Genomic DNA, 144,179 nt, shown 5'->3' on the forward strand with positions numbered 1-144,179 from the left:
TTAGCACCAGTCAATGGTATTTGTGACACATTTTTAAATGCTCAGTTGACTGATTTTTATGTTTAATGAATAAAAGGGAATAACAACAACAACAACAACAACAACAACAACCCTTTCTCTTCCTATTTTTGGTTAGTTGTTGGTGAAAATAGGCAGACAAAGCAGTATTGGGTATGTTTGCCACCTTGAGTGATTTGTAAAACTAATAAAGTTAGGATACATAAAAATAAATAAATTCTAAAATCAAACAAGTACAGGTAAAATTATTTTAAACACACAATTCAGTGTCCATATTTTTTCACATGATTGTGAAAGGCTATGCTTAACCTGGTAACATTCATATGGAAAAATTAAAGAACCAAAAGGAACCCAAAGGGCAGCTTTTTGAAATAAAGGTCTGTCCTTTATAATACAGCACAGGTATGCATTTTATTTCGTTAATTTGATAATCTGATATTGTTTATGGAGAACCGCAAGTCAATCCCTATGTAGCCCAGGTATGATCCAATCATACTTCTTGTGCCTGGCCCCATCAGAGAGGATGCTGACCCCTCCAGATGATGGAGTGATTTACAAACTCCTCTTTAAAAAAAATCAGTCTATATCTGTCAAGATAGTGACATGTGAGGTTCTGGATTTGCATAGTTTGCTTGTTCTTTTGAGAAAAGGTTGAAACCCTTTCTACATAGGTGGATAACCATTATCCTTTTGTTATCCCTGGATCCCTAGATGTGGCTCTTTCCTCCATCTGCTGCAGCTTCATCACTGGTAGCAGAGGTGGGTTCCTACCAGTTCACACTTATTCGGTAGAACCGGTTCGTCAAATCTACCGAACCGGTTAGAAGAGGTTCTACCAGTGGACCCAGAAAGCAGGCCACACCTACAGAAGAGGTTCCAAAAAAATTTGAAACCCACCACTGCTACACACACACACACAGAGAGAGAGAGAGAGAGAGACAGACAGACAGACTGACTGACACAGAGAGAGAGAGAGAAAGAGAAAGAAAGAAAGGAAGAAAGAAAGAAAGAAAAAAAGAAAGAAAGAAAAAGTGAGAGAGAGATGAAAGAAAAAAGGGACAGAGAGACAAAAGAAGGAAAGAGAGAGAGAAAGAAAGAAAGAAAGAGAAAGAAAGAAAGAAAGAAAGAAAGAAAACACATGGCCGGCAAGCCACTCCCACCAGGTCACATGGCCGGCAAGCCACTCCCAGAAAGGAGGCCACACCCACAGAGTAGGTTCCAAAAATTTTTGAAACCCACCACTGACTGGTAGGTGCCACAATTTTGAGAGGAGCTTCCGCGGGGGAGGGGGGAGCCAAGTGCGCCAGGAGAAGACTCTATGGCAAGGAGAGGATTTTCCAGTTGTCTCCACAATTGATAAGGCTTTCGGTTATGACAGATAAAGGAAAAAGTACACCACGCTAGAAGGAGACTCTAGGGTGGGGGAACTGAACTTCCGGTCAGCTCTAGAATTGAACAGGGGGCTTCCAGTTAGGACTTTTGTGGCTCCCGGTATTTTGTTTTCTGTGGGAAACGTGTCCAAATAGCTCTGTTTAAGTTTGCCGACCCCTGCGTTATCCTATAATAAAAACATAAAATGGCATCAAAAGAGTAAAAGAATTGAAATGTAAATAGACTGATCATATAACAAGAAGAATGGATAGCAGACAGACCAAGACAGTCATAGCACGGATCCCACATGATAAAAAGTGTCTATGAAAGAGACCTAAAACAAAACGGAGGAATGACATCAGCAAGCATTGTGGGCCCAACTGGCAAAGAAAAGCTCAAGAACATATTGGTTGGAAACTTGCAGAAGAGGCCTTCATCCTACAGTGGATAGACAATGGCTGGAATGATGGTGATGATGAACCATTGCCTGTAGCCATTAGCAACTTTTTGTAAGCATGTAAGCTCTCTCAGAGAAAGTCAATTTTGCTCTACAGCACCGTTGCTCAACCAGGGATATGGTGGCTCAGTGGCTAAGATGCAGAGCTTGTTAATCAGAAGGTTGGCAGTTCAGTGGTTTGAATCTCTAGTGCTGTCCCAGCTTCTGCCAACCTAGCAGTTTGAAAGCATGTAAAAATGCAAGTAGAAAAATTGAAACAACCTTTGGCGGGAAGGTAACAGTGCTCCATGTGCCTTCAGCATTTAGCTATGTTGGCCACAGGACCATGAAGACCTCTTTGGACAGCGCTGGCTCTGTGGCTTTAAAACGGAGATGAGCACCCCTAGAGTCGGGAACAACTAGCACATATGTGGGAGGGGAACCTTTACCGTTGCTCAACCTTGGCAGTTTGGAGATGCCTGGACTTCAACTCCCAGAATTCCCCACCCACACATCTACAAGCTACCAAGGTGGAGAACCGTCGCACTACAGACTTTCAGCATAGCCAGGAAACTTATTATCAAGTATGTATAGACTGGCGCACACACGTTGGCCCTCTTTGTAGATTCGGCGAGTGGTTGACCCGCTTTCCCCTACTTCATTGGAGCAGGACATGTTAAGGTTCTCAGATCCGGGCTGCAAACATCTGGAGCGCCACTAGTGGCCATCCGTATGTTTGCAGGCCAAGTCTGCAGACCTAAACCTCTGTTTGGTCGGCGTGCAGAGCACACAGCTGAGATCGGCGCCGCTTTTGACTTTTTGCTCCCTGGTGGATCCGGCTGCTTATCCCCTTCCTTTACGCCCCCCACTTTTAGACCCTCCCCTTGCTCTCACCCCGCCCCACCTCCTTTCCAGCGCGCTCGTCCAGGCCCCTGGCGCTCCCTGACCGCCCAGACATCATCATGTCCCGCTCGGAAGAGGTGAACCGGCTGACCGAAAACGTCTATCGGGTGAGCCGCACTCCTTATACTTTTGCTACAGGTTCTTCTCCAAAACTTATTTCTGTCTCCCTTTCCCTCCCGTCCCTTCTTCTTCTTCTTCTTCTTCTTCTTCTTCTTCTTCTTCTTCTTCTTCTTCTTCTTCTTCTTCTTCTTCTTCTTCTTCTTCTTCTTCTTCTTCTTCTTCTTCTTCTTCTTCTTCTTCTTCTTCTTCTTCTTCTTCTTCTTCTTCTTCTTCTTCTTCTTCTTTTCCGTTGCCTTGGATTTCTTTTCATGACTCCCTCCGTCTTCTCCTGTTTATTCCACCTCCGCAAATTGGCTGGTCCATCGATCGATCCCTTCTAGCCTCGCCCCCTCCCCTTTCTCTCTCTCTCTCTCCCCCCAACCAGGCATAGCATATACCCCCTTCCTGCTCCCCAGACTCAATTCGTTATCCAAGTTTGCCTTTCCATTTTTCCCTTCCGCCTTGGTTCTGCGCTGGATCAAACATTTTGGCTTTCTGGTCGGTCTTCGCAGCCTTTTGTTCGCTTCCTAAAAATCGGAGGGTGCGAGGGGGGTGTGTGTAGAAGCAACAGGAGGTGCGTGGAAAGAGGAATTGGGACATAATGTTTCAGAAGCCCCCTCCCATCTCTGCGCTCCCCCCTCCAATGTTTTGGATGTAGAAAAAATGCCAGACTCCAAGGCAAAATTAATACCAGGAGTTAGTAAGTTTTCTCTTTCTTTCTGTTAAAAATCCACTGCCTGGTTACTAAAACTAAACCTAGAAATTTGCAGAGGTGGGGGGGGGGGAAAGTTTGATGCGAATTATGACTATTAGCGGACACATTTAACGGTTTGTAGCGATTGGGACGCCCATTGCGTCGAATGCCGATTGAAAGCTTTTTGCCTTTGCTTCGGCTTCGTGGTTTGGAGCCCGAACCACCGTGAATTTGGGTGTGTGGCTGGAACAATTTGGGAAAACTTCGTCAAAGATTTTTTTTAAAAAAAACCTCGGTTCCTTCTTTGAAACTCACCGGCAGACTCTCTAGGAAAGTTTCCTGGAGATCGCACGTGGGAAAAAAACCGCAGAATATAAATTCAATAATAATAATAATAATAAAAACAAATCAATACAAGAAGGCAGGGAACTTGGCAGGTTAGGTTCTGGTGAAGATGGAAGAGTTTGGTGGTGGTATTCTCCAACCAATGGAAACGAGGGAAATTTCATGCCAAATCACACACCATCGCTGCCACCCCCCCCACCCCCCAGCTTGGCTGGGGATGAAAAACGAAACTTAACCCATTTGCTCCCCCTCCTTTGAAACATTTGGTTCCCCTTCCCTAATTATCTTGATGGCAACTGAACCTGGTTATTTCCTTATCTGTAAAGGAAACACACATCTGCCAGGGGTTCCTGTGCTCCCTGCTTGTTGCTGCCATAACTCAGGGAAGCCACGTCTGGCATGACATGGGACAAACCATCCTCATGGGGGGGGGGTGCAGAAAATCTCCTTGAAGGTCTGCAGAATGGGAATCATGAGGATAGTAATGCCTGTGGGAAGCTGGACTCTATTGTTGATGTTCACCAATATTACTTAAATGATGGGAATATTGTATGCCAGTCTCTGAGGGAAGGTCAAGTCTGGATATGGGACCTACAATAAGCTTATAATGGTGGCTACTCAACAGTATTTCTTAAAAAATGGGAATATTGTATGCCAGTCTCTGCAGTAAGGCCAAGGATATGGGACTCACAACAAGCTTATAGGGTAGAACAGAATGAGATGGAGACTTTATTAGACCCATTGGTTGAGTGACAAATGTCATCCTGATCTTTCTGGACCAAATCTGCATTCTAACCCTGTTTCACAATGAGTAGTGGATACATGCTCCTAAAAATAATAATTACTGTTGCAGGCTCCAATCTGGGGACCAGAGTTCTTACGAGCTTTCGGACTTGTGCACATTCTGGTGGAGAGAAATTCCCTGAGGATGGATTCAAGCATGAATCCAATAGCTTGGAAGACTAAATCTCTGGTCCCAGTGACTAACCCAGATTGCATCTTGCAACGTTATGCTAGGACACGTATATTTGCCTTCATTCATAATAATTACTGTTTATGGTTTGGTTGTTGGTTTGGTTGACTTTGACAAGAAGGAGATGCCTAGAAAGGAAGCCAACAGAGACTTGTATTTGACCTGATGCCTCTTTTTAGTGCCAGGCAGGAACATGCCCTCTAGGTCAGGGGTCTCCAATCTTGGCAACTTTAAGGCATATGGACTTCAACTCCCAGAGTTCCTCAGCCAGCTGGCTGAGGAACTCTGGGAGTTGAAACCCACATGCCTTGAAGTTGCCAAGGTTGGAGACTCCTGCTCTAGGTGATGACACATGGCTGGATTACACATGCAGCGACATGTGGAGGGAATGAACTGATTGACTTTTGTATTATTTCTGAGTTCAAGAGGGGATGCCATTTCTCTACATTAATTTTTTTTGAAAGCATCTCTGCAAGAACAGATTAGCATCTCTAGTCTAGAAGAACCTACAATGGCTCGCGGGGCTGGATTTTTTGTTTGTAGGAAATGTTCCCCATGAAGAACATTTCAATGGTATCCAGGCACATATGCCAGGGACTTGAACAGATGCACTCTTATCTCGTGAAGATTCCTGTGACTCATCTACCAATTGTTGATGCAATTTCAAGTTTATAGGTGGGCAGCCCTGTTCAAGAGGAGATAGAGTTGGGAAAAGTCAAAATGACAGCTGGGTCTTTGTGATGGACAGGTATAAAAAGAGGTGGGGCTGTGAGTTCATCACATGACACAGTCAACATCTGGAATTTTTTACCCACCCTATTTGGCCCCACCATAAAGGGTAGGTTTTTTGGTGGCACTACAACAAACCACTTAACCAAACTCAACCACTAATGTGGTTGTCCCAGTTTTCTGCCAGATCTGCAGACAATTCATAAAATAAATTCTCCCCTTTGCCATTTTTCAATCATGCTTCCTCTATCTATTCTTCTCACCATTGCCACCAGTACATTTTAGCCTGTTCTAGTGATCTGCGCCTCATCCATTCTTGTTCCTACCCAGTTGCTGTTGTCATTTATCCACATGTATTCCACTATAATGCTCCATTTTCTCTCTAGGCATTAGGGATGTCTGAAGGGAAGGGGTCAAACATGCATAAAAAAGGGCAAGGGTTTGATTGACAATTGTGGGCATCATCTTCATTTTTTGACCCCTGCTAAGCATCAATCCACCACTTGCATGATCTGAGGTAATGAGAGAGAGGTGATCTATGGCTATGTGTGGGTCCCTTTTTGCAACTGTTAAGCACTCTTTTTGCTTCTTAAAATGTCAGTGTCTTTCACCTTTTATGAGGCTTTAAGGGATGATGTTATGTTCCTGTAAGACCTAAGGCTCCTATTATAACTCTTGATTGCCCTCCTCCCCACAGGTCAAATATTTAAGCTTTGCTTTCAAGAAGGTGGTCCACTTCTGAAGTAGAATAAAAAGGAGTTGAGAGGATTTGCACCCTTCTCCTCGCCTTTATAATACAGCTAGACCTTGACTTACAACAGTTCATTTAGTGACCGTTCAAAGTAACAATGTCATTGAAAAATGTGACTTATGACGGTTTTTCACAGTTAGAACTTTTGCAGCATCCCCATGATCATGTGATCAAAATTCAGATTTTTGGGAGCCAGTTCATATTTACAACCATTACTGTATTCCCAACATCATGTGACCACCTTTTGTGACCTTCTGATAAGCAAAATGTCAGGGTTCCAAGTAACACCCCCAATGAAAGAAGACTCCGAGCCTTGAGTTTCCTCAATGGTTCATTTTTGGCCCATTTGAGAAAACCCGAATCTGAGAGTTTCCAGATTTTCCCCACCCAAAAGAAAGTCAAAGATCCATCCCCTGCACCCACAAGTCCATCACATGTCCCAATCATTTCATCGTCCCAACTGGAAAGAACCCCCAGTTGCTCCCATCCAGGCGCAGGCCAAATGCCCTTGACTCCCAGAGAAGAAAGGAATGTTGTTATGGCTAATTCTCCACCGACTCCTTCAATTCCCCCCTCCCATTTTCCCAGGCACTAATTGTGGCAGCCCTGAAGCTCCAAAGAAAAAGATGGCCTCCAAGGCTGACAGGGTATTCTGGAGAGCTTGGTTTCCAAGTTTTCCCCACCCAAGTGGAAGTTCAAGTCCCAGCCCAGCACCCACATGTACATCACAGGATCCAATCAGGCACTATCCAAGACTGGAGATGCCTCCCAGTTACCTCATTGCAGCTGCAAGGACAAAGCAACCTTGACTTTTTAAGAAATTTTTTTTATTTTGACTACACATCGCCCACACTCTGTATAACCTCACTCCCACTTTCCTTCAGTAGAAAACGTGGCAGGCCTGAAGTCCCAAAGATAAAAGATGGCTTCCGGGACTGACACAAAGTTCATGGGGAAGCCAGTTTCACTTAACTGGGTTATTAATTTACGAGCTGCAGGGATTAACTTAACTGCGGCAAGAAAGGTTTTAAAATGAGGCAAACCTCACTTAACAAATGTCTCACTTAACAACAGAAATGCTGGGCTCAGTTGTGGTTGTAAGTCAAGTACTAATATATTATTAGCTCTGTTATAGTACTGCTTAGGACCCAATTAGAAAGTTGAAACACAAGATGTGTCTGAATATGCCTGGAAACTTGCTGTAGTATGAACAGCAAATATGCCAACAAGAAACTGCTGTAGCCTCTTATTCAAATCTTTTGTCTATTTTTGAAGTTTGCTATGTGAAATGGGTTCACACACAATCATACAATCATGCATAGACACACAAAATCATATTCTCCTCACTTCTGCATCTTTTCCATATTTCTGATCAATGTATTTCTCTCCACATAACCCGTATTTTCTTTTCTTTCACATATATTTACAGTGACTAAAGAAGAGTTACGTCTTTACTAGATTTACTTGCCCAAAACTCACCTTCGTTATTTGGGTTATTTAACTTTTATCATACAAATAATAATCAAATCTTTCATATTCATGTGAAAAATAGGGAAATTAAACTGTATTTATAAAATAAATGCACATATAGTTTGATTTTAGATACTACGATATGTGCTTTTTGTAAAGTTTTGCTTGGTTTTGCTCTTAAATTTTCATTTGTAAAGCAAAGTTATAAACATAAACAATTACATTTTTGTCCTTACGAACCTTTTTAAGATATGTCACTTTTTTAGGTTCATCCTTTGTTGTTTCAAACAAAATACATATATTGGATCTTTTTTTCCAAAAAGCTACATCCACTTTCAAGCTCAGAGGTTGCTAAAGGTGATCTTGCCAAAGTTTATGTACTTTTAAATTCATGTTAGATTGTATTGGGAAAGTAAAAACCCACCTTAGATCTATAGAGATTCTCAGTCATCCAGGTCATGGTTGTCCCAAAGGTGCTTTTTCAAAAAGCAACTGGACTTTCTCTGTTTTTCCTTGAAGATGCTTTGCTTCTCATTCAAGAAGCTTCTTCAGTACTAACTGAATAGTGGAGAATGGAAGGATTTTTATCTGTATTCCTTGCAGGCAAGGAATGTAAGTTCTTCCATTCTCTACCATTCAGTCAGAACTGAAGAAGCTTTTTGGATGAGAAGTGAAATGTCTTCAAGGAAAAACAAAAGAAAGTCCAGTTGCCTTTTGAAAAAGCATCTTTGGGAGAATACATTTCAGGTTTTCTCTGGAGATTGTGGAGGTGCTTAGTTTTGTATCAGGCTAGAATATTTTATGTTTTATTTTCTTCCCTATTCTGACAAGGTGATCCTGGACCAGTTCAATCCAAGTTTAAGGAATTTTGTTACCATGGGGAAAAGTTATCAAAAAGCCCTGTCAGGTAAGGGAATACCCCATTCTAACTCACTGACGTTGAATCAGGTCAACATTGGTCCTATGAAGGAGAAACATCTGTATTCAGATCTCATTATTTGATGTCTGTTCTCTCCCACTGTCCATCTTTACAGGGGTTTCTGTTGCTGCCAAGGGCTACTTTGATGGCTTGGTGAAACTTGGTGAGTTGGCCAGTGACAGCCAAGGATCCAAAGAGCTGGGTAGGTTTCCCAATTGATCTTTTTTGTCTCTTCCAAAACCACAATCCACATTACCACTTGTGGCACACTTCCTGTAGATAATTCTTTATGGCTTTGCCATAATGTTCTAGCAAAAGACAAACAGGAGAATTTAGGTTTTCTGTGGTGATGTTATCTGTTCAGCCGAGTCGGGTGCTTGGAGATTCTGTGGGCCAGGTCTGAACACATCTTCCCATCTTGCACTATTTCTTTGCTCTGGCTGGTGTCAGCTTTGATAATGTCCAGCTGCTGTTTTTCTTTGTTGGCCTGGTTTCTTTTTACCCCTAAATTCTAAATTTATTTTTCTGTAGGAGCGTCACAAAGTACAACACAAATAACTTTCCCTAATCTGAAGTCCCTTATCTGGGACTTCAACTCCTAGAATTCTTAGCCGATATTGACACAGAAAATGTACTGGCAGTGTATTGGGGGAGGGGGGTTAAACAGCTTTGGACAGAATTGGTCAATCAGGCTACATATCTAGACTACAAAATTCCACGCAGGGAGTAAGTGGGAAGAAATAAAGATAGTCCTCAACTTACAAGCATTCGTTTAATGGCCATTTGAAGTTACAATTTCACTGAAAAGTGACATGACCATTTTTCATACTTACGATCAGGGTCAAATGATCAGAACTCAGGCTCTTGGCAACTGGCATGTATTTATAACAGTTGCATTGTCCCGGGGTCATCTCATCACCGTTTGTAACCTTCCCAGCCATCTTCCAAGAAGCAAAATCAATGGGGGAAGCCAGATTTGTTTAATTACTGCATGATTCACTTAACAACTACAGTGATTCACTTAACTGCGGCAAAAATGGTTGTAAAATGGGGCACGACTCATTTAACAACTGCCTTGGTTAACAATGAAACTTTGGGGCTCAATTGTAGTTGTAGGTTGATGATTACATACAGTGTTTTCTTCATGGCTGGGTGGCCATCTAATTGCTGTCTGAATTTTTGCAGCTCAGATATAGTGGCCTGAGTATTGTTGGCTGGGGAGTTCTGGGAATTGAAGTCCAAATGTCTTAAAGTTGCCAAAGTTGAGAAAAACTGACTTACATTAGGAAGATTGGCATTGTGATCTGTTCCCCCTTTCTGGTTTGCATATACTGTATATATTATGCGATCAGGTACCTTTATAATTTGGCAACCAAATTATACTGGAAGCCACCCCCAGAGAGAAGCAACTCCATGCATTTAAGGTAAACTGAAATGAAAAAAATTAGTTGTGTTTTCAGCAGAATCAGCTGGGAATTTTGCTTCTGCTGTACAGTTTTGTATTAAGGAAGAATTGTCAAACATACCATTTGCAACTGAGAGAAAATAGGGATTTTTCCTCCCATATTTAATTATTGTCAGAACCCACTGACACCCAAATATCAGTAAGTACGTCTATGGATAGTCTCAGTCATCCAGGTCAAGGTTGTCCCAAAGGTGTTTTTTCAAGAGGCAGCTGGACTTTCTTGTTTTTCTTTGAAGATGTTTTGTTTCTCATCCAATGTGCAGTACAATGCAGTGGGAGATATGCAGATCTGTTCATTGGGGAAACAAAACAACCATTTCATAAACACATGGCACAATATAGGAAAGCAAACCCATCCGGACAAGGTTAAGCAATCCATCTGCCTTTAAACGATAAAGGCCACTGTTTTGAAGATAGTGAAGTCCACATTTTGGACAGAGAGGACAGCTGGTTTGAAAGAGGGATCAAAGAGGCCATCTATGTCAAAATTAAACAGCCCTCTCTCCACAGAGGGGGAGGGATATGACATTATCTATCTCCAGTCTACAACACATTCCTTTCAGTAGTTCTAAGAAGGCTCCACATCCATGACCAGCTGTCTGCAAGGAATAATAAATCCTTCCATTCCCCACCATCCAGTCAGAGTTGAAGAAGCTTGTTGGATGAGAAGCGAAACATCTTCAAAGAAAAACAATACAATACAATACAATACAATAGCAGAGTTGGAAGGGACCTTGGAGGTCTTCTAGTCCAACCCTCTGCCTAGGCAGGAAACCCCATACTGTTTCAGATAAATGGCTATCCAACATCTTCTTAAAGACTTCCAGTGTTGGGGCATGGACAAGAAAGTCCAGTGGCCTCTTGAAAAAGCACCTTTGGCACATCAATAAGTATGGTGCAGCCCAAGAACAGGCTTATTGCTGATACAGTTAATTATATAACTATCCGTAAGCTACGTTAAGTTGTTTTGGGGGATTTTTAGCATTTTATTTTCTATGAATGCCTCCAGAGTTTTCTTGAGGACCACAGGAGTTGTTGGAATGCAGATTACGTTTGTAGCAAACATTTTGTTACAAAGCAGAGGACATTATCATTCATTAATTAAAACATATTTTGTAAATGAAATTAAGTGTAGGCAAGGACAACATTAGACCCGATGCTCTTCTGGCTGTGGATGATGGGACTTATAAATATCCAGCACGGTTGAAGGGGACTTATTGCGAAAGGCTGTTCTATATCAATAGATTTCTACATGTCTCTTAAGTTAGAGCCAAGGTGGCGCAGTGGTTAAATGCAGCACTGCAGGCTACTGCTAGATCAGCAGGTCAGCGGTTCAAATCTCACCGGCTCAGGGTTGACTCAGCCTTCCATCCTTCCGAGGTGGGTAAAATGAGGACCCAGATTGTTGGGGGCAATATGCTGACTCTCTGTAAACCGCTTAGAGAGGCCTGAAAGGCCTATGAAGCGGTATATAAGTCTACTGCTATTGCTATTATTACTCTTAACTACTTGTATTTTTTTAATGTGGGAGATATGCCTGTCTACATTCATGATATACAGATGGTCCTTGATTTACAACAGTTCACTTAGTGACCATTTGAAGTTACAATGGCACTTAAAAATGAGTTATGACCATTTTTCATACTTATGATCGTAGTAACATTCATAATCATGTGATCAAAATTTAAACATTTGGCAACTGTTTCATATTATGATGGTTACAGTATCCTAGGGTCACATAATCTCCTTTTGTGACCTTCTGACAAGCAAAGTCATTGAGGAAGCCAGATTTACTTAACAACTTCCATAATTCACTTAACAATTGTGGCAAAAATGGTCATAAAATGGGGCAAAACTCACTTAACGAATGTCTCACTTAGCAACAGAAATGTTGGGCTCTAATCTAGTGTAAATTGAAGACTACCTGTACAGTTAATCCTCAATGTACAACCACAATTGGGACTGGGAAATGATGTGATGTTAAATGATATGGTTGTTAAGTGAAGTATCACATAACTGCACCTGATTTTAAGACCTTTTTGCCACAGTTGTTAAGCAAGGCAACACATGACAATGATTTGCAACCTTCTCTGCCATTTTCCCCATGGACTTTGCTTGTCGGCAGGAAAGGTTGCAATTAGCAAAATAGCAACCTCGTGGCTCAGGGATTCCTCAAATATAAATGCGACATGGTTGCCAAGTACCCAGATTGCAATCAAGTGACCAGAAGAAAGCTGCGATGATCATAAGTGTGAAGGCTGTTCATATGTCATGTTTTTCAGCACCGTCACAACTTTGAACAAATGGTCGTAAATTGAGAATTACCTGTCAATCTTTCCAGTTTGACAGCCCAGCCTGGTGCAGTGGGGGGGGAGGAGTGGCAGGCACATGCTTGCACATCTGCATTTCTGCATGCATTGTGCGTGCGCGCCCTCCTCTCCCACAAATGGAGCTCTATGTGTGAGCGGAGGGTGCTTGCATTCTTGTGCAAAGCTCCACTTCCATGAACAGCAGGCACTTGTGCTCACATGCGAAGCTCCAGTCGCACGAGCAAAGGGCACTTGTGCTCACACGCAAAGCTTCATTTGTGTGAGCGGAGAGCGCTCACACGAATGGAGCCCCCGCTCATTAGTTCAAGCGCCCTCCGCTCGCACAACTGGAGCTTCACATGCACACGCTTGCCCAGTGTGCTGAGGCCCGGGGGTTGGGGACCCTTGTATTACATAAATGCAATCTCTTTAAATTTAAAATGTACCGTAACTAAAGTATATAGTTGCTGACTCAAGGCAGAACGTACACAGCTGTCTCCAAAGCTCTTTAGAGCAGGGTTTCTCAACCTTGGCAACTTTAAGCTGTGTGGACTTCAACTCCCAGAATTCCCCAGCCAGCATTAAAGTTGTTGAAGTTGAGAAACCCTCCTCTAGAGCATGAAAGGCCTTGCTTTGCTGGTTCCCGTTGAAAGCTGTTTCTTTGGATAACATCAGGGAATGGAATTAATTCCAAAGGAGATTATCCTGGGACAGAGAAAGCAAGCAGGGTACACAAAGATATTTAAATGTGGAGGGACTGCCTTGGGTGAATTAACCCTTCAGTTGTCTTGGTCTGCAGGTGACACCTTGTTCCAGATGGCTGAAGTCCACAGGCAGATGCAAGTACAGTTGGAGGAGACAGTGAGTATCTGTATGTGGTATTAACCCAGTACCAGATCTGCCCCTATTAAATTAATAGTCTGCTTATTTTGGCACCATGTTCTTTTGTCCTAGATTGGACATGTAGGCCCATTTTTTCTAATACCATGTCATTGTGACTCCCAGCCATTTCTGCGACTCAAAAGAGAGGGGAGGGAGGGAGAAGGACTCCCTTTGCCCAATTGTCATCTGTCCTTCTCTGCTTTTTCTTCCCTTGTTCTTAGCTGAAGTTTTTCCACTCTGAGATGCTATCCCAGCTGGAGCACAAACTGGAACTGGATATGAAATATCTGATGGTAAGTGAAAAGATTCATCTACATCTCTCTGGTCCATGATTTCAGATTTATCTCTCTGTGGCTGACCTCTTCCTCTTCCTCATTATTAAATATTTATCCAGTCCATAATGGCGGCATTCACATAGCATGCTGTCATAAACCGTGTTGACATAATGTGGTAAGCCGAAACTAAATATGGCTTAAATAGAGCCCAGCTTTAAGTTTGGGGTTTCTTACTTAGTGTAGCAGAAGAGCAGATAGAGCTGGAGGGTGGAATTAAGCATGTCATCAGTTTAGAATCGTTGCATTCCCATAACCACTCCGCAAGTCCAATCTCTCTTGAATTCCATTGACTCTTATCTGGCACCAATTTTCTGTTGAACTTTAGTTGACCACATTTTTGTATATAGGCTTCAATAAATCTATTCTGCAACCTTACAAAGGGTCCTGATTCTTTGCGCCTGACAGTTAGGTCAGCCAGCATTCCTCAGGGAACCCAGTTTTCCAAATCTAACACATATATTGGATTTCAATTCCCAGAATCTTCCTGTCAATTAAAAGTCTGATCCAGCTGGAGGACACCAAGTTGTGAAATCTAGTATCTCGATTTGGCATAGATTTTGATTCCCCATCATGTTAGATATAACTTTCCTTCTTGTCAACATTCAGATAGTCTTCACTTAGTGACTACAATTCAGACTGGCAAAACATCACTTAGGATTTTACTTTCTCGTTCTCTATGAATTCCCCTTGCCACAAATGAAAATCCCCCACCACCACTGTAACTTTGAACAGTCAGTAAACAAAGCAGACAGTAGGTGAGGACTATCTGCATGGCCACCTGTTTTTGGCTGAAAAGGATTCAGAACTTGACAGCAATTTAGGAAATATCTGTGCTTTGATATGAAAACCATGGAGTATCCTACACCTTCAAAGCTGATCTGGTCATAATGCTTTGTTTACTCCTGTTTCCCAACATATAGGCAACTCTGAAAAAGTATCAAGCAGAACATCGTACCAAAGCTGAATCAATTGAAAAGTGTCAGACTGAGCTGAAGAAACTGCGAAAGAAATGCCAGAGTAGCAAAAACCCACTGAAGTATGGAGATCGTGAAGTGCAGGTAGGTTTGATGGGGAAGGGAAGGGAGAATGACATTGCAAGGGGAAATATTAAGAAAACAATGAGAACATTGAGAACTTCCGGAGGAGATCAAGGTCATATCCTGTCAGATGTGTGGGATTCAGGTCATTGGTAAATCAGCCAGACTTCATCAGTTCAATGAACGTGTTTATATATAAGCTGTACATAAAAGATTACAGGCCAGACTCCCTTCTGCTGAGTTCAACAAATGATCTACCCAACCAGGCAGATTTATCAACTTTGCACAGAATTGACTCCTCAAACTAATGTTATGGTTTTTTTTTTTACAAAAGCTTCTATATTAATTTTTCTTTAATCAGGTTTGTTACTGGATTTGTTTTGTTGTGTTTCTGGCATGGTTCCAAACAACTCAAGTCCTGGTAGTGGGCTGCAGCCCGAAGGCTGGATAACTAGCTGGGGAGTTCTGGGAATTGAAGTCCACATGTCTTAAAAAGTGGCTGAGGTTGAGAAATACCGATTTACAGTGACAAATGGCTGCATTCATAGAATACACTGGACCAAATCCAACCCAAACACATTTGTTGTGCAGTGGGATTTGTGTGAATCAGGCCAACTGAAAGCACTGTTTTTGATGCATAATTGTTAGTGCGGCAGACTCCAGCCTGGTTTTATTTATTCCATACCATTTTCCTTTGTATAGGTAAGCTCACTTCCCTTATGCATCATGCATGTAACATATATTTCCCTGCACAACACAAGAGCAACCACTAATATGGATCAGCAGTGAGGTAATGCATGACATAGTTGCATAAAGCTACACCTATTTCAACCTGTCAATCAACAGACGTGTTGCTTTCAATCCTCATAACCATCATCCAACAAGGCCATGCTGCTTAACAACTACAAGATATGTCCAACACACCTGGAGAACACCAAATTGCAATACGCTAAGCAATTCTACAAATGGCATGTATAGAGGATGGTGGTTTACAGTGGCCATTGTAGTTCTACTTATAGGAATAGCTTAGGTGTGCGTGATTACACTAACAACTTACAAGAGGAAGTGGGTTGACTCTGAAAATAAATTGGCAGAGTGAGTTGAATAACCACAGATGCTAAATAAATTTAGTCATCAGATGCTAAAATTCAGGCAGCGCATAAGCACATTTCCTCCAAAAATATACTTTTAATAATTTGGCTATTACAAAGAATATCAGGTTTTTTGTATCTTTTATCTAGTTAAGACATCTTACAAAGATGTGCTGCATTTTTAAAATCTGACAAAGTTTGAGGCCTGTGTTGTTTTGTGGAACTAAGAATGCAAATTGATGCAATCTGGATGCAAAAAATGGTATGGGGGGGGAAATGCTTGGAAGATTGGGTTTCTGCAGTCCTTCAGAGCGGCCTCTTACTCTCAATTGTGCATTAAGAGTTTCTGTCTTCTAGAGTACAAAAATGAAACCTGGCAGCTGTTGCCCCCTCCCCTTCCCATGTGTGTCTGGGTCACTGCCTTCTCCTTGGGTTGCTGTCTGGTGTTGAGATTGGGGTCACTAAGAAGGTGAGGTCTTGAAAAGGTTTAATATTCTGTAGCCATTTGGAGCTTAAAGAGATAAGCTCTGTGGAGGGGCTACCTGTGAAAAAGGGGGGAAAATCACCCTGATGCACAGATTGTTTTACACACCTGCCCACAAAACGTACACACAGTATGATGTCCATGAACAGGCCCTGTTCTTGTGCAAAACACCTACAGGCCTTGTTCTTGTGCAAAACACAGACACTGTTCTTGTGCAAAACATTTGCAGGCCCTGTTCCCATGCAGAACACTTATAGGACCTGTTCCCATGCAGAACATTTACAGAACCCTATTTCTACATGTATTTGCCTTGCTGGAGCCCTGTCTATAGTGTTCCTTTTGCATCACTTTTTCTCATGCACAATAACACCTCAGACTGCTCCCCTTTGAGCCTTAAAGGGGATGGATGCAGTCCTAAAGGGGAAAAAAAAATCAAAAAGCAAGCCAGAAATCCACTTTACTGTGCAGTATTGCACCAGAAAGTAGGCCACTCACCAGTGTGGTCTTGTATTTGCCGGGTGTGCCCAAGCTGGCAAGCTGACACAACTCATCCTGCATTCACACTGCTTCCTCCTGGCTCCCTGACTCACTCTGGGCTAGTGCCTTGCATCCCCTATTTATCTTCCTTCCTCCCCTCCCCGTCCTGGGAATCCCCACAGCAAGCTTTGGGCTCCTTTTGTCAACCTTGTTGCCACAGTAACCATTACTTCAGGATCAAGGCCTGCTGCAGCTGGGGAGGGGGGCAGTAAGGAAGGGGCACAGGATAACCCTTTCTTGCCCGTATCTTCTGAGATTGCCCACTGCCTGCCAGCCTAAGGTGCCAATAATGGAAAATCTAGCACATAGTGACAATGGAGTATCCAGCACTTAACACATTTTCTTCCTTTTTTGTGCGATTGCGATGATACAAGCTGGATAAAAGGATTGACGTTCCATGAAAACTTTTAGGGTGTCTCTTCCAAGAATGCCTTTTAAAATGTTTAAGGATGGTACCAATAAAGGAGGTAATATCTATCTAAATATGTGCTCTTGATGCTCCAGAGTGCATTGATGATGTTACCTAGTTTGGGTAATAAACATCTGCAAGAAAACAAGCTCAGAGAGCACAGAGTACTCCTCATTTAAGGAGGGGAGTCTTGCGGTTCCACCACAAATGCGCGTACGACAAAAGCGCGTGTGACTAAAGCGCGGTGACAAAACCGCACCGTCAAAACCGCGGAGACGAATGAGCGCTGAAGCGCGCCGACAACAGCGCGCCGACAGAAACGCGCTGTAACATAACCCTAAACCTAACCCTAAACCTAACCCTAACCCTAAACCTTACCTTACCTTAAATCGCGCTTCTGTCGGCGCGCTGTTGTCGGCGCGCTGTTGTCGGTGCGCTTTTGACATTGCGGTTTTAGCGCCACGGTTTTGTCGGTGCGCTTTTGACGTTCGCGGTTATGGCGTGCCACGGAGTCTTGCAACCTTCTGGGTTTTGGACCACAGCCATCACACATCATTTGTGCACAAAGCACAAATGTGGGAAAATCTAATGTACCTGGAAAATGACAGACTGCTGTCATTTGGTTCCTTTATGGTTCCTTTATGGTTCCTTTAACCATATGCTAGCGATAATAATATACTGTACTTGAGTCATGCAATATGCTTAGGATCTAGTGGGGGCTTGAGCAGAAAAATAGGGAGAAATTATGTTTGGTAAATGTTAAAACCTGAATACAAAATAGAATGTTTTGGTTTTGTTCTTTAGTACAAATTGAAGGAGTTGAAATAACTAATCAACAAAATATAGCAGATAAGGGGTTTGGGGTGTGGGAAAGACTGTAATAGATCATCAAAAGTGGGTATGAAATAATAATAACATGTTAACAGCAACATTAATAAGTACATTTTACTGTATTTATACTGGGCACATTTTAACCTGCTGCGTTTTTCAAGAGCCTTGACAAATGATACAGTAATAGCAAAAATTCTTAAGATTGCTGATTAAAATACACAAATTATTTAAATATGCCAACGTAAAGATGCCTTTGAGTTAGGATCAGCTCATGGTGGCTTCTTAAAAATATGCAAAATTTTTTGAGAAGAGTTTGGAAATCAATCAATCCTGGGGATTCTCGGAACTGAAGTCTCCACACTGATGGAAGACTCCTGATTGGATGATATTTTTGGTTCCTGGATTCTGTATAATGGGGGGGGGGGAGGGTGTCTTCAAAATATGGTCAAGGAAGTCAGGATATTGGATTAAAATGATTCATTTAAGGTCCAACCCAATTAAAAAATAGCTTGAGTTTTGATTGCACCATTGTGGGTAGCAATCTTGGTGGTTTGCAGAAAAATTATTTGCATTTTTTAATATTGCGCTAAATACTATTTATATATTTTAAACATCCATATTAGTGGTCTGCGGGGCTTTAAATTATGAATGTAGTGGTCCCTGAAGTCTGAAAGGTTGGTGACCCATGATCTAGACCAGTGTTGCCCAATGGAAGGCATTTTAAGATGTCCGGATTTCAATTTTCATTGCTGGCTGGTGCATTCTGGGAATTGAAGTCCGGACATCTTAAAATGGCTACCACTGGGAGACACTGATCAAGACTTGCATGACCACACCTTGAGGACACTATTCGCCATGAAGCTTTGCTCTTGATTAAACCAGATGGCCATTGTCCAGTCTCTGGATCAATTGGGAGGTGTCTACTCTCTCTCTCTCTCTCTCTCTCTCTCTCTCTCTCTCTCTCTCTCTCTCTCTCTCTCTCTCTCTCTCTCTCTCCCTCCCTCCCTCCCTCCCTCCCTCCCTCCCCCTCCCTCCCTCCCTCCCTCCCTCCCTCTCTCTCTCTCTCTCTCTCTCTCTCTCATCATCTTAGTATGTGGAAGTCCTGAGCGCCAAGCAGAGCGATCTGGATCAGTTTGTGGCCGAAGGCTACAAAGCAGCCCTGACGGAGGAACGGCGCCGGTACTCATTCCTGGTGGATCGCCAGTGTGCTGTTTCCAAGCACTTCAGCAATTATCACAGCAAGGTGAGCTGCTTCTCTTTTGCCTCCTTCACTCCCCCCTCCCAGCATATGCTTTGGGTTCAAATTCACCCTAGACATCCTCCAGCAAAACCTGGAGACTAGGGCTCCTGTGTGCATTGTGGTTCTATATTTGCAAGAGAGTTGTTAGAAAAAAATTCAGTTGTGATCACTATCCTGCCTTTTTTGACACTGTCCCTGTGGTTACTTCTTCTTGTAATGTGGAAATATAACATTCCCCGTGTTTAATGGTCCTTGACTTACAACCATTCTGTTCAAAGTTACAGCGGCATTGAAAAAAAGACTTATAACCGGTCCTCGCACTTGCGACCATTGCAGCTTTCTCATGGTCACTGTGATGAAATTTGAGCTTGGCAACCTGCATATATTTAAAATGGTTGCAGCATCCCACATGATCACCATTTGCGACCTTTCCAGACAGGTTCTGGCAAGCAAAGACAGTGGGGGAAGCTGGCTTTACTTAATGACTGCTGATTCACATAACAACTGCAGTGAATCACTTAACAACCATAAAATAGGTTGTTAAAATAGGTTCTAAAATGGGGCATCTCACTTTATACCTGCCTTTCTTAACAACAGAAATTTTGGTTGCAATTGTGGTCATAAGTCAAGGACTACTTGTAGAATGAAATAATGGGGAAGGCAACATGAGATTCCCAATATGTCTTGATTCCCAGAGGGAAACCCCAAAAACACATATTCCTGCTTGAACGTCTAGGAGAAACAATGGGAAATAAATAAAGACTTTCTCTAAAGTAAAGAAGAAGAAATTAGAAGTGGTGTTAAGGACATCTGTTTATTCAAAGTGGACAGCACAGAGACTTTCTGCCAGAGGAAGCGATAGTTATTGAGGCTGCATCAGATTTAATCTTTGCAACTAAGCTTCCTGTCAACGCTTGAAATCAAAGGCAGGCAGAGTCCAAGACATTTTCCTTCTTCAAACTAGGAAGCAATTCTTTGTTAATACAGTTCAATGGATTTTCTACTGTTGGCAAGTTTTAGAGAGAAAGGGTATAGATAAAGGAGAATGTTTGTAGCTAAGAGTTGAAATGAGGGGTCCTTGGTGCTCTCTGAGCTTGGTTGTTTTCTTGCAGGCATTTCATCATCCAAACAGGTAACATCATCAATGCTAGTAGGAAGTGGGGTTTGCTCTCTTTTATATTCCAGTGGCTTGCTCTGTTGGTGAAAGTGATCTTGGTGGGTTTTTGGTTGGGTTGTTCAACAGTTGGCTTGTTTGGCAGTTCTTTGATTGGGATATTGTGCACTTCTTGTTTGTTGTCTGATTATTATCTGCAAGAAAACAACCAATAGCAATAGTACTTAGACCAGGGGTGGGTTCCTGCCAGTTCTACAGTGCCGTTTAGAACCGGTTCCACCTCCCTCCCCCCGCCCGTCCGCACATCACAAGATGAAGAGTGAGAGGAGGAATTCTGGGAGTTGAAGTCCACAAGTCTTAAAGCTGTCAAGTTTGAACACCCCTGGGGTATTTTTTCTAAAGGGTTATGGGTGCAAGGGTCTTGTAACTTGGCAGCTTTAAGACTTGCACACTTCAATGCTAGAGTTCCTGAGCAAACATATTGGTTGCTAAGCAAGAGTGTTGTTAAGTGGGTTTCATCACATTTTACAGGTTGGCCACACCCACCCATTCACATGGCTGGCAAGCCACTTCCACCCGGTCACCCAGCAAGCCACTCCCACAAAGCAGACCACACCTACAGAAGAGGTTCTAAAAGTTTTTGTAATCCACCACTGACTTAGACCTATATACTGCTTCAACAATCTGGGTCTTCATTTTACCAACCTCAGAAGAATGGAAGGCTGAGTCAGCCTTGATTGAGCCTGATGAAATTCAAACTTCTAAACTGCTGGCAGCCAGCAATCAGAAGAAGCAGCCTGCAGTACTGCACTCTAACCACTGTGCCACCACGGCTGTAACCAAGCTTAGAGAGCATCAGAAACTCTTCAGAAAGGGTATATAACTTGGCTAGCTAAAAGGATTATCAAACCACCATAATCTCATTTGCAATAGGTGCGGGAGCTGTTGTCAGGCAGACTGCCCATTTGGCAAACATCGTGCACCCAACCTACTCGTTTACCTGAGCGGGCATTGGCTCTGGTCAAGCTCACCGCCAACAACACCACAGCTGGCATTTCTGCCCCAGGCGTGGATCCACTCCTTGTCTCTAAGACCCTGGAAGAGCCTTTAGAATTGGGACAAAGTCACGTGAGTGTTTGTGGGTCAGGGCCGATAAACAGGATGTTAGCTTTTCCCTTTGCCTTCACTGTTTTGGTTTGAATTTCCCAAAACCATGGAGGTCTCCAAATGGCAGCTTCCGATATGGCCTGGAGCAGGAATGGGGAGGGTTTTTCCTGGCCTTTAGATCATGGAAGAAGATGCATTTCTTCTATAGGGGGTGGTGGGAAGGATAAGGGGATGCTTCTTAAAACCTGTATGAGATCTCATCAGCGCTCTGCATTTATTCATTCCTAACTTATCTCCCACAGCGGACTTCAATCCAGGAAGGAACACTGCTGCTCAATGGGGATTTGCACCGTGGGCGGGGATCCCGTGACTCCAGTCACCTGTCAATCAGCGCGCCTCTCACCAACACCACCCCAGGTCTGATCCCCACCAAGCCCACTCAGAGCTCTTCACAAATCAAGGTTGCTGACAGCTATTCTTGCACTCTGCCAATTCCACGCAAAATGTCCATGGAAACTCGCCTGGCAACTGTAGGTGAGTGTTATGCATTCATTCTATTCGTTCTATCGTTTTGCACCCCATTCTGAGTCCATCTTGTTTCAGCCAATATATCCTTCGGCAATATAGGTAGTCCTCGACTAACGACTACAAATGAGCCCCAAAATTATGTTGCTAAGTGAGACATTTGTTAAGTAAGTTTTGCCCCATTTTATGGCCTTTCTTGCCACGGTTGTTGAATTAGTAGCAAGGTTGTTATATAAATCTGGCTTCCCCATTGATTTTGCATGTCCAAAGTTTGAAAAGGGGGAACCACATGACCCCAGGACATGTATGTACTGTATTTTTTTTTATCAAGTGCTGTGCCAGCAGAAACAAAGTATTAGGTGCTGCAGATTGTCAGCAATTTCCTTCTCCAGCACATGGATAAATACACCAGGAAACATCGATCTACCTACCTACTCTCTCTCTCTCTTCCTACTTACCTACTGTATTTCTCTCTCTCCCGACCACTTTATCCACCTACATACCTACCTTCTCTCTCTCTCCCTACCTATCTACTGTATTTCTCTCCCTCTCTATTTCTCCCTCTCTAATCCTCTACCTACCAACCTACCTACTCTCTCTCTCCCTACCTATCTACTGTATCTCTCTCTCTCTCTCTCTCAACCTACCTACTCTCTCTCTCTCTACCTACCTACCTATCTACTGTATCTCTCTCTCTCTCAACCTACCTACTCTCTCTCTCTCTCTCTACCTACCTACCTATCTACTGTATTTCTTTCCCTCTCTATTTCTCCCTCTCTAATCCTCTACCTACCAACCTACCTACACTCTCTCTACCTACCTATCTACTGCATTTCTCCCTCTTTCTAGTTCTTTCTCTCTCTACCCCTTTATCTACCTACCTACTTACCTAGCTACTCTCTCTCCTTACCTACCTACTGTATTTCTCTCTCTCTCTCCCAACCTCCCTACTTTCTCTCTTTCTCTCTACCTACCTCCCTACTCTCTCTCTTTCTCTCTACCTACCTACCTACCTATCTACTGTACTTCTGTCCCTCTCTATTTCTCTCTCTCTAATCCTCTTCCTACCAACCTACCTACTCTCTCTCTCCCTACTTATCTATTGTATTTGTCTCTCTCTCTCTCTCTCTCTCAACCTACCTACCTACCTATCTACTGTATTTCTCTCCCTCTCTATTTCTCTCTCTCTAATCCTCTCCCTACCAACCTACCTACTCTCTCTCTCCCTACCTATCTACTGTATTTCTCCCTCTTTCTATTTCTTTCTCTCTCTCTACCCCTTTACCTACCTACCTATTTACCTAACTACTCTCTCTCCTTGCCTACCTACGGTATTTCTCTCTTTCTCTCCCTCTACCTACCTACCTACTTTTTTTAAAATTTGCCTCTTCAAAACTTTGGTGTGTCTTGGCTTCCTGGGAGGAGCTTGCTGGTGGAGGCAGCAAAAAATCAGCTGCCTCCGAATTCCTGGCTACGTACCTGTTTAGAGGATCTTCCATCTGACGTCTTATCAGGTTTTCTTATCCTTCAGGCAAGAAGGAAAGAAGAAACTGTTTTGCTGGCAAATGCTCTTTGATTTTTGCAGCTTTTGTGCTTGCAAGGAAAGGGGGGCTAGCCCAAGGCAGAACGGCTGTCCGTGCTGGGAACTTCAAACTGCCTTGTGCAGGACAAAGTAGGTCTCTCCCACTCTGCTCAAAGTTTTGTTTGATTTATTCTTATCACGAGCTGGATCCGTTTACTGTGGACAATAATTGCTTATCAACATTTTAGCTTCTTTTCTTTTTCTCCTCCGAAAAATTATTTACTCAGAGGCTTCTAAAATGGCGCCGAGCAGGCTGGTTTCTCCGGTAATAACGAACACTTTTTGCTAATCCTCACAAGAATTCAAAACAAAAGAGATTGCTTATCATTTGTTTTGGTTTCACAATAGAAGAATTTTACTCCTTCATTAACCTTGCTTATTTGGAAGTTAAATGGTGATGAATCTCAGCTGCCTTTTTTTTTTTGGCAGCCCCAGACAGGCTAGCCCCCCCCAGGACAAAACAAAGTTTTTTCAAGCTAGAATTGATACGGGCGGGTCCCACCCCTGTGAGATTTATGCTTTTATTACTATCTTAAATACCAGCACCATTTGTCTTAGAGACTTCTTTGTCTAAATGGACTTCAAAATGGCGATTTCTCTCCGTGGATGATTGATAGTGGATGTACTTAGCCGGTTTTACCTTCCTGCAGACCGCTCCTTAACAAAATAAACTCTTCTTCTTTGGAAATAGAGGGGAGCAAAGCGCTGCTTACTTGTTTATTTATTATGGCACCCAGGTCAAAGAAGCGTCTTGCTACAAATGTGTCTAAAGAATTTAAAGAATTTTTACTGGAACCACAGCCTTTGTCTCCTATGCCCTCTACTGGAGAATTTCTAACACAGGAATATTTCTTTAAAATTTTTAATGCCTTTAAACAAGAAATTAAGGAATTTGTATTGGAACTATATGATGATTTAAAGTCTAAAGTTAATCAAATGAAGGCGAATACGTTTGCAGCCGTGTCTGCCCTGTCAGATTACTCTGCTGAAATAGAGAACAAATTGGAAAGTTTGGAGAAGGCTAATTTTAATTTGACTACCAATATTCAAATTTTACAACAAAAAATTAGAGACAATGAAGAACAGCTCATGATGATAAATTTTAATAGGAAGGCATTTGCAATAAGAGTCAGAGGATTCCGTGAAAAGGAGCAAGAGAATTTGAAACAGACCTTTGCTGAAGCCCTCAGCTATGCGGTGGGAAGCCCGGGACTTAACTTTGATTGGCAGATTCGGAAAATCTATCGCCAGAACTCATTGATAGCGGAACAGCGACAGCTCCCGAGGGACATAATTATACATTTCTCTACAAAAGAATCTAGAAATGCGATTGTGCAAAAGTTTTATAATAACAGTCTCCGAGTTGATGGCCAGAACTTGATTGTCTTCAAAGAAATACCTTTCCAGATGTTAAAGGCAAGAAGGGACTACACCTTTTTAACTAAGGAGCTTAGGAGTCAACAGATTCGATACAGATGGGAGGCCCCTGCCGGCATCACGGTTACATTTGAGAATCAAAGATTTCGTCTTAACTCTGTTTCGGAGGCTCAAGATTTCTATTGCAGGATTCTGAAGGCGGGACTTCCTGACTCGCTTGGAAGAGAGGAGAGACAAGCGGAAGGAGAAGGCAAACGGCAGGCCATGTGGTTGCAAGATGGAGGGGGTAGCCCTTCCTCCCTCGGAGAAGCAGAAAAACGGAGATCGAGAATTTAGACATTTTAAAATACTCGCCAAAGTTGAGGACTGAATGGGGGTTTGAGACCTCTCTCCGGTAGAAAAAGCGGACTAATTCTTATTAGAAGGGAAAGCTGGGTGAAACTACTTTGAGCTAGATTTTAAATTAACGTTAGCATAAATTTGATAGTGGTAAACATTAGACAAGCAAGGGATGAGGGTAAAATATATGTGGAATGATTTACGTTGTTTAAAGCTTATTAGAACTTACAGATTACTCTTCTGTAAAGTCATATTTGAATATGTGGCATGAACCACGTTGCTTAAATCTTATCGGAAGGGATCATGAGGTTTAGGAAGAGGAACGGGAGAGTCTACAGAAGGTTGGGGTAAATAGCAAAGAAGTAAGAGACGAGAATAAAATATAGATAGAATGATTTATACTATTTAAGCATAGATAAAGATGGGGGGCTGAGATCAACACAAAGAGTGGTTTCTTTTTCTTTTTTTCTTCTTTTTTCTTTTCTCTTTTTTTTCTCTCTTCTTTTTTTTTCTGTTTTTCTTTCTTTTGACATATTACTTTTATTTTTTAATCCATATGTATACAAGATATTTTAGACAGAAGGTAGTGCCAGGTGTGGGCCCTGGGAAGTCGGGAGGATTGGGGATGGGGATTTGTGGGGGGGGGTGGGGGGGTGTTAAAATAGTCTTAATAAGAATAAGAATGTATTTATATACGGTGGTTTTTTCTTTCTTTCTTTTTTTTTTTTTTTCCCTTGGTTCATTTTACTTTTATCAGATCAAACAACACTCGAATAAAGGCATACACCAAGGAGGGAGGTAGAGGGAAAGAAGAGGGAGGAGTAAGGAAGGAGTAAGGGGAATGTAAGGAGGGTGTCTGGGGAGTAAGGGGAGAAAGGTTTGAGGGGAAAGGGAAGTAGGAGGGGAGTGTTAGAGGGAGAAAGGAAAGTTGGAGGGGGTAGATGGGGTGTATGGAGGATGGAAGGGTTAGGTGGGGTTGTGAATGATGAGTTGTGTTTCCTTTTTATTTGTTCGTTTTATTCCCTTTTTCTTTTTTTCTTTTCTTATAGTAAATACCCTGTATATAAGTGATTGCAAATGGAATGTGAAAAATGAATAAAATATATTTTAAAAAAAAAACAAACAAACAAACTTTGGTGTGTCTTATACTCCCCAAAATACAGTATGTATGTCAAATATAAATATGAACCAGTTGCCAAGCACCCAAACATTGATCTCATGACCATGCAACGTTGTGAAAAGTGTAAGAAATGGTCCCAAGTCTCTTTTTTACAGTGCCATTGTAACTTTGAACGGTCACTAAACGAACTGTTGTAAGTCGAGGACTATCTGTAGTTCCAAGATTTTGGCATTTGATCCTTCTCCCTAAATACTGATCTGGAGTGTTGGAAGAATGTGAATGCTAATCTTTGCAAGAAGATGAATAAAATCTGTTTTTCATTTTTTTGGAACTGAGGACACTGGTTGAAAGATGCAAAAATGTCAAGAGAAGTCCAGCATTTTCCATGAGGGGTTACTCTTACATGGAATTGCAACCTGGTGTCCCATCCCTAACATAGAGGCCTCCAAACGTGGCAACTTAAGACTTGTGGACTTCTAACTCCTAGAATTCCTACACCAGCCATGCTACTAGTTAGGGAATTCTGGGAGTTGAAGTCCACCCATCTTCTAGTTGTGAGGGCTAACAAACATTGCTTGAGGGCTGCCTAAGGAGAAAAAAGGCAGGGGAAAAACATAACTTACCTCACAGGAATGCCATTAACTTCCACCTATCCTCCCCACCCTTTCTTGCAGTAGAGAACAAGACCCTGCCCCGCATTAATCTTCTTTCAATCCTGCCTCCACGTTCCGAGCGTCCAAGAGTCCAGGCAATCTTCTCCCACTCGGCAGGAGAGAACAGCACCCTTCTCAACTTCCAAGAGGGAGATATCATCCTGTTATTGGTGGCTGAGGCGAAGGATGGCTGGCATTATGGGGAAAACGAGACAACCAGAATGTAAGTGAAAACTCCTCTATTCCTTTTGCCCTAGAAAAACTAGATTACTGCAGGTAGTTCTCCATTTACGACTGGCCTCTTAGCAACCGACTGATTTTGTGACAGAAAAAAAAGCTGACAGCAAATTAACATTGCTCTAAGCCAGAATATGCTTTGGTTTTGCCTGAGCCATTTGTGGCTGAGCCAGCCTGTTGTAGTTTCTAAATCGTGGTTTGTGACTTGACATTAACCTATCCATAAATCCAATCATCCCAAACCCATTTATTTTTGACAACCTCCTCTGAGATAGTTCAAGTTGAAAAACAGCAATTGGTCCCAAAGTGCTTTGTGAAGTCTGTGGTGGAGCAGGAATTTGAATCTAGCCCTCTTTGTTCCTAGTCTAAGATTCAAACCACTATAATATTTGATTTCTCCTCCATAATAATTCAGGCAGGGTGGGGGTAAGAGTTTACAAAGACCACCTGAATTCTAGCTTTCCTCTTTTCATTACTTTATTCCGTCATTTTTTTAAAAACTATGTTTGTCACCTCCCCTCCTTCAGTTGGGGATAGAAAACAAAAAAGAGGTTTTGTGTTCTTCTTTCTGTCTTAAATATCTATGCCTCACACTTTCAGGAAAGGTTGGTTTCCGTTTTCCTACACACGACCCTTTCCTTCAGCTGAAGGAGCTAACAAAGGACTCAGCAGGTAAGTCCTGGCACCTCAGTCTTGCAATTTAGAAACAAAACTAATTGTTGTCCTTGACTTACTTAGCAACCTATCAAAGTTCCAACAGACATACCTGGGGTTACTTACCTTTTGACCACTCTGGGTGATCAGCAACTGGACCATGTTTGCTGCCTTTTGCAGATGTCCCACAGTCACATCCTGCTTTTTGCTTCCTGTTCTTAACAAAACCTCACCCACTGTGAACCATGGGCTTGCTTAATGACCACGGATTTGCAACCACAGTAATTCGCTTAGCGACTGCCACAGAAAAGGTCACAAAATCAGGTCAGTCACATGACCGACCTGTTTTATGACCATCGTGAGTTAACAACTGTGATGGCGAGGCTGCATAATGGTTTTAACTCCAAGACTTAACGTGTAGTTTCAGAGTCAATATATCACAAGGATACTGTCAACCCTGAAGCTATCTTGGAGCTTCAGTGTTGCCACACTGGAGCTGAGGGTAAGGAAGGGGGGGATTAGAGATAGCTGGGGTTGTGTAGTCAAAACAAAATACTTTCTCTTGGGAACCAAGGACATTCTCACTCCTTGCCGGAGGAAAAAAGGAGTGATATCACCCAGCCACCAGATAGCACCTTGTGCTATAGGACCATGTGACTGATTGTTTGGGGTTGAGGGAAATACTTTTATTTTTGATTAGGTGAAAACTGTGGGAACCTTGAGAGTTGTTTTTCACCATTTGTGCCAATATGATATATTCAATAAAGCTATTCTCTGAGGAATTCATTTGCCTTGGAGTTTTGCTTGCTATGAGTCTATTACTTGGAACCCTGACTGATACAGGATACTTCTATCCCATGGCTTCCGCAGTCCACATGGCTCTCCCATTAGTTATAGGATCAACCAGTACCTGCTGTATGGGTTGATCCAGAAGATGCAAAATCTCCTTTTCCTTTCCACATTACGAGAATAAGAGTTGGAAGAGACCTTGGAGGTCTTCTCATCCAACTCCCTGCTCAGGCAGGAAACCCTATACCATTTGAGACAAATGGTTTTCCAATCTCTTGTTAAAAACGTCCAGTATTGAAACATTCATAACTTTTGGAGGCAAGTTATTCCACTGATTAATTGTTCAGCCAGGAAATTTCTCCTTATTTCTAGGTTGCTTCTCTCCATTAGTTTTTATTCATTGCTTGTCCTGCCTTCAGATGATTTGAAGAATAGGTTGCCCCCCACTTCTTTGTGGCAGCCCCCTCCCCCTTAAGTTAAAAGTAGTACATGCCTTGTCATTCAGGTTTCCCTGACAAAAAGAGTTGGATTAATGGAATATATCTGGAAGGCTTGGGACTACTCTTTAGACTCCTTCAGGAAGCAGTGTGTTGTCTCAAGCAGGCAGGCATTAGATAGAAATCCTCACCATAAAACTTCACCTGACCTTTTCACTAGTGGCTTCCCTCTTAGCAAGATGAACAGTAGCAGCGCAGGAAATTTGGATCGAGCTGCATCTCCTCCTGCTGGACCTGATGGGGAAGATGATTTAAAGTTTGGCCCTTCAGCCCGTATCTGTGCATCTCGACAACGACCTTTCAGCATGTTAAATCCTGACCGGTCACAGGTGAGTTTCATGGGGGCATGGTGGGAGGGAGGGAGGAAGGAGGGAAGGAAGTAGGGAGGGAGGGAGGGAGAGAGGGGGGGGGAGGGAAGATGAGAATGGAAGGAAGGAAAGGGAAAATGGAAGGAAGGGAGAAATATGAGAAAAGGAAGAGAGGGAGGGAAGAGAGGGAGGGAAGAAAGGAAGGACCTGTATTTGCCCATTGCCATCTGTAGGTGGTGTCCATTGTGCAAAGTCCTAGATTTGGGGCATGAACAGAGAGGATCCCTTAACTTCTGAATGCATTTTTCTTTTCTTTTACTTTCCAGTTGACAAATGAGTTTGGAAGTCCATCTGCCTCTCCTTCAAGGTAAGACGCCTCCTGTCATCTCTTGTTTACATTCTGTGGAATCTCTTGTGTACCCTGTTCATCTTATATGGTTGGGTATTAGCTCTTAATTCTGTTTTTATTGGTTGACATGTATTTCATAGACAAAAAAAAAAGAATGTGAAACTTCTAAATAATAAACCAGCACTACAGCTCTAAGGCCAGTTTAAAATCTTTTGTTCTGAATATGCTGATTTTATATCGCAGCTGCAGATTGTTTTTTAGCAGTTTTTATTATAATCGGTTAACTAATAAAGCATTGAGAGGTTTTATAGTGAGAGAAAATTATGCTAGAACACGTAATCCATTTTTTGTAATATAGGCAGCCCTTGTCATACGATCACAAGTGGGAAATGAATTTCCTTTGTTAAGCAAGGCAGTTGTTAAGTGAGCCACTCCCAGTTTTACAACCTTTTTTTTGCCATGGTTGTTAAGCAGATTGTTACCCTGATTACATGAATCAGGTGTGTCATTCATGTAATGGTCATTAAGCGAATTTGGCTTCCCCCACTGATTTTGCTTGTTGGAAGATGGCCAGGAAGGTCACAGATGGCAGTCACATCATTCTAGGAGGCTTCAACCATTGTAAATACATACTGGTTGCCCAGTATCAAAATTTAGATCATGTGACTGTAGAGATGCTGAAGTGGTCATACGTGCAAGTACTGGTGGTAAATCGCTTTTTAAAAATCCTGTTGTAACTTTGAACGTTAAACAAATGACTGTAAGTAAAGGACTTCCAGTATCAGCTCCACTTTAGTAATCACTTCAAAGTGTTCATTTTAGCCTATATAAAGCAGAGGTGGGGAACGATGGCCCTTTTATGACTTGTGAACTTCAACTCCCAGAATTCAACTTCAACTCCCAGAATTCATTCATTCATGGTATGGTTGTCATGTGTTTTTAAATTGTGGTATTGTTTTGTTCGTCTTTTTTATTCCTTATTTGTACACCCCCCCCTTGATTTGGGTTGTGAGCTGCCCTGAGTCCCCTTCGGGGAAAAGGGCGGCATAGAAATATAATAAATTCAATTCAATTCATAAAGGAGCCATCATAACCCCCACTGCTATAAAAGCAAAGGATTTTTCAGGAAAGAGAGCCCAGCCAGGGTAATGCTGATGGACAGAGGTTCTCCTGGCAATCATCAGACCAGCGGTCCCCAATCTTTCTGGCTTGTAGGCCTGGCCACGCTGGCAGGGGGAAGAGGGGATGGTTCTGTGTGAATGGTAGGCACGCGCATGTGAGTGTGTGCACAGCTACTTCTATGGAGTGGAGTTACACACGTATGCGTGCTTGCACAGCCCGGTTCCGAAAGGGACCACAGACTGGTGGTGGGCCACATCCCAGGTTTAGACATTAAACAGAGGCTTTATGATTCCTCTAAGCCAGTAGTTCTCATTTTTTTCCTCATTACGGAGCCCTTTAAATACCTTCTGTGGCCACGGACCCCCAAGGCTTAACTCAAAATTTAAATCATAAATGTTTCTTCAAGCCTTTGTGGACCCCCGGTGACAACATCATGGCCCCTCCCTCAGGGGTCTGCAGACCACAGGTTGAGAACCCCGGCTGTAGGCCATTTTAAACCGGTTTTACTTGTCTTTTCACCACCAAACTGTGTAATGTTTTATATTTAAGGCATTCATTCTTTAAAGTCTATGCTATGCAACAGCTCTACTGCTGGTGAATTGAAGAGAGACGATGTAAAGCCAAATAAATGAACAAATAAAATGTGCGAAGCTTTACAGAAATCCAGCGTATTGTCTGATAATGACACTGGCTATTCTGCCCCATCAGCTTTGTTGCTTTAATCTCCGTCTGCAGCAGCCTTTCCAAGATGCATTGTCAGTTCCCAACACCTGCTGGTTAGGAATAGTGTGTGTTTGTGTGTGTGTGTGTGTATGTGTGTGTGTGTGTAGAATTTAATTAGTCTGGTAGTTTGGGGAAGGTTGACCTTAAGCATAAGAGTTTTCTTTTTGCAGCTTCAAAAAACTGCCTGAAATCTGGGCCTACACTTCTCACACTGCCTCTCTCTTTTTCACCTTGCAGGATCAATCCCTTTGCTCATGTTAAGCTGAAACGTACGGTGACCAATGACCGCTCGGCCCCACTCATCCAGTGAAGTGTGCAATGTTAAGTGGAGATAGACCGCTGCCCTGCTTTCCCCCCTTTCCCTCACCACGTGGCCTTTCCCACCTAACATGCTACTTCTGGCTCATAGTAGGTTTCGCAGGCCAGGCTGGTCCAGGCGTTCCACCCTCCCATAATGGCACAGGAAAAGTTCACAAACTCGACACACAACAAAAAGGCTTTCATTGGTGGTAGCAATTCCAGGATGCTGAGAAGGCAAGCTAACGGCAGGAGGACAGTAACAGCCGGAGAGGAGCTAGAGTTTGGGTGCAAGTAATGGAGGCAGAGGTGTAACAGTTGGATAAACAGGCAGGAGAAGGGTGAAGGATGTGGGGACAGGTGGAAAGAGGTCAGATGGAAGGAAAAGGGAGATGAAAGAGAGCTATGGATGGCATGTTACAGAATATTCAAATGAAGATAAATTCAGCGAATGTGGGTCTCTGAATGTGATGCATGTTTCTTACAAACTCAAAGCTTCCACCGATCAGAATCTTTTTGCGTTTTCTTACCCACTTTGACTAAAATTCCACATGCATGTTCTCAGAAAGAAGGTACTGGTAGTCCTCGACTTACGATCACAATTGAGCCCAAAATTTTTGTTGCTAAGTGAGATATTTGTCAATTGAGTTTGGCCCCATTTTCCGACTTTTTGTGCCGTAGTGATTAAGTTAACCACTATAGTTCCTAAGATAGTAACATGATTTTTAAATGAATTTGGCTTCCCCATTGACTTTGCTTGTAAAAAGGTCACAAAACGTGACCCTGGAACACTGCAACTGTCATAAATATGAGTTAGTGGCCAAAATCCAAATCATATGACCATGGGGATGCTACAATGTGTGAAAAAAAAAGGTCCCAAGTCATTTTTTTCAGCGCCATTGTAATTTTGAATGATCACTAAACGGACTGTAAATCGAGGACTACCCATATTTTGAAACCGAATGAAGGTGTGTTTACATCAACAACCTAAGGTTTTGTTCTTTTTTCTTTTTCTTTTAATTCAGCAAGTCTTAAATGTGCCTCTCTTTAGAGTTCAGTTCTGCTAAGCCGGTTGAGTAATTGAATGATTGCACGTATCATACAACACCTGGGTCATATGCACTTTCCATTCCTCAATAAACTTCTACACTTATCATTACATAAGTCATAAATAAACATATTGCCTGTGGACTTCCAGTAGAAAGTCCACACTAATCTTTTCAATTGTGTAGCAGTGAGAGATATTGTTTTTAGAACAGAAGGGACAGGGAAAACTGGTTTAGGAGAGTAAGAGAGAAGTGATGGGAGGGATGGTTAAATCAAGGAAAATCACATTCAAAGCCGATTCATACTTATAAGATACATTGGTATTTCGTCACTGAGTTATTCAGCTACAGGCCCAGCTTACTTAGAAATCACTTGGGAGTGATTATGAATTGATTGTATTGAAAAGCATCAGATTTCAATAAGTATGAAAGATCTTATTGTGGTGTTGCTTTTGTACTGGCCTTTTAAGGCCTGGAAATCACCCATTTGAATAGTGCTGTTATCATGTGATAAGCATACAAATGTGAAATAGCTCGGGGAAGGTGAGTGTGTGAACAGTTCCATTGAAGAAGTAAAGCAGTGTTTCTCTTAGCAACTCTTAAGACATGTGGGCTTCAATTTCCAGAATTCTCTGGCCAGGAAGGCTGGCTGGGGATTCTGGGAGTTGAAGTCCACATTTCTTAAGAGTTGCTAAGGTGAGAAACAGTGAGGAAGAAGGTTGTAAGTTTTGCAAAAAATGCTATTGATAATTGATGTGCTGTCTCTACATTCATTGCACGATTGTAGGCCTATCTTAAGTGTCTTAACAAGACATGGGTTGTGGATTGAAAAGGAGCCAGGATTTATGATTACTGGATTCTCTGAATCGGGTCTGCAGTCCATGAAGTGATCCATTCTGCTAGTAGGTTTTGATTCCTCTTCAAACAATTGTTGAGATATTTTCAGGGGGGTGGGAGCATATCTGTATTATGAAAAGATTACCATTAAAATAGACCACTTATTTTGTAATTTAATTGTTTTTGGCAAATTTAACTAGAGATTTATCTTATTATGATATGCAATGGTCAAAAAATATATAGAGATTTTCCCCTGCTCTCAAGGAAACTTGAGATAGGAAGGATAGTCAGGGCTTCTGTGTGTGGAAGGAGGAAATAGATTAAAGCAAGGCAGTTGCTGATTTATTATTATTTTTTAAAGTGTTTATTTAATTTCAGTTGCCAGAATGTATAATAAACACAGTTATTCAGTAGTATTCAGGTCCTGGCAGACTAAACTGCAGGCATTTTGGTCAAAGCCAAAATAGAGTAATTCAACTATATTGTCAGAAGAAAGAAATATTTTTCCCAGTGAGGAAAGGAAATGCCATCTCGCTTTTCTTTTGCCCCTCACATTCTTCTCCGACTGACAAAGAACCCAGTCATTTAAAATCCAAGTATGCCCTCTTGCAGGCTTAGCTATGCTATTACAGAATCCTGGACAGATTCAAGTAACATGTTTATTGATCCTGATTTAATCTTGAATGCGGTTGAATAAATAAGCAACAACACAGCCCTTTTGGGATAAGCTAAATAAACGCACAAGATGTCCACCTTTGATGAAACTAACAAACCGTATAGTGAAACTGTGGCTTTGGAACTATCAGGGCTGAAAAATATCAGAATGCCTTTGTTATTGGAAAGAAAAAAAGATTGATATTTTACCAATGAAAGAATACTCAAAGATGCTTTTTCAAAAGACAACTGGATTGTTTTTTTGTTTGTTTGTTTGTTTTTTGAGGAAAAAGAAGATGTTTTCTTCAGGAAGAAATAAAAATATTTTCTTCTTTTTCCTCAAAGAAAAAACAGTCAAGTTTTTAAAAAAAACCACCTTACAGACAACTATGACTTGGATGACTCAGAATCTCCACAGACACAATAAAATAATAATTTCAGGTTTTGGAGGTACAAGGTTTATAGAGTTTTATATAGCTACCTCCCACTTGTAGTTCACCCGAGTTTCATTATTTTTTCTAATTTGTAAAAAAAAATAAAAGGAAGACAGAAAGACAGATTAGCTAGATGACACATTTTGAATTGCTAATGCTAGGAGCAATCCCTATATGAGTTCAGAATCAAACTATTTGTTTTTCTTCTACGCTCCTGTTTATGAACATTTGCTTTACTTTGCAGTACAGGAAGTCCTCGACTTACAATTGAACCTCTGTTGTTAAGTGAGACATTTCTTAAGCGAGTTTTGCCCCATTCTATGATTTTTCTTGCCACAGTTGTTAAGCAAATCACTACAGTAGATAAGTCAGCAACCCGGTTGTTAAGTGAATCTGGGTTTCCCATTGACTTTGCTTGTCAAAAGGTGATCACATGACCTTGGGACACAGCAATGGCCATAAGTATGAACCAGTTTCCAAGCATCTGAATTTTGATCACATAATCATGGGGATGCTACAAAGATTGTAACTGGGAAAATGATCATAAATCACTTTTTTTTCATGCCATTATAGCTTTGAACAGTCAGTAAATGAACTGTTGTAAGTCGAGAACTATCTGTATTTAGGCCTCTTTCACATCAGAACTGTTGTTCCCCCTTTTCCAGCTAGCAATAGTTGACAGTATTCAAACTTAGTGATATTAGAATTGAGAGGCATATTAAAAGAACAAGATCAGCGCAACGGTTGGTGACTTGAATCTCTACTCTGTATTTCCAAAATCCGACATTTATTATAAGTTGCAAAAGATGTGAACATTGCATATATTTGTTCACATTTCAATATAAGGTAGCAACAAAGAAAAGGGTTTTTTAGTTATAGCCTCCATTTATATTTACAGTATAATATCTATAACTGCAAATCACTTATTTCCTCTGCTCAAAATGTATGTGTTCAAGAGGCAAAAACAGGCACGTAGTTATGGACAGAATATATACCAGTGATGGCAAACCTTTTTTGGCTTTCATGCCAAAAGCGGGGGAAGCACAGGGGGGGTCGTGCGCCAGCGTGCCACACCCATAATGCTATGCGCACAACACTCCCCCCCCTTTTGATGCAGTTTTTTAGCCCTCCCCAGGCTCCAGAGGCTTTCTAGGAGCCTGGGGAGGGCGAAAACAGCCCCCCCCCAGACGCGCTCTGGATCCTTCAGGAAGTTTCCCTGAAGGCTCCGGAGGTCGAAATTTGGCCGGAAGTCACTATTCCCGAACTTCCGGGTTCCCTGTAGATACGGTTTTTTATGCCCTGACAAATTGCTCCACGTGCCACAGGTTCACCATCACGGGTATATACACTGGTTCCCATTTGGCATGCTGTTTCAAAAGCATGAAATACAGATCTATTTTGTCTGTTTTTATTACCCATCAAATCAAACTATTTTCTAAAACAGTTTTATTTTTGAATTCTGGAGAGCCAAATATGACATGTCAAGAGAAGGAAATGTTGAAAATGAAAGATCAGCTTAGAAATAGATTTGCAGATTAAGCACAGTAGCACAGAATTCTCTGCATAACAATATGGTTGCCAAATGTGTATGTGTGTGTGTGTGCGTGTGTGTGTTTCTGTCTATTCAGATACACACAAACACATATCCTGGATCTCTGAAGCTGGGAACCTTATGTCTGATTAACAGCTCATTTTATCTTACATAGGGCTAAAATGTATACATTTATCTTTGCATTTCCTGCTTTTTCTTAGAAATAACTCTAGTCATCTCATTATTGTTACTCTGTGTGTGTGTGTGTGTGTGTGTGTGTGTGTGTATCAGTTCCAGCTGAAATACATCTGGAAATTTTTGATTCTCTTTCACTCAAAAGCATGAAGAATGAAATTCAAGTTACAGATTGTTCATATCTAAGACCAGAGTTTACAGATCCTGCAGTTGATATGTGAAAATTGGAATGAAAAATGTTGACACTGAGGCACTCTGCTTTGAGAGTACAGAGGAGATGAGGAACATATCAAAACAAAATCAAAATGACTTCCACATAAAAAGACACAGCTTGTATGGGATTCATTCAAAAAACAAAAAAGTGAATGCAGGATAGCATTTATCATATGTGAAGTTGCCATTCTATGTTTTTGACAGCATTGTATGTTGATTGTAAAGAAATTTTATCATCCTGTACCATATTAAAAAGCTGGAAAATAACAGAATAACTATATTTTTATCTTCAGTTGGGCCATATGAGATAACTGGTTTATCAAGTGATTGCATGTATGCCATGGTTTTTTACCCATTGATAAATATTTTTTATGTTTTACTAAAAAAAAAAAAAAAGCCTGTGCAACTCTACGCTTTAGATGTTTGGTGTAGCTTGGACATAATATATAAAGAACAATGAGTTTCCATTTGTTATCGGTCTCTGTGTGCGCATAAATGAAAGAGAGGGGATGGGGAATGTATTGTTGCATTGGGACAAACATTACCAGCTGTGCAGATGTTGAGGTCTCATTAGCTATGTCCTAATTTTAAAATTAATAAAGTTTAATATAAATGTTTGCCTTTCTATGTTTTCTTTGTATCTTGAACCAAAATTATACCAGAACTTTAGTTTTGGAATGGAGAAAACAGACTTTACCAGTTTTCCTACCTTCATAAAGTTTTTCCTACAAATTACAGCTTTACCAACTCTGTCTGATGTTTTCAAATTGGTTCAAAAGCTCCCTGCACCACTCATCAATTAACTTGTATCCCCATCTGCATTCCCATTTATACAATCTGCAGAGATTGTATACCGGTAAATCTCTGTAACTTTTATGTGTAACAAAATATGATGCTATTAAAATTCTGGTATTTAAATATTTTTCTATCCCTACTTATTATTGAAATGAATGTTCCCACTAATGAAATACCACTGTAAAATATTTATCCATCTATTTCTGCAACACAGATTCTCCAGAGTTCACCCTTTTTTACCTCAGTAAATCATCCATTCATTAAATATTCAGGTTATTATTTCACTGCTTGACCCACCATAATTCAGTATCAATCCCCAGGGGAATCATGGATATACAAGACAAATGGTCAGAGGTGTATTTATTCTTCCATTCCTCCCACCAGTCTTTAAAGAATACCACTTTCTTTATAAACAAAACACCCACCCACCCAAAAGAAGAAGATTCTTCCATTTTGACAGAGCATTTGATAAAGATGATCGTCCCTTTTTTTTCTTTATTCTGTGCTACAAATGGCAACAGGAACGGGGTTTATTGATATCGTACCCAAACTTCTGTTTCCCTCAGAATATATAAAAATGGAATATATGGTACCAAGGTGGAAGCCATGATCACAGAGAGAATGTTTCTATCATGGCAAGAATGGAAGCTAGATAATCAAAATGTTCACAATGCCCACCACCAAGAGGCAGAATGTGTAGGCCTGATGCCATGCAAAACCAGCCGGTTTCCAGTCTTGATGTTCTTGAGATAATACAGATGCTGCTCAAGCATTTGACAGGCACTTAAAGAACACTTGTGGACAAAGTGTGGAGGGATCTTGCCACCTGCTGGGTGCATCCCAGCCACACCCTGGAGCAGGCCAGGGTTCTAATTCTGTAATGAACTTATTGAAAAACCCGACACTTTTGAAAAGGGTACAGAAGTAAAACACAACCAAATCCAGTAAGCCCACTCTTCCTTCCAATTTGCAAGTTAAGTGGAACAAGCATCTGCATAGCATATTGTAAGCTGGTGTGTAACCCTCAACACCCTCCCTACTTTATGCCCACTGCTTCTAAAAATTCCAAAAGCAATTGAATCTGGGTACCTTCTCCTTTAGAGGAGGAGAAAAATCTCCGAAAGAAAAACCTTCCTTGACATCCCCTAATTGGGATTACTACCAGATGTAATGGAGCTGCAGTTCCCAAAATTTCCAGGCTGTGCTGGCTAAGAGTTGCAGTTTTAACACATCTGGAAGGCTTTAAGTCGGACAAACTGCCTTAAATCTCTCATAAAGGATATCATCTGATGGAGGCATAGATAGTGTCCATAAAACTTTTAGAGACTAGTAAATAGAATGAGAACTTGAAAAACTTGTAGTTTGCTTAGCATTGCCAGTGCTGGAAATTGCCATTTGGGAGATAGGTGATAGAAACAGTTTGCTTCCAAACTTATCTATTTAATTCAGTGTTTCCCAACCTTGGGAATTTCCAGGAATATGGACTTCAACCCCCAGAATTCTCATCAATGGCTATATTGGCTTTGTCTGGAATGCTGAGAGTTGGAAGTCCACACTCCTGGAAATTCCCAAGGTTGGGAAAGCCTGATTTAGTTGATAGTTCTGGACTTCCTTAGTAAAATATATAATTCACTGAACACCATACAGTATGGTGAAATGTTCTGTAGATAGATAGCCTTAAGATCTTAAAGAAAGATACAGTTGATGTAAAATACCCAGAGTCCAGAGTTTGGAGATTCCACTAAAAAAAATTGTTCTTGTCAAAGCAGCTTGCCAAAGGAACAACTGTTTTTCTGCTAAGCTTATAGAACAGAAGAAGAATATTGCAGCTATTATTTCAACACAAATCAGCAATTCCCATCCCCATAAATCAAGTCATGCCCAGATAGCAGATGTCTCTCCCACATCTTGGTTCTTCTTGCATTTTTCCCTAGGCATTTATCAACTTCCCTCTTTTTTCACCATTTTTCCAGCTAATCATGGCTAAAACTAAGGGGAGCAATTATGGAAATTCACATTTCTCTGTAATAAACTAAATCAAAAGTGAAACTATTGCCTTAAGGTTAATTAAGGTTTAGAGACATTAAGGGCTCATCCATCCTCGCTGTTTCTAACAGAGGCTGAAAACCAACCTATAATGTGACATTTGCAGGCTGATGAATGGTCAAAATCATCTTTCCCACCAAGAAGCACTCCAGATATGTTAGGATGATAAAACAGGCATTAGTTTTAAGATTGGTGTCTTCCAGATGTATTGAACACACAGGTGGAAGACACTCAATTAAATCAGCCAGTAGAATTGGGTGCTTAAACCTAATCTTCCATTCCTCCTCTTCCTTCACTAGGGTTAAGGACTCTTCATTGCTGCTTGAAATCTCCCATCTGGCCACAATGTTCTGCAGATAAAGAAAGAGGTGTTTCCCTCAAAATGCCCATAGAGTAGGTATCGCCATAGAATTGCTTGAGCTTTTTCAGTCCAACCCATTTCCTCTCCCACACTATGTTTTTTGGCACAAGAGATGGCTTTTCCACTCTTTGAAAGTCCTTGTCATTTCAACTGTATCCCAATAGATCCCAAAAGACATTTATTAACCTCTAAAATAAACCAGTGGGGGACTGAGAAAATCAGAACTGGCCACTCCCAATAAAAGCCAACCATCTTCAACACGGATTATGAATTAAGAATGATCTTCCCAGTCCAATGCACGCACTGAACTGTCAAGACAATATGATGGGAGTTCCCACAATGAATCAATGGCTATCAATTATCTGGTCACTACAAATGAGTGATGTGACCAATTTACTGTTTTTTTTATCACTTCAGAAATGAATGAATGGTGAACAAAGGATACTCACCCAATCAACTCTCACTACCCAAGGTCCCTGTAACTTTACAGCATTTGATTATTCCATCTTGCCAGTATAATTCTCTCCGAGGTTCAACAGAGTGGTCTTTTTTATGTATATAATGCTGGTTAAATGGAGATGGTCACCAGCCCTATTCAGTTCCATTTGGCACAAAAGGACTTTTAAATTGGTAGCCATGTTCCATATTACAAGACTGCAGGTGATGAAATGCAGAAGGGCTCATGAACAGTTGTAGGCAACTTCCTGAAGATTGGTTCCTCCCCTCCCACCCCCAACCCTCTCAATTTGGCACAGAGGGTCCTTAGAAGGAACATATTAGAGAGTGGAGGGGAGGTTGGAAGGGGACGGGGGATATACATTCAAAAGCCAGTGTGGAGCAGGGGCCTCAAGCATTGAGGAGATATCTTCCTCATCATATGGAGGCCTGAGACTGTTTGTACAAAAAGTTCTGCTTCTCTGCCTCCCCAGGCAGGGATGTGTCAGTGAGCAGAAGGAGAGCAGAAGTCCACATATGTCAGGTTCTAGTTAGCAATAATGGCCCCATGCTGTGCACGCAGATACACACGTGCACAAACATACACTCTCTCTCTCTCTCTCTCACACACACACACTCACACACACACACACATCTGTCAGTCTAACCACTGCAGAAAACAGATATGTGATAGCTTGGTATCAGCAGGTCAACTGGATGACTGGGTGTTGTCCCTGAATGTTGAGATGACAGGTGGTGGGGTTGTCCAATTTCCATTAATTCTCAGTTTTCAATTGCATCTGGAAGGTGGAGAGAAAAAGAAACTTCTTGTTAAGGAGGAGGGGGAGGGGGAGGGGAGGGGGGAGGAGGAGGAGGAAGAAGAAGAAGAAGAAGGAGAAGTAATAATAGTAGTAATAGTAGTAGTAATAGTAGTAGTAATAATTTTTTGGGGCTGAGAGTTGTATTTGGCCTTTGAATGCCATTTTGGAGGGTGCATTCTAGAATGTCATAAGCACATCAGGTTATGCTTCTTTGATCTACAACAATAATTTTAAAAGTCTGCTAAATGGAACAATTCTCTCTTTTTCAGCGAAATATACATAATTCCAATTGGGTAAGGAATTGGGGTTGGTTTTTATCCTCCTGGCTCCAATTAGGACATCAATTCCTGTATTAACAAAATGACCAAGGAGTTTTGGAAATGTCCGCCTTGAAGATAGCTTTCCAAAATTCCACTATTCTCCAGACTTCCTCCATCTTAATTTAATACAAAAGGAAGACAGCCTTTTTTCAAGATCAAAGAGTGGGAGCTGATGGGACAGATTTTATTGTACAATTATCATGCCTTGGCCAAGGACCTGGGGACTGATGTGGAGAATCAAGATTTTATCTTAGCTTTCTAAAGTAACCTTAGCCTTCTTTTCCAGTCCATTTTTTAAACCTCTCCTCCCCAATTTATTCAGGAGAAGAAGACAGAATAGCTATTTGACACTTTTTTTTTTACCAGTAGTGCTAGGGAATTAAAGATGCCCACATAATCTTCACCAATCATCTATTCAATCACACACAGAAACCTTTCATCCTTTGGGCAAGCTTTGCCAACTGCGATACCCTTCTATGTATAGTTACTCTGAAACTCCATTACTCAATGAAAGGCCATAGCATCCATACAATCAAAAGGCTTGGTTAGCTTAGAGTAGCTTTCTTTAATTTAGGTTCTTCTGAAGTCCTGGGCAACTTTCTGGCTTGAAATTATGTGAGTGAAAATTCAACATCATAGGAACATGAACTTTGGGAAGGTTCATTCAGATATGAAGAACCATTCCTCTACCATCCACTCCTGTCTGTAACTGGGTCTGGAACCCAAACTTTACAAAGCCCCACCTGGAATTTTCTTTCCTTACTACGTCCCATAATAAACCTCCTAGGATAATGGATAGGAAAAGGAAAAGAATGGCATGCCTCTATGGCCCTTACCAGCTGTGGGCCCCAATTCAGTGTCACAGGATGGAGGCTGATGTGGCTCTAGGGCAGGAGAAACGGTGAAGCGAGAGAATCTCAGGGTGTCCACGAGGCTGGACTCAGCCCGCTTGGCCGATGGCAGCAAGGCAGGTGTCATGGGCACCGGTGAAGAAAGGACTGGATGTGACTGGGCTGAGCTGGGGTCCGACACCATGGAGACATAGGAAGGATTCTGAGCCATGAGAGGAAAATCATCATCCCACTCAAAACTGCCACCTTAATTGAGAAGGAAGAAGTGGGAAAGTAGGAAGGTGGTTAGATTGGTGCCAACCCCAGAGTAAAGAAGATAAAAATATAATCAGTAGCTCTGACATGATGTCATGCTTAAATCTTAATCTGAGTTCAAACAGCATGCTAAAGTAGACTAAAAGAATATGTTGTATGACCAGGACATTATATTAGATTGGTGGTTCTCAACCTGTTGTCCACGGATTAAGAGGGGGGGGGGGAACATACACGATATCATCACAGGGCTCTGTGAAGCCTTGAAGAATTGTTATGATTTAAATCTTGGGGGTCCATGACCATGGTCTGTGGCCACAAAAGGTACTTAAAGGGAGCCCATGGTGAATAAAAGGTTAAGAACCACTGTATTAGACCATTATCTGGGTGATTTGTTTGGGCACAGCATGTTGTTTTTATGTTTTGTTTACCAAAATTAAAGTCCTATATTTCATATGAGCCCAGTCTTTAGGTTATTGTTGAGTAGAAGATAGTACAAGAATTAAACAACTTCAGAAATATTTCTTTTGTAGTGCTTAGATGCATAAGTAGGAAAAATATAGCAGCAAGTAGATTTTTCTCGATATCAGTATTTGCTAATTCTTCCAATCTGCTCAACTCCGTCTCATGTTCCTCTGCTCTGCATCTCCCATTTGACAAATTAATTTCACTATGGAAACATAATCCACTTTTAGTTCTTTGGATCAACTAGTCTTTTCACAGACATACATGCATTTCACAAACACCTGGCTAATGATCTATGCCCTGAACAGAACATGTAATTTCATCATGAGGAAATTCTTTCTGCAACTGAACTTTATTGGCCTGCTTTGTACAACAACTCGTGTTTTTTTTTTAAAAAAAAACACCTCTTCCTATCATTCTGTAAGCTCTGCCTTCACCTTCTTCCACTATGCTAGGAGAAAATTTAGGACTTGTACTGAGGACTGCTCCTTCCCTCTCCATCCATTGATCTGCTGTGCAGACTCTGTAGAAATGAATGGGAGTTCCAGATCCCTGTATTTTATCTTATAGACCAAAGGAGGTCACCTAAGGGCTATTTAGGCTTCCTAAAGCATATCTTAAACTAAGCAGGATTAAAGCCTGACTGCCCCAAAACAACTTGTCAGACAGTGTAGACAGATGCCAAAGTATATTCTGAGTATAGGAAGCTCTATAAATCCTTTGTCTCTCTCTCTGGGTCATTGAATAAATCTTTGGGAAACACTTCTCAGTGCTTGGAAAGATACTGTTAAGTCATGAAGAGCACTAGAAGGGAGTCAATTCCATATAAGGAACTTAGCATTATTTATTTATTTATTTATTTATTTATTTATTTATTTATTTATTTATTTATTTATTTCTCAAGGCGATGAATATATGCAACATACCATGCAGAAAGGCTGCCTAGGTTAATTTAGCAGATCTCCAAGAACTGCAATAACAGTAACAATAACAATAACAATAACAGAAGGATAAAATGAGCTCAGGACAGTGTGTTGGGCTGCAACTACTGAAACTACTACATCACTGAGGGATTCTTGGTCCTCTTTGAGCTTGGTGGCTTTCTTACAAACACTTCATTACCAAAGTAGGTAACATCATCAGTAGTACCTAGTTTGGTAAGGAAATATCTTCAAGAAAATCACCAAGCTCAGAGAGCAACAAGGAAAACACGGTTCAACCCTGAGCTACAAATATTCTATCTTATTGGTACTACATTAATGTTTCTAAATTGGCAACTTTAAGAAGCATGGACTTCAACTCATAGAATTACCACTCACATCTGCTTACATTTAAAGTCGACCACTATGCTTTGTTTTACATGGGACTTATTTTGAATTATGTTTGGAAATTCCAGAAGGCGTAAATCCAGAGTGACCTGGTGACCTCCAATTTGTTTTTGGATAAATCAATTGTCCCTCAATCAAGGCACAAATGACCAGGTTCCATTATCCTACTTCAGACACATTATGTGAAGACTTAGCTCTCTGATGTTGGGCAAAATGAAAGGAATGAAAGAGGGCAACCAATAGAAAGTGGATATACTCAGTTATACTGCTGGTGGGTGCACTCTACTGAAAGACCTGAAACATCCAGTTAGGGACAGATCTCCAAGGAGAAAATAATCTGCACTGAATTGATGCCGATGAATCAATTAATCAATGAAATGTCCCGATCAGGAACCTGATTGGAATAACTATTTCTTCTCATGTTAATCAATTGACAGTTCAACTTCAACAGTTGCTCTTTATGTTCTATCAAGTTTTGTTGATATGCTTGACAGCTACAGAAGATGGACTTCTAAGAATCATATCCAAACAATGGGTATGTCTTCTTCAAAGAACCTTAAGCCAACTCTCTGTTTTGGAAAGCAGAAAGTAATATATAATCTGTACCTTTGATCTACCTAACTTTCAGCTCTTGTGACACAATTTTTCCAAACGTGACTATTAATTTACATTCTTCTTGGCTGCTGTTTTAGTGATCTATTGTCCTTTTAATTGCTTTTTGTTTTGTTTTTAAGTTTATCTTGAGGCCTATAGGGGGAGTTATACTTCCTTACATAGGAAATACTTTTTAAAATTAGATATACCTCCATCACCAGGCCCTTACCACAGCACAAAGCACATTAATTTCTGAATAAGGGAGAATGTGTACTACCATCTGCCTTAATGTGACAATTTTAGATTCTGAGCGTTCATGAAGGCAATAAAAATTATATTCTAAAAATAAACTATGTGGAGATTTTTTTTTTAAAGGATACGCCGGCGTCAGCATAATTGTTATGCAATGTCTCATAAATTTCTGCTAACTGAAGCACAATTTTATTTTAAGAAAATAAAGCTTTATTTATTTCCACTCATACATGAAATGGGTTTAGACTGAAGAATGCTAAAGAATATTGTTTATCTTCAGAGTGGATCACTTGTATTTACTGCAGGAGTCTCCAAAGAAAAAGACAAACCAAGACTTTGGTTTTATTATTGGGTCTAAACACCCACATTAAAAATATGAAAAGAAATCAATGCAAATGGTATGCCAAGACCCATTCAAATAAATGACTGAAGTCACATTCACAATCAGTTTTAAGCAGAATTAGGCTTATAAAAAAAATCAAACTCAGAATTGTGAATAATGAAATAAGCAGAGCTAGGGCAAGTTTAGGAAGCATTTTGCCTTCTCTTCAAAATACGTGTTAAAGCAGCTAAGAACTTTAAAATTCATAATTATTGAAAAGTCCTGGAATAATTATTATTCTATAACAAAAGTGAAGCTCACCTGAGAATTGGCAATTCTGCTCTGTCTTTGCATTGGAGACAAACAAATGATCCCAACCATAATATCCAGGAAAGATACAGAAAAATGTTACCCATCCAAGCAATGCACTTAAATCTAGACAAAATCTTGGTGGCTGGACTTAACATTTTTAAAGATTACTGGGCTATACTAGTTGCATGTTTTCCTAGTTTTCCTTATTTTAAAAAAACCTCCTTATTTGAAGGTTTACATTAGCACTTTCATATGTATTTCAACAAATGTAAATGTGCCCCAGTTTTAGCCACTGCAGAAAGAACTTTCTGCAAAAAAGAAAATTGAGGCCACACAGGTTGCCCAGCCCTGTTTTAAATTGCATTGAAATCAAACTATTATTTCTGATATTGTAAACATATTAATTAAAATACTGCTAGTGGGTCACAAAGACACATCTTAGTGTCTCTACTCAGTTCTTACTGTTTAACAGCAACAAAACAAAGTGCCCTAGCAAACCGATTTTGAAAACCACTTCCTGACAGAGATTGTTGTCCAATTTCCACTTGATCACATCCAAGAGGAAATCATGTCTCTGGTTTCTTTCCAATATTAATGCAGTCTTAATCTTTCTGTAACTCAACTTCATTATTCCCAGTTTTGCATTCTGGAATTATAGATAATCCTTCATCCTTTTCTACAGTATGATTCTCTTTCAAATACTGCATGTTCTCTTACTTTATCTCTACCACAATCATCTGCCTTTTATTTTCTCTTTTTAGAGCTTTCTGCTTCCTTAAATTCTTTTCAGCTTAGTTTCTTGCCCTTCAGTCTTCTGCATTGCCCTTTTATGAAACATTTTTTCTTAAAGTATGGTACCCAGAAGTGTACACAATAGTTGGGCTATGATCTGACCAATATGAAATAAAATAGAACTATATCTCACCTGGCCACCATTTTATACCTGGAAATCTGACATTTTCAAGGGTAAATTCACCAATGCCATTTTCCCACCACAAGTAAAACATTTAAATGACTTGCAGCATTACAAATACACACAGAGAGATGATGGAACCATCTATAAATAAAGCTGAACATTTAGAGATGAAGATGGGAGATAGAATAGTAGCAAATATTCTAGATCAGTGTTTCTCGACCTTACCAATTTTAACATAACCCCCAGCCAGGCTGAGAAATTTTGGGAGTTGAAATCTACATATCTTAAAATGCCCAAGGTTGAGAAACACTGTCTAGATGCTCCATACTGAATCAACAACTTCAAAGTTTTGGTAACTACAGGTAAGCCAGGGGTAAGGGAAATCTCAAACCAAGATTCTTGTCACCAGGATCCTGTACTTTTTCTTCCACTTGCCCAGGAGGTTGAATATAATTTAGGCTGCACTGTCACCCTGGTGTTGTACAAATTGGATGGCTTGGAATTCAAAGAGAGGTATTTCCACTGTATCTGGAAGTTGCCAAGTTGAGAAAGGTTGAGAAGCATCATTTTAGCTGTATTAAAAGCTTTCTAAAACCCCCAGACAGTAATCATTGAGAGAGACTGTGTCAACTTCGAAATGGATCAGGCCTGCCGCAGCCATCTTTCCATTTCTCAGCTTGCCACACAGTCTCAGAACGCAGAGAGGTTCTGAGATGTCAGGCCAGACAACAACAACAACCACAACAACAGATCATTCCGTAGGAACCAAGGTCATCTCAACAGGTGCTGGCCATAGAGTAAGAGGAGTTGCCAGTGAGATGCCAGAACACCTAATTGGACAATGTGACATTAAGGGGAGGGATTGTTTATTCTTTGAAAAGGCGGGAAATAGTTAAGTCTGTTTTTGTTTTCATCTGTGCTGAAATGATGTACTCAATAAAACAGTTCTTTGAGAAAGTTTAAAGTCTCGGAGTGCTGAATTAGTTGGGTTCATTAGTCAGAACCTTGACACACTGTCCATTGATTAAGTTTAAAGGTGGACCTTAGTTTACTTCTTCTTGAAATTGAGTTTTGCAACTATCCTTGGTCCCTTTCAACAATCTTCCTTCAAAATCAAACTTTTGGACTTTGTCCAGTCTTCATCAGTCTACTCTTCCTATATCTGACAATCAGCTTGACCACAAACCTGTTCTTTCCTAAAACCTGATCTTTTACTCCAACTTATTTCGCATACCACTTTCTCATCAAAAGCACTTGGATAGCTCAGCCTTCTTCCACTCTGACTGTGTAGCTGGATTGACCCATCTCCTATTTGACATTTAAGCAGGGATGGACTTCAAAAATTTCAGCAATGGGTTCTCTGCCCAGTTGCTGGGTGGGCGTGACTATGGTGGGCATGGCCTAGTTGGCCTCCTGCACCATGGGCAGAGGGGCATTTTCACCCTCCCCAGGCTCTGGAACAATGTTTCCTCAATTTTTTTTTCAGTGTGGGCAGAAAACTATAGTGTTTGAATGGCACATTTTCATTCCTGAGCACCTGAATTTTTTTCACAGATGTCACCCAAGACAACAACGAAATCAGTGTTATTTGAAATTCAAAGTTATGTTTATTCAAGGTACCCGCTTAATTAAAAGTGTTATATATCAGTATCACTTATAATACTGCAAGTTTGTTCAAAAGCAAACTCACTACAATTATCTTTTCAAATTCATTTTGGATTAAATAAAAAAGAGCTTTGAAATGAATATATAAATGGCACTTAATACCAGTAATATTAAAAAAGTAAATGTTTGAAATACTTCATTTTAATGAGTTCACATTCAGTTGCGAAAGTTTTGTATATACTGTATGCTTCTGTGAATGTATTATATGCAATTTGCTTTTTTAAATGAGTAAAATGATTAAAATCCCCATTCATAAAGTCTCATTCACATCAAACAGTTTTCTTCCATCATTAATTTGTAAACTCAAGGATTTATTGCCTGTATGTTCAACAATGCTTGCTGATTGTTTAAAAATTTGTGGCAATTTGTTCCTCTCTATACAGGTGGTTTCAGTAACCTACTACTACTGAACTCTAGGAAACAATTCTGCATATAACTAGTGATAGTAACTAGTGACCCAAAATTGCAAAACATTACATTTTATTATTTTTAATATGAAAAAATAATTTGACTCATAAAATCTTATTTTTTTCCATGAATGCTCACACAGAAGTTGCTTGCTATTGGAAAAAGTACATTCTAATAATGAATAGCTAAACAGAATAGGAAATTGCATTATCCAAAACTCTAAAAAAATGAAGTGAAAAATACTTTAGCCACACTTTTTTCAAATCTTACTCCTCCTACAAACTCCATATTACTTGCAAATATAGATTGTTAAAATGGCTCTACCATACCAAATAAGAGGAAAAAAATCTTCCTTTTGTTTAAAGTAGTGATTTTAGTTTGCTCCAAATGATTTAACTATGGAATTCACTAATTTAAACTGACAGATAGGAAGTTTAATTAGATTAAAAGCAAAAATATTCTCAATGACTTGAAAATCTCAATGAGTTATAAAATATAGGTACTCCTTCATTACAACAGTGTGGGACTGGAATTTTTATCACTCAGCAATGTGGTCACAAAGCATGATGTCACATGACCAGGCGAAGCCGCCGAGTCTGCGGGGCAAATGCCGCGCTGCTTCTCCTTGTGGTGCGGGCAGCCCTTGCTGCAGTGGCCGGAGAGCCCTCAAATTGATGGAGGTACCGAAGGCTACTGCCTTTTGGCCGCTGGGCTGCCAGCCCCGATGCAGCCATTTGGGTGGCGCTCGTTGGCTCACCTTGACGGGATAATGCACCACCGCTGAGAGGCCTCCCAGTCGGCACCATGTCCCCCCCAGCGTCAGTGGCCGCAGCCAGCAGCAGCAAAAGAGGTAGCAGCACTTCAGTGCCTCAGGAGGAGGCGGAGGGAGTCCGAGAGGAGGTGAGGATGGAGCGGAAGTGTCTGCTATCGCCAGGCGGCCCGTAGCAAAACATCCTGTTATCCATTTGCATGTGATGGTTTTGCATGACATGCTTGTTGCATCGCGTTGCATGCTTCCCTCCGCTCTGGCAGAGGGGTTGGTTTGCAACCCCGCCAGTAACTGGGCAATGTTCCCTCTAAGCTGCACCAAATACTCAGCCTTATGGACCCTCAGGGCTTTCAGACTGCGCTTGGCGTTGTGCCTGATACTCTCGTCCACAGTCCAGTAGAGACCTTGGTTGCTGCTTGGAACTCAGCAGCGACCGAGGCTCTTAACCGGATTGCGCCTTTACGGCCGATCTGAGGCAGTGGATCCAGGAGGGCTCCTTGGTTCATTGAGGATCTCCGGGAGATGAAACGCCGAAAGAGACACCTAGAGTGCTGCTGGAGGTCCAGTAAATTCGAGTCAGACCGAGCACTGTAAAAAGCCTGCATCAGAGCTTACCTTCTGGCAATTTGGACTTCTAAAAACACCTATATTGCCTCTCTGATTGCATCCGCTGAGTCGCGCCCAGCCGCCTTGTTCAGGATAACCCGCTCCCTCCTGAAAGGGAGGGATATGGGAAACCCTTTACGAGGTAGAGCTGAGAAATTTGTCCAATTTCTCGCGGATAAAGTTGCTCGGCTTCGGACAGACCTGGACTCCAATTGTGCAGAGCCAGCCGAGGTACCGGGGGTGGGTCTTGAGCGGCATCTATGGATTGATTTTCAACTTGTTACCACTGAGGAAGTGGACAAGGCCATGGGAGCAGTGAGTGCCTCCACGTGTGCGCTGGACCCGTGCCCCTCCTGGCTGGTCGCGAATAGCAGGGAGGTGACACGGGGCTGGATCCAGGCAATAGTTACCGCCTCCCTTCGGGAGGGGTTCTTTCCCCCCCCCTTAAAGGCGGCGGTGGTGAGACCCCTCCTGAAGAAGCTGTCTTTGGATCCAGCCATTCTAAATAACTATCGTCCACTCTCCAACCTCCCTTTTGTTGGGAAGGTTGTTGAGAAAGTGGTGGCCTCTCAGCTCCGGCAGTCCTTGGATGAGACCGATTATCTAGACTCCTTTCAGTCTGGATTCAGGCCTGGCTACAGCATGGAAACTGCTTTGGTCGCACTGACCGATGATCTCTGGAGAGCCAGGGACGGGGGTCATGCCTCCGTCCTAGTGCTCCTTGACCTCTCAGCGGCCTTCGATACCATCGACCATGGTATCCTTCTGCGACGGTTGCGAGAGGTGGGGATGGGAGGCACCGTCCTTCGGTGGTTCTCCTCCTACCTCTCGGACAGGTCGCAGTCGGTGTTAGTTGGAGGGCAGAGGTCGACCCCTAGGCCCCTTAAGTATGGGGTGCCGCAGGGTTCGGTCCTGTCCCCCCTCCTGTTTAACATCTACATGAAGCCACTGGGTGAGATCATTCGGCGGCACAGGATAAAATATCACCAGTACGCAGATGATACACAGCTGTATCTGTCCGCCCCATGCCAACTCAGTGAAGCGGTTGACGTGATGTGTCAGTGCCTGGAGGCTGTTAGAGTCTGGATGGGGGTAAACAAGCTTGCACTCAATCCAGACAAGACCGAGTGGCTTGTGTTTTTCCCTCCCAACAATTGGCCATGTATTCCATCTCTCAGGCTGGGGGGTGAAATTATACGCTCCTCAGACAGGGTTTGCAATCTGGGAGTCCTCCTGGACCCACAGCTGACGTTAGAGCATCATTTGTCGGCTGTGACCAGGGGGGCATTTGCCCAGGTTCGCCTGGTGCACCAATTGTGTCCCTACCTGAACCGGGAGGCTCTTGCAACAGTCACTCATGCCCTTGTGACCTCAAGACTGGACTACTGCAATGCGCTCTACATGGGGCAGCCCTTGAAGAGCATTCGGAGACTCCAGCTTGTCCAGTATGCAGCCGCGCGAGCGATTGTGGGTGCACCTCGGTACACCCACGTTACACCTATCCTCCGCGAGCTGCACTGGCTGCCTATTGGTCTCCGGATACGCTTCAAGGTGCTAGTCATCACTTATAAAGCCCTTCATGGTATTGGACCTGGTTACTTGAGAGACTGCCTGCTGCCAATTACCTCCCAAAGACCTATCAGATCCCACAGACTAGGCCTCCTTCGAATTCCATCTGCCGGCCAATGCCGATTGTCGACCACCCGGAGGAGGGCCTTCTCTGTGGCTGCTCCGGCCCTCTGGAACGATCTCCCCATGGAGATTCAGACCCTCTCCACCCTTCAGGCTTTCCGCAAAGCTGTCAAAACCTGGCTGTTCCAACAGGCCTGGAGCTGATGAGTTCCCATCCCCACTCGAATTTGTGTGGCTGTTGACTGCTTTTAAATTGTTTCTATTTTTTGTTTATCTGTTTTTATTGTTTTTGTCTGTGTTATTCCCTTCCCCTTCGGTTTGTTAGCCGCCCTGAGTCCCTCCGGGAATAGGGCGGCATACAAGTGCAATAAACCTTTAAACCTTTAACCTTTAAGTCCCAATAGTATAGTGTAAAATAGTTATTCCAGGAAACCCGAGCCACCTCAACCAGTCACTTTGCTGCCCTGCACTTCAAGAGTTAAGACTCCTACAGCAAAGGCCACCTGCTCGGCAAGGTACGTATGGTAGGAAAGGTTTAGCTGGAGGGGGTTTCTATCGCAATTCCATGGCCACTCTGCAGTTCATGTCCTGCAAATACATGACACTACGCGGCAGTTGGAAACCACATGCGTGGCTGCGCAGCCGCACAGCTTAGAGGGAACATTGCTCTGGAGGCTTTCTTCAAACCTCTGCAAGGATGAAAACTACTTCTCCCATGCTCTGGAGGCCGGAAACGGGCCTGTTTCTGGCCTTCCAGAACTTCCAGGAAGCCCATGTTTCCCCCTCCCTCCACACTTACCTCGCATCCAAAACGGGCTGCGTGGAGACTTCTGGAATGGGCAGGATGGGTGGGGTGGCCAGGGAGAGCCAGGGGTGGGATTTGGAAGTTCTCTGAACTGGACATAACATTAGCTATGGGTTTTCCTGAACCTGGGCTAACCCGTAGCAGCCCACCCCTGCATTTAAGGCTGCTAGAGAGAGGATATATTTCTGGTTTGTTTCAGTACTCACTGAAGCCATCAGCTGGTGGGAATGCATCAAGTCCCGGTTCGGCTGCTGAGCCAGGAGAAGGGGCATCACCATCGGGGGCTCCTTGGGAACTCAGTTCATTGGTTGGTGTCTCCTATATATATAAACATGGACAGAAATTAAAATTCCTTTCAATTATCCATCTAAAGTCCCTCTGGACTGCGGCACAGTTCAATCAAATAAGTAAGAAAGGAAAATCATTTATCAGAATGCAAAGGTTTAGCAGTCGACTGTTTAAATCGTGGGGTGGGAAGAGAGATAAGACTAGCAGGGTGTGAACTGGAAGAAACCCTGGGGTTTTCAGGGTCTTCAGCCATTGATGTAAACTACAAGAGAAAAAAGAGCCTTCGTATTGCATGTCATCATTATGCAAATATGCATGAATCCTTTCAGCTATTAGAATAGATCAAAGGCATCCAACTTCTGGAGAGAAAACCTATTATCCACAGATCATTGGCTGTTTCTATAAGAAGACATGAAAGGACATCATGGCTGGGATTAAGCAAGACCCAAAAGGAAATATGTATTGTCTGCATTGGCAGAGAATTCAAAGGGTGGGGAGAAATCAACCCAGAGACCCAGTGGTGGGATTCAGCCACTTCGCACCACTTTGGGAGAACCGGTTGTTAACTGTCTGAGCAGTTTGCTAAACTGTTTGTTGGAAGAAATCATTAGGGCAGCGAACCGGTTGTTAAATTATTTGAATCCCACCACTGCAGAGATCAGAAGATAAGAGACACATGAGACCCAGGATATATGAAAGAAGAGACAATGTCTCTAAATGGACTATTAAATTCCTTCTTCATGTTACTGTGAATCAACTTTCATCCTCTCCATCCTTCACCTCCTCATAACTCACCTGATCAAAGAGGTAGACGGTGACATCATCAAAGAAGGAGACCATCTTCCGCTTGCGGTCCAACTCAGCCGCTGCCTCTTCCGCTGAGCGGGGTGACTTGAGAAGACCACGCAAGTTGCGGGCATCATCGCTTTCACTCACCACAATGGGCACGCCCCTCCCTCCGCTTCCAGCCAAGCCTCCTTCCTCATCTTCTTCAGCATCCTCTTCCTCTTCCTCTTCTGCTCCTAGGGAAGCCTCTCTCCCACCCAGAGCTGGACCCTCCCCCAAAGCGGTTCCTTCCCAAAATGGTCCTTTCCTTGCTCCGCCAGGTGGGGGAAACGTCTGCAAAGCCAGTGGTGGCAGTGACAGAGACAAACGGGATACCTTGGCTGGAGGCAAAGGTTAGAAGTCAAAGGTGAGGATTGCCAGGAGAAAGGAAAGTGATGGAAGAGCCAATAGTCCAATGTCAAGAAGGACAAATAAAATGGAAACCAGTCAAGAATAAAAGAGTTGGAATGAAAGAGAGAGAGAGAGGGAGAGGGAGAGAGAGAGAGAGAGAGGAAGGGGAGACACAGAGATAGAGGGAGAAAGGAAGGAAGAGAATGTATTATTTCACTAAAAGAACATTTTTTGTATTTTTTTCCCACATGTAACCTGATATGACCTGCCACATGTATCAATTCAAAATGAATGAATAGTTTACTCTAATTTGATTACTAAAATATCCTGGCCTGCAAATAATAGTATCCATGGAAAAGTTGACAGCAGAACACATTTGTGATAATTTCTGTAGCTAATTACCATTTTCCATCTAACACTATGGCTCAAACTATGTTGATCACGGTTGGATTAATAAAGCAGCTAAAAGAATCTAGACCCCCAAATTGTTTTTTTTTTACTGTTTGTGACTGCCTATAAATCCACCCTCTTCAAAATTAGATATTTTTTTATTTAAAAAAATACATTTATTAGCAGAACATTCCTCCACACACACAAAAAAAGTTGTTTGCAAGGCTGTGGATTGTGTTTGTGAGTCTAAAGGGGAGCAAAGTTTTATAGCAAAGGAGGAGGAGGAGAAAGAGGAGGAGGAGGAGGAGGAGGAAGAAGAAGAAGAAGAAGAAGAAGAAGAAGAAGAAGAAGAAGAAGAAGAAGAAGTAGTAGTAGTACTACTACTAATAGTAGTACTAGTAGTACTAGTAAAATGAAACTGGACCATTGGATCAAATTGTAAGTCACCCAGAGTCACTTGGTTGGGTTAGGCAGCTATAAAAATTGAATAAATAAAGATAAAATAAAATAAAATATAAAATAAAATAATAATACATTAAAAAAGATAGAAATAACAAATCTTATTCGGTGTCCCCGGTTGGAGAAAGACTTTATTAACTGTTCCCTTCATTTAAGATTTTATTTTGAAGCTTAGGAGAGGACCTAATGGGACACTGATCCTACTTCAGAGAACCACTGCCAGGGACATCGATGGGAAGCAGTAATGTAAGACATAATGGGAGTTGCAATGGTGCCATCAAAGCTCTGCCCCTTTTAATATGAACTGCATATTAAAGTGTTGGGGATTTAATAGTGTGAATTAAATCATCCTCTTGAATTCTCCCTACCACTTTTTCCACCACAGCATGCTTGGTCTCTGCCACTTTCCCATTAAATCAGTGATTCTCAACCTCTGTAATTTTAAGCCCTGTGGATGTTTTTCCATCCCATTTCTTACACGAACACCCTCTTCTTCCTGTTACTGTCACCCTGAATGGTAGATTGTAGAATTTTACCTTTGATATCTTCACTGGCTTGATTCACAGGGACTGCAAGCTCTTGCTCCTTTTTAAGCTGGTCATTTGCTACACAAGTGTTCTCCTGAGGATCTTGTGATTGTTCCACGTTGGCCATGGGTTCACTTTGGATCTCAGTATGGATAGCTTTCTCTCTTTCTTTCTTTCCTTCTTCTTTCCATTCAAGCTGCCTCTCTTCAGATTTTCCAGTTCCTTCCTTCTGTTGCTGTTTTTCTTCTTTCGTCTCCTCCTCTTCTTCTGCTTTATCTTCCACACTTTCTGACCACTGGAAATGCACTGTTTCCTCAAGGTGGCTTTTCCCCTCATTCTCTTCTTCCTCTCTTTCTTCCTTTTCTTCTCCTCCTCTTTCCTTCTCTTCCTCTTCCCCAGTTTGCTGTGTCTTTTCTGGCTCCAGGCTCCAAAGCTTGATAATAGCCTTATCTTTTAAGGAGGCAATTGGTGAAAAGCCCAATTTTGACATCTTCTGACTACAGAGTAGATTCCGTGTGACATTCTCCTGCAGTGTGACCAACAACTGTTCTTTGCACACCTGAACCACAAAGCCTCCCTCTACTATTGTCTTCTCTGGAGGCTTTTCTTCTTCAGTTCTGGTTACAACTGGTGCCTCAGAGGATTCGGTCTCCCCATCAGAGAAGTAAGCAGAATCACGGTGAGGGGTTGTAAGGCCCAAGCTCCGGCCTACTACCTCTTCTTCAAGTTCAGTCCCTTCCTCACTCACTGAGAGTGTAAGGTCGCTAGTGGACTGAGAGATGGGCGTTGCTGGCAGTTTGCCAGGGTCATCTTCTGCTTCTATTTCTTCCTCTTCTCCAGAAGGTGAGGGAGGGGATTCCTCTTTAAATATAAACTCAGGTGAAAAAGTGCTCTCTGTTTCATAACCACTGTCCCCAAATTTTTGTCCTGGGGAGGAGTAATGGGAGGCTGGGCTGCAGACATCTGAGGAACTGGTATTAGAAGGAATGTCCAAGGAATCTACCGAGTCTAGAGTTCCTCTTTGCCGATCAGGTGCTGCCGGGGAGAGGCTCAGGGTCACAGGGCCAGCTGAAAATCCATCAACAGCTTCTGGGAGGATTGCAATAGTCTCCTCATCGTTAGTCTCAGCTAGAGTAGATAATGGTGGTATCTCTACAGGTACAATCACATTGCAGCACCCGGATGACATAGTTGGAAAGGGCGACCCAGGTGGACGGATATTTCCCCCACTTCTCTGCTTTGGGTAATCTTGAAGTTCATAGGTCTTCACAGCTGTGCCCATAAGTGGGTCATAAAATTCACTGTGCTCCCCAGTATCTCCATCACAGTCTTTAGGGGGTACTATAGAACAGTCAGATAGGGAGCCCCGCTCCACTTTGAGTGAGGAGTCATCCTCAGTGCCATAGCTATCCCGGTGAGGGCGCCTCAAAGGTGGGCCATGGTTGCTCCAACTGCTTACCACATCCCCTCGAGGGATGGCACATGTGCAACGGGCCCGAGTGCACAGGGGACAGGGCAGAAGTTTGCGCCGCCCTCCTCCAATGCTGCTTCCACCATCATCAGTGCTACTGCCAGAACTGTGGTCCTCCATCAGAGAAGGTTCCTGCTCCCAGGAAGGTGACCCCTGGAACTCTGAGGGGTCCCCAGCAAGCGTCTCCCCTGCTCCTCGTTCTTCCATCATTTCAGCATCCCAGCTACGCTGCTGATCCTCCAATTCACGATACACAGTAAGCAAGGATTCTGCAAGGAACGCTTCACTTTCTGTGGTTGGTGTCTCTGTCAGTGACGTCTCTTGGATTTCGCCATCGACACGGAAAGGATTGCTTTCACCGCTGCCCCCAGTCAAGAAAGGGTTAGTATTGGACTGCTCAGGCGGACGAAGAGGGGCATTGTGGCAATCCCAATCAGAAGGGAAGAGGGGCTGTGATGCCGAACCAGGGCTGGGGGCACAGACTGGCCCTTCGCCACTACCGTGGTCCTCCAGGCGAATGTAATATTCACTGCTGACAGAAGGGCTGCGGGCGCTGATTACAGGCACAATGCTGGGCGTCTCCAGACTGTGCCCACGGTGCACTGCCTGTTCATAGAAAGAGTTGCTGCCAGGCACAGCTAGCCCACCATTACTGGAGGGGTATTCGGGTGGTGCTGAGGCAGGGCCCTTCCATCGCCCCAGCCGGGCCTTCTCCCACATATACTCAAAGTTCAGCCCTCCACTGCTTTCAGTCACGGTCAGGATGTCATCCATGTCTCCACCATGGAATCCATCCAGGAGTGGGTAGGCTGAGATCTCTTCTGATGGGCAGTGATGACGTGCTGAAGAAGAGGAGGCCGGCGGTGGGGAAGAGGAACGCATGGGTTTCAGGGCACTCCAACGCCACTCAAAACTCTCCTCTGCCTGAGCATTGGAGCGCTCATTCAACAGGTAGCTCACCTGCAAGTGTAGCTCTTCCATAGTTGGGCGGTGAAAAGCTGGTAGCCAGCATGATTGCATCACCTCATACCTGCAGTGGGGCAGGGTTGGAGGGAGGATAGAGGAACAGTCGGAAAAACAGGCAGAAATAGGGTGGAAAAAACACAGTTGTGGGAAGATAGCCTGAAAGGACAGCTAAGGGTGGGCAGCAGGGATTGGGAACATTTAAAACGAAGCAAAAAAAGTGTTGCAAAAGAAGAGTTGGAAAAAGAGGAAGAATTAGACACCCTACAGAGTAGCAAAAGGAAAAGCGAAGGTAGAAACAGATATGCAAAATTAGAAAGAGCTTGACTATTACAGCAATAGAAAGTAGGGAGGAAGAGTCAACTAGTAAAAAGTGAAGCAGAGCATATAAAAATACCATTCTGAAGTCATTCAGGAGTCCAAGAAGATGGGAAAAACAGTCCAAGAATGAAAGGAGAATGGCTGTGACATCAGGAGAGCAAAATGGTTGAGGCATAGAACAGCTGGAAATGTAGATCATTTATATATCTTGGAGAATTGTTCTAACATAGGAGAGCTACTATACAGTATATGGTATTAAATCATTGGCCTATCTAATCCTATTAAGAGGAGCATGCCCCAACCTAAAGATAGAGCAAATGGGGATCCGGTGGAAATGCAGAAATCAATAGTAAACCTTGTGGGGGGGAAGGGAAGAAGGAGCAAGAAGATCAGAGTGAAGTAAGCATCATTGCTGCATCTCGGTACATTCTATGGGCAACCCTAGTCCTTTGCCAATCCACAGAAACTTTCACCTGCAGACAACACTAATTATTATGGTGGATTCCCACACCAGATACATTGTTGGACTACTTCTTCAAGTTCCCTTTCCCCTCTTACACTCAATGTTTCTAGAATTCAAACTGGTATCTATAGAAGTGTGGTCTATCTCCCCTAAATCACAAGAAGATGAATATTGTAATTCAATGTTTTTAGGTGTTACACATGGATTGCATTCACACAATGCACTACTTATTTACTGAATCATTTTTTCTGGATTGACCCCATCCCTCCATCCATCCATCCATCCACCCACCCACCCATCTATCATCTATCTATCTATCTATCTATCTATCTATCTATCTATCTATCTATCTATCTATCTATCTATCTATCTATCTATCTATCTATCAGATTTAGGCACTACCCAGCTCACTATCTAAGGGATTCTTGGCAGCTGACAGATAAAAATCATAAAACTATGATATATAATGATATGTTCTGTTATGAAAAGATAACAATGAAAATAGAATTAAAATGGGATGAGAAACAATTAAAAGCAAGAGATAAGTTAAAAGGCAGAAGGGGTGCCCTTGAGGCACCAACCATCACCAAGGTTGCAAGTATGCTCTTGAATGTGTCAGATGCAAAGGACTGGAAATGTTCCAAGGATGCGTCAATGATCACCAATTTCAAAAAATTCACCAGACCGGAAATGGCAGAAATATTGACTTCAAATATTTCTTCCTCCAGTGGACTCTAAGCTGGAATGTCTTTTAACCCATCCCCACTCCAGTTGAGGCCTCCTTTCCTTCAGCTGTTGCTTCCATCATACCATGTGAGTTGGCAGTGCCAGGACTTCATACTCTTTTGAAATGCCAGAAAAAATGGAGACCAGCCTCACTTTTGGAAAGAGAATATTCCATAGGGCAAGGGTAACAGCAGAAAGTCTTTCTTCCTAAACCATAACATAACCTCCATGCCTGACTGGATGGGACAGACAACGTGAGTGGGACAAAATGGTTCCTCAGGTAACCTGTTCCCATGCTATGAAGGGCTTTAAAAGTGATAACCAACACCTTGACTTGGACTCGGAAGTAAACTGGCACCCAATACAGCTCACACAGCAGAGGTGTGACAATCACAGTCCTTGGGACACCCAGAATTGCCCTTGCAGCTGTATTCTGCACCAGATACTCTTCAAGGGTAGCCTTATATGGAGTGCCCTAAATCATAAATCTATTGAAAAGACACTGAATCATAAACCATCTAAATGGGCAGCGTTCACATAACGTGTTAAGCTCTTAAAATAAAAAGAACCTGGACAAGGTTATTTGTAATGAAGCTTAGTGTGTGGCACAAACATTGTTCTATCTTTTATTGACCTAGTTAAACCTGTTGTGAAGTCTCACAGCATCTCTTCAGGGTTTCTGACAGGAGCCCTCCTTACAGATGGCAGAGCATAAACTTCCTAATGGAAAGCAAAGGCTCAATTTCTCATCTAGAAGGATTTCTTTTAGGGTAGCAGCACCAGCAGTGCCCACAGCAAACTCTGAGGACCCAAATGACACCACCAGGCAAACACTGCCCTTACAGCGACACTTGATGCCAGGATGTAAAATGACAGCGTGTGTATAATTATGTCATTAGGCCTGTCCTTTGGCCCTCACTAGAAAAACACATAAGCATAGAACATATTCCATAGCAATCTTAAAGGTGGAGATCAAATTGATCCTTTGAGAGAAGATGGTCCATAAAAAGGTGCAATCCACTGGGTTTGAAAATTAGTTTTACTTTTGGGATTACCTGAGCCGAGGTGGCGCAGTGGTTAGAGTGCAGCACTGCAGGCTACTTCAGCTGACTGCAGTTCTGCAGTTCGGCTGTTCAAATCTCACCGGCTCAAGGTTGACTCAGCCTTCCATCCTTCCGAGGTGGGTAAAATGAGGACCCGGATTGTTGGGGGCAATATGCTGACTCTGTAAACCGCTTAGAGAGGTCTGAAAGCTCTATGAAGCGGTATATAAGTCTAACTGCTTTTATGTAGATTGGAAAGTTTATAATTATTTATTGACCTGTATTATAAGAGAAGGAGAATGCATCTGATATTTTTGATAAATTTTTCAGCATTCAACCAGGATGGACTTTTTACATTTAACGTCATTATAGATTATATACTTATCATTAGTTATATTTTTGTACACAGATTTTTTTATTATTAGCATTTGATGGTTGTTAGGTTTCTCCCCCCCCCCCTTTGTTTTGTATTTTAACTTTGGAAATAAAATGAAATATTTGTAAAAACAAAACAAAACAGGTGCATTCTACCAATGGAAAGGGAGAATAAATAGAGTTCCATTTTAAAACAGAAAGTATTTAAAATAGAAAGGGAAAAGGCTACAAAATTACTTAGTTCTTTTTATGTCAAGCATCACACTTTTATTTAATTTGTATAATTTATATCCCAGGATTTTTCATCCAGGAATTCGAGGTACGATGTACATCACACCCCATCCTCCATTTTTCCCCACAACAACATTGTGAGATAGATTATGTTGAGAGAAAGTGATTGATGCAAAGTCATCCAAGGACTTTGTATGGCCTTGAACCCAGTCCAATTGTAGTCCAATCTGCAATTGCATAGACCACACTACTTCCCCTGTCCTGTTGCTTTTTACCCATTTAAAATTTTAATTTTAAAATGAAGGGCATGCCTTAAAATTGCATTGACCTTCAGCTATGACTATCCCTCTGGCTGAATAAAGATTTTTTAATAATGTTTTGGAATGTTTGACCCCACCCCCCAGTGTATATGGTGGTTTTATAATGAACAATCTTGTCTTTAATATGTAATTATTATGTGTTTTTATATCAAGTCAAATTTCAAATTTAGTGAGTTACATGGTACTCATATATGGTTGATTACAATAGTCTATAAGTCCTGTAAATTTAGATACCAGATTCTGATTGGGGGTTCTTCACAAACACTGCATGCTTGCATGCCATCTGTATCAAAATAGGTCTCTGTGCCACAAAAAAAGATTGATTTGTTTCTGGGTTAAAAAAAAATATTTGCAACAGAAAGAATGACTTTTTAAAAAATTCTCCTTTTATATTGTTTTACTGCATTCTTCCTTTCCTATTTTTTTATAGGATTGCACAATATGTTATGATGAGATATTAAAAATGATAATATTACTACTAGAAAAATATTTAAAATACCGGAAAGGAACTCCTCAGCCCAGATAAACATCTTAGACAATTACTGACTGAAATAGAAATTGACTACTCTGATTAAAGAAAAGAACATAAATACTTTTATTTCCGCTTGGAGACCTCTCCTGAACTTCGTACTTGAAGTGGAAAATAATAAAACTTTGATTTTGGGTTTTACTGAGTAGACTGATAGAACTTTACAAAAATGGCTTGTACATATCATTAAGAAAAAGCAAAAAATTGTGACTTGATGTTAATGCCTTATGTTGCTGCAACAGAGAGTTGGATGTCAATGCTCCTTTTTCTTTTCTTATCATCTTCTACCGCCTCTCTTCCCCCTTTTCCTACCCACTGCTTTTCTATTTACTTTGTATTTTGTATTTTACAATATTTTATAACTCAATAAAATATTAAACTGGAAAGCATCTTAGGCAATTACTGACAGAAATAGAAAGCTGCAGACAATCAATTAGCTCAGAGGCCCCCAACCTTTTGGGCACCTGGGACTGGTTCCACTGGTTCCAAGGTTTTTCTATGAATAGGAAGTGGGGGGGATTGTGTACTGCCTGCATGCCGTGGATGGGGTTTCACTTGTTTGTGTGGCCCAATTTGCATGGCAGGCCATAACCTGGTGCCGGTCCACAGACCTGAGGTTGGGGACCCCTGAATTAGCTAGCACGAGCCAGAAAGGACAGGGAAGGGGGGAAAAAATGGAAAGAGAGGTCATAGCTGAAGAAAGTCTGGCCAGACTGACAGTGCAGAGAGAGAAATGGGTGGATAGAGGAAGAGTCAGAGGAATACAGAGAAGGGAGAATGGAAGAACATTAGGAGAAATAAGAATGCTAAGGCGAGCATCATAAAGTTTAGGGATAACATCCCAGATCACAAACTGTCCATGAAACCTCAATAGAGTCTGTCCAGGATGAAGGGGATGGGGACATCTGCAAGGGGGAAGATGGGGTGGGTTGGGCAAATGAAGCCATGTATGCCAAGGTGTCTTGATACAAATGATGCAAATTGTGTATACAGGTAGTCTTTGATGTCTATGGAAATTCTCAGTTATCTAGGTCATGGTTGTCCCAAAGGGGCTTTTTCAAAAGCCAACTGGACTTTGTCTTTCCTGGAAGACATTTTGCTTCTCATCCAAGAAGTTCTCAGTTCTTGGATGAGAAGCGAAACATCTTCAAGGAAAAACAAAGTCCAGTTGCCGTTTGAAAAAAAAAACCCTTTGGGATATGTAATCCTTGAATTTCAGCCATAATGGATCCTCTCCATTACAGTCATAAGTCACGACAGTCGTAAAATGGCTCACCATTTTTATGTGACTGGCCCATTTTTATGGCCTTTTCTTCAGGCAGTCATTAAGTGACCCTGCAGTTGTTGAGCAAGTGCTGTGGTCATCAAGCAAACCTATTGATCTCTGTGGGGTGTTTTTGCTGGAAATTGGAAGTAAAAACCAATTCTTGGCAGAAACCACTGTATATCGTTGCCATTTTACTAAGGAATACTACAAACAGCTGTAAATGTGGATGGTTGCTAAATGCCCAAAATACAGTCACATGACTCTGGGGAGAGCTTTGGAACTGGGGGTTCAAAGTACCTTTTGATAAGGTCCCTCATAACTTCGAACATTAGTATAAATGACCAGTTGCACCTCAAGGACTACCTGTACGCACATCATTTGCACAATGGCGTAATAGCTCTTGTGATTTCATTGTGGTGTTGTGGCCTGACAGCTGCCGGCCCCTCCAGAAGCCGAATTAGATGAGGAGGAGGCGAGGGAATCAGGATCAGCATCAAGGCAACCTGAGAGGTCTGAGAGGGAAGAGGGGATGGAGCTGTCAGAGAGAGACAGAGGTGGAGTCCGTCAGCCCTCAGATGGAGAGTCAACAGTCCCCAGGTCTGGAGGTGGCTGATGAGGAAGAGGAGGAACAGCTGGGTCCAGTGCCTGACACACGGATGCGCAGAAGACAGAGGAGAGGAGAGCAATGGAAATCCATGGGCCGATCCTCGGGAAGGAAGAGCCACTGCTGCTAGGGAAGCCCCACCCTAGCTCTGGGGATAAAAGGCAGGGAGCAGAGATGAATAGATGTGGCAGACAACTATTCATCTCTCTGCTGGACAGACCTGTTAGCCTGCGGTGAGAGAAACTTTTTGTGGCAGCTGCTGGTGCTCCTAATAAAGGAATCGTTGATTTCACTATAGAAGGTTTGTCGTGTTTGGGGAGCTGGGTCAGAACATGTGGCTTCTACTGGATGTCTCTGGAAGGGGCCTGGGCTGATGGCATCCCAATTGGTGGGTGAAGGATTTGTTGGCCTAAGGAAGAAGAACTTACCAATAGTCTGAATAAGGAAGCTTAAGGCGAGGTTTGGCCAATTTCATCTGCTGTTCCTTGATGACAAAAGTCAGCACCTCCTCGTCGGAAAGATGCCGGTAAGGCTGGGAGCCGAATTCAAACAGTTCCCAGATGGTCACCCCCATTGACCTGAAAAGAACACATAGAGATCAAGACGGAGGGGAAAATCCTCTTTGCTGTGTGAATAAATTACAACGCCTCAATTATAATGCTGGCAATAATGATCCAGGGGCTGGGATTTCTTCAGCTCCTATCAGCTGTTGGAGGCAGTTGTGGGCATGCCCTAATTGTAATATACGTTTTTGGGAATGTAAGTTGCTCAGAGTCATTGACTGAGATGGGCAGTTACAGAAATTAAAATACATCTCCCGAATGCCTCAGATATAGTTTGGGAAATGCTGAGACTCTCATTTCCATGGATTCCCAATCTTCGGGAAGAGCATTACACCTCTTTCTCAAATGCGTGTTTAACAGTCTTGGGAGAAAGCTGTATATCTCTCTTTTAAAAAGTACAGGAACAATCCAATCAATTCTGGGAAAAAGAATCAAATCTTGCCAGCAGTTTAGGTCTGAAAGGAGAGCACAAGATAGATGTTCAGTTTCTTTTGTGGTCAAGTTTGTGTGACCACACTTTTCACTTCTTTGATTAATTTGAAAGGGGCAGCTATTTTGTGCACTATGTAGACAATTTCTGGGTGCTTTGAGTCATGCCAGCTGTTTCCAGCACTGTATTGATCCTGCAGTATTTGCAGGTAGTCCTCATATTATGACAACAATTGGAACCAGAATTTCCATTGTTAAGTAAGACGGTTGTCAAATGAGTCACACCCAATATTATGATATTTTTTGCTACAGTTGCTCAGTGAATCATCTCAATTAATAAATGAATCACATGGTTGTTAAACAACTCCAGCTTGCCTCATTGACATTGTTTGTTGAAACCTTTTGGGAAGGTCACAAATGGGTGATCCCATGACCATGGGGCACAGCATGCAGGTTGGCTTTTTTATTGTGTGTCCATGGAGATGCTGTAATGGTCATAAGTGCAAGGACTGGTCGTAGGTCACTTTTTTCAGTGCTGTAGTAACTTAGAATGGTCGGTTGTAAGTCAAGGATTATAAGTACAAGTTCAAGATATATCGTAAATGTCAGTTCTCAGTATATGTTTTTGTAGATATTAGGACGCGGTGGCTCAGTGCCTAAGATCCTGAGCTTGTCGATCAGCAAGGTAGGCAGTTCGGCGGTTCAAATCCCTAGCACCGTGTAACGGAGTGAGCTCCCATTACTTGTCCCAGTTTCTGCCAACCTAGCAGATCGAAAGCATGTAAAAATGCAAGCAGAAAAATAGGAGCCACCTTTGGTGGGAAGGTAACAGCATTCCGTGTGCCTTCAACGCAGGAGTGGATTGCTGCTGGCATTACTGCCTGTTCGGTGTGCGCATTTGCACATAAATAGATCTGCACATGCGCAAAACTTTAAAAATGAAAAAAAATGTGCAATGAAAATTGTTCTGAGCATGCGCAGAACCAAAAAACAAGATGGCGCTGCTGTAGGTAGAACTGGAGAACCACTTCGGGGGCATTTCAGGCCTGGGTTGCTGCTGGTTCCAGCGACCCAGGCTGCCAAACCACTACCGGTTCAGCTGAACTGCTCCTAACCAGTAGGAACCCACCACTGCTTTGGTGTTTAGTCATGCCGGCCACATGACCATGGAGACGTATTCGGACAGCACGGGTTTGAAACAGAGATGAGCATTGCCCCCTAGAGTTGGGAATGATTAGCACATATATACGAGGGGAACCTTTACCTTTATCTTTATATATTAGGAATATCTAACATCCTTGTGGAAAATGTGCTTTTTCCACATCCCAGCTAAGCTACCATTACCAGACATTTCCAGATTCCCATCCTCTTCCAGCCACACATTATGAACTCAGTTGATGGCTGATTTTTGTACTGCCAGGTGAGAAGGGAGGGAAATCTACTCATCACTGCCTTGAAACTCTTCTGCTCTATATTTATAAGAACAACCTTACTCCCCAGCCTAGTTGCTGAGGCACATTTAAGCTGTGGGAGTAGCATAATTGACAACAGCATATTTTTCTGGTGTCTGGTAAAGGCCAGCAGGAATGTGTAATGAGGAAGAACCCTAAAATAAACCTCATGTGCACCAGGTCTTAAAACTCCTGGTACATCAGGGCATCAGTATGTCCACACACACATCTTTTGGCAACATTTCTCTCCCGGGTGGTTACATTAAAGTAACAGCTTTAATTAAAAAATAGAAAATTGGCATGCTGCAAAGCAAAGCACCAGCCTCCAACATCATCTTCATTTCCAGGGCTCTCTCTGGACTCCCACAGGGCCCCCTAATCTTGATTAGCAACGCTACACAGTCCTTTGTTTTGGACGAATGCCATCTCCTCAGAAAAGGGAGTGTTGTGATTATGGACAGTCCAGAGCTTGGAGGTTGAGACTGAGAAGATTGGCAGGTAAGCCAGCCATCTGGTAAATAGACAACGGCCGTCTCTGGGGAGCAGCCATAATAAAATTTCAAACATGTCAATTTGGCCAGAAACATGGGAGCAGTCTTCTTTAGAGTAAAAGAACACGGCAGTCAAAGCGCTTACAAGGTGGTCTTTGCTAAACTCTATTTTCTTCTTGTTTATGACTGAACAGGAAAAGAAAGGGGAAGGTGAAAAATCACTTGCTTAAATAAAAGAACATTAGTCACTAAGAGGGTTGTGATGAGTGGCTCAAAATAACTAGTTCAGTGCATGGATTTCTGCAGGGGGAGGAGACAAATGATAAATGATGAAAAAAAAACTGTATAATGATACAAATACTATCACTTACATATTTGCATTAGTATACAGCTAGTCCTCGACCTACAAACACAATCGGGACTTTCAGAATTTCCATTGCTAAGCAAGGCAGTTGCTAAGTGAGTCATGTCCATTTTACAATCTTTTTTGCCACAGGTATTAAGCAAATCACTGCATTTGTTGAATAAATCATGTGATCCTCAAGCTTCACCCATTGGCTTTGCTTCTCGGAAAGGGTCTAGAAAGATCACAAATGGAGATCCAGGGACACTGCAACTGTTGTAAATACATGCCATTTGCCAAGTGGTGTAGGGTTACCTGCCTAAGCAGGGGGTTGGACTAGAAGACCTCCAAGGTCCTTTCTAACCCTGTTATTCTATTCTATTCTAAGCACCCAAACTTTGATCATTTAACTGTGGGGTTGCTGCAATGGTCTTAAGTGTGAGGATTGGTTGTAAGTCACTTTTTTCAGTGTCATTGCAACTTTGAATCATTGCTAAATGAATGGTTGTAAGTCAAGGTTTGCCTTTTCAACATTTGCACTATTGTTCATCTATTCAATCTATTTGTATGCTAGTGAATCCACCAAGGATTCCAAGTTGACATCAATGCGTCATGTGTTAACATTGTGGCATCATTGTGTTTTACTGAGGAGGCCTGCACTGGATGAATGCTTGCAAACACTGGGGAGCATTTCCTTGTGGACTTGGAAATGTTTGTTTCAGCTTTAACCCAGATGGACTGGGTATCCTTGCTTAAGAATACAAATTAAATTTCCTCAGTCCAAGGGACATTCTTAGGACTCACCAAACATTGCTCTCCTTGGTCTGATCCACAACAATGAGATTTCCATGCATCTCATCCAATAATTCTGGGGCAACCCAACGCAAAGGGATCCAGAGCCGATCTGGAGTGATGTAATAATCTTCCTATAAAAATGATAAACAGTACAGAATAGAAATTGAGTTATAGACATCTCAACCTCCCAACATTTCATGGGCCCTGGATGCTCTGCTTCTCAACTAACACCCATTATAGAGTTCCCTCTATATATCCATGCAATATGATATAGTAGTTTGCTCTAAATTAAACTGCTCGTAATAATTCCCTTTAAAAAAGAACAGGGGGTGAAATCTCATAATGGATGTTCTGCAAATAATAAATTGCCACATCTACTCATTGCCAAGACTCACTTGAGACCCATCTTAGATTCTTTGAGATACTTTCACCTCATACCTTGTAGTTGTTGTGTGACAGGCCATAATCCCCAACTCTCACTGTGAGATCTGAGGTCAGCAAGCAGTTCCGAAGTGCCAGGTCACTGTGGAAGGCAAGAGGATTTTGAGTCAGATAAGAAGGGAGACTCTCATTTCCCACCCTTTCTTACATCAAGCCAGGGGTGTCCAAAGTTGGGAACTTTAAGACTTGTGGACTTCAACTCCCAGAATTCCCCAGCCAGCCGGCTGGGGAATTCTGGGAGTTGAAGTCCACAAGTCTTAAAGTTCCCAACTTTGGATACTCCTGAGTTAAGCTTTCCCAATATACATAGAGAGGATAATATATATATTTTTGTTACAGGGGAGGGTTTTTTTGGGGGGGAGGGGGTAAGGGTAACCCATTTTGCCTTCAAAAATTCAGAGGGCATATTTTTATCCTCACAATAACTTAAAAGGATTAAAACGTTTGGGGTTGCCTAGAATTTTGCTACGTGACCTGTTTATTTTCTTAACTCTTCCTAGGACTTTGACTGATTGACCAGAATTGGATTATTTATTTTGGTGGCTTTACTGACTCCTGGATTAATCCCTCTAGAAATTTTTTGGCAAAATTGCAATAGTGGTTTGCCGTTGCCTTTTTTTCTAGAGCTGAGAGGGAGAGTGACAGGCCCAAAGTTACCCAACTAGCATCATGTCCAAAGCAGGCTCAGAACTCACATTCCTCTTGTTCCTAGCCTGATGTCTTAGCCACTACACCAAACTAGTTCTCTAACCAGAACCCCGGTCCTCCTTTTATTGTTGAAATAGAGGTTCCAGATAACTCATGGATGTTGGGAGATGTTATTTCTAATAATACCGTAAGGCTTCAGATTCCCAAGCCCTGGGCTAAGCAGGGGTGTTTTGTTTAAGGGGTCAACCAAACCCCACATCTTTGCTTGATGTATTCCAGTGGCGGGATTTAAATTTTTTACTACTGGTTCTGTGAGCGTGGCTTAGTGGGTGTTGCAAGGGAAGGATACTGCAAAATCCCCATTCCCTCCCAATCAGCTGGGACTCGGGAGGCAGAGAATAGATGGGGGCGTCAGTGGTGGTATTTCCTAATTCTCTGAACTACTCAAAATTTCCGCTACTGGTTCTCCAGAACTGGTGAGAACCTGCTGAATATCACCTCTGGTGTATTCATTACAGACAAGATTTGTAAATGAAAATCTGCCTTTAGTATACAAATCCTGGTTTGCAAAATGAACAAGGCAGAATACTGCAATATATTAAAAAAATCTGAATTGTAAAGCTGATCATGCACTAGGAACAATGTTTCTCAATTTTGGCACCTCTAAGAACTGTAGACTTTAACTCCAAGGTGACTGGGGAATTTTGGGAGGTGAAGCCCATGTATTTTAGAGTTGCCAAGGTTGAGAAACACAGGAGGAGGAGGAGGAGGAGGGGCAGGGGGAGGGGGAGGGGGAGGGGGAGGAGGAGGAGGAGGAGGAGGAGGAGGAGGAGGAGGAGGAGGAGGAGGAAAAGTAGTGCCATGGCATAGCACTACTTTTAGTTAAAAATTTTCAGAATCCAGTTTAGCAGTCAGTGGCTTTCCAAGCAAGCTTTTTTGCTTAATATAATATACTCACATACAGACCTGACTTCACATGATTTTTCTTAGCTGGAACTCTGTATAGGAAATTCTATAGTATTTTTTAAATGATATTTGTGATATATCTTACATCACAAGAAGTCCCCTCCCCCAGGAGAAACCTCACTATATTCTTTAAATTTGGGGGGCAAACAAATAATATATTTAACAAGCAAACAAATAATATATTTAAAGTATAAAATATTTTTGCTATAACATTTGGCTGATTTTTGGTCCTGATTTCTGATTTTTAAAAAATTGATCAATACTTTAATTATCCTAACCCTCACCCAATCCCTTTTCTGTATATGTTTTAGACAGAGCCATAATGACATAACATGATAATGTCCCCGGCAGTTTCTATCTATAGGGAAGTTCACATCTCTATTCATCCTTTATCAAGATCAGGCCATCGTCAGGTGCAGTTGCCCTTGGAAGTCGCCAAATCTTTCAACCTCCATTTTAACCCATCACAGTAATTTCCATTTGAGTGAACCTGCAATTCTAAATCTCACATTCTCCTCACTCTTTTTCGCATACTGGTTCACACTCTTTCCCAAGCTGCAAAATTCAGATTTCAAGCCATCATCCCTACCTGTGAATGTAATTGTTTTTATGCAAGTGTAGCACTCCCAGTGTGATTTCATACGCCATGCGCTGCAATGTGCTGAGGTCGCGTGTCAGTAAATCGGGAGTCATTCCATCTGCTTTGCGTTGAGCTCGCAAGTAACGTTTCAGATCTCCCTGGGGGTGGGGGGTGGGAGGGAGGGAACCAAGAGAGAAGAAAAAATTGACCAAGTTTGCAAATTTAGAAATTTTTGTCTGGGAACCAGGAAAATTATCCAGACATTTTTGAAGATTCCAAAATACCCTTATTCTCATTCAAAGTGCACATTATCCATATTATATATTGTGCCCTCATTCTAAACTGACTTAACAAAAGTGCCAGGTAGATTTGGGCTCACTCATAACTACATTATTCAAATTAATAAAGTCACACAAGGTATTTCATTGGTGGTGTAGGAAATGATTTCCCCACTTATTGCAGGCTCCTTGCTGTTTTAAAAGTAAGATGTAATTAAAGAAAAATATGAGGTTAATATTCTACACAACTGCCTCCCACAAGGAAAGTCAGGTTCCCTATTTACATCTACTTGGGCAAAGCAATTTTGAATGAATGGCTATGGAAATTAATGTTGTCATTAGGGCCACATTGACAAGGGGACAGACATTATCATAGAGCAGTGATGGCAAACCTTTTAGAAACTGAGTGCCCAAACTGTACACATGCGCATGCCCAAACTGAAGGTGTGTGTGCATGCACAGGCATGCACAAAAATGTTCATGTATGGACATGCACACGCACAGACATGTGTGCATGCTCAGCAGAGATCCAACACCAGCTGGCCAGTGGGAGGCAGCGCATCCCAACACCAGCAGCGCAGCAAGAGGTAAGATCTTTTTCTTTCGTGAGGTTCTGTTTTGTCATTTGCAGGTAAATAGAAGCTCATGAAAAAACCGCCACACATGCCAACATAGAGGGCTCTGCATGCCATCTCTGCCATGAGTGCCGTAGATTTACTATCACGGTTCTTGAGTGACTACTGATGTTGTGATTACTCCAGAATCAGAGCACTGGTGCCCTAAGCATTCCAGTTTCATGACAATAGGATTTGGACTTTAGTAATTCTCAAATCTTGTTTTCAGTTGTGCTTCAGTTGACTTACCAGTTGGCAGAATTCCATGATCAGGAGGAAGGGTATAGTTTCGGTGCATAAGCCGAGGCACTGTAGTATATTTGGGTGCTGGAGTCTTCTTGAAGGCAAGGTAGAGACACGGGGAGGGACACAGAAAAAGCAGGAGGGGGAAAAAAAGTATTTCTGGATGACCAGACAAGAATTTCAGTGAGTCATAACATACATAGGGAAATCCCTACTTTTATTTTTGGACAGTTCCTCTGTGTTCTCTGTTATAACCTCAATTTGGTAGCAGTTCATTGGAGCATCCACAATCTCCAACACCTCTGTAATAGCCAGAATGGAGATTTCTGAGCCGTGACAGAGCTCTGCTTTGAGAAGTAGGAACATTTATGGGTCTATCCCTGAATTTGGTTTTCATAGACTGATTTACAGGTTGGGAATTGAAAACTGTTTCATTAGTGATTCCTTGACTAAGTTTACCAGATAGATTGTTACTCTAAGATAAACATTAGTCTACATTATTTCCATAATCCCATATGATTCTAATCATCAGATCCCCAAATCAACCTTTCATTTCTTTCAGTTTCTTGCAAAAAGCTCCAACATGGTTTACAAGTAGAAATAACATTTGTCAATGTCTTTTCTTTCATCAAGGCTGCCAACTTTGCCATCTCTGCCAATTCCACCAGTTTCACCATCCATTCTTCCATTATAGGTATTTTTAAGCCTTTCCACCTTTCTGCATATAAAACTATTTTATTTATTTATTTATTTAGTTTGTCAAACATTTACAAGATAACAGGTATAAGTATAAACATGGACCTGAACCAAAGAAATGAGTACAAATAAATGGGGACAGTAGGACAGGGACACTAGGCACGCTGGTGCTCTTATGCACAATCCCTTTATGGACCTCTTAGGAAAGGAGTGAGGTCCACAGTAGACAGTTTAAGGTTGAAGCTGGGGGGGGGGATGGTTAAGGATGTTACTATTATAATCTATTATACTATTATTCTGTATAAAAATAAGTATTCCTCAGATGAGAACATCTTGCCCAGCGTTCAATCTCCATAATGTTACAACAAAGAGAAAGATAATTGGGAAAAACGCAGTAGAGATTTTTAAAAAGGTCATGTATCATTAGGGGCCTACCCTTGGCACAATTACAGCATCATGGACATAAAGACAAATACGGGTAGTCCTTGACTTACAACAGTTCATTTAATGACCATTGGAAGTTCCAATGGCACTGGAAAAAAGGGGCTTACGGCTGCTTTTCACACTTACGCCATTGTAGCATTCCCATGGTCGGGTGATCAAAATTCAAATGCTTGGCAACTGACTCATTTTTATGTCAATTACAATGTCTCTGGGTCATGTGATCAACTTTTATGGCCTTTTGACAAGCAGTCAATAGGGAAGTCAGATTCACTTAACAACTATGTTACTAATTTAACAACTGCACTTAGCAACTGTGGCTAGAAAAACTCACTTAACCAATGTCTCATTTAGCAACAGAAATTTGGTGCTCAATTGTGGTCATAAGTTGAGGAGTGCCTGTATTTTGTATGAAGATTCCTTACCCCATTTTTACCCCCAAATCAGTTTCTTCTGGTTCTTACCGATAAGGCTGAGCCTCTGACAAAAACTTCCTCTGCTCCAGTGGGCCAGCATTTACACGCAGCTCCTTCACCACCACCTGTGCCGGGGTGAAATCTGAGAATATTTCACCCAGAATAACCTATGAGGCAGAAAAGAAAAAGAAAGAAAGAAACCACCATAAAATACTAGCACCTGGTTAATAATCTGAATGGCTATGTAGATTATATCTCATTAGTCATTAAAGTCCTGAATGAACTCACTGATGGCCAATTGATTGCCAGGTACAATTTAATTATCTATACAACCCTAAACAGCTTGGTTCCTGGGCAGCTGAAAAATTACTTTTATCGCAAGGGATGCAATAAAGGAGGAGACAAGAAGGCAAAGGAGAAATAGCTCGAGTACCTGAAAGTATTCAGATCGAACTTGTTTTTGAATGGGTTTTGTTTTTTCCTTTTTCCTGAGCCATATGAATGTTTTCACTGTTTTTAAAATGTTTTTTTTTTCTTGTTTGAATTGTTTTTATACTTTTGGAATTGTAACCTCTTCAGAGTCATTGATTGAGATGGGTGGCTACAGAAATTGAATAAATAAAATAAAAATTTGGAAATTGAATAAATAAAATAAAAATTTGGAAATTGAATAAATAAAATAAGAATTTGGAAATTGAATAAATAAAATAAAAATTTGGAAATTGAATATAGAAATTGAATAAATAAAATAATTTTTTGGGAAAAGTAGGCTTTTCTGGTTCTTGGAAAGTAAAATGACTCTAGGTTAAAGTCAATGGATGATAACTTTAATAAGGTGGGAACCGTGAATTTTTATTTTCCTTCTCTTCTCCTTTGACTGTTCAAATCTGGCAAAAACTGTGTGATCAACTTTGGAAGGCCCATCTTCCATCCCAAAATCTCCATTTGTATTCCCAAACACATCACTGGGTGTATTGGGAGAAGCCTTGCCAAGTAAAAGCTGGGCACATATTCTTTGAAATAATGATTCCTTGTTTATTAAAAAAGAAAAGTTGCTTAGTACTCTCACTAACAAGAAAATAAATTCTTGCTTGCTGTAAGCTATTTTCTGTAACCTCGTATTTAATTACGTTCTGCATTAAATTTTGTAATTTGCAATTAATGACTTTTTTTTGTTGATTTGCTTATTTGGCTGCTGGTTTTTTAACATTGTTAGAATGTTACTCCACAAAAGTGTAAAAGGTCCTGGCATCTTGTTCTTTTGTTGCAAATGTATCCTTTTTATCCTTTCATAAAGGATATCTTTATAAAGTTATTTAGAAGTAATCATAATAAAGGAATGATTTGCATCATAGAGTCAGTGACTTGCCCATTGCTATTCCATTTGTAGGATTCAAGTCAACTCTTGCTGGAAGGCATGAAAGCAATTGCCTGAATTTCATTCTTAAATCATATTCTACAAAAAACCTGAATTTTCCTTACTTACTTTTCCAAACCAGCCATTTCCAATCTCCTGCAGATAACTGAGGTGTTGTCTACTGAGACCCAAGTGTTTCACTAAATCTGAAAGAGGAATATGGTGTTCAAAATAATGGGAGTCAAGGATGCTGCACAGAGGATGCAGGCTAAGAGTTAGCTCCATTTTGACTCTCCCCATGCCACAAAGCTATTAGCCCCCCAAAAAATGGTGCTGTGAGATGAGCTAGAAAAGTCTTCCATACTATGGTGTCCTTCAGACAGTGTGTCTACAAGAAGCCATTGCAAACAGACTACAGATAGTCCTTGACATACAACAATTTCTTTAGTGACTCTTTGAAGTTGCAACAGCACTAATGTTGCTCCTTCATACTTTAACTACCATTGCAGGATCCCTACAGTCATGTGATCAAAATTTTGATGCTTGGCAACTTGCTCATATTTATGACGGTTGCAGTGTCCCAGGGTCATGTGATCATCTTTTTGCAATCTTCTAACAAGCAAAGTCAATAGGAAAACCTATCTACTTAATAACCATGTTACTAACTTAACAACTGCAGCCATTCAATTGATAACTGTAGCAAGGAAGGTTGCAAAATGGGGCAAAACTCACTTAACAACGGTCTTGCTTAGCAACAAAAGGGTTGGGCTCAATTTTGGTTGTAAGTCGAGGACTACCTGTATGTTGAAATGGTTGTGGGAAAGTGTTCATGGGATGAAAAAGGACAAGATGGCCTCAATTAAAGCAAAAGTAAAGTGGGGACAGAATTCCTGGGCCTTCCAACAATGAAAGTGAGTTGAAGTTGGGGGAGATCTAGAGATCAGAATGGATCACTGCATAAGACAGTGGGTCATGAAAGTCAACACTATACATGTAGATGAGATCAGAAAGACAGAAGAGAAAGATGACAGACAGACAACACAAGGGAGGTTACACAGAAGAAACAGCAGGTGCCACAACAGGAAGAAAATGCAAAAGTAATAGGGAATGCCCAAAATAGAAAGACAGGGTAAAATCTAGTCAACTAGGTTGGGACACAGTAAATGCTCAACTGATAAATCACTAGAGATATTCCCATTCTATAGAAAAACAAACCTTGGATTTCTACTCTTCTGCTATTTTTATGCAAAGTTCATATACTTTTCATTATGCCAAGGTCTACAGCAGCCTTCCCCAACTTGGTGTTCCCATCATTTCAAGATTCAGATAGTGGAAACATATCTGATGGACCTCAGGTCAGAAATGGATGGGATAGAACTGCACTAGTATATTTTCCCAAGGAACTGTAGCAAGTGTTGCCAATACTCCAACATTTTGTATTCTCTAAACAACAAGAGAAATATGAAAGATATCACAAATGAAGAGGAGGACAATAATAGGACCCCGTTCCCTCAGGAAATATACCTGTTTTGGGCATCTGTTGATTGGAAGATGGGAGTGAAACCTCAGAAAGAGGCAGAATGTAGACATCTGGGATGGATTGGGAGGAAGATGTCTCCTCTGCAGGTGGTGTATATTCTCCAGAATACTCTTCTCCATCAGGGTTCTCAAATTCCTATCAAGTAGACAAAGACTTTTTTTATTTAAAAAAAAAAAGACGTTTCTTTTTCAAAAACACATCATGCCCACCTCTGGTACCCACCATCTGGCTCACCTTGAAACCCACATCACCCCTCTTGCAGCACAGGCAGGTGAGGAGGAGGAAGATAAAGGCCAACAAGCCTGAGCAGGAGATCAGAACCACAGCATAGGGAGGGGCCAGGGCAGCCCGGCCCTGAGATAATCCATCTGAAGAGGATATAAAGAACAAGATAGGACAGGGGTTAGCAATCTTAAATATTCAAAGAGCCATTTGGGCCTGTTTCCCACAGAGAACACCGGGAGCCACAAAAACCCTTCCCATGCCTGACTATTTCCTGAGCAGCCACAAAACTAGTATATGTAGTTGAATTAAACATTCTGTTTTCTTCTGAAACTTTTCTTTTCTTGGATTTATCCATGGTTGGCCTACCGGGGTTGAAAAGCTCAATAAATCACATGCCGGCATGTGTTGCACATTGGTGATTTTGATACATATTTTGAGTGACAGGGAATCGCAGCAGAGGGATGAAAGAGCCACATGCGGCTCTAGAGCCATGGATTGCTGACCCCTGAGATAGGACATATATATATATATTAAAGCATCTTTTAGAGGTAGCTATTTGCCTGGGGGAAAATAAAGGGTACTTTGAGGACCATCTAAAACGTTCTGAACTAGTAAGTGAACTTGCATGTCTTTCAGAATTAGAAGCTGAGCTACAAACTGATGAAAGGGTGGCGGACAAACGTTAAGGAAGAACAGTGGGAATTTTTGTCCTATGAATTATCTTTCAAAGATTATGGTTCCATGTTTTTATTATCTTGCAGAAAGGCAGAAAAGCAAGATATACAGGTAGTCCTCGACCTACAACAGTTTTTTAGTGACTGTTTGAAGTTGCAATGGCACTGAAAAAAGTGGTTTATGACCATTTTTTCACATATATGACAGTTAGCATCCCCCATGGCCGCATGATTTACATTCGGATGCTTGACAGCTGGTTCATATTTATGCCGGTTGCAGGGCACCGGAGTTATGTGATCATCTTTTGCAACCTTCTGACAAGCAAAGTCAACGGGGAAGCCAGATTCACTTAACAACTGTGTTACTAATTTAAGAACCACAGTGGTTAACTTAACAAATGTGGCAAGGAAAGTTGTAAAATGGGACAAAACTCACTTAACAAATGTCTCACTTAGCAACATAAATTATGGGCTCGGTTGTGGTACTGTATTACCTGTGCAGTAAAATGATAATGATGATGATGAATCTTGTCCTAACTTCATACTTCCATGAATTGCCACAAATATTTCTTTCCTTCCTTTTCTCAGTGCTAGCATTTATATTATGACCAACATTTGTTTATTTGTTAGTTTGTTTCATTTGTCAAAAAGTACAAGGAAACAAGTATGAAAACACATGAAAAATAGCACAAATAAATGGATATAAATAAGCAAATAAGCAAAACATAGCCATAAACACATAAATGGGACAGTAGGACAGGGACAGTAGGCATTCTGGGGCGCTTATGGATGGCCCCTTAAAAACAAACATGGTTTTCTTATTTTTTTGTTTTAGCTGCAGCCCCTCCCCCATTGTTAGACAATGTGGGGAGATTTTCTCAGGCAGCAAAAGTCAGAAAAGCACCTGTTATATCAGAAGACAGAGATACGGAGACTTAAATTCCTAGTTCTGCTTTCCTTAAGTTACTGTGCTATGGACAGTCATCACACAAAATGATGCCCATTGCCATTATAGATCCAAATATTACCTACTGCTGTGATCACTTTCCATTCCCCAAAACCTGGGAGAGAGGCAGTGCTGATGGCCCTGTCTCCTCAGGAGATAACAATTCTTAGCAGGGCTGTGAAATAACTTGCCCCCATATTTATGGCCTACTACTTCTCTGAACAGCGTTTCGTGTACCTTCGGTGTTTAGTCATGCCGGCCACATGAACATGGAGACATCTTCGGACAGCGCTGGCTCTTCGGCTTTGAAACAGAGATGAGCACCGCCCCCTAGAGTCAGGAATGACTAGCACATATGTGTGAGTGGAACCTTTACCCTTTACTTACCCTGATAAGCTTTTATAAAGTAGTGAAACCTGACTCTGGGAGAGAGCATTGGAGAGGAGATATTACATTTAGTGCCTGCCTCTGTTGGAATACAACATTATGGTTTTCTGTTTCTATTGTATGCCATTCAGAGTCGTCTGGAGTGGAGTAATTAAGGCAAACAAATAAATCATTGAATGTGGGGTGCTATTTTATCCTTCAATACAGGAAACAAAATGTCTTGGATTAAGCCTACTGTATATTGCCTTACGTTCTTCCAGCTGCCAAAATAAGATGAACAGTTAAGTTTTAGGGATCTTGAATATGCTGTTCTCTACCTCACCAATGAAAGTTGGTGGTAGCTGATGCAGTTACAGGTAGTTCTCAATTTAGGACCACAACTGAGCCCAAAATCTCTATTGCTAAATAGACATTTGTTAAGTGAGTGTTGCTCCATTTTACAACCTTTCTTTCCACAGTTGTTAAATGAATCACTGCAGCGGTTAAGTTAGTAACATGGTTCTTAAGTGAATCTGGCTTCCCCATTGACTTAGCTTGTCAGAAGGTCACAAAAGGGGATCATGTGACCCCGGGATACTGCAACCATCATAAACACGAGTCAGTTGTTATTTGAATTTTGTCAGTTGAATTTTGATTATGTGGCCATGGGGATGTTGAAAGGGTGGTGTGAAAAACGGTCATAGGTCCTTCCCCCCCCCAATGCTCTTGTAACTTTGAATGATCACTAAATGAACTGCTGTGGTCACTAAATGAACTGCTGAATGCAAAGCTGAATGCCTCAACTTTGTCCCTACTTCTTCATGGAAATGTACCAGCCGATGGTACCCAGCAGAGGGAGATGCTTAGAGCCACAGAGAAGCTGAACTGGGTGGCTGTAGGACCCATTAACACCTTTATTTTCCCAGAAGTTCATATCCACACTTGGAGACATTCTGAAATTATAAAGATGGTAGACCCTGTGCTACATATTCTTATTATATCACAGTGAGACATCTCTTTCAAAATCCAGAATCATTGTTTAAAGGTTGAATCTTGTAGCCAGGTAGATGATAACCTTTGCTCCATCATGCAGACAGTTTTCTCACCAGTTTCCGTGTGCTCTGCTCTCTTTATTATCTCTTCCACCCTTTGTTCTACCCATCCTGTTTTAACCACTCACCATTCCTCTGTCAAATGACGCAAAAAGAAAACACAAACTTCAAGTTACGTATATGAGATTTTCAAATTTTGCTATAGCGTTATGAAAACATTAGAAACTTGTCATTAGAAACTGTTTCATTATCCTGCCTTCGCCCTGAAGGAATCTATAGAATTCTATTTTTTTTCCTGTGGAAATGTCATCCTCTTTCTTCCAGGAAGCTGAGATATATTTGGAAACAGAAAAGACAATTTAATCAGATGGTACTAAAATTAGGCACACATTTACATTTCTAGAGACCATCTTCCATGCTGGGATTTGGTCCTAAAGCATATTACTTATTTTTTTATTGATTATATTAAAATTAGTATTCTAATACTATTACCAGAGATGTCTGGCTGCTTACACTAGATTTTCCATTAGGCGTGGACAAAGTTATGCCAGAAATGAGAATTCACCTTGTTTCTGTAGGACAATGTAACAAGCTACAGGTCTCCTATTCTTGCTTATGTGAAGGCTTGGCAGTTAGTCACAAGAAATATTTGCTAGTAAAGCAGAGCTGTCATCTACCCCACCGTGTCATTCAGTCATGGGACAAACATGTGGGCTTCAACTCTCAAATGGTCTGCTGAATGGAAATCAGGGGAAATAGAAGGTGTCAGATTGGGGAAGGTTCATATAGTCTTAGTTTCTTCTAAGTGATTGTAATCTGCTAAGATTTGACAAGCACACTTTTCATGTCCTGGGGGAATCATCAGCCTTTGCTGATGTTGCTTGAAGACAACATCAGAGGCACAGCCTACTATGCCATCCTTAATTCTTGGTCCATGACTGCCTGCCCTTTCTGACATCAGAGCAAGTAAGCCATTGGCAACTAAGGTGACATTTTCTGGACTTCCAGCCTGCATTATGACAGCAAAGAAAGAAAGACAAGATAGAGATGAGGAAGTAGAAGGATAATACATCAGAGGAGACTGAACACAAGAAAGGGGAGTGGAGATAGTTTTTATTATAAATTACAGGGGGAAAGAACACCTTTGCAGCTTGTTGCAACAGTAAACATGCTGCAATCTCTTAGAATGAAGCAACTGGCAATGTCACAATCCTTTAATAATCCAATCATACCTCAACATTCTGGAGTTTTTGAGGCATGATTAGATTACCAATATTTGGTAGTGATTAGCGTACCAATATTTGAAAACTATTGTTGCTGGGCATTAATATTTGAGTTGATTCCTGTATCAGAGGAGATAAGGGACAAGTGGGTCAGATAAAAACAAATCTATCAAGTGAACCATATTTTTCAGGATAGTAGCCAGAAAGATGTTTCTCACCAGTACTCCTTACTTCTAATTATTATATGTGTATACCACCCTATCAAGATAAGTCTACATTGCACCTATTTTACACAGTCTGAGAATGTGGTGATACCACAAAAGTATCATCCAAGTTTATGGTGGATCTGTGGGTTGAGCATGGGTCTGCCAAAGCCTCATTGAACACCATGTCCAGTGAACTCATGGTTTCTCTAAACCTCCCACTAGCCCATAGCTATCCATTTATCTCTGCACCTAATCTTCTATTTGGTCCTTCTTCAAAATAGTATTTATGCATTCCTTCTTCTCTTCTTTCTGTCATGAAGTCTCTCACCATCTTCTCTATCTCAGCCATACTCTGTCCTTACACAAAGCCCTCAGTGAACCCCACATAATACCTTTTCACCAATGTCAAGAATGCATCCCAACTGAGTCTCCCACTTTCCACGGATGACTGTCAGACCAAACACAGATGGCATTTCCGGATGTCACTGACCTGTCAGGCATAAATCTCACACCCACCTCTCAGACATTCTTCCCTCCATCACGTTGTTTTCTTTGCAAGCAAATATTTATCCTAGGTTTCCCTTACTGTGGAATGACTCTGGACCCCTCTTCAGGGGATCATGTACAAAAATATATATCTTTTTTTCCAGGTAACTTCTGCCTTCTCTTGATTGCCTTAAGGGGTGGCTTCAATTTTCTCCAGTGCCAATTATCATTAAGAATAGGTGAGGCTCAGGAGAAGACGATAAGAAACACCACCGCTGCTTTAAGGCATTTGGCAAAATCCCAGGGCTGATGTATTTGCTCTGTATAGGAATCCCAGCTGTCTCTGGAGAAGAGCATTTATAACCCAGGTGCCCCCTCCCCATCTAGTCTGGACAGAACCCCCTGGTCCAAGTCTTGTCCCCATTTGGCAGCCTGAAGGGGGTGGGGATCAGGTCCACCAGGCAGCTACCTAGCTGCACAAACAGGTGGCCACAGATGGCTGGGCGAGAGGCAACAGCAAGCGATCTGGTTAGGGGGTGGCTGCTGGCAACGATGCCCAGGGAACCCTTGCCCCTGCCCAAACTCACCATTTTCCGAAGGCGCTGCCAAAGCTTTCTCTGGGTTGAAATACGACATGGACGCAGCCAGCAGAAGGAAAGGGCCTTGCCTTAGCATCTTAGGGGTAGTCTGGAATCATGGATCAGGAAGGAGGGGAAGGGAGGCGGGGAGGGGTCTCAAGACGCAGGTGCAGGGGGACGGGGAGAGAAATTGGCTGCCCCAGCAAAGCAGGGGGAGGACAGGCACGATGGGCTTCAGACATCAGAACTGATGGAATGGAGCAGGAGGCAGCAGGAACAATGGTCGCAGCGCCCAAGAGGCTGTGTTGCCTGCATCCTTAAGTTGATGTGTTACCGCTTGGCTCGCCCGCTACCCGCCTTTCATTCTCATGGATTTTCTCCCTTCGTTGCCCGTAGAGGAAAAGGAGGGGTGGAAAATAAATGAGGAGGGTGGCAAAGGATATCAAAGGTAAAACGGATGAAAGGATTTTTTGGGGGGAGAGGAATTGTAACAATAGGTGATCTCACATGGGGAACAGGAGGGGAAGCAAATGTATGGGGAAGAGGGAGGGGTGGGGAAAGAGGCAAAGAAGGAAACCTAAAAAAGACAACTGAAGGGATAAAGGGAGGAAAGAGAGAAAAAAAGGGGGAAGAGAGAAATGAGGGGGAAGGCAGCTGGGTGTTTTCCTCCCCCCTCCCCTCAGATTCAGCTCTCTGGGTTGCACTAGCAGAGAAATTGATGGAGAAAAAAGCCCTCCCAACCAGCTGAGGTTGTTGATTGGATGACGGGTGTGTCACTTATACGCTAAAGGGAGGAGGATGCAGGAATAGAGGGAGGGGGGTGTTGTCGCCATGGAGATCTGTTCCTGGGTAGCAGCAGCAATACTGGGCAGTGCAGGAGTGAGAAAGTGATGAAAAGGGGTCTCAGGGCAACAATCAGCAGAGACAGGATGGGTGCTTCATACAGACTGGGATACATCATCCATATTATCAATCCATAAGCCCCAATGCAGGAAGCAAACCTTTCCTCTCACACACTCGTGCACCCATTTAGAATAGGTCATAGACCTTCTTCATGCCTGTAGAAATAGTCTCTCATACTTATTTATTTACAGTACATGATGGTCATTTTTAAATCAATGCTAAGATGCTAGTTAAAACAAAAATTCGTTTAAAACCAACACCATGAAAATGGAAAACAGTCAATGGGATAATGCCATGGCCCCAAAATGAGATGGTAATACTTTTCAGAAGTAGCCCAATGTAATAAAATAAGGTTCTCTGGATGGGAGAGAAAGAGAGATGGTGTTAAGGAAGATCAAAGAAGGGGCAGGGGGAAATTCTGCAACGGAGAGCCCCCCCCAAAGAAGGACCAGCTAGTAGCCAGAGGCAACATGAATTTGACACTTCTGGTGGCACAGAGCCAATGCTGCCTATTTATGTCAGGTTGATAATAATGGTTGGATTCATAGAACACAAATAATCTTTACCCTCACTGCAATGTGTGAGTGCAGTGACTTCCCCGTCTTCACACATAACAGAGTGCTAGCTTTGGATGAGAAATTTTAAAAGATGCCGATAGGTGAATTGGGGGTAGCATTTCGTGTTCCCTCTAGAATCTCATTCTATGGGATAACTGTGAAAGGGGATGCACCCTGTCATATTAACACCAAATACCTAAATAACAATATTTTTAAAAAATCACACTGTACATCTTCATACGGATCGGGGGAATTTCAGAGTTAATCTCCATTGTGTTATTTCTTGAATAATTAGGGTGTCTGCAGTAGTGGGCTTCTACCGGTTTTACTACCGGTTTGCTTGTGCGTTCTCTCTCCATTTCTGCGCATGCACAGAAGTGTCTGGCGGATGGGCAGAGCCTCCCGCCACCGCACTACCAGTTCAACTGAACCAGGCCAAACTGGGACCAACCCACCTCTGGGTGTCTGCCGTGAAGGGACCAAAATAGGTCAGTTCACAGACATATCTATACAATTGAGGCATTACCCTATTTTTGTGTGGTCCTACTCTAATACACTTCCAGGTGTAAATGAGACATAGTTTTCAGATTATACCAAGAAAGGAAGAGTTTAAATCCATTTCAGCTTTGAGTCAGTCACTACGGTTTGGCTTAAGCCCCATCTTTCTACTCCATACAGTTTTTCTTAAGATAAAATGAGATAACAACAGATGCCTAAACTCATGGAGTGCCAGGGTGGAATATAAAAGTGATGAATAAATGAATGCAAAGTGGTGACATTTTGCATACCTCCATCTAGAAAACAGGCATGGGGTAGATAAATATACTATGTGGTCCCTTTCATACAGTATAGGTTATCCTTGAATTGTGGCCACAATTGAGTAAAAAATTTATATTGCTAAGTGAGATAGTTGTTAAGTGAGTTTTGCCCCATTTTGCTAATTTTTCTTGCAGTTGTTAAGTGAATCACTTCAGCTGTTAATTTAGTAACATGATTGTTAAATGAATCTGGCTTCCCCATTGACTTCGCTTGTCAGGAGGTTGCAAAAGGTGATCATATGACCCTGGGCAGAGGTGGGATTCAAATTCCAGCACTACTGGTTTGCTCGTGCTTGCGCAGAAGCGCCCAGGAGGGTGGGCAGAGCCTCCCATCGCCGCCACTACCGGTTGGGCCAATCTGGGCCAAACCAGGAGCAACCCACCTCTGACCCTGGGACATTGCAACCGTCATAAAGATGAACCAGCCAAACATCTGCATTTTGATAATGTGACTATGGGGATGCTGCAACTGTCATTAAGTGCAAAAAACTGTCATAAATCACTTTATTCGGTGGCACTGTAATTTCAAATGGTCACTAAATGAATGGTTGTAAGTTGAGGACAACCTGCATCGCTAAAAATGCAACATATGACATCAAATACCCAACTCAAACCTGCATGAGATTTTATTGATGCAAAATGTTGGGTATAGTTACCTAGAATAGCTGAGTTAGAAACATACGTGGGAAAGATGTTCATGCCATCAATGTGGGTTTCTGGATAACAGATGCTGAAGCAAGATGCTGCCTTCATCCCTTTATGAGTGCCTCAGAAATTTTCTGCTAAGGCAGTGTTTCTCAAGTTTGGCAACTTTTAAGATGTGTGGACTTAAACTTCCAAATTTCTTTAGCCAGTATACTGACTGAGGAATTCTGGAAGCTGAAATTCATGCAATTTAAAAGTTGTCAAATTTGAGAAACACTGTTCTAAGGAAATTAGTCTTTAGTTTAAACCGAAAATAGTTTAAACAATTTGATATTCTTTTATGTGTAGAAATTTCATACAAAAGGAAGTGTGTTATAACTAACTTGGGTTGACACATTGTGTTAAAGCTAGCCGTATTGCGATTTGTTTGTTTGATGGCTTGGGTTATAGAACTCAGCCTGCAGTAATGTTTTTTCAACAAACATACAGGAAATTATATTTTCCCAGAATCAGACTTTATTTGCTTATTTCTTCCTACTTGTGACTTTATTACTTCTGAAGATTCTGAATTGCTCCTGAAAAGAAAAGATTAAAAACAAAAATCAGTTAATGCAATGAAAACCAACCAGTCCATGAATCATTGTTTAGGGTAGCACAACCTTACTTGCTCCTAAATTCCCTTCTTAAGAACCATTGTTAAGTGCAGGAAATCAAAATTCCAGGCAGTTCAAGTGAATATGCATAGGTTTATTATATATTAAAGCCAGTGGTGGGATTCAAATAATTTAACAACTGGTTCTCTGCCCTAATGATTTCTTCCAACAACCAGTTCACCAAACTGTTCAGAAAGTTAACAACTGGTTCTTCTGAAGTGGTGTGAACTGGCTGAATCCCACTATTGACTAAAGCTCTTTACAAAATCTGAACAACTAACAGTCAAAGCGAGTTGGTGGGTAGATAAGAGTTAATGGAATTCAAGGCACGTAATGGCATGGTGGACCCGTTTCTCGCCCTCCCCAGGCTCCAGAGGCTTTCTAGGAGCCTGGGAAGGGCAAAAACGGCCTCTCCCACCCCCAACTTCCCCGCAGGCCCTCTGGAGGCCGGAAACAGCCTGGTTTTTTACTTCCAATTTGTCGTAGGGCTGTTTTTCTCCCTCCAGAGGCTTCAGAAGACTTCCCTGAAGCCTCTGAAGGGAGAAAAACGGCTGAAAATGAAGGCCAAAATCAGCTGGCCAGCATGCGGACGCACGCTGGAGCTGACAGGGCAATGCCTCGTGTGCCCTAAGAAATGGTTCTGCATGCCACCTGTGGCACACCTGCCATAGGTTCGCCATCACAGTCCTAAGGTAAGTTGTTCTCAAGGTGGGGCCATCACTGAAAATCGTAAAGCCCAGGATTTCTGAAGATGGCATACCCTTGATCAGGGAAATCTTAACAATGTCATGAAATATTCAGATGAGGTAATGAGGTGTCATCTTCTAGGTGAGATGACACCTAGGAAACTATTAGACAAGAGGGGGAGGAGCCCCAAGTGGGTTAAGGTCAGAGAAAGAAAGTTATGTTGTGAACTGCGGTCCAAACATCAAAATAAGTGAGTTATTACAAATAAAAGAAATACCTTATGCCTTAGCATCAGGTATGAACCCAGCCAAAACACTTGAGCACCTAATAGCAATCTAAGTCTTTTGCACTATAATTTATGGACCACTCTTAGATCTAGATCTGGGACTGAAAAATAAAAATAAAAAGACAGACACTAACTGAGTTCGGCTTCTGGTAATTATATAAATTATTGTCAATTCTTGGCAGCAGAAACGGAAGAGTTCTGTCAATGCTTTCTTCCAGGATGTTGTTCAGCTTCCTGGTCTAACAACAGCCCTGAGGCTTCTTTTCAAATACTAAACTGATCCAACCCAGTTAATGGCTACATGAGTTACAGGCAGTCTTCGACTTACAACCATTCACTGAGCAACCATTTGAAATTACAACAGGTCTGAAAAAGTGACTTACAAGCAGTCTTTGCACTTATGACCGATGTAGCATTCCCATGGTCACGTGATCAAAATTCAGGCGTTTGGCAACCAGCATATATTTACGACAGATACAACATCCTGCGGTCATGCGATCTCCATTCCAATTCTTCCCACCTGGCTTCCGACAAGCAGAGTCAGAGAAGCCAGATTCACTTAACAATTATGGCAAAAAAAGGTCATAAAATTGTGTATGACTCACTTAACATCAACTTTGCTTAACAACAGAAATTCTGGTCCCAGTTGTGATCATAAGCGAAGGACTACCTGAACATTCAAATCAGTTTGTATTTGCACCATTTATATTGCTCCATCTCATGAACAACTCACTCCTACCGGTGCATGGCGGCCTTCCTCATTTATCAGCAGGAAGACTCAAATCCAATGCCACTGGCACTTAAGCAACATCTGCCCAATAACTTTAACATCAATTCCCAATGGAAAGCTGGACACATAGTTATAGGAAGACATATAAATGACCCCACAAAAAAAGAATCAAAAAAGTTTGGTACTACCAAATCAGTAATGGACAATTGTACCTCATATGGCGTCTGTCGGGACTCTATAAAAATGGGGCATAGTATCCTCCTCTCAGTATGACTGTGGGGTCTCACATCAAACTGTAGATCATGAGATGAAGGCATATACAAGTCTAATAACTGATTTTTTTTAAATTTAAACAATGCTGCACTTCGGTGGTTAGTTGTTTCAAGTTTCAAGTTTATTAGAATTTGTATGCCGCCCACTCCCATAGGGACTCTGGGCGGCTCACAACAGACAAAAAACATTTAATTTTAAAAAATAGAGATAAAAATAAAAATACAGTATTAAAATTCATATCACCCATTCCATCTAAACGGGGCTGGATATCAATCAACAGCCCCAGGCCTGCCGGAACAGCCAGGTCTTGACGGCTTTACGGAAGGCCGGGAGAGTGGTAAGGGTCCGGATCTCTGCAGGTAGATCGTTCCACAGGGCTGGCGCAGCAACAGAGAAGACCCTCCCCCGGGGAGTCGCCAGCCGGCATTGTCCGGCTGACGGCACCCGGAGGAGGCCTAACCTGTGCGATCTTGTTGGTCGTTGGGAGGTAAGTGGCAGGAGGCGGTCTCTCAGGTAGCCAGGTCCTAAATCATGAAGGGCTTTAAAAGTAACGACTAGCACCTTGTGTTGGCCTAGACGTTAATATTTTAACATAGATGTTTGGACATTTTTATTTTATTGGGTTCTACTAATCTAGCTGAAGTGTCAATTTATATTGCTAGTCCATGTACAGTATGCCATAAGCTAAATAAATAAATAAATAAATAAATAAATAAATAAATAAATAAATAAATAAATAGTTCCATCAATTTCTATGAATAAAATACTGGACAGCAATCCTACCAAGACAGCTATAAAAATTCCACATGACATTCCAAGGAATTTCATAGAAGAGAATATATATATGTAGCTCAGTTATGAACTAAAAGTTACTTAGTCAGCTAATGAAATGTCTGCTAGAAAACAACCAAGCTCAAGGAACACCAAGGACTTCCGAAGTATTTAATCTCGGGGGATAATAAGTAAATCATGACCCAAATTTCACCTTTACTAGAGATATACAACATCAGAAAGTTGGGGACTAAAAAAAAAAAGAAAATAATTTAAGGATCATTGAAATAAATGCAAATATTTTGAGGACAAACAAAGAAATATTGTGGCCTTATAAATGATGTATGATTATAGCACAAACTATTGTATAAAACTAAGAAACATACGTAGTCCAATAATATACAGTATACATTTATTGATTGAATCTAATGTCTATTGTTGTTGCAATGGAGCTACCATATAAGTTATTGAACGTTAAGGCATGTAACATCATTTGTGTTTCTTTGAAAGAAGCTGACAGGTGAAATTTTATGGTGAAAAAGTATTTTTGTAAGTTAAAACTACACAAAATATCATTTTTAATTCTGATCTATGTCCTTTATTGGGGCATATGCAAAAGGCACCTATTTTGAGGGTGGGGGGGAAGAAAAGGAGAGAAGCAGGACTCAAAATATTCATTTTTGCCCCATAAAATTTCTCTATTCAATCTCATTTTCTGAATTTGAAGAACTATTATAATCACCAGTTTTATACTTCTTTGAAGTACTGAGACAGATTTTCCCATTCTTTCACATGTTAATTTATTCTTGATTGGATGTTTTTCCAAATATAGAACATGTCTACCATTTTATGTATAATTTAAACAGAAAATATTAGTAAATATAGCATTTCCTAATCTATTTTTTAAGCTTTTCTATATGAAGACTACACAGAATGTGACCCATCATTTTACAGCAGTCATCAGACCCACCATTAAATCGCACTCCAATATTCTAAACTTTCTATGTAATATGGGAAAATGTAACCTTTTTTTACATTAGCAAGTTGAATTTTTATAGATTACAATTCAGTGGTAGTTTATGGTTGAAAGTTTGTATTAAATAAAATATCTCCTGACAAGATCACAATCTTCTGCTCCCAAGACAATAAAATTCTGGATTTCTCTGAGCAATAATCTGTTTTTAGAGGGTGGTGTAAAAACTGGTAGGAAAATGGGCCAGATATTTTCTCTGTCCCAACCTATATGACTAACATCTTTCACAATTGGCTATTATAATTGTGACTTGATTGGCTGGAACAGAATAAAACAAGGCTCATTTCTCACTACCTGATTGGATACTCTAAGCCCTATATATCTGATCTATTATAGGAGTGTCAAACTTGCCATGGGCCAGATGTACCACACACTGACCATGCCCACCTCCATTTTAGCAAAGGGGAGAAAAGTCTCGATATATCCATGTGTTGACATGATGAAACAAGTTTGACACCCCTGATCTATTATGTTTGGGTCTACGAGGGCTTGTGGTCTTTTATTCAAAAATGGAAGAATATCTTTTAAAAGGTATCTGTAGTTTTAAAAATACCAGACTTGTAGCCTGGTAGAATAATCCAGAACTCATCCAAAATATATATTGGTGCTGTTGATTTCTGAAGAAATGGACAGGGCCTCTGGGGATCATGAAAGAGAAAGTTGGTGGCTTCTGCAGAACACCTCCTAGGTCCCTTCTGCTATTCTATTCTAAAACAACCAAAAGTAAAAATATACAAGATGATTTTCTTTTAAAATGAGTGTTCTGTTTCTAAACAATTTGCATAATAAAATGTACATATCTATATAGCTGTATTGCTCAGATGTATGCAACAGCCTAAAAATATTTATCCAGAAATTCTTCTTTTTAGTAGCACACATTGCGTCATTAAGTTACCCTTTTGCTAGTTAGCTTTGCTTAGAGCTTGTTGATCTTTATATAATGAAGAGGATTTAAAGGGGGGGGTGAGATCAAACACGTATAAACAAATTGAAATTTGTGATACTCTCATAGTCCAGGATGATTGAAGAAATTACAAATATAACATAAATAAGGTTTTCTCCCTCTGAGCTACACTAAGGGCTTTTCAAAATATTATTTTTCTCCCAACTAAGGGAGCCATGAGACCAAATTTAAGATTGTTGCCAGCTGCATCTTTTTTTAATTGCACACATAAAGGTCTCCAGCTATTTTTAGAAACAATCTAGCAAGGGATTCAGCCAATGACCAGTAGGGAGGCTTCCCTAAAAATATGTGTGGTACAATTCTTTTTGAAAATCTCTTTTAAAATTGCAAACCAAACAATTAATAGCAAGAACAGTTGGATTATACTGCCTTCCAGCTGGGTCAGGGGCATCCTTTGCAAAGCTACAAGAAAGGCACTGTTAAAATTCAGATGACCAATGGATGGCAGCGATGAGATGCAGAAAAGTCATACTCTCACTGCCACCTAGTGCTCATCTGGATGTTGGCAGTCTATGTATATTTAGTCCTTGTTGAAACTGGAACCAGTAACTCGGTTAAATGAAACACTTGCTAAATAAAACCATAATTGTGCTTATAATCTTACTTGAGATTTCCATTGCCTTGAGATCAGTGAAGGTTGTGAATGTGAGGATTGGCCATAAATTTTTTTATTACCATTGTAATTGCAGATGATCGCTGTACAAGGGAGTCACTAAATAAGAACTACCTGTATGTTAGACCTAGACTTCCCTGAAATCATCCTCTGGAATAATCAGATTTTTAATTGAGAGAGCCTACCCTCAAACCTCTCTATATCTTCTGAACCATTTTCAATAATCTTCCAGACACTCTGGAAACTATGGCACTGAAAGCAAATGCATGATTTAGCACTGATCTTTCAAATCAGTGGTGGGAGACGACCGGTACACCCCAGTACAGGCGTACCAGTGCCTGCTGGTTCTGGTACGGTGCTCCGGAGGCCCGCCCGCTCACCCGCCTGCACTACTTACCTATATTTGAGCTGTTCGGGACTTCCACGCACGGAGCGTACGGCGCCAGTGCAACGCTCCACCGAGCAGCTGGAGCATTGCAAAGGCATCCCGGAATGTCACAAGCGGTAAGTATGTATGTGTGTGCTGCACACTGTGCACGAGTGTGCGCACGTTCATGTGGTGGACACCCGGTCCCGTTGCACCATACCGGAACCCACCACTGTTTCAAATAAATAAAATTTCACATTAAGGCTTCAGATAGGCCAGGGGTATCAAACTCGATTTCTTTGAGGGCCGGATCAGCATTGTAATTCTCCTTCACGGGCCGGCGGGGGTGGTGGTGGTGGCAGGGTGGGGGAGACGGGACAGACACCTTCTGCAGAACCCGGCCGATCAAAATGGGACATGCGGGGGTGTGCAGTCCCCTCTGCCCATTTTCGGCCTGAATGGACTCTTGCAGCACTCTGCTGGCTGAAAACAGGCCGACAAAGACACCGCGGGCTGGTCCTCTGATATCTCTAGGCCAGCCCCATGGGCTGGCTTTAAAAAGGCAAGCTACTGTCTCTGGCTGCCAGATTAAAATTCTGCCCCCTTTTTTACACGCTGTAACACTAATGTGCCATATCTACCAGTTTCACTTTTGCAACACTCCTCACCCAGCTATATGCTTTTGCAAGCTAAAAAGAGGCATGCAATTCACTTAAAAAATACTGCTTCTAATGACAGAAAAGTCGCTTGTTTCTGATATGCAACAATTAACTTATGCAATGCTGGCTAGTAGATATTTCATGTATCAGCTGTAGTAGCAGCAGGTCAGTTTCTCCAATATTCAGCGAAGAAAACTTTATGGGCATTTATAAACCATTTAATTTATTGTTACTTAAATAACAGAATAATAGAGTTGGAAGGGACCTTGGAGGTCTTCTAGTCCAACCCGCTTCTCAAGCAAGAAACCCCATATCATTTCAGACAAATAGTTGTCCAATTTACCAAAATATCCCAAGGAGCTCAAGTAGACATTCTCTTTATATTCGGCTTGCCCTTCCATGATGCAATTCCCTTTGGGAAGTAAGCAGCTTGAATATGCCCTTCGAATGGGGTGGTAAATAGTAAGCCAAATACAGATATGGCCGTAATGGAACCTGCCCATTATAGTTGCATGTTGTGATGGCTATTAAGTGAAGCACCTCATTTTAACACCTTCTGTCCCAGCTATCCTGAATGCAGTTTTAAACAAACATGCAGATAGATCATTAAGTGGAGCATGGGGTAACTCAGGGTTAGTGAAAACCTAGCAAAGGCCTGGGTCCATCTGCCCCAGCCCTCCAAAGGCCTCCCCTATCCATCCCTGTACTCCATGTCAAACCCTTGGGTGCTTTTTCCCACCCATATCAAGTTTCCCGGGCCTTAAGCCTGACTGAGCACCCACCAGGTCAAACACCTTCCTCATCACTTACTTTCTTAAGACTTCCGAGGCCTTTCAGACAGCTGGAACTGATCACTGGAATGGATTGGGTCTCAAAGATTTCTGAAACACTGTGCAGACTGCATTAGTGAAGCAAAATGGCTCACTTTGTCCCTTAGCCACATGTGCAATTCTGGAAATGGACCTCATATTTCCAGCAGTGCAATTGCATTCTGATATGACAGCCGCTTCTGGAATATACCATGCAGTCAAGGGGACAAACTGCTGCCTTTTTGCTGTCTTGTTGCAATCTGCACAGTGCTGTAGAAGCTTTCTGCAGCTTTCACAATCTTTCTGCAAAATTGGACAAGCTCATTAAAGCACAAAATAGAAAGGTTTGTCCCATGGCCATCATTTTGTCTCCCCCCCCCCCCAATAGACAGGACAAAATGGCACTTGCTTTTGGGTTGCTGCCATGTGGCCCAGGAACAAACCACTCCATTTTGCTGCCTTAATAAGATCTGCACAACAGTACAGAAAGCTTCTGAAAGCTGCAGAAAGATTCTGTAGCATTGTACAGACTGCATTAAGGCAGTAAAACGGAGCAGTTTGTTCTGCGCCTGCCATTTTGTTCTTTCCCTCCGCCCCCTCCCCCCAAGCGGGCAGGACAAAATGGCAGCTGCTTCTGCGTTGCTGCCATGCCCTTTTTCTGCAACACATTTGGAGATCTTCAGAAGGTGTTATCAGTGATGGGCATATGGGGAATAAGCACTTGCATGGCCCCAGAAAGGTGGAATGGGAGGGGATAGATCGAGGCAGCAGAGGTGGGTTCCTACCGCTTCAGCCAAGTTGGTAGTAACTTGGCTAGCCACGCCCTGAACCGTTTTTTTGCTTATGCGCATGCGCAGAAGCAATTTTTTTATTATTGTGAATGCGTGCATAGCACGCATCAAGCAAGTGCATCCCTGAGGAAACTGGCAGTAACAGAAGCCAGAATCCACCCTTGCACTGCAGCATTCGTGGGGTTGGTTATAAGGGCAAATGACTTTGAAATGAGGACATATCTCAATGACTACCTGCATATTATGACATCAGAGAAGAAAATTAAATATAATTAAATTTATTTTTTACTAGGACTAGTTACTATAACCTCCCCATATCTTTCTATTCTTGCAAATCATCCTTCCTTTCATCATGCCCATACACTGTTCCATACATGCCTTTTGTTATCTTGTCCTTTAAGATTTCACCAACTTCATCCACTTAAAACTTTCTTAATTTTCCCCTTCCTCTTGCCTATTCACTCTTAAATACCATATTCTCTCCATTCACTCTCATCTGACTTTATCCACACTGATTGCTCACTTTGTACACAAGCCACATTCATTCAGCCCCCATCCATTCTTGATGTAAATGAAGATTCAATCATCCAGGCCAAAAGTCTATGGCAGTGATGGCTAACCTTTTTTGCCATGGGTTCCAAAACGCAGAGGGAGTGTGGTATGTGTGTGTGCATGTGCCCAAACCCATAATTCTATGTGCCCTCCCCCTACGCATGCACGCGCAACCCCCTCCCCCATCGTTTGCCCTCCTCAGGCTCCAGAGGCTTTCTAGGAGCATGGGGAAGGCGAAAAAGGCCTCCACCCTACCCGGAAGACCCTCCAGAGACCTGGAAACGGCCCATTTCCAACTTCCGGTTTGTGCCTTGGGCTGTTTTTTTCCTGAAGCCTCCGGAATTAGAAAAATGGCCCAATGCGCAAACCAGAAGCCGGTTCCCAAACCTCCGTTTGCGCGTTCAGGAAAGCCTCCAGAAGTGAAAAATGGAGAAATGCTGAAAATGGAGGCTGAAATCATTTGGCCAATGCGTGCATGCGTGCTGGAGCTGACAGGGCAACACCTCACGTGCCACAGATTGCCATCATAGGTCTATGGGGAGTCTCAGTCATCCAGGTCATGGTTGTCCTAAAGGGGCTTTTTCAGGAGGGAACTGGACTTTGTTTTTCTTTGAAGACATTTTGCTTCTCATCCAAGAAACTTCTTCAGCTCTGACTGGATGGTGGGGAATCGAAGGATTTATATTTTAGCTTTGCACTTTGCAATGAACACCCTTAGAATGGTGTGGAGTATGAACGAATTTCCAGAAAAACTGCAGATTTCAGGAACCATTTGCACTTCAATTTGAGATGCACACAAAACAACAGCCTGTGCCTGTATTCAACAGTGAGGGTCACAGGGCAGAAAAGATCCTGCCACCAAGAAGGCTCTGCACCCATTTGCACTACTCAGGTGACCCTGAGGACACAGATAAACCTTCAAATGGCTTCAACAACTCTCTAAAAGAATGCAAATGACCAGCTGTCTGCAAGGAATATAAATCCTTGTATTCCCCTCCATCCAGTCAGAGCTTCTTGAATAAGAAGTGAAATGTCATAGCATTTTTTAAAGAAAGTTGTTTCCTCCTGAAAAAGTACCTTCAGGACATCCAGCACAAAAGTATCATAAGGAATTTGTTCAGTATTTACGGATAAAGTCGCTCGGATTCGGACAGAGCTGGACTCCAATTGCACGGTACCAGCCGAGGTACCGGGGGAAGGTCTTGAGCGTATTTCATGGATCGAGTTTCAACTTGTCTCTCCTGAGGAAGTGGACAAGGCCATGGGAGCGGTGAGTGCCTTCACTTGTAGACTGGACCCGTGCCCCTCCTGGCTGGTCTCAACCAGCAGGGAGGTGACACGCGGCTGGATCCGGACGATGTTAACACCTCTCTCCGGGAAGGAATTTTCCCGCTCCTCCTAAAGGATGCGGTGGTGAGACCCCTCCTGAAGAAACCATCTCTGGACCCAGCCATTTTGAGCAACTATCGTCCAGTCTCCAACCTGCCCTTTGTAGGGAAGGTTGGTGAGAAAGTGGTGGCCTCTCAACCCAACGGTCCTTGGATGACCGATTATCTGGATCCCTTTCAGTCGGGTTTCAGGCCTGGTTACAGCACGGAAACTGCTTTGGTTGCGCTGATCGATGATCTCTGGCGAGCCAGGGATAGGGGTCACCCCTCTATCCTTGTGCTCCTTGACCTCTCAGCGGCCTTCGATACCATCGACCATGGTATCCTTCTGCGACGGTTGCGAGAGGTGGGAGTGGGAGGCACCGTCCTCCGTGGTTCTCCTTCTACCCTCTCGGACAGGTCGCAGTCGGTGTTGGTTGGAGGGCAGAGGTTGACCCAAGGCCCCTCAATTATGGGGTGCAGCAGGGTTCGGGTCCTGTCCCCCCTCCTATTTAAACATCTACATGAAGCCGCTGGGTGAGATCATACACCGGCACGGGATTAAGTACCACCAATATGCGGACGATACGCAGTTGTATCTGTCTGCCCCGTGCCAACTCAGTGAAGCAGTGATGTGCCAGTGCCTGGAGGCTGTCAGGGTCTGGATGGGTATGAACAAGCTTGCACTCAATCTCGACAAGACCGAGTGGCTATTGATGTTCCCTCCCAAAGATTGGCCAATTATTCCATCTCTCAGGCTTGGGGGTGAAATTATACGCCCCTCAGAGAGGGTTCGCAATTTGGGAATCCTCCTGGATCCGCAGCTGACTTTAAAACACCATTTGTCGGCTGTGGCCAGGGGGACCTTTGCCCAGGTTCACCTGGTGCACCAACTGGATCAGGAGGCCCTTCAGATAGTCACTCACAGCCCTTGTGACCTCAAGACTGGAGTACTGTAACACGCTCTACATGGGGCTGCCCTTGAAGAGTGTTCGAAGACTTCAGCTAGTCCAGACGCAGGCCGCGCGAGCAATCATGGGTGCACCTAGGTACAACCCATGTTACACCTATCCTCCGCGAGCTGCACTGGCTACCCATTAGTCCTCCGGACTCGCTTCAAAGTGCTAGTCGTTACTTATAAAGCCCTGTATGGGCATCGGACCTGGGTACCTGAGAGACCATTAAGATTTGGCTGCTCCGGCAGGCTGGGGGGCTGTTGAAATAGCCAGCCCCACGGTAACTATGAATGTTGTGTATTTTAAATTGTTGTTTGTCTACTTGTCTATTTATTCCCTTCCTTGTTTATTGTAAGCCGCCCGGAGTCCTTCGGGAGTGGGCGGCATACAGACCATAAAATACAAATAAAAGATTAAATCATGATAACTGGTCCAAGGTTTATTAACCGAGACATTTTGTTATTCATCCAAGTAACTTCTTCACTCAAAATGAAAATTTGGATAGGCAGAGAGTCAGATAGTGGTTGGAAAGAACCAACTCGTGCCATACAGATTGCAGGGGTTTCTCCCCCAAAATGAAAAGGACCTGGAAATGAAGATTCAATTATCCAAGCCAAAAGTATCTTAAAACGTTAATTTGGGCAACTGACCAAAGTTTTGTGCAAGATCATTCCTCAAAAGTATTTTTCATTGTGTAATAATAACATAACATAATTGAATGAATAACATAATTCATTACCTGCATTAAATATAGTTTTCATTTGGCAGTATGCCGGAACTATTAAGATGTTGATGTATAAAAGCATTATGTCATAATACATTACTATTGCCAAAAGAAAAAAAAGGCTCAAAAGAGAGTATGAAATGAAGGGCAGGAAAGTAAAAAGAAACAATACAAGAAATGTTTAGGCATTTTCATCGCTGTAAATTCACGATAAACCTGATCTTTCAAAGTGAATAATTCGGTACAATATACATAATATACATAGTACACAGACATTTTACACATCGCCCGTGGTGTGCAATCACGGGTTATTGGAAACAAGTCCAGATATTTTGCCCCAGTATAGACTCGCGAGTCCTGACTCGTGGGGATTAGATGGAACTGCACTGGTAGCCTGTCAAAACAACACTCTGCGTAATTCCTCCACCAGAATGACACCAGCTGAGAATTGGGAGCTGAAGCCCAGTTCATTTGGGGGATGATGTTTTGAGAAGTCGGCTAGAAAAAACGAGGAAATCCTTTTGTCGGAAGGCACAAACACGCTTTGAATGCTCTGCTTATTCAGCGATGACGTCACCCACACAGCTTCTAACCGTGAGATCTCCTTTAGGAGAGATCCAGCATTTATAAAGAAAGGAGGACGCCGTAACGCCGCGTGGTACTTTCGTCATTAGCTTTTTAGCCAGTTTCTTATCACACGAAAATCCTGTGCTCATTGGCTGGTATTCTTGAAGTCCTCTCCGCCAATAGGCTAGGCGCGAAAAATGTCGTCTTTCTACTGGTTAGTAGAGGGAGAAGGCGGAGCTGCTCACAGTCCTATAAAAGCAGACTACCCGGATAACCCTCTTCCTTTTTTCCTGGGTCTCCTTGACGTCTGAGGTGGGAGGGTAAGGGAGCTTTTTTTATCTTGCCAGACTAGGACTTGCGTTATCGAGTCGAACCGGGCAAGCAGATCAGGGGCGCGGCGGCGGCCAGCGATCGAAAAAAGTTCGTTAAGAAAAGAGTCTCGCGGCCTACGCCTAGCAAGCGGGGAGAGCGCATTGCGCTTAAGGAGTTTGTCGCTCGAGCCTCCATTTTCTACCCGTGCCCCCCTTCCTGCACGTGCGCCGGCCTCTAAGCGGCCCTGTGCATTCATTCTCTTGCGAACTCAGCAGGGGTATCCCGCTCCGGCACCCTTCAGGATTTGCTGAATCTGAGAGGAGGGATTGATTTTAGGGGTTACCAGCCTGTTCCCCTTTCTCGGGCCTAGTTTTTACTACATGGTCTATAGGTCAATCCGTTCATTGCACTTTTAATCGATGTTCTTCCCTCTTATTTTAGGAATGGATTCTCAAATTGAACTAAAAAGGCTAGGTATCCTTAAGTGTCCATTTCCATCTGACCTAAGGACAACAAGTTAGAAAAAGAGAAAATAAACTCTGTTTTTGAGATAAAATTCAAATTTGGGGGAAGTGGGAGATCCATTTATTTTGTATTATCAACTTTATATGCCCGTCCTCTGACATGAATGACTCTGGGAAATATACAATAAAGACATTATAGAAGGCCACCTAAAAGCATTCAAAAATAAAAAGATCATTATGGCGTCTATTGAAAGCTTTGCAAATGGCTTGAATGCTGAAAAATTCTGTATAGGCAACGTATAGGAGTTTAGGCCTTACCCTTTCAGAGCAAACTGGTGGGCTTTTGAAGTGTTAATATATGAAGTATGATTTTCCTCACTTGAGAACATCTAAGATACACTGCGGGTTAAATGTATACTGAACTTAATAAAAACGGGACTGAGGTAGTGTGAAATAAAACTAGGAATGAAAATGGTAGGATTGGGCTGCTCCTTTGTAAATTGCATATACACTACTCCATTCTCTTCACTGGGAAGTTTTACTTCCTATAAATCCAGTAAATTAGTTTTAATAAATGCTTCATAAAAGCCATGAAGCTGTTGCTTTTTTACTTTCAACTGTTTTGTGGAGTCTTATCCATCCTTTTGAGAGCCTATCCTTCTCTAATTTGGAAATGGGACATCACCATGTTGATCAAAAAGTTATAGCAATTACTGTTTTATGTGTATGTCTAACCATCAGTTTAAATGTAAAAAAATCCATTTGGTTTTGTGTGGAAATATTTCCCCCATCCTTCCTCTGAAGTAACGTTTAGCTAGTCAAAAAGAAAGGGGAAAACTTACAATTTCTGACTTGAAGCAGTGGAGAGTAAATTGGTGGAGGTGTGAGACAGATCCATAAAAGGATGCAGTTCTCTGTTGTATAAAAAGCTATTCTCAATTAAGAATTAATATGAACTGAAAGATGAATTTGGTTTATGAATAGTTATGCAGGTAATTAGGTATTGTAATTGATATTGGCTGCTAATATCACTTAGAACATAAGCTGTTTTATACAAATTTGAGTGGTATATCATTAGTAATATCTCCAGTGATTTCATTCTGTCACATTACTTGCATTTGTTTCAAATATATTCTTTGTCCATAGGCTTGGCCTGTATCTTTTTAGGCCAGAATGCCTGTTGCCAGGAGTTGGGTATGTCGGAAGACTTATGTCACCCCCAGGCGGCCTTTGAAAAATCACGTCTTGATCAGGAGTTGAAACTTATGGTAAGATTATTCATTTATTAATCTCTTGATTCTAGGCAAATTGTGCAACAATCAGTTAATGAATGGATAACAAAACTATTAAGAACCAAAAGTAAATTCATAGCTGCTGTCAAGTGAAAATAATTAATAAAAATACTCTTTAGTTGGGAATGAATTATCCATGAAAAATTAAAACAGAAAAAGATCTAATTTGATGGGATAAATCGGAAGGGGTGATATTTGCCTTAACCACAAAGATTCAGATTGAATTCTGTCCAGAGGAGAATGGGCTTTTTTTAAAGAAAGGAAAAGCCCCTTAGAGACTTTAATTTTGATGATTTGGGGGAAAACATAAGACATGGGAGGGGCTTTTCTAATCATAGAAAATGTAATATATGTGTGTGTGTGTATACACATCTACAAACCTTGTTTCCCTGAAAATACAAACCACCCCAAAAACAATTCATGCCTGTACCTAATATAAACTCTACCCCAAAAATAAGCCCAGCCCCACCTTGCTGGTTGTACAAGCTGGGGTGAGTGCATGCATAAAAATCAAGCTTGGGCAGGGTTGGAGGATGGAGTTTGCCCCATGGCTACACATCTGCTTACCTTAGGACTGCTACAACCAGGCCTTCCCACGCCCCGACACCTTCCGTGCCACTGCATGAATTCTACAGCCACTCGTGCCGTGGCTTTCCGCAAGCAGCCCCAGAAAAAGTTGGACAGCGAGTGGCATGACAGTGTCTGGGCATGGGAGGCCTGGCTGTGGTGGTAAGCAAGTAAGACATCCCTAGAAAATAAGATTTGATGCTTTTTGGGGGCCCCAAAGAAAATAAGACTAGGTCTTATTTTCAGAGAAGGCAAGTATATGTATGTATGCATGCATATATACATACTTACGTACAAATATATAAAAGTGGTGAACATACCAAACAATACTCCTTCCTCCTATTTTTCCCATAACAACCCTGTAAGATGAGTTGGAGTGAGATGATTGGGTCATGGTCATCAAGCTAAAGTGGAATTAGAACTCAGCCTCCTAGTTTGTAGGCTAGCACCTTAACCACTACACCAAACTGGCTTTGTGATATACAATGCAAAGGAAATTGGAAGCTCCCATTTTTTCTTTGATTCCTTCTTCACACTCCCCATTTTTTCTTTTATTATTTCTGCTCTGTATTAGTTTATATTAGTTTTATGTCTCTTATAAAACTTCAATAAAAAAGTATACCACAATGGAAGAGGTATGCGAATCAAGTGCAAGTTTTTTCCAGAGAAATGGGGTTAATCCTGAGAAGACTTTACAAGTTGGGGAAAGAATCTGTCTGATTGGATCGCTGTGACTTTTAAAGTAACTGCATTTAAACTTCAGAATTCTTTTACTAGGTGAATATGGGCTGCGGAACAAACGTGAAGTATGGCGAGTGAAGTTCACTTTGGCCAAGATCCGCAAAGCTGCCGAGAGCTGCTCACCTGGATGAGAAAGATCAGCGACGCCTTTTGAAGGTAATATCATGTCAAAAATTAGATATTGAATAACAGCTTTGGTGGTGCTGTTGCTTTCGGGACCTATGACTCACTTGAAGCCTGCTGAGTACCTTGATATATTTAACTTTTTTCCCTCATACCAGCTTGTAAGTCATTATCTGATTATAAGATAGGTGGTATGTGTTATAAGATTACACAAAGGCCTGATTTCCACAACATGTTAAATGGGGTCAAGGGAGGAGAGTTAAGGTGTGATGGAAATACCAAAAAGGGATTAATCAAGCCAATCAGTTTACCACTAATAGTTGGAATTTAGTTGTAAACAGATCTAGTTATGACAAGCTTTAGCTATACCCTTTATAGCTTGCATGCTTCATCCTTTTTAAAAAAAGTTTAAAAACAATCATGTCTATTATGAAATTCACTACCAAGATTGTAAAGGTAAGAAAATACCAATCAGAAACAGATTGGCTACAGGGGCCAAGCCAATACTGCATCAGCCTGAGCAATGAGAAAGGGGGTAGTGAAAACGCTGTTACTTGCCTGAGATACTGGGCTCTTTCTAAAATAAATGGGTAGGGTTTCTGTGGTATCAATTTTTGAGTCAGTTAAGTGCTTGAGAATTGACAGAACAGTCTGATTGAACTAAACATGTTCTGCAAACAAGGCTGCCATTGACGTTGAGGTGTAATTTGCATTTTAATCTCAAGGTCTCTACTCAGTTGGAAACACAGTTATTGATAATACTTTCTACAATCTGACAATGTTCTTCTCCCAATACCATTTCTATATCCTGGGATTATGTAATTTGTATTTTTTTTTGCATAACCAGTTAACTGTGATTGTACCTTTTTCAATTTTGTACCCATAATATGCTAATCTGAACATTGTCTCTTTTAACATAGAAAGACTCGTTTAGTTTGTTGATGTGTCTTAAATTTCTCTCAGGTAATGCCTTGCTGCGTCGTTTGGTCAGAATTGGAGTGCTGGATGAAGGCAAAATGAAACTGGATTACATCCTGGGTCTGAAAATTGAGGATTTCCTGGAGCGTCGTCTCCAAACCCAGGTCTTCAAATTGGGCCTGGCTAAGTCCATCCATCATGCTCGTGTTCTTATCCGCCAGAGACACATCCGGTATGCTGCTGAGAGCCAAAGTTTGGGGAGTGTAAAGTTAACTATGAACTGCTGACATTGAGTATCAGCATTAGAACATGTACTTCTGAAATAACATTTGCAATATCTTTTATGTATAGTCTGTGCGGCGATAACTCTGCCCCGGCCCTGGCTTGGGCCTTTATATACCACCAAGCCCTTTTGTGGATCGAATCCTTGGATAGCTCAATAGACTAGCAGTCAAAGCAACTCTCAAAGATTTCGGCAAGGTTCACTGCGGCTTGGCCGTACACCTTGTGAAGGTCTGCCACATGGGTGGCCAAGGTAACACCAAGTACTGCTCCTACTTAGCAAGCACAGCAGTAACCTGATATGATCCTTCTGTACAAGTAAAATGATGGATTTTGCAATGGTTGGAGGAAATGTTTACTGTCTTCAGTTGCTGAATTCCAGTAAGCAACCCCAGCAAAAAAGTTGCCAAGAGTTGTAGTTTGACTTTCTGGTGGACTACATTTCCTTAATTAAGCATATATTTTACCACCAGCTGGAATTAAGTAGGTGTTACTATTAGAGGCAGTAACAGCAACATTCACATATAAAACAATTTCCATGGTGCATCGGCTACTTCTGAAAGGTAGTTCCATATCTTGTAAATAAGTATAGGATTGTAGTGTACTGAATATTTATGTTATATGAGATAAAGGTGAGATAAAGTCCATGATAGGTTCTATTGTTTACTTGCAAATTGCAAGTGTTACTTTTGCCTCCCCCCCCCACAAAAAAAACCCCACCAAATACATTCCTTGCTTGCATTGGTGAAGCAATTTTAAATGGTTTGGATGGGGAGGCTGAGTATAAAAACCTGATTAAAATTATAAAGCATAAAATTGGTCATTGTTTCTTGCCTGAATAGGTTACTGTCCAGTCAGCAATAACACTGTTCTGATTGCTCTATAAATCATTGTTAGTAGCGATTGCTCCTTTAAAGATTGAAATTCCAATAGAGAATAGCTCAGGGTTGAAATGAGGGGTCCTTGTGATGTTACCCAGCTTGGGTACTGATATATCTGCAAGAAAAACAACCAAGCCGCGAGAGCACAAAGATTCCCTGAGTGAACTTAGGTTCCAAATGGATCCAGAAGCCTTTTGCAGTCACTGCACATAACCCTGAAGCCAGTGGCCGTTGGGGCTTTGACTTCTGAATGTTGAAGGTAGACTGTGAACTCAGGAAATATTTGCAGAGCTTGTTTGTTTTGTCAAATATTTCCCACGAGTTTTAGATGAGATTATTTATTCACTAATTTCCTTTTTCCCTCTTAGTGTAAGGAAGCAAGTGGTGAACATCCCTTCCTTCATTGTCCGGCTGGACTCCCAAAAGCACATTGATTTCTCCCTTCGTTCACCTTATGGTGGTGGGCGACCAGGCCGCGTCAAGAGGAAGAATGCAAGAAGGGGCCAGGGCGGTGCTGGCGGAGGAGATGATGAAGAGGAAGATTAAAATGTAGAATATGGCTTTCCTGCCATATAAACCAGTGGGGCCATAGAGTCTATCTGACTAATATTATCCAATAAAAGTATTTGTGGATAAAATACTGTAGTTCCATTGTGTCAAGAGAATTATAAACCTGTTGTAACTTGAACATGTTCTTGCTTTGACTACCCAGCAATGAGCTCTTTGAATTCAATGTTAGCTTCACACTTCCCAGATTAAGATGTTTGCTTCTTGCACAAAGGGGAATGGAATATGAGAAAGGAGCAGAAAGGAAGATTGGCAATGCAAATGAGCTGGGAGAGGAGGTGACAGGCATGGATATTTGAGAATGCCACATGAGCACAATTCTTTCCTTTGCACTATTTTAGCTCCAACTCAACAAAACACTCCCAAGCCATAATTTCAGATCAGTTCTTTCCCTTTCACCTCATTCTTTCCTTTTGTCTCTCTTGCCAAATTTAATGGAACTGGAGAGGCCATTTCTGACATAGGTTTGGTCATTGTTCCCTGCGCCCTCATCTTGCTGTACTGTCCTAAATAGAATTATTTCCAAAATGGGTGCATGCATACACACTACTCCTTTCCTCTAAGAGTTATTGGTAATGTCTTGCAGATAAAATAGTGCAAAGGTGGATAATTAATAAAAATAGGGAGATAAGCTAGACTGTCCCAAAGGCAGATCTCTGAGGAGATAAATTCTTCACTGCTAACTTACCTCTTGCAAGCGGTTTTATTTTTATTCAGGAAGCAGGAAAGCAAACTGGCCTCTGATAACACATACTTTTACCTATTGTTGGAGAGGAAGTGGCTGGGCTTCCCAGTAGGATCCAGGAAGAGCCTGGTTTGCCAGTAAGGAATCATGAACTCGAAAGCAAAAGAATCAAGTCAGTTTGCAGAAGATCAAGGTTTATTTGAGAGAAGGAGTTTTTAGGTTGCTTAAAAACATTAAATTTAGGATTAAAAATTGAATAGTTCTTAAGAGTGGAGTATGATTTAACTGCTACCTTAGTGAAAGTTTTGCACAAAGTGCACAAAATTGCCATCTGCAATCACATTTTCTCATCTTTGTACTGCAAGGTTTGGAATTTTGTTTTTCTTCTGTTCCTTTACTATGAAGTCTGTTCTTCAGAGACTGGTATCTTCCCTCACCCTTGAGTGGTATATCTGCTGGCTGCCTATAAAAACACTCAAGTCACTGAACTTTTTTCCTTCTTGTAACTGGTTCTGAGTCAGCATTCTTAAAAGCTGTCAAGTTACAGTAATGACCCTTACTAAAGGCAGTGACTGGAAGTGGGGGGAGGAGAGAGGTCAGGATCACATAGGGTCAAAGTGGAAATGGAGGATAGGACTGCTGTGGATTTGGTACAGAGTGGCTTATTGCTCAAAATCTGCCTTCAGGCTGGCCTTGGGGTTATCTATATTCTAAAGAAAGAAACCAGAGAAGGTTGCCAATTCAAGCATCCTTGTTATTGGGTGTACAATCTTCTTGTCCGCCTGAGAGTTTGTAGAGAAAGATGCACAATAGTTGCAGCTAAACACTAATTCTGTCCTTCACTACTGGGCAGTGCTGCTGCAGACTTTACAAGTGTCCCTTGTACAGTTAGCAGATATATTTGTCACAAGACTCACACAAACTTGTGCACCTTTCAACTTTCAACTAAAAATGAGAACAGCTGGGAGGTGCTTAGAGCAGCTCTGCTATGGATAGAGAGAATTTTCCGCTATACTACCTGTGCACAAGAAGCATTTGAATGTGGAAGTGGCTAGCTTGCAAAAATGGGGAAGGGGATTACATAGGATATGCATCTCTATATCGTTGACTAACCTACTCTGCCAATCCCTTTTTTCAGATAATTTTCAGTAGCTTCTGGAGGCTCATTATAAATAGCTCCACAATGAAATGGTTGGTTTATTCCAAGAAAATAGTGGTGCATCAGCAGTACGCTATCTATAACCAGCTCTGCTCATCCATTCTAACAAGGAAGGCCCCAAATCTGCATTCATTAAAAGGTCTGAAAACTGGTGCTTTCCCTTTAGCTGCAGATTGAGTTCAACAATGCCTGGGGACTGGCAGCCTCTGCAGCTGAGCTCTGGTGTCACCTCTGCCCCGCACGCTGCCTCGTACAGCCCGCTGACACAGCTCCTGCAAAGTGGGCACCTTGCAACGAAGCGGCTGTGAGAGGGCCAGAGGCACCGGAGGCTGACCCTCGCTCTCCAAATAGCAGGGACCCCCTTCCACAGCCCCCAAGCAGAGATAATACTCAACTAACTGGACCACGCAACTGAAGGCTGGGGGGTGGCCAGCTCCTGGCAAGGCCTCCAGGTGGAAAGCTGAGTCCTGCTGCTGAATACGCAGGTTGGTGATGCCTGTCCTGGTGCGGACACTCAAGGTGAAGAGGTGATGATGGTCGGAGGAATCTCTCACCAAGAAGACCCCAGGAGGCTGGGAGGTCAAGAGCCTCTTGGCTTCAGCTCCTGACAGGCTGCCCCAGTAGAAGCCACTGGCCTCCAAGCGTTCCAAGGCACTTTCCACCCGCTCAAACTCTCCACAGAAACTCTTGAAATGGTAGGAAGGGACGGCAGGGCCTGTCATGGCCACCACGACTTGTGTAGATGCCGGTGGGCAGCAACAACACAGGGGGACCATTGCGCCACCAATTGACTAGTGGACAGCTTGATCATTTATCAGAGCTGCATCTGAAAAGGAAGATAAAGTCAATTCACAGAGGCACCTGAATATCACTCGCATCAAGGGTGTTAACTTGGTTTGGTCTGGTGAGTCAAAATATTGGTATGGGTAATCCTCATCTTACAACATTCATTTAACGGCTATTCAAAACAACAATGGCACTGAAAAAAGGAACTTCGGATCAATGCTCACACTTAACAACCGTGCAGCTTCCTCAGTCACATGATCAAAGTTCAGTTGTTTGGCAACCAGCATGTATTCACAATGGTCTCAGCATCTCAAGAGTCTTGAGATTGTCATTTGCAAGCTTCCTAGGGAGCCTCTGACAAGCAAAGTCAATGGAGAAGCTAGATTCGCTTAACGCCAGATGATTTACTTTAAAAAAAAATGTAGTGGTTTGCTTAACTATTGCAAAAAAAGAAAACCATCCTAAAACGGGGCACAACTTGCAACACGCTCTACATGGAGCTACCCTTGAAAAGCGTTCGGAGACTGCAGTTAGTCCAGAATGTGGCCGCGCGAGCAATATTGGGTGCACCGAGGTAACCCACATTACACCTGTCCTCCGCGAGCTGCACTGGCTACCAATCGGTCTCCGGACGCAATTCAAGGTGTTAGTTATCACTTTTAAAGCCCTACATGACTTAGGGTCAGAGTACCTCCGAGACCGCCTACTGCCACATACCTCCCAGCAGCCAGTAAGATCCCACAGATTGGGCCTCCTTCAGATGCCGTCAGCCAGACAGTGTCGGCTGGCGGGCCCTCGGAGGAGAGCCTTCTCTGTGGCTGCTCAGAATCTTTGGAACCAGCTACCCCTAGAGATCCATACCCACTCTCACGGCCTTCAGGAAAGCTGTAAAAACTTGGCTGTTCCGGCAGGCCTGGGGTTTTTGACCTCACTATTGAGGTCCAGCCCCGATTAGAATGATGTATGAGGTGTTGCTGTTTTAAAACTGTTCCTTCGTTATGTGTTTCGTTATGGTCTTTTTTTTTCTCTTTATTTTTGTAAGCCGCCTGGAGTCCTTCGGGATTGGGCGGCATATAATATGGTTAATAACAACAACAACAACAACTAACTTAATTGAGTTGTGGCAGCACAGTGGTTAGAATGCAGTATTGCAAGCTAATTCTGCTGACTGCCAGCTGCCTGCAGTTTGGCAGTTCGATTCTTACCAGTTCAAGGTTGACTCAGCCTTCCATCTGAGATTGGTCAAATGAGGAAGTAGATTCTTGGGGGCAATAGGCTGATTCTGTAAACTGCTTAGAGAGGGCTGTAAAGTACTATGAAGCAGTAAATAAAGTCTACGGTTTTTTGCTATTAATTGCCTTGCTGGGCAGCAGAAATGTTGAGCTCAATTGTGTTCATAGGTCAAGGATTACCTGTATTTGAATAATAGAAAGAGGTTGTGCATTGAAAAAAATGGGTGCAGAGAGAAAGAAAAAAATAAGTGCAGTGAGCCCATTTCTCCATGCATTTCATAGGTTCCCCTTTTAGAGAGAAATAGATTTGTGTTGTTTGTCTGTACACACACACACACACACACACGCTCAAACTCAGCCGTGAACTCATTGGTTGACCTTGGGCCAACAACAATATGTCATCAAGTCTGCTTCACGAAGCGTTTTTATGAAAAAAAAATAAGGAGAGGGTATTACTTATCTAACTTTAATCTCCCAATTAAAAATAAGATATAAATCAAATAAATGAGAGCCCGTTGATCCAATGGTTAAAACATCAGGCTAGAACCAGGACACTGAATTCTAGTCCTGTCTTGGTTAGGAAAGCTCACTGGGTGACTTTGGGCCAATCACTCTCTCTCAACTCATGACGTCCGGCTTCAGCGACAATTCACTCGATCAATTCCTCTGCCTCAACCAATAGATCAATACTCAAAAGTAGCATTTCACAGAAAAAGTAATGGAAGCTTAGAATCAACTTTCAGAGGAAGTAGTGGGTCAGTCAGAAAGTCACTTGAGTTTAAACATGCTTGAGGTAATCTATTAATTTAAATTTACAATTAAAATAATAAATTAAAAAGAATACAAAATAAAAACCCCTCAAAGGGTAGACTTGATGGATTCCTGGGCCTTTTTCTACCATTAGTTTTCTATGTTTCCATGTTAATATTCAGTTGTGATGAAAAAAGCAGACTTGAAGGAAAACACTTAAGATTTTTTTTTTTAAAAAAATCATACGAATAACAATTGAAATATTCTGTTTGCAATTAGAATTTGGGGGTGCTTTAAAGCTGCATCTAAGTGTAGAGCTGAATGCAGCTTCAAAACTACAGGAGGTCTGTTATTGACCCACTTATATTTTTAGATTTCAAACTAGGCTTTCCTCTTGGTCTCAAATCCTTCACTGACTTGACTTTAAGGTTTACTTGCAAAATTTTTAGACAAGTTTTATCTAACAAAACAGATTTGGCAAAAAGTATTGGGAAAATAGCCTAGAATTGGTAAGTACCCAAATCTCAAACATTCTAAATACAGGTAATCCTCAACATGACCAGAATGAAGCCCAAAATTTCTGTTACTAAGTGAGATGTTTGTTAAGTGAATTTTGCCCCACTTTACGACTTTTCTGGCCACAGTTGTTAAGTGAATCACTGCAGTTGTTAACTTAGTAACACAGTTGTTAAGTGAATCTGGTTTCCCCATTGACCTTGTTTGTCAGTAGTCGCAAAAGGAGATTCATGACACAGCAATGGTCATAAATATGAACCAATTGCTAAGCATCTGAAATTTGATCACATGATCATGGGGATGTGAAAAACAGTCATAAGTCACATTTTCAGTGCCGTTGCAACTTTGGTCACTAAATGAACTATAGTAAGTCAAGGACTGCCTGTAACAACTAATATGGATTACATGTATTTTTAAACTGCTACCCATACAGATCTTTCTCAAAGAAACCCAAGCTTTTCAAGGTGCAGATTCATTCCTGCAACAAAACTAGCCAGCCTTGCAAAATTCATAGAAGAGATGAGCCAAAGTGTTCGCTTCTTAATCTGATTGACAGACAGGAGAACCAATAGGTTTCCCTTCAGAGTGGCTATGAGGAAGAACAGAGGAATAGGCAAGAGTGGCTAAACATCACTCCCCCACAGATCACACATGATCCGTATATAACATATAAGAAAGCTTCATGCAACTTTGAAGCTCTGTTGTCAGGGAATCAAGTAACATCCCACAAAAGAAAGTTCTGAGGCTTGAGTTCCCTCAAAGTTCCGTTTTATTAGAGATGTCATATTGGCACATCTGGGAAACCCCAAACTGAGAGTTTCCAGGTTTTCCCCACCCAAAAGAAAGTCAAAGATCCATCCCCTGCACCCACAAGTCTATCACATGGCCCAATCATTTCATCGTCCCAATTGGAGACAACCCCCAGTTGCTCCCATCCAGGCGCAGGCCAAATGCCCTTGACTCCCAGAGAAGAAAGGAATGTTGTTATGGCTAATTCTCCACCGACTCCTTCAATTCCCCCCTCCCATTTTCCCAGGCACTAATTATGGCAGCCCTGAAGCTCCAAAGAAAAAGATGGCTTCCAAGGCTGACAGGGTATTCTTGAGAGCTTGGTTTCCAGGTTTTCCCCACCCAAGTGGAAGTTCAAGTCCCAGCCCAGCACCAACATGTACATCACAGGATCTAATCAGGAACTAGCCAAACTGGAGATGCCTCCCACTCACCTCATCGCAGCTGTGGGACAAAGCAACCTTGACTCTGAGAAAGAATGTTATTTTGGCTATGTATCTCCATACTCCCTATAATCCCCCCTCCCATTTACCCACAGTAGAAAACAGCTGGCCTGAAGGCTCATGTAAAAGATGGCTTCCAGGTCTGACATCTGTTCTAGTTCTGGGATTCTGTTTTAGAACAAAGAATCATAGAACTGGAAGGGACCTTGTAGGTCATCTAGTCCAATCCCTGCTCAAGCAGGAGACCTATACCGTTCTGGACAAATGGATGTCCAGTCTCTTTTTGAAAACTTCGAGTGTTGGAGCACTCCCAATTGATGGAGGCTTTTTCTCCCCCAAGACAAATCTCTTGTAAAGAGCAGTTTTAAGAGATCAGATTTGTTGGCAATTGATCTTCTAACCAGAAGATCAGACATGGACATCCGAGGGAGGATCCAGTTTGAAATGTCCCAGATTAAAATTTGGAAAGCACAGCATGGAAAGGAATGTTATTCTAACTTCTCGTCTGGGTTGCTCCTTTATTTATGGCGGTTTTTGAAAAGACTCTCAGAAATGGCTTGCTGTGTGTTAAGACTGCTAACAATTGCTTCCCCTTTCCTTCTTTCTGCTATCAAGCCCGGACGCTTCTCTGCTAACAGCCCAACCATGGCAGCTTCCTTTTCTGACCAACTTAACTTCTTTAAAAGTGTTTAATCTCACCGTCGATCTCAGTTACAAGATGGTTTTGAAACTATTACTTAACTCAGAACGTGTTTAGGCCAGAGAAAGCAGGATTCTGTTTCATAATCGGAGGGCTTATTATTGGTTGAAAGAACTAACTGGTACTTCAAAGAGAAAAAGTCTAACTCAGCAACCACTGAAAGGCAGAATTGGAGAAGGGAGTCAGCCCAGGATTAGCAAAGAAAACTAGCCCTGCACTTGTGAAAGAAAAGACAAAGACTAGGAGTGGGATTGAAAAAATTTAGCAACAGGTTCTCTGTTTGGTGCTGGGGGGTTGTGGCCATGGGGGCATGGCCTAGTTGGTTTACCGCACCACGGCGATGGGAGGGGAAATTTTCATCCTCCCCAGACTCTGGAGGCTTTCTTTGAGCCTCCAGGAGGGCAACAATGGCCTCCCGCTGGACTCCAGAGGACCTCCTGAAGCCGGAAACGGACCCGTTTCTGGACTTCTGGTAGGGCCATTTTTCACCCTCCCAGAGCCTCTGTGTGCGCCCTGCACTTACCAGGCATAATGAATGGACCATGTGGAGACTCCTGGGTGGGGAGGGGTGGGTGGGGTGAGCCGGTACTTGTTACTACCGGTTCGGCGAACCAGATTAAAATTAACACCCGGTTTCATCAGAACCGGCTGAATCTCACCCCTTCCCAACTGATTCTGATGTCTAATGGCTGCCTAGTCAACATGTCCACTTTCTTGATAAGAACACAGAAGTGGTTTGCCATGATTTTCTTCTAGGGTGAGATCTTTTCTGAAATTTCTCATCTAGCTATGGCCAGCCTTGGTTTCCTATCTGTCATCCATTTGAACACTAAGCAGGTCCAACCCGCTTAACTTTTTTTCAAGCTCAGCCAAGGTCACCTGCAATGAAATGTACTTGTGAGAGAATCTAATGGAATTCCTGCCAAACATCTTCAGCAAGCAAAATTAGAATGTCACATTGTGTGTTTGACCGACGTCTGCTTGCTCTCAAATTGTTGCTCTTAGTGATTCGTAAGTAGTAAGTTAGTCCTCAAGTGGGACCAGAACTTCCATCACTAACCCTAAACAATGAGGTCATTAAGTGAGTTGTATTCATTTTGTTCAAGTGACTGCGGGGATGTTGGGATAGTTTTAATTGCAGGACTGGTCATAAGTCCTTTTTTTCCAGCACCACTGTAACTGTGAGCCATCATTAAAGTAATGATTGTAAGTCGAAAATTACCCATAAGTCATTTGGCATTCTCTACCCGGTGACCCTTCAGATGCATTGAACACAACTTCTCATTATTACATGTCAGCTGGGGATAATAGGACTTGTAATGAATCTGGAGACCACCAGATTGAGGAAGCTTACTCTTAAATTTTCATTCTGATCCTGTAAAATGCCTCCTATTGAAGTATCTTAAGATCCTGGGAGAGTTGCAAGTAGCAGCTCCTGGTTAAGTTTATATAGGTTCCAAAGCTAAGCAGGATTAGTCCTGTTGAAATTTGAATGATTACTTTCCAGGGAATTTCATGGCTGGAAACTAGAGCAGGAAGTGAAAGCAACAACTGAAAAAATTTACCAAAATCACTATTTATGTAGTTGCCAAGAAAACTGAATGGCCATGTTCATGAAATCAACAGGAGATGCTCAGAATCTAAGAAAATGTCTGGCCTTGGAAAATATTTTGTCATGTTGTTTGTTTTTAAGCTTATTTCCTCTAAAAGTACTGATAAAAATAATTGCAACAATAAATAATCTACTCTGATCTTGACATTCTCTTTGCAGACATTTCATTGCCCCAACAAGTAACATCATCCACCCTTTTGGTTTATTCCAGAATGGTATATAATTAATAAATTAATTATAATAAATAATATACACTACCTTAAATTTTGCCTCTTGAATCTCTGGATAGAAGCTTTATCTATTGCACATTCCAAAATTATCTCATGTAACCAGTCTGAGAAATAAGAATTAAGCTTATTATTCTACTGTTACCATGACTTTTTTAAATAATTCTTTGCCAGGAAGAATATAAGATGTATTAAAATTCTTTGTCTATTTCCCTGCAAATAAAGAATTTTAATACAAGGATACTAACAATAAAAGAAATATTGTCAACTTCAATTCTAAAACTAATTTCAGATTCATAAGCATCAGGGAAAATATTTTTGGGACTATATCAATAAAAAGTAGTTGAAGATGGCATGTTTGACAGCTCATATTCATTAACATTTCCCTGCATTTAGAAATCTAGAGTCTCTGTGTCTTTGGAGAAAGAAGTAAATCTACAATTGTACTTACAACTGCTATAAAGATTAGAAGCCACTTCTTCATCTTTTTTCTTTCTCTTCTACCTTTTTTGCACTTTAGTTTTCTCTTTTGTTTCTTCATTTTTCTTTCTTGTTTATTTTAGTTCATACTAATTTTACTATTGTTTTAAAAATCTTTAATAAAGTTATATTTTTTTAAAAAAAGTAATCTAGAGTCTCTTTTCCTAAAATACAACATTGGTACCTTGAGGGCACAATATTTTTTCGCATGGGAAACAAGTCAAGTCCCAACAGTTTTCCTGGCCACATTTCTTTGAAGTGTTCCCATTATATTGCTTCCTTCTTGGCTGGGATAGAATGGCTCAAAATGCACCAGGTGGCTTCATGCCTACGGCAAGACTAGAATTCATGGTCTCCGGTTTTCTAACCTGGTGCCTTAAACCACTACCCAAAAAATGAGAAGAGGACATATAGGTAGTACTCGACTTACAGCCTCAATTGAATCCCAACTTTCTGTTGTTAAGTGAGACATTTGTTAAGTGAGTTTTGCCCCATTTTAAGATCTTTCTTGCAAAGGTTGTTAAGTGAATGCTTCAGCTGTTAGTAAGTTAGTAAGTTAGTAACCCAGTTGTTAAGTGAATCTGGCTTCCCCATTGAGTTTGCTGACCAGAAGGTCGCAAAAGGTGATTGAGTGGTCTCGTGACACAGCAATGGTCATAAATATGAACAGTTGCTAAGCATTTGAATTTTGATCATGTAACTATGGAGATGCTGCAAAGATCATAACTGTGAGAAATGGTCATAAGTTATATTTTTCAGTGCTGTTGTAACTTTGAACGGTCACTAAATGAACTGTTGTTAAGTGAGGATTACCTGTACTGAAACTGTTACGTAAAACTATTTAACTAATCTGTGAATAATTTTTATGGGAAAGAGAAGAAAATTTCGCACAATTGAAAAGTCACATATCACAGCAGTAAGAGTCTAATATCTTGTTCACAGATTCCTCTCGAAAACCCCAAGTGAGTTATTGCTTCTGTGCAAATGCAATCTGCATGTGAGACTTTTTGTCTTTGTTTTAAAAAAAAATGCCCCAAAGTAGCCTCACAGAGGGAAATGTGCCCCATTTAAGGGGAGCAGCATTGAACCAAATTATCAACTTCTAGGTCATTCCCAATCTACATCAGACCTAGAAGGAATCTGTTTAGCTGCCAGCAGAATTAAAGAAGCTAGTTCTGTAAATACACGCATGGGATTGAACTCTGGGATATGACTCTTGGCTAGTCTCTTCCAGTTCCAAAACCCCTCTGAATTATCGTCTGCTCAGATAAGCAAATCCTGGACATCAATCAACCACCCCCCAGAATGGTACAGTTGTGCAACAGAAAATAAGGAGACCGGAGAAAAGGGGGCCTAAGTACATTAATAGAGGTGGTCCTAGTTCAGCCCTTGTCATCTCCATTTAGAAACCGACCTGAGTAGCAAGTAGTAGAGAGCAAGAACTGACATTAACAGGCTAAATAAATCATAGCTTGTACTGATGTACAAGCAACTAGTGACAGCTCCTATAGCTTGAAGCACCTCCCCTCAAAAGAGGCTCCTTAGTCTCTGAGTGAGTCACTCTTCTTATCTGCCAATAATTCTAGGAGATGCATCCTTCTTTATCTTACATTTTGGATATTAAGAGGAAATTCCCACCAATGGGAGCCAGTTTGGTCTATTCTAGTGATTATGGCACTAGACTACAAAGCGGGAGAGACGTGAGTTCAGCTCCCTTCTAGCCATGAAAGCCAGCTGGGTTACTCTCCCTCAACCTAAGCTACCTCACAGGGTGGTTGTTGTTGTGTGTTGGACATAGGAGGAGGAAGGTGTGTTGGATCTGCTCATCACCTTGTTATTTTGCAAAAACAATAAAGCAGGATTTAAATAAATAAATAAGTTTAGTATACAATCAAACCTAACTTCTATATGATGGAGAGAATAACGGTTTTTTGTCATTACAGAAGGTTTGACAAAAAAATAAAATAAAAACACCATCCACTGAGAAAGAAACTCTTAAACCCTGTATGTTTCAAGAGATAGAGAATGCAATAGGAGTTATCTTTTGAGTGCCTGCTTAGATTATTTTAAACCTTACTGTACTAGCTTTGGGCTGGGTTTGTGAACAAAAATTGCACACTTTTTCTGGACCAAGGGCCACTCTGCTCTTTGAGTCCATACAGGCAATCTGCAATTTATTGAAGGGTTTTGAATTACACTACTACTAAAAAAAGTGACTTAATTTTCATAATTCTGAACCTATGCTGCCTCCCCGAGGGATTAAAATCCAGAGATTTGGCACATATTTATAACAGTTGCAGTGTCTTGGGTCCTGTGATGATATTTGTGGCCTTCTTACAAGTAAGTCAATGGGGAAGCCAGATTCAATTAACAACCATATTATTCACTTAACAATTGCAATGGTTCACTAACAACTGTGGTAAGAAAGATCATAAATGGAGCAAAATTCACTTAACAACTTTCTTGCTTAGCAATGGAAATTTTGAGCTCAACTGTAGTCCTTAAATCAAGGACTATCACTAAATTTGCTTTCATTTTCTTATAGTTAAACAGCGTGATATGATTAATTCTCCAGTTACATAAGAAATATTTTCTCCTTTTAGGCACTTTTAAAGGATCCTCTACTTTAAATTGTGCCTATCTGCACAAAAATCAGCAGCAGCTTCCTCCACAAAGTGTCTCCCACAGCTGCAGCTGCAAGGGATGGAAACCAAGTAATTCTCCAGGCTAAATGATGTTCTACGAATTGCTTGATTTTTTGTTGTTGGCGTTTATTCTTTTCTCATAACAGCAGATGAGAAATAGCAATGAAGAAAGAGGAGGCTGCTAGAGTACAATTACAGATTAATAATGGAAGAAATGGGAAAATCATGGTTGGTAAACAAAACTTTATTACAGGTTTCGTGTTGGAAGCAAACCCACTTGCATGAAATCTATGTAAAATGCAGCTATTTTTCACTACACACAGACACACTCTGGGGTTCCCAGCTATGCATGCTGTTAGGTTAAAAAGTTGAGAGGGCGTCAAATACGAAAAGTTGGCTATTTTGCATTGTGGCATTCCTAATCTTTTATAAAACAGCATAAGCTTCGCGGGACTTAATCGTTGGAACGTTAATTTGAATTTTGCCAGATTGCAAGTTCATACTTTATCTGACTGTCGAGTTATTATTCTTTTTCGGCAACCTAAGGGTGGTCTTCCAGCCTCTCCCGTCCTAAAAAAAAAAAATTAAGCGCCAAAGCCAGACTGGGGCTTCCCGCCTCGATTTACCCTCTAAATAAAGCAGCATCGGAAGAGTTTTCCATACTCCGCTACCAGCCCCGAGAGTCTGAGCGCCGATCTCTTGCTCAAGAGTGGCTGGAGGGGTTTTTCTCCTCTTCCCAACTTTTGCAGCCCCCGCAACCCGCAACGACGTTCCCCGCACTCGCTCCGAAAGCCTGAAGAGTTTGGCTAAACTTACCTTTGTTGGCGAGGGAAGCAGAGCGGTGCCTGGGTTTCTCCGGGGAGCGGGGGAACGAAAGGGGCCGAGCAAATCGATTTAAAACACGGACTCGGCTTTGCAGGCTGGGCTGCGGGAAGCGGGTTCGGTGCGATCTCCCCTTTTCCCCATCTTTCGGGCGGCGGCGGCGGGAGGATAGAGGTGGTGGGCAAAGGCGCACCGCGCGCACTCGGGATGGTCTCGGACGGAGCTTTTGCCTCCCCAGCTCGGACGGGGAAGAATAGAAAGAGGTGGAAGTTTACGGGGCTGGGGGTGGGGTGGGTGGGGGGAGTGAAATGGAGGAGGAGGAGGAGGAGGAGGGGGTGGAAGAACAGCGCCAATCTATTTCCTTTGGCCAAAGAATCGCGGCCCCTCTCTGGTTTCCTGGAAATGCGTGTGAACGTACGTGCGCGTTTCTGAAACGAGAAGCGCCTTTCCCGTTAGCAGAGGAATCGGAGAAGGCGAGGCGGGGGGGGGGGGGGGCTGGTGTCCGACGACTTCAGATACAATCTCGGTGCGGGGGGGGGGAGAGAGAAAGAGAGAGAAAGAGGCTTAAAGGGCAGGGAGAAAGTGTCCAAGAGTTTGCAATAATCGTTCGGCGGCTCCGATTGGATATTTTGTGTGTGTGTGTGTGTGTGTGTGTGTGTGTGTGCGCATATATGTATGAAAAACATATGTACATTTGTCAGATAGGAAAGAGGCTAGGTGCTTCGAGCCTGTATGTGTGTGTGTCTGTGTGTGTGTTGGGGAAGGGGGGGGAGCGTGGCCGAGTATTTATTTTTATGAATGGTCGCCCCTTTCATTGGTCGCTGGGGAGTGGCTGACAGGGCTGTGATTGGCAGGAAGTGGCTGTATCAACCCCGCGCGCTCCCTCTCCCTCCCCTTTTGCTGCTGCTGCTTTTTTTTTTTTCCTTCCCCCCTCTGGGTGATTCCTGGAAGTGTGAGGGACTGTTGGTAAGAAGGAGGGGAATGCGAGTTGGTTCCCGCCTCCGCCTATCTCTGCAGTGGAAGACGGGTTGGGTAAGGTGATCGGGCCTTTGGAGGGAGATCCCCCGCTCGCCTGAAGCGGCACACCTTTCCTTTTTAACCCTCTCGGTGCAACGAGGAGGGGGGCGTAAAAAAAGGTCGAGGAAGCGACCAATGGCAAGCTGCCCTCTCCCCTCCCCCCCATTCACTCTTAAGTCGCCGACTGTGGGATGAGCCGTGCGAGCAAAGGGGGAGGGGGTTTGCCTTGGTCTGTATTGAGCGCGTGGGTGTATGCGGTGCATTTGTGTGACTCGGGCCTCCCTCAGCCCGCATTTGCACGGTGTGAATGCGGGCAGTTTGGATCGGTGCACGAAAGAAGCACTTCGCGTGCGTGGATTCTCCGTGGAGAGAGATCCGTGGCTTTTGGCTTTGTTGAAGACCCAGCTGTGCAACTGAAGGGCTCAATTCGAAGATCGCTTTTTGCACGATGTGTCGGGGCCAGATTCACACAACATGCTAAGCTAAACCTTGAATCCGGGTTGTTTATATGCCATAGCCTGTGTTACAACTTAATGGAATCGCCTGGTTCACAACCCGGTGACCATCGCTGAGAACTACACTATCGAGTTGTGCTAACTAATCAGGATGTGTTTTTGGACAAAGCTTGTCTGCCCCATCTTGAATATAGAATAGTATAGAATAGAATAGAATAGAATAGAATAGAATAGAATAGAATTCTTAATTGGCCAAGTGTGGTTGGACCCACAAGGAATTCTTGAGCAACCACACTTGGCCAATTAAGAATTCTATTCTATTCTATACTATTCTATTTTATGCTCCCAATGTACATAAAAGAAAAATATATCATCAAGAATCATAAGATACAATGCTTAGTGATAGTCAAGGTTACTAATAAGCTATCAAATCATACTAGGAAACAAATAAAAACAATATAAATTGAAAGATACAAGCAACACGGAAATAGTCATAAGTGGGAAGAGATAGGTACTAGGAAGGAAGAGAAGAATAATAGTAATAATAATGTATTATGGAGATAATACATTGATTTTCTACCCTGAAGCTGCTGTAAGAGTTAGAATAAACTGAACATGAAGTGCTTTGAATATTTACTAGAACTAACATGCAAATGTGTTTGATTATTACTACTATCACTCCCAGTATTACTGTTACTTTGCAGTGTGACAGGGTAGCTAGAGAGCTGGGTGAATGTTTGATTCAAATATTTGACGTTATAGGGGTAAACACAGTAAGAGCTTGACAACATGGTGGAGTGCTTGGCTAAATCTTGGGAGATCTGAGTTACACACACACACTCTCTCTCTCCCTCCCTCTCCCTCCCTCCCTCCATCCTGTGAAAGTAAAGATAAACCCCAGCTTGAATTGCTTAAAAAGACAGGTAGGAAAAGCATAATAAACAATTTGCAAACTCACTCCTGAGTCCACCCGCACCAGCTTCTTTTTATGGCTTTAGGCTATTTCAGTCCACTCTGATGACCCTTTGAAAAGTAAAGAGAGGCTAAAATCAATGCACTTGAATAGGAGAAAGTGTGTGTGTGTTACATCTGCGCACCTGAAGCAAAATGAAGAGGACAATGCTCAAACGGGAGCTTTTGAAAACAGCAAAAATAATACGGGGAAATCCAAGATAGGGGGAGTATTTTGGAGTAGCTGCAGGATTAAAAGCTTTGCCCAAGCTCAACAGATGGCTAATCAACTTTCCTGCAAAAGGCGGGTGGGGGAGGGAGGCTTCTGCACTTTGAGATCTATGGAGAACAGATTGAAATTGCCTGCCTAAACATTTTCCCTTTTATATTATGAATTTGCTTGTTAGTTTTGAAGAGCCGGTGTGCCCTTTGGCTGAGGGGCTGGACTAGAAGCAGGGAGAGCTGAGTTCCTATCTTGCCATATCTAGGCATGAGTAAGCATGAATTACATGAATTTTGATCAGCCATTCTCTCTCCGTCACAGAGGGGGAAAAGACAATGGCAAAACTCTTCCAAAAATACAGGTGGTCCTCAACTTACGACCACAATTGAGCCCAGAATTTATGTTGCTAAACAAGAGAGCTGTTAAATGAGTTTTGCCCCCATTTTACAACCTTCCTTGCCGTAGTTGCTAAGTGAATCACTGCAGTTGTCAAGTTAGGAAAGCGGCTGTGAAGTGAACCTGGCTTCCCCACTGACTTTGCTCATCAGAAAGTCACGAAAAGTTATCCCATGACCCTGGGACACTGCAACCATCATGAATGCATGCCAGTTGCCAAGTGGCCAAGCTTTCATCACAGGGCTGTAGGTGCTTCCATGGTTGCGAGGGTGAAAACTGATCTTAAGTCACTTTTTTTCAGGGCTGCAATTTCAAAAGGTCACTGAACAAATGGTTGTAATTTGAGGACTACCTGTATTGCTAAGATAATGTTTCTATGCAATTCCCAGGAGTGAAGACTGACTCAAAGGTACCACCACAGAAATCCTCATAAAAGCTGTACTGAAATGTTTTTAGAAAACACCTTCAAAAATCAAATCAGTACATATGTTTGAAGAATCTCGTCGCCAGGAAAAGCATACCTGTTTCCCTGAAAATAACATCTCCCCGGATAATAAACCCAATTGGGCTTTTGAGCATGTGTGCTAAAATAAGCCCTTCCCTGAAAATAAGCCCTCGCCTAAAATATTGCAACACAGCAGTAGCCGTGAGGTGACCACAGTTGCCAACTCCTGCACCTCAAAAATAATAAGACCTCCCCAAAAATAAGGCCAAGCAAGAAAATAAGACCTTGCCTTATTTTTGGGGAAACACAGTACTTATGCATACAACCCAGTTGGGACAAGAATTTCCATTGCTGATCGAGGCAGTTATTAAGTGAATCATGTTCACTTTTACCAATGTTAAGTGAATCACTGCAGTTATTAAGTGAATCCTGTGGCCATTAAGCAAATCTGGGTTCCCCTAATGACTTTGTTTGCTAGAAGCCATTTTAGAAGATCATAGGACCCTGGGATGCTACAGCCATTGTTAAAATGGTTGCCAAGCACCCGAATTTTGATCACATGACCATGGGGAAGTTGCAACGGTCATAAGCATGAGGACCAGTCATAAGTCACTTTTTTAGTGTTGTAACTTCAAATGATTGCTAAATGAATGGTTGTAAGTCGAGGATTACTTGTATTTCTTTTGTATATCAATACATTTGTTTATGAGTATGGAAACATTATTATGAATATAGCAAACATATAGAGGTGTGCTTGGGAAAAGCCAAGTTAATATGTGTTTTGTTCAGAGTAATACTATATGCCTTTGTGTACTTTGAATAAATAATGCAATTTATGTATGAATATCAAAGAGATACGTACATACCAGGACTTCCATATAGCATATAGATATAAATTATATATGACATATGAATTTCCCAACCTGGTAACAATGCCTAACCATCTCTGCGTAGTTTGGTAAAACAGAGGAGTTGGACAAGATTGACATTTGAATGAAGGATCCATCCGTCCATCCACCCACCCACCCACCTACCCACCCACCCACCCCTATCAGTTTCTTCCTCTATTACCTCTCTCTCTTCCTCCCTCCATATCTCTCCCTCCCTCCATATCTCTCCCTCTCTCTCTCCCTCTGTCTGTCTGTCTGACTTTCTGTCTGTCTATCTATCAAACTTATATGGCTTCTTGTCTCACAGAAAGTCAGTCTGGGTGACATACAACAGTAAACATTTTACATACAACAGTACATTTAACTATAATCCAGTAAAACAGTAAATAAATAAGACAATCATTAGTGAAAATCATTACATAATATTATTTTCAAAAATTAAAAATGATAAAAGCAAAGTTACAATAGGGAGAGAGAATAATAGATGGATGTTAATAATAAGGGAGCCACCTCGTGAGTTCTCCCATCCCCTGGGATTCCCAGGACAGCTAGCATAGCAATAGCACTTAGACTTATATACTGCTTTACAATGCTTTACAGCCCTCTCTAAGCGGTTTGCAGAGTCAGCATGTTTTCCCCAACAATCTGGGTCCTCATTTTACCCTTCTTGGAAGGATGGAAAGCTGAGTCAGCTTTGAGCCTGGTGTGATTTGAACTGCCAAATTGCAGGCAGCCGGCAGTCAGCAGAAGTAGCCTGCAATACTACACTCTAACCACTGCACCACCACGGCTCATAACCAGGTTTTGAGGACCTTCAGAGGTTTGGGAGTGATGAAGTCAACCTCATCTCCAGGAGCAGAATATTCCACTATATCAGTCCCACAGCGGAAAAAGCCTGCTAGTTACCAAGTATCTGTACCCATAACATTCCTTTCTACTAGACTGAAAAGTTTTAAGAACGATCTTAGAAGAAACTAATACAATAATATTAGTTATCAAATAATCCACAGAAGTTGGACCTGAATTGAAAGAGACTTTCCTTGCCATTTCTGAACTGTGAGGAATATGTTCCTATGCCAATTCCATTAGAGGATATACCACAGTCATGGTATGAAGGGGGACATTGTCCCTAGTACAGTGATCTCCAACCTTTCTGGCTCCACAGAAAGTAAGCAGCGGCAGTGGTGAGGAGGGTGAATGGTTTCACAACCTCGCTCGTGTACATGTGCAAATGAAGCTTTGCGTGCTCAGCCACCACTTGCTCAGCCCAGTTTCCTACAGATCACAGACTGGTACCGGTTCACAGCCATAGGGTTGAGGAACTGTGCTCTAGTGAGCTAAGTATTTATATTGTTACGGTACAGGTAAATGCATCTACATATAGTTTTGTTGTTGTTTTCTTTCAGTTGTGTCCTATTCTTAGAGACTGCCTGGACAAGTCCCTAGAGCAGTGATGGCGAATCTTTTCAGCACCATTTGCCCAAACCGGAATGTGCGTGCGTGTGCGTGTATAGCAATAGCAATAGCAGTTAGACTTATATACTGCTTCATAGGGCTTTCAGCCTTCTCTAAGCAGTTTACAGAGTCAGCATATCGCCCCCACAGTCTGGGTCCTCATTTCACCCACCTCGGAAGGATGGAAGGCTGAGTCAACCTTGAGCCAGTGAGATTAGAACCGCTGAACTGCAGATAACAGTCAGCTGAAGTGGCCTGCAGTACTGCACCCTAACCACTGCGCCACCTCGGCTCTTCGTGTATGCCAGAGCCCCAAAGACCAGCTGGCGCGCATGCCTGTTTTTTGGCCGTTTATGGTTGTTTTTCGGGCCATTTTTGGGGTCAAAAACAGCCCGGGAAATGGTCCGAAAAACGGCCTGTATTTGGTCAGTTTGGGGGTTATTTTCAGACCATTTTCCAGTGCCTACGAAGACCAGCTGGCCAGCACGCACATGCGCATCAGAAACCAGAAGCACAGCTGGCGACAGCATGTGTGATCACAGAGGGCTCTGCGTGCCACCTCTGGCACCCGTGCTATAGGTTCGCCATCATGGCCCTATAGTTTTCCACACAAAGTTTTTCGAAAGTGGCCTGCCATTGCCTCCTCCTTATGACTGAGCAAAAATGAATGGCTTAAAGTCCCCCTGGGTTTGTGCCCAAGATGGGACTAGAATTCCCGGCCTCCCAGTTTATAAGCCTGATGTCTTAACCACTACACCAAACTGGCTTTCACGTCCTATAATACACAGTGTTTGAATCTGAATCTGTGTGGAGAATTGGTACATTTGCAGTACGTGTGCATCAAATTACCCTTTGTTGATTCCTGTTAGTGAAGCACTTTGACGAAAGAATCCAACTTCTGTTTGAAGCGCTCCTCTGAAGGGTAAGCTTAGTGGATGAATATCGTGTTGTCTCTAGCGCAGTTAAAGAAACACGTGGCCTTAACAATGGAGTGATGCTTTTGAATGCAGAATCACGACTATTTCTCTGAAGTGTGTTTATACCCCTTGCCTCTGCAGCTGAATGTGCAAAGGAGAAAGGGGGTGGCCCATTAGGAAACAGAAGAAGAGCGGGTGGATGGGCTGGGAGAGGTTAGAGTTTCTGGATTTATTAATACTCAGTCCTGCTCCAGCTCACTCATTCAAGATGTACACTTCGAAAAACTATTGATGCATCAGAAATCTTCAACGGGCCTTGGCATCGGGAAGAAAACTGGCTTTCTCCTACCCCTCCTGGCCAGCAACCCAGGCATCCTGGCACTCTGCTGTGTTTCTCTTCCTGGCTTGGGTGGTGTTTATGAGCTATCATGTGCAGTCAGGGCTTTAAGCTGTTCCTGGCAGGTCTGAAGTTGCCGGTAAAGGCACCGGTTTCCTAGCCGTGATTGGGGGGGGGGGGGGGTGAGTGCGTGATGGAATGCTAAACAGCTAATAGCCACATGGAGAAGCAGCCACAATCCTTGGGGCTTTGGAAAAAAAGCCTGGCAGACAAGTGTGTGTGTGTGTGTGCACGCGCGCAGCGCAAGGGGAGGGGTAGAAAGCATAAAGCCGAGAACTCAAAAACAGGCAGAATTTTCCTACCCATACCTATTTGAAGACTGAATGTGGATTGATTCCCATCCCAAAGCTCCTGGGATGTTGGAAGATGTAATACCAGATCACAAAAGGATGCGCAAAATTCTTTGCTCCTGCGCAGATGTGCCAGGTCCCAGCTCCCTCGTCTTGGGCAACATCCTACAATACACAGTCATCGGGAGGCCCTCAAACTGGTGGGTGGCTCCTAAACCAAATTTCATGCCTCTAAGAGGGTAAGACTTTGGGGCACTCTTCCTCTCATGCAGATGTTACCTAAGCCTATGTCAACAGATGACTTTATCTAGAGGCCTCATGAAGGGGTGTTTGTGTGTGCGAGAGAGAGAGAGAGCTTGAGTAACAGCCTACTACGGTCCTGCGACCCATTTGGAATTGGGCCATGTGAGTGGCAAGTGCTCACACGTGAAACTCCATTTGCACAAGCGACAGGCGTACACCCACTGCTGGCACCCTATTAATACAGCTGCAACAATTGTACTCCCTCACACACCTGCCACTCACACAGAACTATCACATCTCCCCTCCCCCCTGCCGGTCCACCAAGTCTCTGTCTCTCTCTGTCTCTGTCTCTGTCTCTCTCTCTCTCCAACTGATCAATACAAATACAATACAATAGCAGAGTTGGAAGGGACCTTGGAGGTCTTCTAGTCCAATCCCCTGCCTAGGCAGGAAACCCTATACCGTTCCAGACAAATGGCTATCCAACATCTTAAAGGGTTCCGGAGTTGGGGCATTCACAACTTCCTGAGGCAAGCTCTTCCACTGATTAATTGTTCTAACTGTCAGGAAATTTCTCCTCAGTTCTAAATTGCTTCTCTTCTTGATTAGTTTCCACCCATTGCTTCTTGTTCTACCCTCAGGTGCCTTGGAGAATAGTTTGACTGTTGCCTCAGTATTGTACCCAGGCTTGAAATCTAGCAGGAAGGGATTTAAATAATCCATTTTCTCCAGAGGTTACAGCCAAGGTGTCAGAAATTGTCCAACACCACTTCCTCCAGTGCAGCCAGACCCCTCTACCTCAGGGATGAATTCATCACTGCTTAAATCCAGCCACCTGGCAACTCCTACCTGCCTGATTCAACCAAGAAGGTGATGAACTCCTGGCCAAACTCACAGATCTGAGAACCTTTTAATTACGTCCTCAAAACTAACAGGCTTAAACTCTTCCCGAGCACAATACCAGATTGTGCCTCAACCCATGTAACAGGACCCGTACAGCTGGAACCCCGATTAAAGCAAATCAGAGTGACGCTATCCATGAACAATCCTCATTGTCTCCCTTCAGCTGAACTTCTGACTCACTTTTCCCTAAAAGAGACTGATTTACCTTAAACGGGGCCACAGGATGGCAATGTGCGGGCTTAATAGCAGTAGAAGAATAACAACGTTACATTGCTCTTATTGCATCAATTTACAATCATTCATTTAGTAACCACATGAAGTTACAAGGGCACTGAAGAAAGTGAACTACAATGGCCTCTGGAGCCCGGAGAGGCCGTTTTCCACCTTCCTGGAGGCTTGAGGAAAGCCTCCGGAGCCTGCAAAAAATCCCATTCCGCCGTGGTACAGGCAGATGAGTAGGCCACGCCCACCATGGCCACACCCACCCACCAACCCGGCAGAGAACTGATTGCTAAAATTTTTGAATTCCACCCCTGGCTCTTTTCCAATGCGTCCTCTCTTCTCATTAGGTGGCGAAAAGCATTTGAGTGTCAGCTGTTGTTATTATAGAGTATATAAAAATAAATAAATAGAATTCTAGGTATTTCTGGAATCTGATTCCTGACTTGCTATTCTTTGAAGGGGTGGAACTACTTGTCTGTAGCAAGGAACGGATGTGGAGTGATTGAAAGCAATTAAAAACTGATCTGTCCATGATAAGCGACAAATACAGGTAGTGATGTCTTGTTTAGCTACTATTTGCAATTATAACGGTGATGAAAAAAGTAACATTACCACCAACTCTTCCATTTAAGACCTTTGCAGGTCTATAAAACAAAGGAAAGGTATTTGTAAGCACAGTCATGGTTTCACTTAGTGACTGGTTTGCTTAACAACTGGATTTCTGGTCCTAATAGTAGTTACTAAATGAGGTGCTACCTGTAGTGTGATCCCTCTTGCTCCAAACCACATCACTGCTGTCCCAAGGCAAAAACCAGATTCCATTTATGACCTGTGCTTTATCTGTGGTCCTTGATTTGGCCCATATCTATGGTTTCCATAAAAAACCATTTTAGGTCCAGATCAGTGGTGGGTTCCGGATCCCGTTCCAACCAGTATGGTTGGAATGGGCCCAGCATCGCCCACATGGACTTGCGCAGCCCGCACGCGCACAGCGTGCACATGCGTTGTAGCTGCCAGTGATGCTTCCGCAAGCCTTCGTGATGCTCCAGCTGCTCATCGGAGCGTCATGCAGGCACTGTATGCGCCATGCGCTGAAGCGCCAAAGGCTTTAAAGGACAAGTAAGGATCTCGGGCGGGCGGGCCCTCCAGAGCACCGGAACGATACCCGGTGCTCCAGGTAGGCTCCAGTACGCCCATACCGGGGCGTACCGCCTGCAGCCCACCACTGATCCAGATAGAGATGGCACTTTGACGTTTCCCAGTAAAGATAATCGTCAATTAACAACAGTTCATTTAGTGACAGTTCAAAGTTACAGCAGCACTGGAACAAAACTTATGACCCTTTTTTCACATTTTTGACCTTTGTAGCATTCCCATGGTCATGTGATCAAAATTTAGCTGCTTGGCAACCGACTCATATTTATGATGGTTGCAGTGTGCCCTGGTTAGGTGGTCATCTTTAGCGAACTGACAACCAAAATTAACGGAGAAGCCAAATTCACTTAACTACTTAATTAACAACTGTAGCAAGAAAGGTTGGAAACGGGCAAACTTTATTTAACAATTGTCTTCCTTAGCATCAGAAATTTCAGGCTTGATTGTGGTCATAAGTCAAGGACTACCTGTGTCACAGATTGGGAAACCACCCTCACCTCTACAACAGGCCGCAGGGGGGCCTAGACCATAACATCATTCCTTGCAGCTCAGCTTCACAATTGAAATCTCAAATCTAATGATCTGTGGATCAGCACTTCTAAAAGCCACAAGAACTACAAGCCATTTCTAAAACACTTGGTGACAACAGCAGTTCCCCTATCCCTGCCCTAGTGTCATGACTGGTGTCACGTGAAAACCAGGTGGGCATATTTCTGAGAGGGAAATCTCTTTTCCTCTGGCACCCAGTGTCAATAGCAGAGGTGGTATTCGGCCAGTTCAGACCTGTTCATGTGAACTGGTAGTGAACATTTTAACTGGTTCGCTGAACCTGCGAATACTACCTCTGGCTGGCCACGTCCCTGCTCACCGCTCACCCCGCCCACTTGCTGCCACTCACCCGTCTGCCGCTCGCCCTGCCCCCTTGAATTGGCCACTCAACCACATCAAACCCCCACCCACCCCAAGCTGTGCCCACAGAACTGGCAGTAAAAAAAATTGAATCCTACCATTGGTCAGTAATACATGCCAGATCAGACCTCTAACTCATGATAAAATATTGGACGAAATGTCTTATTATAGGCTGGCCTGACATTAAGCATTAAGCAGCAGTAGCCTTAGTCCAGGGGGCCTGAGCATCTGATGACCAGGCTACAAGATGGAATTTGTGCAGGATAGCACCTATATCTTCCTCCAGGGCAACCTGTCTATTGTCCCCCACCATAACAGCCCCTGCCCATCACCAGTGAGATGTTATTGCTTGTCTTTTTTCACCCCATCGAACCAACTTGCGAAGTATCCGAAGGCAGACAAGAAGCAACAGATGGAAACTAATCACAGAGAGAAGCAACTGAGAACTAAGGAGAAATTTCCTGACAGTGAGACCAATTAATCAGTGGAATAGCTTGCTTTCAGAAGTTGTTGTCAAGGTTGCGACTGACGAACCCAACCTAGCCAGCACTCCGAGATGATCAGATCTCTTTAAGAACTGTGTTATTGAGTACATCATTTCGGCACGCATAAAAGCAAAACCAACCCTTAATTATTTCCCGTGGTTTTTGTATAATTAGAGTAGATATTCCCCTCCCTCCTTGTCACAGGTCCCATTGTCCATTCCCCCCAAAAAAGAGTGGAAATGTCTGTGCGTCCTATACAGCGAATATTGTGGCGGGGGGGAGGGGTTGGTGCGGTGGCGATCAGTTGTTCTAGAATGGGCGGTGGCAGCAAACGAGCTGCAGCAAACAGGCAGCAGTGGCGAATGGGTGGCTGCGCCAAATGGGTCAGTTGAATACCGGATGGATGCTGGGAGGAGGAGGCAGGTTTTTTTCCTGGTTTTCCTCCCCAAAAGCTAAGTGCATTTTATAGTCCGGTGCATCTGAGAGTCCGAAAAATACGGTAGGTGTTCTGGTGTCTCCCAGGTAACTCCTTCAAGTCTCTGGCCAGCACCTCTTCAGATGACCTTGGTTCCCACTGGACAATGAGACTCTGACCTGACATTCCAGACCTTTTCCCCCTCCCATACTATGTGTGAAGCTGAGAAACGAAAAGGTGGCTGTGACATCATGGGTCCGTTTTGAAGTTGACAGTTGCAGGTGCTCCAACACTGGAGGTTTTTAAAAAGAGATTGGACAACCATTTGTCTGAAAAGGTATAGGGTCGTGATGGCGAACCTATGGCATGCGTGCCACATGTGTCATGCGGAGCCATTTCTTAGCGCACATGAGGCATTGCCCTGTCAGCTCCAGCTGATTTTGGCTGTCACTTTTGGCCATTTTTTTGCCCTCCGGAGGCTTCAGGGAAGCCTCCGGAGGGCGAAAAACAACCCAACGCACAAACCGGAAGTTCAGGAGCAGACTTCCAGTTTGCTACAGGCAACCTGGAAGTCGGAAAATGGCCATTTCTGGTCTCCGGACAGCCTGCAGGGGGCAGGAGAGACAGTTTTCGCCCTCCCCAGGCTCCTAGAAAGCCTCTGGAGCCTGAGGAGGACAAAAAACAGGTCCACCGTGCCATCGCGCACCAAAAGTGAGAGGCGGAGGGCAGGGGGGGTCGCATGCACCTGTGGGGGGGGTCGCACGTGCATGCGTGGGGGGTATACACGCGCACGACCCTCCGTGCTCCCCTCGCTTTTGGCATGCGATGGCAAAAAAGGTTAGCCAGCACTGGTATAGGTCCCTTCCAACTCCATTGTTCTGTTAACTCCGTGATTTCTGCCATCTCTCCCCAATATCCCAAATTCTATCCAATATCTAGATTTAACCAATCACTTCCTAGCTAGCTTGCTTGCCAGAGCTTTGGGGCAATCCAGCTCACTCAATCTAGTGGAACTTCAGATCCAATAAAAATCAGTACCACTGCCCCCCTCTTACCATAAAGTGCCACACAAAGTAATCCTGCATCACTCCCCAACAGCTGATCAGGAGCTTTGCTGTTGCGGCTGATGGCAGATGAACTCCAGATCCAGCCAGTTTGTTCCCTTTCCAGCATTTAGCATGTCAACCGAGCCAATTACGCCGACTCAATAAAGGGTGGTTAAGCAAACCTAACAGCACAGTGGGTGAACATTTTAGAGTGTTTCAGCATTTTAGAGCATTTCATGTTTGAAAAAGCCAATAGTTAACACAAGTCTATCAGGAATATGTTCCAACATGTGCCTCTGATTGATCACTACATGTATCCTCTGTGCTTGGAGCTACGGTTATTTAATCTCTTAAATCAGGACAATGTGGTTACTGCCAAGTCTGAATTATGAATGAACTTGGGTACAGTGGACCTGGTGACTTTACAATGTAAGGTTTACTTTATGTCCATGCGTCAGTGACTGGCTTCAAGATACCAATTTGATTTCCTATAATGTTAGAAGGAAGCCGTGAAAAGCACATTTTGGAAAGTGTACAGAGTCCTCTACTAACAACCATTCTGAAGTTGAATGGCACTGAAACAAGTGACTTACGACCAGTTTTCACGAACAGCATCCTCATGTCACATGATCAACATGTGGGCATTGGGAGTGGTGGGTTCTGGATCCAGTTGGAAAGGGCAAGGCGTCACCCACATGGACATGCTCTGTGCACACGTGCACACATCCAGTGCGCACATGCATTGTAGCTGCCAGCGACGCTTCCGCAAGCCTCCACGATCCTCCAGCTGCTCGTTGAAGCATCGCGCAGGCACTGCATGCATTGTGCGCGGAAGCGCCAAAGGCTTTAAAGGACAGGTAAGGAGCTCAGGCGGGTGGGTGGGCCCTTCAAAGCACTGTACAGGGATGGTACCCGGTGCTCAGGCAGGCTCCGGTACGCCCACACGAGGGTGTACCGCCTGCAACCCACCACTGGTGCTTGGTAACTGGCATGTATTTAGACTTGGGGTATGTGATCATCATTTGCAATCTTCCCAGCTGGCTTCTGACAAGCACTCAATGGGGAAAGCAAGGTTCTCTTAATGACTGGATGATTCACTTAACAACTGTGGCAAGAAATTGGGGCAAACTCACTTAACTTTGCTTAGCAATGGAAATTTTTGACTCTGTTGTGGTCCTAAGTTGAGGACTAATTGTAAATGGTTGACAAGTCAACAGGTTATTTTAAGGTAGGTAAGTAGCCCTGCTGAAATGTTGGGTTGAATTATGGAGGTGTCCTATAACTCTTATTTGTTCCAGTTCTGAGATGAACAAACTATTTTATCTTCTTTTAGGTGTCATCTCTCTTAGATTTCACGTCATTCCAAAGCAGAAGATAATGCTCTAGGTGTTGTAAGTCATCCACATCTTTATTCCGTGAGTAGTGGCTGGAGTAGATGTCCTCCAAAATTCCCTTTCCAAATTTGAGGGAAGAAATTAAAAGGGGGGAAAGGTGTTTTATACATACTGAAATCATTTTTAGGGTTAGCTGTAATAGTATTTTATCATTTTAGATGTTGTCATATACAGTACCACCCAGAGGGCAGTTTGCCTCTTTAGCAAACAAAATTAAAGTAATTGACGCATGAGTAATAAAAAGAATTTATAGAGGAGTAGTGTAGAAGGAAAATAAGCTTTTAGTTTAGTGGTGAAATTCAAATTTTTTTACTACCGGTTCTGTGGGTGTGGTGTCACTTGGAGGGTGTGGCAGGGGAAGGCTACTGCAAAATCTCCATTCCCACCCCACTCCAGGGGGAAGGATATTGCAAAATCCCCATTTCCTCCCCACTCTGGGGCCAGCTAGAGGTGGCATTTGCCAGTTCTCCGAACTACTCAAAATTTCCGTTACCGGTTCTCCAGAACCTGCTGGATTTCACCGCTGCTTAGTTGTATAGGCAGCTGGTACTCCAAAATCAACTCTTGATGTATGTGTGTATAGGAGAGTTTCTCTATCTGTGTTTCTCAACCAGGACAGTTTTTAGAGGGATAGACTTCTACTCCCAGAATTCTGGGAGCAGAGCTGGCTGGGGAATTCTGGGGGTTGAAGTCCACCGCTCTTAAAGTTGTCCAGGTTGAAAAACTCTGCTATATACTGAAGTACCGGTAGTCCTCGACTTACAACAGTTCATTTAGAGACTGCCTGAAGTTACAACGCACTGAAAAAAGTGTCTTATGACTATTTTCTACCCTTAGGACCATTCCCGCACCCCCATGGTCACGTGATCGAAATTAAGATGATTGGGAACTGACTTTCATTTATGACGGTTGCATTGTCATATGAATCCCCTTAGGCCACCTTCTGACAAGCAGAGTCAAGGGACAGCAAGATTCACTTAACAACAGTGTTAGTAGCTTAACAATTTTGGCGATTCACTTAACAAATGTAGCAAGAAAGGTAATAAAATGGGCAAAACTCACTTAACAAATGTTTCTCTTAGCAACAAATTTTTTGGCTTAATTATGATCGTATGATTACCTATATCTAGTATCCTGATGCTGACTTACACCTGTTTCACATAATAGGAAATTGTGTCTCATTGTTTCCCTTCCCTTCTAGAACAGCGGTTCTCAACCTGTGGGTCGGGACCCCTTTGATCGATTACCCTTTCACAGGGGTCGCCTAAGACCATCGGAAAACACATATTTTCGATGGTCTTAGGAACCGAGACACCACTCCTCTATGTTTGGGGGTCACCACAACAAGAGGAACTGTATTAAAGGGTCACAGCATTGGAAAGGTGAGAACCACTGTTCTAGAACATGCCACGACAATCTAAAGTCATTTAGTCAGGTCCCCCAAAAATATCAGGTAAAAAGATATACATTCCAATGTAAAAGTATCTGTATCAAAAGAGTTTATGAATGGTGATGCTGCTGCTATCAATACCTGTCAGGAGCATAGGAATGGCCTTGAAGTACAGAAGGTAAAGATGCTATCATGGCCACAGTGAGAGATAAGAGGAGCTTGAGCCCAGGCCAAGAAAACAACTCAAGGAAACATCTCAGATAATTTCTTCCTAGTTCACTCAAAGATAAAAGGGAGGAGGGGGATGCACATTCAGGTTTGTAAACTTGTGTTACTATAACTGTTGTAGCAAAGGTAGTCCTGACCTATATGGCATGGTTTCTTAGCCTGGTCTGGTTTGTTAGGCTGGCAATGACAGATGCATTTCCTTGGCCAACTAATGCTGCTTTCTTGTTCTGCTGCTGCTCTGATGGAACACAAGATGCTCAACCTCCAGATCCATGAGAACCAAAGAAACCAGTTAGGGAAACCACTGAACCTGAAGAAGGAAAAATCTTCTTCATGGCTTGAGTCCATGAGGTCTAGTCAAGAGTGGCAACAGGCAGAGGTAAATAATGTACAGGTAGTCCTCGACTTACAACAGTTCGTATACTGACCATTCCAAGTTACAACAGCATTGAAAAACACAAATTATTGTGACTATTTTTTATATGACCGCTGTAGCTGTAGACCATCCCCCATGGTCACGTAATCAAAATTCAGATGCTTGGAGCTCATATTTATGACAATTGCAATATCCCACAGTCATGTGATTTATGACCTTCTGACAAGCCAAGTCAATGGGAAAGCCAGATTCACTTACCGTATTTTTCAGATTATAAGATGCCCCGGAGTATAAGACATGATTTTGAAGAGGTAAATTTAAAGACCTCCCAAACCATCTCCATGTTTTTTGCAAAAAAAAAAAGGGGGGCATGCAGAGCTTGGGAGGCTCTTGGGGGGCAAAACGAGCAAAACTCGGCATTTTTTGCAAAAATGGGCCGTTTTTGCAAAAGATAAGGGCATGGAGAGCTCCTGGGAGCTGGGGGCAAAAAAAAGTACCCAGATTTTTCATCCTCTTTTTCTTATACTCCAAGAATACGGTAACACTGTGGTTATTCACTTACCAATGTAGCAAGAAAGCGCGTGAAATGGGGCAAAATTCATTTAACAAATGTCTCACTTAACAACAGAAATTTGGACTCCCTTGTGGTCGTAAGTCGAGGATTACTTCTCCTGAGTTGGTCCCTAAACTCAGATTTTGGTTTCCGATGGATCAGGTCACATTGGTAATACTGTATTTTCATCATGCTTTCTTCGTTTACTGAAGAATAGAGCAAGCCAGCAACAATTATGAAGAGAGGCTTTTTCCTTTACTCAATTATGTCTCTTCGGTTTTTCCCCTTCGCTTCATTTTCTTAAAAACAAATAGAAATAACTATGGACATGCAATGGGTTGCAAAGCATGTGTAGATGCTTATCTGCCTGTTTGTAATGTCAGCAGCTGCATCTGTATCTTTAGTGCAGATTTGCATTTTTAGAAATAGTGGGGGAGTTGGAGGGGGAAAGGTTATTACCAATAAACCGAGGGTTGTTTCCACACTTGCTTGCCTGAATTATGCCTCAGCTGAGCACATTAATACACAGCAAAAGGGATCCCTAGAGAAAGATCCGTTCTCCTCGCTGCCTGTATATCACCAGAAAGAAACTAGCAGCTCTGTTTGTTGATAAAATCCCCCATCAACTGCTTGGGCACAGAGCAGCTAAAAGCCTGGGTCTATAGCTTTGTTTGAAGTGAATATTTTCCACCAGTCCATCTGGCCTTCAGAACGAACGCAGCATGGCGGGGTGTCTAACAAACAGAGGCAAAGGCGTCTCATTCTAATGCCAGTAGGACACTCAGCCACCAGATGGCGAAGGAAGACTGTCAACATGGCTTTGGAAGCCAGCTCCAAAAAGCTCCAGCAACCATCTGCTCCTGGATGTTCTAAAGAAGAAAAAAAATACGAGTAAGTGTGGCCTCAAACTGCTACATCCATTGGGGGATTTCTTTGATTTCTTTAGATCTCTGTCCCAGATCTTAAAGAGTGTTTGCTGTGCTTCATAGAGAGTTTTGAGCTATGGTGGATCAGTGATCATCTGGCTTTCTCTGATCCTGTTGCTTTCTTTCCCATCAACTCTGCGTTTGAAGTGTTGAAGTTCGAAGGGGAGACTGCCACGGTTTGATGCACCCCCACAAGGGACAGGCCAAGCGAGGGGAACCAATCAAACCCCAACAGGGCAGGCAGCAGCTTCTCCACGACCTGAATGGGAAGGCTGCCGTGGAAACCCCCATAATCTACCCACACAGCATGACAGCCCAGGGTGGGAATTTGAGTCCCCTGGTAGTCTTTAAGGGTAGTGTTGGGTGGTGACAGCTGGTCATAGGTGACGGTTGGACACAGTTGCGAGAAAGTGGCCCAAGACAGGAGGGAGCGGGAGGAGCCGGAGTCGACCTTCATGATGCAGGGCGATCCCTCCAGCAGCAGGGACACAGTAATTTTCTTGGAGTTGACCGTCGCCTTGCTGACCGACTCTGCAGGGGTGTCCGAAGGATCCCAGTTGACAGTGAAACAGTCATCTTTCTGCTGCTGCTGGTGGCGGGGCTGCTGTAGGCGCGGCTGCGCCAGCTGTCTAGAACTGCAGCTGGGCGTCCGGTTGCGGGGGAAGCGGCAACGTAGCATGGCATACTTGAGCTAGATGCCCCTTCTTGTTGCACTTACGGAAAACGGCTGCCTTGAAGGGACACGCGGAGTGAGCGTGGTTGCCCTCACAACCTAAACAGGAGGTGATGGCGGGGCAGCTAGCCTGCTGCGGCGGTAGGCATCTGGGCACAGCTCTCAAGCGGTCCACCTGGTCCTCTTCGAGCTCGTCGATAATTCACTTCCTTGTTTTTATCTTTATTAGTGCTGTTCAGGCAGGCACCGTCAGCATCCCACCCTCGTCGCCAGTGTTGAAATTCGAAGGGAAAGACGAGACGTGAGGCGGCTGAGGTGAGCGAACAGCTATTTATTGTAAAACACCAACAGGCAACTATGTACAGATAGGATTCAGCACCTCGCCCTGCTTGACAGCTATTTATACGGAACTGTCAAGCAGGGCGACCAATGGGACCACCTCTGGCAGTCCGCGCTCAGCCAGCCGCGTCTTAGTCAATCTGGCGCAGCTAGGCTGTTGCTGGCTGTCAGTCGTAAGTCGAGGACTTGTGGCTGGTTGTAAGTTGAGAACTTAGCACGAAGACCTGTCTTGCATGTCAGAAACTTTCACTTCTCAGCACCATCAGTTTCTTACTTCAAAATGGATTTGTACCAGGTGGTAGGAAAGACCTCAAAAAACAACATTTTATCAGCCCAAGGCTGAACAGTCAGCTGGATGGAGCAGCTGGCTGACTGAACAAAGGACAGCTGCCCCAATCTGATGCCTTTCAAATTTATTGGGACTACAATTCCCATTGACCATGCCAGCTGAAAATTTGGGAGGTTCTGGTCCAGAGGGCATTTGGGTCAAGAAGGCCTACTGAATTTAAATTTAATTTGTTCCTACTTTTGGATGAGCCATTACATTAAATATATAATTCTATAGCAGAGTAACACTTCTATTATCAGAAATGTTTTATGGCTCATAGTCCATCATGCCAGTTATATAGATCTGATGGATTGTGAGCCATGACAGTTTATGGGATCATATTTTTTTTCCTTAGTTTTCAAGGTGTTACTATATTTTTTTAAGCAATTAGGATGGTTAGCCAAACTGCCCCATTTTTCTCATGTTTGATCATCGACTGCGTAAGGAGGAAAAAATGTAATCTTTTCCCAATGTCCATTTCCCATTTTGTTAAGTATGAGAGAATTCTTAAAAGGTGATGTAATCAATAAATTATCTAGGGAGGGAAAGATTGAAATTGAGGTTCTGCCAAAGGCCCTCAGCAGTTCACTGTAATCTATCCAAGATGGTGTTTTTAAGGAATAAGGCCATACCTGGGAGAAACACTGGCTAAAATTGGGGAAAACAAGAATAGGAGGGAAGAGGGATTCAATAGTAGGGTGGGAAGGATAGGAAAAACATAATCCTTTATTTGGCCTCATAATTCTGGGTGAACGAAACAAACTAGAGTGGAAGTTTATGGGAAGTGGGGGAGGGAAGAAAGAAGGAAAGTTGGTTTCCAATGTTGCCTGCCAACTTCCCACAAAGAAATGCACTGGGGGAACCAGCAGGAAGTCAGAAGTTGTTCCTGATCCCACTGCTTTTTTGCCTACTTATGCTCATTCTGTATCTCTGCTTAGTAAGGAAATATCTCTGAAACAATGACCCAACATGTTACAGGTTTAGTTCTTTATAATTCTACATTCTCTGTAGTTTGGAAGAACTTTCTCTATAGGTCATATCAATTTTCTACCGGAACACTAATAGGAAGGAAGGCCGTGAGAAGCCTTTTCTTCTGTGTAATGAAAATCTCTCCAAATAGATAGTTGTCTGCGTGTATATATGCATGGATTCTTTTTCCAAGGATGATTTGTGTACATACCTATACTATTTCCATATGTGTATGCAGGGGTGGTATTCACTTACCTTCCCTACTGGTTCGCAAATATGAGTGTGTGCACATGCACTTTTGGCCAAAAAAAAAGAGGACCTAAATGGGATGCCATAGAGCTGGGGTGGTTGGGCAGGGCCACCCACGATTTCTGCTACCGGTTTGGTCGAACCAATCCAAACCGGTAGAATACCAACTCTGTGTGTATATGTTAATCATTGCATGTACATTTATGTGCATATAAGTCTCCCCTTGTGTTGTAGTTATATGGGTTTCTTATATGAACACCGGAAAGCACTGGGTGGGCTGCATATGCTCCCTTTGAGTGGATCGTGTGATTACAAAGAAGAGTGGGATGACTTAGAATAGAACAATTAACAGCATTACATATCCCAGAAGGGCGTAAGGGGTGTGTGTTTTTCTGAAATATTTTTCCAGAGCTCCCTAGATGAATGCAGATCATTTCTAAGTTCTATATTGTAGTCTTTCCCATTACATGAAATGATGTCCCTTCTGTTAAGTTTTTAGACTTTTATTTTGACAGAGTGACAAAAGGATAGACAAATAGCTACATAAGTGGGAGAGCAGAGTCCTGAGCCATTTTACATAGTTTCTGTCCAAGTCCTGATAAGTTGGAAAGCATAAAAAGGATGTTTGAAAGGAAAAGAGGCCATGGATGAGGAAAAATTGCATGCAAGGGAATGATTGCTGCAAAAAAGGTTGAGAGAAAATTATTCTACCTTGTTATAGCAGAATAGCTGAGTAGAATGATGGAGGTCTCAGCCTCCTCTCCCGGAAGCCCTCGGGGTATTCGCATTCTGCCTATACTTCCGGTTTAGGATTACAGGTAGTCCTCACTTAGTGCCACAATTGGAACTGGTAACTCCACCACTAAGCCTTGAGTCACTGATCACAACAGATTTATGGTATCACTTCCTATCTGGTCATTAAGTGCATCACTATGTTGTTAAGCAAAACGTCATGTCACAGCACCTTACAATTTTACTTCTTCTCTGTTTAAACTCTGCTTGTTGCAAGCTGGTTGGAAAGTACACAAATGGCAATTGTGTAACCACAGGATGCTCAGACCATGATGAATGCATGATTGGTTGAAAAACTGTTGTCAAGGTCCAAGTAACACCTCTAACAGGTGTTCCTCAAAGTTCCCTTTTATTAGAGATGTCATATTGGCACATCTGGGAAAACCCAAATCTGAAAGTTCCCAGGTTTCTCCATCCAAAGAAAGTTCAGGTCCCTACCCAGCACCCACATGTCCACATGGTCCAATCAGGCACCGTCCAAAACTGGAGATGCCTCCTGTTAGATACTAGCTTCAGTTATAGTGGTTTCCACCAAGGTCCTCTGTTCTGGCAGGAACAGAAGTTTAATCTCATTGGTTGAAGGGTCTGACAGCTCCCTATAAAAGGGCTGCTGTCAGACTCAACCTTCGCTGGATTGTACATACTTGTTCTGTTACAATAAAGAGCTGTTGTTGCCTTTAGCCTGTCAGGCCAGGTGTGTGCCTGTCCATTACCCAATCTAACACTGGTGACGAGGCTGGTATCGGAAGGCAACTAGGCAAACCAAAAAGAGCGTACCAATCCAGCAAATAAATCCAGCCCAGAGCTCAGCGCGGCTTCAAGCAGCCATTTTTGAGCAGCAAACGCCAAACGCCCTCAGAACACAAAATGCCCATGCACACCCCACCGACTCTGTATGATCCAGTCATCGAGCACTGGGACTTGTATATGCTGAGGTTCAACTGGTTCCTTGAAGCCAACAACCGCATGGGCATTTCTGAAGGCTGCAAGAAGAACATGTTCCTTGGGTACTGTGGACGGGAAGTGTTTGAAACTGCCAAAGACCTGTCAGAGCCAACGCCGCTACAATCGGTCGCTTGGTCCATGTTCCAACAGATGCTGAGGACTCACTATGCTCCCAAGCCGTCTAAGTACGTCCGTCGGCACGAAAGACCATTGGCTTACCCAAAGGGTCCTTCTCTGTGCACCACGGGGATTCCAAGTGTGGGTTATTTCAGTCTGCTTGCCCTGGACTGAGAAGTCTTTTTCCTGGCCACGCCTCCTTGCGTGGCCACATCCTCCAGAAAAAATAGAACAGTCTAGTCCGTGAGGATGTCCAAAGAAGATCAAGTTCCAGTCAGTAGATAAAGTCATCACATATCCCGGGACAACTGGGCGGGTTGGACTCTCCCGCGGTGCACAGAGAAGGACCCTTCAGGTAAGCCAATGGTCTTTCTCCTGTGCACCACTTGGAGAGTCCAAGTGTGGGACATACCCAAGTTACTGTCCATCGGGGCGGGCAGAAAGATGGTCCCGGGACTCATTCACATGAACAACCGTCTGGAGTACTCTTCTGCCGAAGGCCGCCTCAGCCGAGGCAAAAACATCAAGCTTGTAATGTCTGACAAAAGGAGAAGGTGAAGACCACGCGGCCGCCCGACAGATCTCCTCAATCGAAGCCTGGGAGGCCCAGGCTGCCGAGGTGGCGGCGCTCCTTGTAGAATGGGCAGTGATGTTACATGGAATGGCCCGAGCCTGGCTTTCGTAGGCGGAGGCGATGCAAGCCCTCAGCCATCTTCCCACGGTGGCGGAGGAGACCTTCTTGCCCAGGGAACCAGGCTGGAAAGATATAAACAAGGCCTCAGACTGCCGAAACTCTGAGGTCCAGTGAAGGTAGGCTTTCAGGGCTCGCCGAACGTCCAGTGGGAAGGGCGCAGGCAGAAGCTTGGCAAGATTCTTGCTCTGTATGAAAACGGGTGTTAACCTTCGGGATGAAGGACGGACCGAGTCGCAAGACGACCCTGTCGGGATGAACGATGCAAAGGTCCTGACACACTGACAAGGCCGCCAGCTCGGAGATACGGCGAGCGGAGGTGATGGCTATCAGGAAGGCCGTCTTCAGCGTGAGATGGCGAAGAGAGATGGAACGTAGAGGCTCGAAAGGTGAGTGGTGAGCACCTGGAGCACCACGGGACAGCTGCCAGGTGGGATATCGATGGATGGTGAGCGGCGTAGATTTGAGGCGCCCTTCAGGAAAACGTGCACTCTAGGGACCTTGCTGAGAGGCAGGGAAGGATCCCCGGTCCATACAGTAGATAAGGCTGCCACCTGGCATTGCAACGTATTGGGAGACAACCCCTTCTCAAGGCCCCCTTGCAAGAAGTCCATGCTTGAGTTGCTCCTGTTGGCGCTCTGGTAGGGCAAAAGTAGCCATTGCAGAGCTCTTGAGTGCAGCCTGGCCCAGGGAACAGTCGACAGGCACGAGATCATCTTCCCCAGCAACTGCGAAAGGAGAACCACCTGAGTCTGCCTTGCGCGAATCACCCTGTGTGTCAAGGACCTGAGAGCCTCTACCCTGTCTGGGATAGGAACACCCTGCAAGAGGAGGAATCTATCACCGCCCCCAGGTGGTTGATTCTGGTGGAAGGGGAAAGATGCTTTTCTCCAGGTTTAGAGAGAAGCCGTGGTTTCTGAGGGTCCTCCTGGTGATGCGCAGATCCCGCACGGCCTGCGGCCTGGACGACAACTGGATGAGGATGTCGTCCAGGTAGCACTGGAGCTGTATGGTCTGCGCCGGAGGTGTGCCGCCACTATCGCCAGAACCTTCGTGAAGGTCTGGGAGCCAACGACAGGCCGAATGGAAGGGCCCTGTATTGGAGAATGTCAGCCGGCATAAAAGAAACGAAGGAACCTCCTGTGCTGCGGACGGATGGGGATATGGAGATACGCCTCCGTGAGATCTATAGACGTCAGGTAGTCTCCCTGGCGGATCCCCACCAGGATGGATTGGAGGGACTGCATCTTGAACCTCCGGTAGGCAATGAACCGATTGAGGTTCTTGAGGTCCAAGATGGCCCTCCACCCCCCCGAGCTCTTGGGGACTAGGAAGAGGATGGAGTAGTAACCCCTCCACTCCTGCACGGGAGGCACCTGCTCTATGGTGTTTATATCCAGGAGGTGAAGGGACCTCCTGGTCCATCCGCTCCCTTTTCACGGGACAGGAGGGAGTGGGGCACCTGATGAAGTTCCTGGGGGGAGGGGAAAGAAACTCCAGTGAGAGGCCCTCCCTGATGGTCTGAATCACCCAAGCGTCCTCCGCCGTCTGGGCCCAATGGGAGGCGAACAACTGGAGTCGACCCCCTATGGGAGACGACCTCGGGGAGTCACTTGAACTTGCGAAAAGGCCTGTTGGAGGCCCCATCGCAGTTGAACTTACAGAACCCGTATTGCTGCCTCCCCCTGTTGCGAAAAGGAGACCTCTCCTGTGCCCTCTCCCCTGACTGGCCCGAGGACCTGTTGGAAGGGTTAAAGGTGCAGACGTGGAGGGCTTGGAGGCACGAAAGTACTGCCTCCTACGATAGTGGAAGGGCTTGCGGTCCTGCTTCTTGGAAGTCGAGGGCAAGACTTTCCTCTTGTCCTTAGACTCTATGAGGAAAGGTCTAACACCTCCCTGAACAGCTTGACCACCCTTGAAGGGTGCCGCAGCCAGCTTCCACTTGTGTTTTTGGTCCGCCTGCCAGTGGCGGAGCCAAATTAGGCGACGGGAGGTAACATTCGACGCATTTTGCGCATTCGGGCCGCAAACTTGGTGGCATTAAGTGAGGCGTCCGTGGCATACTGGGCCGCCGCAACTGTCTTAGACACGTCTTGGTGAAGACGAGCATCATCAGCTGGGAGCTTGCATTGGAGTTCCCGCAGCCAGATCACAACAGCTCTATTAAAAAAGGAGGCGGAGGAGGCCGTCTAATGGCCCAGGCCGCCGCAAGATGGGTCTTGTGGCAGGCCTTCTCCGCCTTTTTGTCCTCTGCTTTGAGTCCCTCTAAGAGGTCTGCGGGAAGGGCGTGTTAGAGGTTAGAGCCGTGATAGGAGGGTCCACTTCTGGCAGGACCAGGAGGTCCTCCAGGGCGGGCTCCATCGTATATAGTTGTTTATCCACCCCGCTGGGGGAGGAAGAAGTGGCTGGCTGACTCCATTGATGCTGAATAAGGTCAAGGAAAAGTTCGGGAATCGGCACCAGCTGCTGGTGCGAGGGAGGAAGCTTGGGATTCACCGGGGCGTCCCCTGCAGGGGCAGGGACTGGAGTGGGTTAACCCTTCTCCGGTAGCCACTTTCACCTTTTGTAGGATTGACTTAAAAAGGCTAGGCTTGAAAAGTCCTGAAAAGGACGGGGCGTCAGAAGTGAGATCCTCATCATCAGACAACTGAAAAAGATCCTGGCCAGGATCCTCAAGAGCAGAGGCCTCACTGACCACGAAGACTCAAGTGAAGGGTGGCGCACTCGCTTTGGCGGTGGCAGACCCGATTGGGCGTGCTGAGGGGGACCTGAAGCCGGAAGCTCACGCTTCCACATGGCAGCCTCGACGGCCTTAGCAATGGCCCTGTCCACCACCCTTTCCATGCTAGGGGATAGCTCGACCTCAGAGTCAGAACCTGAATCGATATCCAGATCAGCAGGCTCCCCTTGGAGAGGAAGGGAGCGTGCACGAGGGATAGACCCAGAAGGCCCCACAGGGTCCTGTCCCTGGTCATAGGACCAGGAGGGAGTAGGGGATGATGGAGCCAAGGATCTGCCAGGAGATAGTTCCTGCGATCCAACCTCCTTGGCCAACAAGGCTGCGGGGTCCTCCCTGGAAGGGGGAGGGGCTGAGGATCCCCCAGGGGTAGGAGATGGGGGAGCATCCTTCTCCGCCAGGCGCCTGGCCCTCTCAAATTGCTTGTCAAGGGCCCTCTGGTGCCTTTCGGTGTCCCTAGCCTCGGCCACAGAGGAGGGTCTTGGGGTGTTTACCCTGGCTGACCACCCACACCCTGCCAGACCCATCTTCCACAGCGGGGAGGGGGGAACCTACGCTTGGAACCTGCGGGGGACCCTGTCTACCAGCAAGGGAACCTGAAACAGAGGGATCCATAATAATGATCACACAGGCAGATCAGGCAGTTGGCAGGAGAACAGGAAAGCTCTGACTGGCTACTCTGCAATAAAAGAAAAAAGAGAAGGCCATAAATTGAAGCACTCATAAGTTCAAGGCACAACAAAACTGGAAAAATAGGCAGAGAAGGTCGGAGCCAGAGGCAGAGCCGAGAAGGAGGAGGCCATAGAATCTGCTTATTACAGCCAGACAAATCAGGAATACAGAGGGCCACCCAGAAGCCAGCGAGGAAAAATCAGGGAGAAATTTGAAATCGCCAAACATGCTGGCCCCAGAGCTCTCTGTGCCAGGGCGCAGGCCAAGAATGCACTGGCCCTAGCGCCGCTTAGAGAGCGTTGAGGATGCAGAGAGACAGTTGAGGGATGGGTGGAAGCCCCCGCTGAACCTCCTATCCACCCAGTGGCTGCCCGAAGGGATGGAGCTGATAGCAATAGTAGTAGCAATAGTAGTTAGACTTATATACCGCTTCATAGGGCTTTCAGCCCTCTCTAAGCGGTTTACAGAGTCAGCATATTGCCCCCAACAATCCGGGGTCCTCATTTTACCCACCTCGGAAGGATGGAAGGCTGAGTCAACCTTGAGCCGGTGGGATTAGAACCGCTGAACTGCAGATAACAGTCAGCTGAAGTGGCCTGCAGTACTGCACCCTAACCACTACGCCACCTCGGCATATGATGCTGAGGGCCGGGCCTAAAAGGGCGTGAAACCACCTTCACCCAAAATGGCCGCCGCAACAGTGTGGAAAGGAGAGAGAACGAGCAGGGACGCGTGCGGCTAAAACCGCCAGCTCCACTCGCCTCTGCGGCTGGCTACACTTAGCTAAGGCCAGGAAACGAAGAAACTACGAAAAAACAATAAAAAAATGACCAGCGCAGCTTCGCTGCATCCTCTAAAGCCAAGCCGCCGATCGCCGTGCCTGTAAAGGAAAGCAGCAGGCTTCCGAAGCCAGCTGCAAGCACGCGGCCTGGAGAGCCCTCCCCCACTCACCGTCTGCCTCCCAGCCTCCGAGAGGCTTAAATGCAGCAATCCAGGCTGCTCAGGGACGAAGAAGAAAAGGGAGAAAAGGCAAAGTAGTTTAAAGAGGGAAAAGACAGAATTGGAGAGTCCAAGCCAAAGG

General features: G+C 42.9%; 4 protein-coding genes across 6 annotated transcripts; 2 read left to right on the top strand and 2 right to left on the bottom strand.

Moving 5' to 3' along the window:
• Window positions 1–2,758: 2,758 nt before the first annotated feature.
• LOC116522521 (brain-specific angiogenesis inhibitor 1-associated protein 2-like) lies at window positions 2,759–32,861 on the top strand. Its single transcript, XM_032237451.1, has 14 exons — window positions 2,759–2,835; window positions 8,621–8,696; window positions 8,824–8,910; window positions 13,282–13,343; window positions 13,586–13,657; window positions 14,620–14,757; window positions 19,179–19,331; window positions 21,376–21,570; window positions 21,852–22,083; window positions 27,167–27,368; window positions 27,983–28,054; window positions 29,498–29,651; window positions 29,957–29,997; window positions 32,062–32,861. The coding sequence occupies exons 1-14, from the start codon at window positions 2,788–2,790 to the stop codon at window positions 32,132–32,134; spliced, it is 1,605 nt and encodes a 534-aa protein (XP_032093342.1). The 5' UTR covers window positions 2,759–2,787; the 3' UTR covers window positions 32,135–32,861.
• Window positions 32,862–40,184: 7,323 nt separating this feature from the next.
• LMTK3 (lemur tyrosine kinase 3) lies at window positions 40,185–82,284 on the bottom strand. Its single transcript, XM_032236260.1, has 15 exons — window positions 82,197–82,284; window positions 76,666–76,799; window positions 76,416–76,566; window positions 75,021–75,097; window positions 73,583–73,701; window positions 71,988–72,075; window positions 70,856–71,004; window positions 68,650–68,734; window positions 68,221–68,342; window positions 64,568–64,717; window positions 55,836–58,327; window positions 54,070–54,440; window positions 53,193–53,304; window positions 42,646–42,906; window positions 40,185–40,222 (listed from the first exon to the last, which is right to left on the bottom strand). The coding sequence occupies exons 1-15, from the start codon at window positions 82,282–82,284 to the stop codon at window positions 40,185–40,187; spliced, it is 4,437 nt and encodes a 1,478-aa protein (XP_032092151.1).
• Window positions 82,285–98,169: 15,885 nt separating this feature from the next.
• RPS9 (ribosomal protein S9) lies at window positions 98,170–104,137 on the top strand. Its single transcript, XM_032234629.1, is given in 6 exon segments — window positions 98,170–98,232; window positions 99,836–99,916; window positions 99,919–99,943; window positions 101,311–101,444; window positions 102,375–102,561; window positions 103,861–104,137. Coding segments are annotated over 5 exon segments (579 nt in total). The 5' UTR covers window positions 98,170–98,232; window positions 99,836–99,861; the 3' UTR covers window positions 104,039–104,137.
• Window positions 104,138–104,917: 780 nt separating this feature from the next.
• Window positions 104,918–117,186, bottom strand: LOC116520435 (suppressor of cytokine signaling 3-like). Of its 3 annotated transcripts, XM_032234626.1 has the most exons (3): window positions 116,900–117,186; window positions 112,990–113,065; window positions 104,918–106,729 (listed from the first exon to the last, which is right to left on the bottom strand). In XM_032234626.1, exon 3 carries the CDS (start codon window positions 106,677–106,679, stop codon window positions 106,083–106,085), a length of 597 nt encoding a protein of 198 aa, XP_032090517.1. In that variant the 5' UTR covers window positions 106,680–106,729; window positions 112,990–113,065; window positions 116,900–117,186; the 3' UTR covers window positions 104,918–106,082. The 3 variants fall into 3 exon arrangements, with proteins under 3 accessions (XP_032090517.1, XP_032090518.1, XP_032090519.1); XM_032234627.1 differs by lacking the exon at window positions 112,990–113,065; XM_032234628.1 differs by lacking the exons at window positions 112,990–113,065; window positions 116,900–117,186 and adding an exon at window positions 107,895–109,248.
• Window positions 117,187–144,179: the final 26,993 nt, after the last annotated feature.

The sequence above is a fragment of the Thamnophis elegans genome, chromosome Z, assembly GCF_009769535.1.
Source record: "Thamnophis elegans isolate rThaEle1 chromosome Z, rThaEle1.pri, whole genome shotgun sequence".
Lineage (NCBI taxonomy): Eukaryota > Metazoa > Chordata > Lepidosauria > Squamata > Colubridae > Thamnophis > Thamnophis elegans.

What these genes read in the sequence shown, in the direction of transcription:
- LOC116522521 (XM_032237451.1), top strand. Translation starts at nt 2,788, where the DNA reads ATGTCCCGCTCGGAAGAGGTGAACCGGCTGACCGAAAACGTCTATCGG. An exon ending in TGGATATGAAATATCTGATG is followed by an intron (nt 13,658 to 14,619) that starts GTAAGTGAAAAG and finishes CCCAACATATAG; the next exon opens with GCAACTCTGAAAAAGTATCA. An exon ending in AACTCGCCTGGCAACTGTAG is followed by an intron (nt 22,084 to 27,166) that starts GTGAGTGTTATG and finishes CCTTTCTTGCAG; the next exon opens with TAGAGAACAAGACCCTGCCC.
- LMTK3 (XM_032236260.1), bottom strand. Translation starts at nt 82,284, where the DNA reads ATGCTAAGGCAAGGCCCTTTCCTTCTGCTGGCTGCGTCCATGTCGTAT. An exon ending in TCATGGAATTCTGCCAACTG is followed by an intron (nt 71,005 to 71,987) that starts GTAAGTCAACTG and finishes CCCCACCCCCAG; the next exon opens with GGAGATCTGAAACGTTACTT. An exon ending in CCCACCAGCTGATGGCTTCA is followed by an intron (nt 42,907 to 53,192) that starts GTGAGTACTGAA and finishes TTCTCAATTAAG; the next exon opens with GTGGCAGTTTTGAGTGGGAT.
- LOC116520435 (XM_032234627.1), bottom strand. Translation starts at nt 106,679, where the DNA reads ATGGTCCCCCTGTGTTGTTGCTGCCCACCGGCATCTACACAAGTCGTG.